Source organism: Emydura macquarii, unplaced genomic scaffold, assembly GCF_026122565.2.
Source record: "Emydura macquarii macquarii isolate MOO-44397 ecotype Brisbane River unplaced genomic scaffold, CSIRO-AGI_Emac_v2 contig_295, whole genome shotgun sequence".
In the NCBI taxonomy this organism is placed as follows: domain Eukaryota; kingdom Metazoa; phylum Chordata; order Testudines; family Chelidae; genus Emydura; species Emydura macquarii.
Window position 1 is genome coordinate 10109699 of NW_027130432.1, and position 106510 is coordinate 10216208.

The following is a 106510-nucleotide window of genomic DNA, read 5'->3' on the forward strand; positions in this document are numbered from 1 at the left end:
TTCTTGGCAGCCCATGTGGCATAACATCATTTTTAATAGCATTCCCAGATGCCCCCTTTCAGAGAGGTGACATAAGAGGGTTTTCCAGTGGTATTACATAATGGTGCTGCCCCATGTATGCACAGTGGGTTAGGATCACTGGGAATGGCTGTATTTTCTAGCATCTTTTCATCCATCATGCCTTCTAGAATCAGCTGCCGTGCTCTAGATCCGGTGAATTCTGGTCTCCAACCAACACTTTGCTTAACCTCCTCTCCTGCAGCCGCTCTAACTATATGACTTTTAGTACCATCCGGCACTTTGAGCCAAATTCAGACCTAGTGTCAGTGGGTGTGACTCTCATAGCAGTCTCTGGGCCAAATTAAGCAATGTAATGATGTAAATGGCACAGAGTAATCTGCACTGATCTGTCATTCAGTAGGGTGTTCGGATCTCACCTCTGTTTTATACCAGTGTGACTTCTCTGAAGTCTGTGGAATTACTCCTGATTTACACTGACGTGCAAAAAGAGTGTAACTTACACAATGAAGGGGAAGAAGAGGAGGTTGCAGTCTGCAGAAGGAAAAGAAATTAACAGAAATGTGGCGAATGCACAAGTGGGGCTGCTTTACCTCGCTCTAGAGTATGAGTGGAACTGGAGGAAGAGGGTCAGATTTCAGGAGGGACCTAGCTTGGTGAGGCTCCAGCGATGCAGCAGCAATATAAGCTGGGGCCAGGCTGCTACTACACAGACACTAGATCCTGAGCACGTAAGGCTGGCTTGTCAGCAAGGATAGTATGTTCTCTTTCCTGCAACTGCCTGTCTGCCATGTCACTTACTGCTAATGAGAGACGTATGCCTGCAAGTGGTTTTTCCTGCGGAATTTCCTTCCTCTCCTTTGGTGTGTTAGATGCATGCATTTTTTGCATACACTTAAATTGGTAAAAGAGCATCTCACGTGCACCTCTTACACCAGTCATCTAATGCCCACTTGTGTGGTATACACCATGGTTTGCACCACTGCTGAATTTTCCCCGTGCCTTGTCACTGGTCTTATACCTTAATGGGAATCTGTGAAGATGTACATTTGGTTTTCTTCAAGGTCAAACATGCTATTATTTTGAACACCACAGAATATTAAACACAAATAAAGGCACTAAATCAGCTACATAAAAAACAAAATAAATGGATAAAACGTTAAGCAAACAGCAGAGATGAAGCCAAAATAAATTCTCAGGGAAGACGCCTATAGGGCTTTTTTTGTGAAACAGATTGTTTCAAATTTGAAACATTACTAACACAACAAAAACAGTCTCTTTTTAGTCTGGCAAGGGAAGAAGAGATTGATCCAAACAGGGCTTTAAATGACTTGTTTTGGCATAGCTGAACTAAAGAGTTTACATGGCGGTTAAAGAGGAGGATGAAGTTTAAAATGGCCACCATGGCCACTTTGGCACAAAAACTTAACTAGATTTATATGCAGCGTAGTTATAGCTGGGTCTGTTGCAGGATATTAGACAGACAAGGAAGGTGAGGTAATATCTTTTATTGATATTATCTCACCCCCATGTCTTATGACATAAATAAACCTGACTTTGTTTAAAGTTGTAATGAAAGAGAATATTAGACAGACAGACAAGGTGGGTGAGGTCATATCTTTTATTGGACCAGTTGCTGCTAGATAAAGAGACATGCTTTCAAGCTTACACAGATCTGAAGAAGAGCTCTGTGTAAGCTCAAAAGATTGTCACTCTAATATCCTGGGACCAACTACACTACACTGGTGCAGCTACAACAACACTGCAAATATCAAATTGATCGTGAGAGGTGTGATTTTCAGAAATCAGTGGGAGTTGGACACTCAGCCCCTTAGGCACTTTTGAAAAATCACATCCTAAATTAATTATTCCAATTGAAGGAGAACAGACACTATGGTGGGTGCTTTAGAAACCATGCTAGATGCCAGAAAGATACTCCATTCCAGCCTCAGTTCTAACCCATGCCACATACTCATGATGCACCAATATATTATCCAAGAGCTCTGAACAATTCCAAGGAGAATGAAAGGTTTTCAATATTGCCAGTCCCAAGCATTCAGAAATCATGAGTCAGGATGCAAAAAATCATGATATTGTTTTAAAAACCATGAGATTTTAAAAATAATAATACATTTGGAGCTCTTTTTATTGGACATCAGACGTGTGCATTTTTAAAGTTTCACATTTTCAATCTTATCTCTGCAGTCATGAGGGCTAGAAACTTAAGGTTTGAGGTTTTGTTTTTAAATGAATGCAGAAATTCTGGTGTATTCACATGATTCTGGGGTTTTAAGAAACAACGTCAAATATGAGACTTGTAATAAAACAGGGAGAGTTGGCAACATTTACGATCAGGGAGTCATAGAACCATGTAAAAATAATGTGGAAGTCAGAGGAAAACATGGCTAAGAACAAGACGTACCTTGCATCATTACAGAAAGGTAGATTTAGAGTTGAGGGCTTACTCAGAAAATTAGGATGCTCAGATTTTGAACTACCCAGAGCTGAGGCACTGTTGGAAAGAGCTTTATCTCTTAGACATTACCTGTGCCACTCACCTCTGAGCAGCCTCCTCCATCAGCATTTAGGTGACAGAATTGAAAGTGTCACCTTGAGATGCTGTGGGCTTCCTTTCTAGTAGGGACCAGTCTCTCTTCAGTTTCAAAAGGGAGCCCAGAATCATCTGAGCCTCAAACCATCCCTCCATCCCCCTCACACATTCCACTTAAAATTTGAAACCAAAAAATAGATACCAGGCACACGGCAATTAAAACGTGAATTCACTCAAACCGCTTGTTTACTCCGATTGGAAACTCTCTCATAAAAATGTATCTTTAAAGGGATTGTAATAGTTTGTGCCTCAACCCACTGAGGTATTAGAAAGACACTGGAAAGGGAAAGAACAGGGTTTCTTCACCGTGAACCAGGCCCATGGCGGTTATGAATTGGACTTCAATGGAGCTACTGCTTTACTGCAGCGAAGGATCTGGCCTGTGTCTTTATTTAAATAAATGGGCTCAAATTTGGGGCAAGTTCTGGTCTGGATCCAAACCTTGTTGGTGTCCCTCTCTCTACTAAGAGCCAAACCATGGCTGAGGTTTCCAAGCCAACTAGGGGACTGGGCCACGCAACACTTAGTCGTTTCAATAAGACTTGTGTGGCTCAATCCCCTAGTCAGGTTTGAAAATCTCATGCTGAAACTCCAGCTCTGAATTCCCTGGAAGGTCAGCTCCAGATCTAGATTAACAGTTTGCGGCTCCAGTCCACCTTTGGTTTTGCTGAGGGATTTCAGTGTTGCCACACATGCGCCCAACTTACAGCATTTAACCCTCAATAGTATTTGTCTTTTATATCCAATATGTAATAAATATGTTCTATTTTTTCTGACTTCTTCTATAAAGAAACATGCATTTTTGGTGAATGTTGATTGCATGTATCAGAAAATATTTTTACAATGATTTTTAAAAAGAGAAATAAATTAGTTTCACTTTCTCTGCTTCAGCTTTCATTTCTTACTCAATAAAACTTACTTAAAAAAGGAACTTAATCAAGCATGAGATGTTCCAAAGGTAAAAAGAAATGAGTGCACCAGGAGAAGCTCTGAGTGTATTGCTGTCTTCATCAGCTCTGACAACTTATCCACCGGAAAGATCCTAGAGACACTTAGATTGTGAACTCTTTGGGGCAGGGACTGTCTTTTTGTTCTGTGTTTGTACAGTAACTAGCACAATGGGGTCCTGGTCTGTGATAGGATTCCTATGCTCTCTGGTAATACAAATAACAATATTAAGGAGAATGCTGCTGTCCAGAAACAAGAGCAGGCAAAGCCCATGTGGTTTGATTCTAGTGACAACTGGGCAAACATGAGTGATTTTGGTTTGCCGGGTTGCTTCTACACCCCTCTCCCCCACAGCAGTTAAATGCTTTGGTTTCACATCAAAACCAGGATTCGCCACCAAGTTCCATAGAGGTTCCACTTATACCTATGATGAGCCTGTCAGCAAACGACCAAAAATTGAGGTTTGATACAAAACTTGAAGCCAGGCAAAGTTCCCCTAGTTTCTGTGCCCCGTTAAGTCATGAGCTATCTGTCCACTTACACGGCCTTCATTGGCCACAGAATCTGACCACTTTACAAACGTTAGCGAACTAATCCTCATCCCTGAGAGGTAGGGAATGATCATCTTAGTTTTACAGATGAGAAACTGAGGCACAGGGGAATTTAGTGGCTTCCCCAAGGTCACGCAGGAAGTTTTGGGCGGAACCGGGAATTGAAGCCAAGGGTGAAATCCTGGCCGCACTCAAATCAATTGTAGTTTTACCGTTTACTTAAATGGAATCAGGATTTTACCTTAGTTCTCCTGTCTCAGTCCAATACCTTAGCCACAAGAACACCTGTGACCTGTCCAAGCCTAGGGTAACCCCCCTGAAAATGCCAAGATCAGGGCAGGCTGCAAAAAGGAGAGCAGATTCTCCCAAACTGGTGGCTAACACTGCAGTTATATTCACCAACCAGTCATAAAAAGTGCTTCTGATTTCCCACAATGGTTATCAAGAAGCTAAATCAAGAAGTTACACAGCCCCTTTATTGCATTTCAATAATGGCTCCCAATCAGCAACTAGGTCCAGTAAAGAAAGAAATTATTTAAACTCTATTTCCTTTACCCAAAATGTTCTCCTGATCCCCAAAAGATCAGCCACATTACCAGATCAATATTGGTTTAGATCTTACTGACAATACCACCCTGCCAGCTAATCTTTAGTAACTATAACTAAAGATTTAGTATAAAAGGTGTGGCAAACAGCCGGCTTCACCCTAGAGATCTCATGCTTTTGCCTCTTGTAGTGGACCAGAGCGCTGCCAGTTACCCTGTCTCCCCAGGGAGGGGGGTAGGACCCGGGCCCGCCCGCTCCTTCGGGTCCCAGCCCAGGGGCCCTATGAGCATCAACTTTGCGCTGCTGGCACTGTATTTGCAGCTGCAGTCTTTCCCCTAGGCTACTTTCCCCTCCCCACCCCCCGTCCTTCTGGCTCCTCGGGCCCTGCCCCCTTGCTGCCTGGGGCTGGGCTTCCTTACCCAGGCCCCTGTGCCTGGGGGGATATCACAGTCCTGCTTGGACAAGCTTCCTCCTCCTGGGCCCAGTACCTTTCTCAGTACACTTCTCTGCTCCTCCACACAATTCTGAACTCCTCCACCACCTTCATACAACTCTGAATTCCTTTCTGCTCTTTCATACAGCACATGCACACCTCCAGCTCACACGCTGTCTGTCTGGAGCAGAGGGTTTTTATCAGGCACCTGGCTGGGTCTTAATTGGCCGCAGCTGGTCCTAATTGCCCTCTAATGACTATGGCTAATTTGCTGTGAACAGAGCCATGAGCATTCCGGGGCTTACATACCTCCCTTCTACCACTCTCCTACTGCCCTCTGCCCTTGCTATATCACAAAGGAAAGAAACAAGATGAGAGATGTTAAATGCTCAAAGCAATCAGATACATACAAATGATTTCAGAAGTCCATATAGATCAGATTCTTAGCAGTATTGGAGTTTACAGGCTTGTACAGTTCCTCTGGAATACATCCAGAACCTGGATGGGTCTCAGTCCTTTGTTTCACAGCTTCAGCTGTAGACTAATTGAATCCGAGGTAGGAAGGAAGCAGGAATGAAGACAAGATGGAGATGGTGAAGCTGGATTTTATAGTTTCTGCCATGTGGCTTGTACGTTCTTTTGTCCCAAACACAGGCACGCAGCACATGGCATGGGAAAGCCTCAGAGTCCCCTGTCCATAGGCATGCTCTTACATATCCTAATGACTAGTCATATGGTGCAGCCCCTGAGTTCTTTCACTGGATCCATTGTATAGTTGATGGCCCTCAATGCTGAAACTAATCTGCCTGGGGCTGTAACCCAGTAGCACAGAACAAGTATTTGGATACAGATATATCACACATCACCATAATTTACAATACAAAAGATGACACACACACAAAGAATACTTAGCAAATTATAACCTTACCAATGGTATCTCACATGGCATATCTTGCAAGAATCATTGCAATTTTGTCACATTGGTATTTAATAACATTATAAATGGTGACTCATATTCCAGACAGTGTCACCCATCCTTCTTTCGCTTACCACACTCTTCTAATTCTAACCCCATGGATCAATGTACCAGGGCTAGGGTTTCAGAGTGCAAGGCTCTCTGCCCTATTAATGGATGTGATCACATTTGACATATCAGCCAACTCTGCCCGTGAGTCATTCCGGTTCCTTCTTGGCAGGGTGGGACTTTGCTCATTTAAAAGCTTCTGAGACCAAACTGAACCTTCGACCCCATCTTGGTCAGAGACCCTTGCAGGACAAGCTGGCATACAGTGGGTTGGAAAACCAGTACAGCACAACACAAGTGATGGGAACCAGTAAATCCGCTCACAGCTAATAAAACCAAATTCTCCTTAGTCATCCCAATGAGGTCTGGAAACAAGCAAAGCTCTACGCCAATGTTGGCATGCTCCCTATGCGCTGAGTAACGGAGCGCTGCGAAATTCCTTTTTATATCAAAAGCTCTGGGTTGATCTAATGACCCTCTGGGCCAACGGGTGGGGCTGCTCTGGGTTTTCCATTCTGCAGAATACTTCGGAAACGCCATTTGCTAGTTATCATTTGTAGTGCAGTAGCACCTTGATCCCCCAGCGAAGACTGAAGCCCCATGGTGCTAGAAGCTATAGACTCACATTACAAAAAAATGACATTCTCAGCCCCAAAGCACGTGACAAGAGACCACCGGAGAAAACAGACAAATGGGGGAGAGGAACAACGTACAAGTGAAAGAATGGATAAGTAGCAGTGTCAGACGAGACGGGGCCATCCATGACCACTGTACCTCTCCTTACCTTCCAGTCCCCACTGCCTGGGTCTGGAAACAGCAGCAGCAGCTACCCACAGAGGAGAGGTAATACTTAGGAGGCTCTCAGTTTGTCTTCAGCCTGTGGAAGGAAGCAAAGAGGCAGGAAGGCCCCAAAACTCATAGGAGGGGAGGAACAGTGAGTCTATGGCATGCTTCTGTACTCACTCTGGGGAGCCAGGGCCCAGAGGGGGCGTTCTAACGGGAGGGGCGGAGCTGGGGGGCTGCTGCTCTGTGCGGTAGTGCCCCTCCTTCTGGCTGGAAATGCAGTACAGTATCCAGCCAGGTATCAGACTCCAGTCCAGACTCCCCACATCGCCAGAGATATCCCTTGGGCGGCAATGAAAACTAGGCACAGCCCTTTCTGTGACTCCCAGCTCAGTCCTGCTCCCATTGAGATCAGTGGGAATTTTGCCATCGATTTCCACAGGGAAAGAATAAGGCCCATAGTGCTGAAGGCTGGGTTCTTTTTGCACTGCTCGCATTACTTAATAAGCTCTTATGTTTCAAGTGATTAAATAGTAGCGGAAGTTGCTCAGTTGTACTTGTGCATATTAGTAAGCTTTACATTATATAGCTTTTGCATCTGTGTGTTCAATGGAGTCGGTCAAAATGCTTTGGTTGAAATGATTATTATTATGATTTTTTAACCAAATAATTGCTTTTTTGGGATGACCTGAACATTTTTGGAAAAAAAAAAAACCAACTACCATTCAAAATTTTGTTTTGTCAAAAATGAAAAAGTAATACTGCTAATAAATATTTACAATAATCCCTAGCTCTTCTATAGGACTTGTCAGCAGCAGCAGCAGATCTCAAAGCGCGCCACAAAGAAGTCAGTATCATTTATCTGAGGAAACTGAGGCACAAGAAGGCAACATAACTTGCCCACATTCATCCAGTGGGCCAGTGGCTTCATGAATTTAGATGCAATTCTAAATTAATTTTTTGTTTTAATTCCATTTGATTCAAATCAAAAGGGAAAAATTGATTTTCTTTCTTTCTTTCTTTCTTTCATTTTTTTTGGTCCCTCACCCTATTTAGCTCCCCCAGCCCTTTATTTTTCTGCTGGAGAAACCAAAACCAAACCTCAATTTTTTTTCTTTTTCATTTGAATAAAATGGAATCAAAATGAAAATTTCTTTTATAAGTTCTACACACAAAATATTTTGACAAATGAAAGTCTGAAACATTTTGAACAATGTGAAAATGGCTTTCTTGCCTCTGAAAATTTTCATGGAAAATAATGCTGGGTTTTTAAATTTTTTTTTAAACCAGACCCAGTGTTTAGTAAAGTGCCACCTTGCTTTACTTTACATGAGCACAGTGGGAAGAATTACCTGCTAATAAGAAGTCCCCACTTTGGAACCGTGTTTTAATCCCCAGCAATTTACATTTTCTGTCCCTTTTATATGAGGTATTAACTTTATTGTTCTAAGAAACGTACGTGGAATGTCTTCCAGATCTGACAGGCCATGGGATCTATCATTGTATGTACAGACAATGAGCCAACCCTTATTCAGAGCTAGTGAACATCTGCACTTAGAGCGCTCTGTAACTTCCCAAAGCCTGTGTGCTGAGACATCTGCCTAAATCACATGACAAGCATTTGGAGAAACTGAGCTACGTTCCCTACTGCAGTTGCCCCTTTCACCAATACAATAGGAAAGTGTTCGGAAAGAAGAAATGTAGAGTGTTGTCACAAGCCAGATTAACACACACATGCATGGAGGAACTTTCATGGCTTCCATAATGAAAGTACCCCCAAATGCAGGAGACTCAGCATTGCTTTGCTCTGCAAGGATTTCCTCGGTTTCAGTTAGAGGCTAAGGAATGTTTCCACTAACTGCCTCCAGATGTGCCTACTTGGCAACCCACTGATGAAACGTTACCGAGGGGACACAGGATCTACACACTATCAAATTGGATGTAAGTATCTAGTATTTATGTTTGATCAGGGGACATGTTATGCTAAAGGCAATGTGAACTGGAGGCTCTCTTACAGTTAAGCTTTTATTTTACTCCATCCGACAGCTTTTTTTGTTCCTGCGGTGGTTTATAAAAGAAAGCCCTGCAGCTCATTTTCCCCTGATTTAACATGCAGCAGAGCCAGTTAAAATGAACTGTCTCTGACCAGCTTTGCATAGCTTTACTTCGCAATAGCATTGTCTTTGCATGTTTTTAGGGTTTTTTTTAATGCAAACATCAAGGCTTCTTTCTGGGGTGTCAGAGTTGAGAGGGGGATGTTATGTTCCAAATGTAATCATGGGCATGTTATGTTTACAAGACCTTTTTTGGGTTGCACTCACAACTTTTATGAAATTCTCTTTACCAGTGTTTCAGTGTTGTAATCTTTGGATTTCAATCCACGTGTACATAACTTTGCAAACTATGTATCATTGTAAATATATATCTATTTCATTAGAATTTAACAGAATGTCACCTATGACCATTTTAACAGCTTTTTGTCAGACTGTGATACTCTTACTCACATTGTCTCTTACTCCATGAGTATCCGATTCAAATTGATGGGGCTACTCAAAGCGTAAAGTACTATTAAATATGTATTTATGGACACTGCAATATTTGCATCACAATCTGCAATAGTATTGTGTATCGTTATGAAAGACGGTAATGCGAGAACTTTAAAGTACTTTTAATTGCTGTTCTTTAATGGCACATCAGCAAAAGAAGCTGATTTCACGGGGGGAAAGGGAAATAAAGCAAGTGACGCAGATTGTTGGGAGAGAAACAGAGGTTTAACAGATGTAGTCGCTTACTTCGAGTACCAAGAAAATCCACGCACTTATGTTCACTGCTATAAAGGCTATATTTTTATTCTGGAGCTTAGGGGACATGGAGATCAAAGTTTTCAAAAATACGAGGCCAAAGGTGGGCTCCTAATTCCATATTAAGCTGCTATACAAGCAACCTGATTTTCAGAAGTGCTGAGAACTGCTGGGCTTCAGTGGGAGCTGCTGGGTGCTGAGCAGGTCTGACAATCAGGCCTGCTACAAGGGAGCTTAAGTATGGATTTACAGACCTACCTCCAATGTTGATATTTTGAAAATCTTTGCCAGATGCTGCAAACCACCCAAACTTCTCTTACGTGTCAGGTCAGCAAAAAAACAAACAACCCCGAAAGACTTCTGATGAAAGGAACAGTCCCTCTGAATAATAGCCGGATTTGGAGTTTATTCTAATATTACACACCAAGGGCCAAATTAGAAAGGCTCCTTATGGGGTGGATTCACAGCACAAGGGACTTTCCCTTTCTCTCTCCCTCCTTATTCTTCGGCAGCCTGCATTAGGCACAAGGGCAGCCTGTCATAATTTCATAACTGCAGTCTTGGTGCTTGGAAGTGCACAGGAACAGCCTTATTAGCACACCTCCCGCCCCTGGGCACAGGCTGCCCCAAAAGTGGTGGTGGGGGGACAAGGCCATGTCTCCCAGTCTGCACTGATCCATGCATTGGACCATGACTGGCTGCCCTTAGCCTGCTCCTTTGATTTGCCATTAGGGGCACCGGGTGACCCAAAGGTTGCAGAGGCAAGTGAGGAGGAGGGTCAGTTCTTTCCCCCACCCTCTACTTCACCTGGCATTTAATGCACAGAGTGGGCCAGACTGTGCCCACAGGACCAGATCCTGTAAGCCCCACTCATACCAGGCCTATTTGTGTGTGCCCAATCCCTTGCCTTACTGAGCACCCTTGAATCTCAGTGACTTCAGTGGGAGTCATGGGCACTCAGCATGTGCAGGTCCAGGATTGGGTTCAACAGCTGCAATTTGGGTTCTCTCCTCCCCCCATTTAATTTTTGGTTTATTTTACAACATTTTGCCATCAGAAAACTGCCCTGGAGACAGCAATTGCTTCTGAGCTTTTTGCATTTGGTAAGCTGATTGAATACAGCATTTGGAAACTAAAAACAGATAGCCAGATATCTCTGCCTCCGAAACCCTTTTAGAGCTTTTCTCAAAGTCTGATTTGTGCATCAGTGGCATTAAAAAGAAAAGGCTAATGATAGAACCACTAGGTGAAACGAGGGGGCTCTGTGATGAAAGAATGGCCCACCAGAAAAAGGAAGAAACCGGCTCAAAAACTAATGCACTTTATAGGATTATTGCGAATGGACAAATTAGTCAGAATTGTATCATCCTGTCCTGCAATAATCTTGATTTAGTCCATTAAACTGTGTTAGCACAAGAGGCAGCTCACAAAGGGGATTTTGTAAGGTCTTTGGGGCCAGGTCCCATCTCTTTGTCCTGTGTTTATACAGTGCCTAGCCCCAGGGGACTCTGGGCCCTAGGTGCTACTGCAATACCAATAATAAATATTAATAACAGTTGTGCATTTTAAAGGGCCAGAGCTCTGCAGAAGGGTCACCCAGGACTAATCGCATCGTCTTTCCTGGCTGAAGGCTTAAAAACTTCTGGCCTGCTCCTGACTGGGGTTTAATAGCATCAGCACAATACCATCTGCTAGAGGGACACCCACTATTAGCCCCCTAGCAGTAATAATTATTTATATTGTGGTAGCACCTAGGAGCTTTAGTCATCGTGCTAGGTGCTGTACAACCCTTGAATGAAGAGACAATCCCTGCCCCAGAGAGCTTACAATCTGTTTCATCATGGAGCTGATCACTGAAGTTCCACTGAGTTCAAGGGGGTTTGGATCAGGCCCCACGCTTATTCGAAAAGCTGTTTTCAAATGTTCAGCTAAACAAATCTTATGGCACATTTTCAAAGTTTATGAATCTATAAACTTCTAGGCAACTTAATCAGGCTGTTTTTTTTTTTTTTTTTTTTTAAATAATTTTTTTTTACTGGTTGCTTTTGTTGCTTCCGTTCCCAGGGCTTTATACTACATTTGCATGGCTTCCCAACAGGCTGTATCACAAAGCATCTTGTTCCTAGTTTGGCGAAGATCAAACCACAAAGCTTTGCTGTGTAACCTTAGAACTTCAAATTAGACCTCCTCCTGAGGTGCCCTCTCATGCACATAGAGAAGTTTTCGTGGAATCACATCCTTTTGTATCAAACTTTTTATGACTTTGCCTGAAGAAACCCAGTCAAAACTGAAACAGCATTGCAAGACAAGCCCAGAAAAGTGTACTAGCATTTTGCCAAGCACTCAGAGGTTTTACAGTGATTTTAATTAGGGAGCAGCAATTTAGTGTGCAGAAAAGACCATTTTGCCATTTAAAAAATACATGTAGTTAAAATTTGCTCCTGCAAAAGAAGTATTTCAGCTACTCATGTCGGAATTAACACCGTACTGAGAACTGATGGGACACCTCCGATCTGCTCCGAAGGGGCCAAACGTGGATGTCATCTGAAATAGAGGGAAGGCCTTGTCCCGATGACAGGTCACGGGCTCAGCGCGGTCTAGATCGCTTAGTAAACTGGGTGCAAGCAAACATTATGTATCTTAATATGGCTAAATGTAAACATACATCTGGAAACAGGATTGGGGGGGGTGGGGGGGGAGCTCTATCCTGGGAAGCAGTGACTCAGAAACACACTGCTGAAATAGGATGTCCAGTTCTGGTCCCCACAACTCAAGAAGGATGCTGATACTATTAGAAAGGGTTCAGAGGAAACCCATGAGAACGATGACAAGATTAGAAAACATGCTTTACAGTGATAGACTCAAGGAGCTCAATCTATTTAGCTTAACAGAGAAGTGGTTAAGGGGTGATTTTGATTAGTCCATAAATACCTACACGGGGAACAAATATTTAATAATGGGCTCTTCACACCAGCAGATAAAGGTCTGACATGTTCCCCATGGCTGGAAGTTGAAGCTAGGCAAATTCAGACTGGAAATATGGGTGTACATTTTTAACCGTGAGAGTAATTAACCATTGGAGCAATTTACCAAGGGTCCTGGTGCATTCTGCATCACTAACAATTTTTAAATCAAGATTGGAGGTTTTCCTAACAGATCTGCTCTGGGAATTATCTTGGGGAAGTTCTATGGCCTGTGTAATACAGGAAGTCAGACTAGATTGTCATGATGGTCTCTTCTGGCCTCAGAATGAATGGTCCCAGAGCTAGGCTCTCTCCAGCCCGTTCTGGTAAATGCTGCATAGTTCCATGGCTTGGTCTTATTTCTGGCCAGGCTCTTTTTTGAGTGGAGGGAGAGGAGAGAAGGGAGGACGTGGCATTGGTGGAAGGAGAATCTAATAACCTGGTGTTTTAAAATCAATTAGAATGGTTCCTGCAAGGAACTTTCCCCAACACACAACGCGCAAAATCTCATGTACTCTGCAAATAAAGCATGGCTTGAAACCTATCCAAGAGTCACATCAGGAGAGCTTGCTCCAAGCCTGAGTAAACAGGCTCTGCACTCAGAAAGGTATGGGCCTGAGGGCCTGGTGTCAGAGCCAAGCAGAGGCCAGTGTTACAGGGTACACGGGACAGATCAGTCACTGCTTTGACCAGTGCTTGTGCCAACACACTAACAAAACCACTCTCTCCTCTCCCCCTTTCAGCATGGAGAATAACTGAGGAGCTGCTCTCTGTGGGATGCAGGGGAGCATGAAATTCCCTGCTCAATGGGACTTCTCACGTGTGTGTAGTTGGGTGATGGGGCTGGGTGACATCTAAATAGCCCCCTTCTATAGAAGATGTGGAAACTCCACCCTGTGGAAAGACTGTTTCCACTGGAGACTCATAGGGCCGTTGTGGTTGCAGGCTCTGAAGTGTCAGGAGGGAGAAGGGATGACTGAAGAGTGTGAGGCCCCTCCAGTGTGAGTGCTGTACAACACTACTTTGGGAGAGGATTCGGGCCTGTGGCACAGCTTAACACAGCAGCTTCTCTCTAACACTTGCTACCTCTAATGCCTTGGTCCTCTACTTCAGGGGTGTCAAACTCATTTGCTATGGCGGGCCAGACTTGAATTAAATGTACTTCAAGTGGGCCATACATACCATAAATCGAAATATTGGGCACAACCATTTTTATGTAGTGTTATGTTTTATTTGCTAGATATCAGCGATATAAAAACTGCAATAAATTCACTTCTACAACTACTACTATTTTACGATTAAAAGAATCGATCAATGATTAAGAATGATAGTACTGTGCGATGCTCCAAGACCACTGTCCCTCTCCCGCCTTTTGGAGCGCTGTGTCTCGTGCACACAGTGCTCCACGCGCTGCCGCCAGAGTACACAGATCTCATGGCAGGGCGTGACGCCGCAACATCTCGCGGTGTTGTACTCTCTGGCGGCGGCACGCACTGCCGTGAGATCTCGCGGCGTTGTACTCTCTGGAGGTGGTGTGCGACGCCATGAGATCTCGCAACAGCATGCAACGCCACCAGGGGCCGGACCAAAAAGGTTGGTGGGCCGTATCTGGCCCTCGGGCCAGATATTTGACACCCCTGCTCTACTTTGCTTGGCCACATCTTAGGGGTGTGTGTCAAGGGGCAGCAATCCCACTACTCTCAATGGGGGTGCATTCTGAGGTCACGGGTGGGTGAGGGAATCATTCCCACAGATGGATTTAATCTGCGAGGACTTGGTTCCAGAAAGCTTCTAGCTCTTTTCAAGTGGGTGGAGAAACATGGGAGAAACGGTGGCTGGACGATGCATCCGAGAGAGGCACATGAAGCTAGTCTCTGATTGTGCCCCATTTCCTGCTGGAGCGGGCCAAAGCAAGATGCTGGGCCTGCTCTCAGTCTGCTCACACGCAGGTTAGCAGGGCATAGAACCATGAGCTCTGACCCTTTGCAGGCTAAAGAGACAGTATCTTCCTTGAAAGAAAAAAACCTGATTATTTGTTTTTTTAAAAAAAAGAAAAGTATCTGGCTTTCCAGTTCACAAGAAAATCTACGTCTGTCTCCATTATTGCTTATGGGTAGGAAGATGTTGTTTGTTTTAAAATAGACTTGGGCCCACCATATGTAGTGGTTTCTGCACAGAAAACTTACCCTGGAGCCTATTCCTCGTCTACACTTAGCGTGGAGGCCTGGTTGGTTCCAATGGAGAATGGGCCAGGATCCTGCTCTGCAGTTGCTTTGTGAAATGAGGTATTTGGTCCCTGGAGAAAGAATAGGCTTCCTGCTTTTTCCTCCTAGTCTACCTTTGAAAGAAGCATAGGAGGTCTTGGTGAACAGAACCAGAATTGCTAGAGAGTTACAGAACAGCATTTTAGAAGACGTTCCAAGAGAGCTCGCAGATTGCTGCAGGGAGGAGAGACAAATGTGCAATATATTTAGCAGCCTGGAAGGTCCCTTTTCAAGCAAACACAAAACAGTGAGCAAAACCACAATAATCTGCACTTCAATTCTCAATGTGCTTTGCCAGGAAGATAATGATCATTATCCCTCTTTTACAGAAGGAGGAAAGTGAAACACAGAGAGGGGGCGTGCCTTGCTCAAGGTCACAAAGCGGATCAGTGGTAGAGTCAGGACTAGAACCAGGTTGCTTGAGTCCTGGTGCAGTGAAATGAATCGACGTTTCAGGTGAACGATTACACACAATACATTTAAAAGTGTACCTTTGCGGTGCAGCCTGGCTGGCGATTGCCTGGAGTTATTTTAATTTTTTTGCACGGGAATCTGGCTGCATGCTGCGATAACCTCCCACTGAAATCCTTCTGTCCCCAGAATCAAGAGATGCTCAGATTCTGCACAGCTGGGTGCAATGGACTGTCAGTTCAGGCCACACATCTGCCACACGAAGTCATGGCAGAGTTCAACTCAGCTACATGTCTGGATCTGGACAGAGCTGTTTATTAACTTGTTTGATGTATTCTTCCTATTGGTATTTCTGTTCTTTAAGGAGGAGGGCTGCTTTCTTCCATCTGTGTCCTGGAGGGACAGACTCTGATGTTCGCTGCTATTTGCTTTACTGCTTAAGGGGAATGAAACTAACCAGTGGATGCATTTTTGGAAGTTTTTAATGTAATGCCACAACAAACAATGCAGTCTGATTCTCTCACAGTTTAAGGTGCTGTAAAACAATGCATGCTTTGTTTAGAAATTTTAGAAAGAGAATAAGACTCACCAGGGCCTGGGAGTCACCAAAACAGCAGAGTTCCCTTCTGCAGTGGTCCCTCGGACTCAGCTTGGCCTCCTTCTGAGCCTGTCTCACTGCATCAGGCAACAAACAACAGTCAATTAGCAGTCTGGGCAGGGCAGGCTTTCACCTAACCCTCTGGCTAAGGCAGCCAGCAAACACAGTTTGGGGCCACACAGCCTTCTGGCTGGGGCAAGTCAAAACACTGCACAGGCCTTCTAGCCAAGGGAAAAGCCATCTATTTCAAGATTTCACATCCACTGGGGGCGGGGGGGAAGGCGCAAGCAATCTGATTGGGCAGACCTTGGCAATTGACCCTCAGGCCTCTGTGACCCATCCCGTGCCCAGGGTAGCCCCCTGAAAATGCCAAGGTCAGGGCAGGCTGCAAACAGAGAGCACATTCTCCCAGCACTGGTGGGTGACACTGAAGTCAGGCTTCCCAACTAGCCACAAATTGCGCTTCTGAATCCCTACAGAAGCCAGTACACAAATGCACACAGCCCCCTTTACTGCATTTCAGCTTCTGGCTCCCAAATCAGCACTAGGTCCAGTAAAAGGACCAGTTATTTAAACTCTATGCTCTTTACTAAAAAGGTTCCCTCTGACCCCAAATACTCAAGAAATAGAAGGACTCATCAATATCTTGTTGGCCAAGCTCAGTAACAGGACTCACAGCTTTTCCCACACTGACAAATTCAAACAGAACCGACTCCTAGCTGACAGCCAAGGCCATGATGATTACTGTAAAAATATCCACCATTGACATAAAGGTCCATGTAATTTGACATAGGATCAGGGTTAGCAATTCCTATTCAACTCAAAGTTTATATTCAGCATTAAACCGTTTTATTTCAGCATTACATTGCTGTACTTCAGAATCCTTTCCTTCAGTACATGAAAACACAGAAAAGGGACTGGGCCAGCGGCCCGTGCATGTAACAATCCAGGATTTTTTTTGGCTCCTCCACAAGAATCCTACTGCCAGACTCCACAGTGTTGGCAGGATAAATCTGTAAGTCATGGAAATTGCGAGCTTCATGACACACACTCATTTTATTCCAAGTCCTAGACAATAAAATTAAATGCAGTAAAGAGACCAGTTTTTATCCCACTCCTTAATAAACATCTGGAATCTGAGAGCTGATTTAAGATCAGACATTTACACAAAAGAAAAAAAACATCTTTCAAATGGGGAAGGAGACATGATTTTATGAAAAACACTGAAAGCTTTTAACTTGATCAGAGATATGATCACTTGCCGATATATCTTGGATTTTCTCATATAGGGACCAATCCTGGAAGGCACTGAACAGCCTTCACGTTTTCTAAAGTCAATAGCTTTGGAGCTTAAATCCCATTGACAGTCAATGGGGTTTAGGCACTTAGGAGCCTAAATCCCTTTTTAAAATGGGTAGCAATGCCCAAGTACCTTCAAAAATCAGGGCCTTTGAGCCTTAGAAGTCAGCACCAGCACTTTAAACTGTCTCTGGAAACCCAGAGGCAGCCAGTACAGATCCCAGAGCATTAGAATATGTTCTTAGTGAGATCAGTGTGTGTGATAAATGGGCTGCAGCTTTCTGCACCATCTGCAGCTTTCAATTGGATTTAAGGTTTAGCCCCACACACAGCAAATTGCAGAAGTTTAGTTGCAAGGTGATAAAGGCCTGGATGATAGCAGTGAGGTCTACACACAACAGAAAAGGGCATAACTTAAAGCCAGACACGGATGCAAAGAAACCATCCTAATCACTGCAAATACCCCCTGTCCAACACAAAGTAGCTGGAGAGCTTGCCCAACCCCAGACTGTGTATTCATTAACCAAATGTGGGTGCACACCTTGTCAAGGGCAAATATAATCTATCCCACTCCTCTTACCTCCCAATGCCAGCTCAGATGTATCAGGTCTGAGCCTCAGCCATCTGCACATGCATGCTGTGATCTCCAGACAGAGTGCTTGACCTCTCCCACTGGGTCAGGGGAGATGTAGACATAGACCTGGGTAGTCTTTCAACATACTGCAGGCTCCACAGTCCATGTCTTCTCACTGAAGGTTAATGGCCCCTCATTGAATGAGAGGGGTGATATGATGGAACTGGTGGCACCCTACATGAGAGCACCTTGGCGAAGAAATATAATTTCCTTCAAATCCCCCTGAGATCTCACTGACAGGAAAGGAACAGAACCACTTAAGAACAGTCCTATGCACTCCTATTAGGGCCTGTGGATAAACTGGGGCTTGATGTAAGAATTACTGGATGAAATTCAATCTGAGTGACGTGCTGGAAGTCTCATGTTGCCAGTACTATAACATCCTTAGAATGTTTAAAAATGATAGATGACTATTGCCTTAGAGGTCTATGTTAGACCTCATCAAGAAAGATAAAGAGAAACTGATTACAGACTAGGTGCATGAGATCATGACTTGATTACATTTCTTATGTACAAACATAATAAAGTCCCAGCCAGTTTTACACAAACACACACTTAAGGCTCCAAAGGGTCCTGCTTCACAAAGCTGAAAACATTTAAGAATCAAATTAGCTGGAAGAAAAAAATTAAACAAAAAAATATGAACAATAGTTTGGAATTGTATATGAACATTTTACTAAATTTCCAAAAAGTCACAACCAAGAAAGAAGGCTATATTCTCAACCAACCAAACTAAAAAAGAGCTTGACTAGGAGGGAAAGGGAAGTCAGCAATTAAAAGAAAATGTGACATTAAAAAAAAAGGAGGACAAATATAAATGGAAGCTAGGCACTATAAAGAACTGATAAGGGAAGCAAAAGGACATATGGCGAAATCTATGCTCAGCAGAGATATGGAGTTTTTTAAGTATATCAGGAATAAGTGGAACCATAACAATGGTATTTGTCCATGACTAGATGGAAATGTTAGAATAACCAACAACCATACAGAAAAGGAAGACATTTTCAATAAACATTTCCGGTCTGTATTTAGGAAAAAGCCAGAGGATAGAACCACAAGAGGAGGAGGAGGATGCAATAATCTCTATTCCAACAGTTACGAAGGAGGATGTTAAGCAACAGCTACTACAGTGACTTTTAAAATGAGTAGTTCTGGAAAACTTGACATTCCAGAGGACTGGAAGAAAACTAATTTTGTGCCATTATTTAAAAAAAGTAGATGGGATGACAGTAATTATAGGCTTGTCATCCTGACATCGATCCCAGCAAAACAATGGAATGGCTGATCCAGGATTTGATTAGTAAAGAATTAAAAAAGGGCAATATAATTAATGCCAATCAATGTGGGTGGTATGGGAAATAAATCTTGTCAAACTAAATTGATACTATCTTTGATGAGATTACAAGTCTGGTTGATAAAGGTAATAATGTCAGTGTAATATACTTAGACTTCTGTAAGGTATTTGACTTGGTACTGCACAACATTCTGATTATGGAACTAGAGTGAGATAAAATTAACATGGCACACAATAAATGGACTAAGAATTGGCTAACCGAGGTCTCAAAATGGAATGTTAAATGGGAAGAATCATCGAGCGGGTGTGCTTCTGGAGGGATCCCATAGGCATCAATTCTTTGTTAAGCAGGTCAGACTAGATGACCAGAATGGTACCTTCTGGCCTTAAAATCTATGAATGTAAATGATGGCAACTATAGGATTTTTGTAATCAGATATAATTGTAATATTGTGGGTGTGTGTATCAATCATAATGATCTTTTACCACTGGAGCTGATAGTTCTCAGATTCTCATCACCACCTCCCCGTTTGCATAAGGTTTAAATAAATACACACACACTTCTCTGGGGAAAAAAGGAACCAATTGCTTCTAAGGACAGTTGGAACAACTCTCATGGTCAGTTTAAATCTGTTACACTTAGTTATTTAGCTACTGTGGGAAACAACGTGGCTACGTGTACTGTGGTGAAAAGGATCTGTGTCTGTTCCAGCTATACACACATGACCAAGTCTTTTCCTGGACTATATTTAGATTCTGCATCCTTCTAATTCTTATTTTTCTTTTGCAGTTTAGCTACTAATCTAATGGAATAGAAGATCTCTGGGAGAAGCATAAGTGGGCAAGCAAATCTCATTTTAGGAGAAAAGCTGATCTCATCTGTCAAATAAAGCATTCTTCCCTAGCCCCCATCTTCATGCAGCATTCCATGATTAGCTATGGGTATAATATGGACTCTTTTCTTTACCTTTGATGCCGCAGATATTGGTCATTTGTCATAGGCAATGTGGGCCATTGGTCCGACCCATTGTGGCAGATCTGCCATCTCTAAAATGATGTTGTGTCCATCTAAAGTTACTATATTGCCAGAAATAACTATTTTAAAAGCAGACATTTTTAACAGTTTAAAAATACCAGGGGAAACAAAGGGCCAAATGTGCATGTTGAAAGTTGCCCCATTTATTTGTGCAATTACCACTGTGTGTGTGTAGATGTCAGGGTCTGCACACAAATGTGTATATGCATGCACACAGCCCCCCTCCCTGCAGTGGGATATGTCTGCATTTGTTGGGCATGCTCAGAAATGCCTGCTTACTTTTGTGTGTGGCCATTTGAAAAGTTTGGCCTTCAGCTGCCTGATGTGTGTGTCTGCTTTTGAACAACATGGAGGGGACAAAAGAAGCCACTTAATATTGTCAAGGTTTTTTTTTTTTTAATATGAGACAAGGAGGATGGTTTTGATCATAGTTTTACACTATGTTGTTGTAGGACACAATGGTGGGATCTTTTGTGTTTTTGGAGAGTGGGTGGATCAAGCACTGTATCAGTGGAGAAGTTTTAAGAACACAACATGGTCTAAAGATCTGAGCGGATGACTGGAAGCCAGGTCCTCTTGAGCTCAACCCCTCGCTCAGCCACTGCTTTGTTGTCTAGCATTTGATAAAGCACTTAGTGGGCCTCAGCATTGCCATTATTAAAATGAAAATATTAATACCTCCCTCCTGGGTGTCTCATGGGTGTTAAATTAATATTTACAGAATGCTCTGAAGATATTAAGTGCTCTGCACTAATGTACAATGTATTTATTTGCAGATGGACATGAATTTTGAGCAGGTCACCAAACACAGCTTTTAACATTCCCTACAAGCAGCGTGGAGACAATGAGAGTTCGGCTCAAAGGGGATGTGATCTGCACCCTATTCTTGGTGGTACTGCTTTGCTCTTTACTCTATTCCCAGTTGGAGCATACATCCCCAACAGGAAACAGGGAGCAAACGCACAAAAAACCTTCACCAACGCAGAGGATCTTCCCAGGTCTTGAAGGCCCCAAGAGACATTCTCCAGTGGATGTGACATTTGCCCAACCCAGAATCATTACTATCGCTAAAGGTGCAGAGGTGGCAAGTAACTACCACTTCGTCCAAACTACCACTTCGCCTCCGCTGACTCATTCTGCCTTTGACTTCAAGCACTACCTTCTAAACAAGGACAACCGGAACTTTGATCTTCTCATTAACCAGCCCAAGAAATGCACGAGAACACCTGGAGGCCCCTTCCTGCTTATAGCCATCAAATCGGTAATTGAGGACTTTGACAGACGTGAGATCGTCCGTAAGACCTGGGGCAGGGAGGGTGTGGTGAATGGAGTGCAGGTTCAAAGAGTTTTCCTCCTGGGAATACCAAAGAATAAGACAGCACTGGCAACATGGGAGATTCTTGTCCATCAGGAGAGTCTGATGTACCGGGACATTTTACTCTGGGACTTCCTGGATACCTTTTTTAACCTGACCCTGAAAGAGATCCACTTCCTGAACTGGGCTGACGAGTTTTGTTCCAGTGTGAAGTTCATCTTTAAAGGGGATGCTGATGTTTTTGTCAATGTGGAGAACATTGTTGACTTTCTTGAGAGATGTGACCCCGAAGAAGACCTCTTTGTCGGGGACATCATATACAATGCTCACCCAATTCGAGTGCAGAAGAGTAAATATTACATCCCAGAAACTATGTATGGGCTAGGCACGTACCCAGTCTATGCAGGGGGAGGGGGCTTCTTATTGTCCAGCAGCACCATGCGAAAGCTCTTCCAGGCTTGCAAAGAGGTGGAGCTCTTCCCCATTGATGACGTCTTTTTGGGCATGTGTTTGCAGAGAATCAACCTCAAACCTGTTTCACATGAAGGATTCAAGACGTTTGGTATCGTGAAACCCTCAGCTGCCCCACACCTGCAGACATTTGACCCTTGCTTTTACAAAGATCTCATGGTAGTTCACAGTCTAAAAGTAGCCGAAATCTGGCTAATGTGGAATCTGCTTCATAGCCCACGGCTTTCCTGCACGCAGAAGAAGCAGGTGAAGAAGCCTTTCCAATGGAAGAGGAAAAATACCGAAGCGATGACAGACAGCAGTCGTCTCATAATGCAGGCTAAGCATGGCAGAAGCAGGTGATAAACCAGCTCAGAAGAATCTTGCAGGATTGCAACCAAGCATGCTGATTTAGTGCATCTCATTTGAAGTATTGGGAGACAAGGACATACTCTTGCAGACGTTGGTCAGACTTCCACGCTTGCGCATATTATATACAGTAGGATTTTTTCCTTAACCTGATTCCAAGGAATTCACAAAACTAGATTTAATTTATTATTATTTATTAGTAGCACAGTAGTGCTTAAAGACCCTAGCAAGGACTATTCTGCATACAAACACATAGTAAAATACAGTCCCAAAAGCTCTTATAATCTAATATGCGACTTAATATGAAAAGTGAGTGTGACATAAAAGGAGAGGGGTAGGGTGGGAGATGAAGATAAGGGTCATGAAGATAAAAATCATTGCTACATAGATCTCGGCTTACTGAGAGCCATCTAGAACCACCCAAAATTGTGCAATAGCTAAAATCAGGAAAATCAGCTCTCCCCAGCTGACGCATAAACCAAGCCACCACTGGCAGGGCTGACTGCTTGGAGGTGTCACAGCATAGGTGGGCCTTGAAGGAGAAGAGGGAAGTGGTGTCATGGATTAATCCAGGGAGGGGGATCCATGCAGATTGGGCAGCATGGGAGAAAGAGAGGAGACAAACTGGAAGTTGGCAGAACAGATGATGGGTGAGGAGACAAGACGAACAGAGACCCACAGATAAATAGGAAGGGTCAGAGATGTGAAGGGCTTTGAAGGTGAGAGTAAGATGTTTCATTGTTGCCCCCTCCCTATGTATTGAGCAACATGTCGATTAAACTCCTGCTAAATTGATACTGAGTCAGGATGCAAATTGGGCGGGTTCACGGCAGCTTGCTGAGCTGGGCTTTTATTTTTTTTAATTTTGTAAATTGATTTACAGTCAATGAAAGCTGAAAATCATCTGATGACAACAGCTGATCATCTCACCACGAGTGTCCAGATATTCAGCTGGGGTCAATCAGCCTAGCTCCATTTCAGACCTCTGCTCATGAGCAGAACCATGGCAAAGGCATACAGAACTGCCCTCTGTGCGTCTCTCTTTCTCTTCTTTGATCTGGAAGAAATTACTAACATACAGGACTAGTTTATAGAGATTCAGGCATTTTTGTAGTGAGGGAAATCAAATATGAGAACCAGCTGGGCCTTTTCAGACAGGAGAAGGAAAACATCCTTCAGACACAACGGCTTCGAAATAAAAGCTCCTCAGAACATATTGCAGACAAAAACAAGCAAACAAAACAAACAACTTTCTGCCACTTGGTGGCGTTCAATGTATCATTTAAAGTTTTTGTATAAGCATTTAGCTTTTGGAGAAGATCACTGGACTGCTTGATTCAACACAGCTTGGACAGCATTTCAGCATTTACAGCATTTTATTTTCTGATAACAGGTAACCTTAAAATAAATACTCATTGGACTTCACAAGTAGGAAGTGAATCTCTTAAAGAGGGTGAGGAAAGGCCTTTTGATCCAGAAGGTTATCGGTCTCGATGTACAGCTGAAACTGTGATTGCTAATTTAGGCACCTAATTCTCTTTGAAACCAATGGGAGTTAGGCCCCTAAATACCTTTCAATATCTGAGCCTTAAGCCTTAATGAGAACTTAAGAATGTGCTTAAGTCCCATTGACTTTAAGCCATGTGTAAAGCCTGTCCTGCAGAGGGCTGATTTTCCTGGTTTGGGGCCTATAGCACAGGTCTCTTTCACAGCTTTTCCCATGTGCTATACCATGGTCTCAATTCTAACTTTCACCATGCAGCACAGCTGGCAGGGAGGGAGTCTATTAATGTCTATAGTGATTACTGGTGAAGCGCAGGGATGTGTTCTCTCCTGGTTAGAATGTGATCTTACGATAATGCACTTTCAGGAGAACATGTACGGTAGGTCTGCAGGGAGTAGAAATCAGTCCCAGTGTTGTTGGTTGGAAAGCCATCACAAGAGGTTGGTAAATGTGCCATGTATATGTATTTATGAACTGTACAGAAAAGCCTTGTGGTGATTAGTTTGCTAGTTGGGAAATTATTTCTATTGCAGTTAAGTGACAGTATATGAACATGCATATCCAGTTATCAAGATGAATATGGTGTGTGTGACTTAGTAAAACTAACATACGCTTTTATTTCTGAGCAGAGAAAGCACCTGACGAAATGTTAGTTGTCTTGGATACCACAGCAAATTTTTCATGCTTAAAAAAGAAAAATAAAAAAAATTGTGCTTACCTCACGATTTCTTATCACATAATTAGTCAAGGTCCACCAGTCCTTTCTTTCAAGCTGGGGAGGGGGGGAGGCAAAGCAGACTGCCTCCTCCCTCTTATACGTGGTTTCCATAGCTGCAGCCCACTCAGAATATAGTTCCACAGTATCCACTGGATTCAATGCAAATATCCCCCCAACCCTCCCAACAGGATGGAGGCAGAATTATAAGGAGGGTTTTGCAGTGGAAGAGGAAGGAGCTAGGACACAGCCTTGACAGAACTGGTCTTGTTTTGACTTTCATTGAAAAGGAGGGGGAAACTCAGCCAGAAGACTGGCAGAGCTGCCTGGGACAGAGAAAGGCTAGTATTCAGCAGCTGCTGAAGGCTGACAGTAGAACTGGCACATTCTTGCCTCCCGTTTTCCCAGTCTTTGGAATGTCTCATTTCTTCACTTTAAAAAAAAAAAAAAAAAAAAAAACTAGAGGACTGTTATCTATAGAAGGGCCACAAAGTCCTTTTTATTTGTCAAAACTTTCTGGGTTGCCCATTCAGTTTGATTTTAAAGCAGTCCATCTCCTTGTAAAATGTCAGCATCAAGATACAAATGTATACCAAAATAAAAATCCGTGTAATTATCACACATGCCTCTATGAAAAAATAGATCCAGTCACCCAGTATAAAACACATCTATTATCACCGAGGGGCTGTAGCTCTCCTACTTTTAGCAGGCTGGTGAGCCTTTCATAACAGACTGAGATCCTTTGTGTCTGAACATCCCACTCCCCCAGGATTTGGATTTACAAAAGAACCTAAATGAGTTAGGTGCCCAAATCCCATTGAATTCCAGTAGGAGTTGGGAGCTAACATGCATCAGCTCCCTTTGAAAATGCCAGCTGGAATCTTTGTCTTTTGAACCAGGCTCTGATAAGGATGATTCACCATCTCACTGCAATGTGAGCTGCAGGAAAGATTTCTGGAGTTCTGAAATGGGAGAAATCATTACTGCATTTATCAGTTAGAACACACTGCCTGACTATTCCACTTCAGCATGAAACCTTTTAGAATTAGAGGTGAAATGGTTGCTGGCAACAGAAAGTTGGGTTTTCCTGATGGTTAAGCACATTGCTGGGAAGAGAGGGTAAAACCAGTGCAATCAGTGAGCACAGATCTACTAATCCTGCTCGTCTTACTCATGGGAGTAGTCGAGTGAAGTCAATGAAGAGTAGGATTTGGCCTCATAGCTGAAGAGGAGGGCAGGAGGGTCAACTTTATTAAGAGAGGTGGATTTGGCAAAAGGTCAACACTGTGGGAGTTGCTACACACAAGTCAGGCAAAAGGGCTCCTCACAAAACACGGCAGCAACACATGCTGGAGAGGGCTGCACATGGGAAATGGTTGATTAGAGAAATAAGATTGTATTTCACATGGTTTTGCTAGAGAGAAAATATATAACGCTAAATAAAGTAAGAGGCTAATTTATACTTCTTACGCAGCAGTGTGCTGCGAGGACCAGAAAGTGCAATGCCTGTGTAAAAGCATAAATGTCTCCAGAGGCACCAGGGGGAGCAGAGCATGAGATGGACTTTGATACACCCGTAAGATGTAGCTGTTCTTTCTGCAGCACAGCCATCTTGCACACAAGGACCACAACCAAATCCCCTTCTAAGAAATTCAAAACTGCCAGTAGCTCCAACCCACACAAGTCTTGCACAGCGGGAGAAGATATTATGACAATCTCCCCTAATGCATCTACATAAGGGACAAGCATCTTTTGGCCCAATACAAACAGCCAACAAAGAAACATATTAAAGAGAAAAGGGTTACAAGAAAAAAAAAAGCTGCTTCATTTTTAGCCTCCCCCCTACTATTTTTAAGGCCTCTCTCCCCATCCAGCCAAACATCCTCAGCTCAGCTGATCAACAGCAGGCACCTGATAAAACCAAGAAAGAAAAGTTGCTGTCCTCATCCCCTCTGTTTAACTATTAGGTGTGAGCAGGGCTCCTAAGATTAAGCAGTTTAGAACTGAGTTTCTTGTTATTCTTAAAGCCCATCAGTAGCTTCTCTATAGAAGATCCCTCAGACTGCAGATCAAGTATTAAAAGAGCTCCTGATGAAGCCATACTGGCCTCTTACTATCCTTTCATCTTTCCTTTGCTTCAGGGTAGTTTGCAACTGTGCCTTTAATAGTCTCCTTGAGAAACTGCCAGCTCTCCTGAACTCCTATCTCCCTTACATTTTCTTCCTGTGGAACCTTCCCTACCAGTTCTCTGAGTCTGTTAAAGTCTGCCTTTTGGAAGTCCACTATCCTTATTCTGCAGCTCACTCCTTCCTTTCTTTAGAATCATGAAATCTATCCTTTCATGACCACTTTCACCTGACTTGCCTTTCACCTTCATATTAACTACCAATTGCTCCTTGTTGGTCAGAACCAAGTCTAAAAGGGCTGTCCCCTTGGTTACTTCCTCCACTTTCAGACACAAAAAGTTGTCCTCAGTACATTCAGAGAACTTACAGGAAATCTTGTTTTGCCTTATTACTTTTCCGACATCTGGTATTAAAGTCCCCCATTACTACTAGGTTGTGTGTTTTAGGTATTTCTGTAATTTGTTGTAGTCCTGTCTAATTAACTTTCTCTTCCTGGATTTGGTGGCATATAATAGAGCCCTAACATGATCACCTTAATTTTTTTTTAGCCCTTTTATCTTTATCAGAGACTCCCAACTGGTCTACCTCCCACCTCCTTCTGGACCTCAGAACAAGTGTATATATTCTTAATGTATAATGGAACACCTTCTCCCAGTGCTTCCTAAACAAGCTATACCCCACTATACCGATATTCCAGTCATGACCTTTACCCCATCAAGGCTGTGTGACACCAGTGAAGTAAAAAATTAACTATGCACTGATATTTCTATTTCTTCCTGTTTATTCCTCATACTCCTAGCATTTGTGTATAGGCATCTAACATGTGGAGCAGATTCTCCCATTGATTTCTCTCTTTGCTTATGACTCAACTGTACTTGTTACTTAGGACTCTACGCTACTTATCTAAACAAATACTTTGCCTCCATTTTTAATGAGGCTAATGATGAGTTTGGGGATAGTGGTAGGGTGGCTAATGGAAATGAGGATATGGAGGTAGAAATTACCACATCCGATGTAGAAGCCAAATTCGAACATCTTGATGGGATTAAATGGGGGGGCCGGATAATCTCCATCCAAGAATATTAAAGGAACTAGCACATGAAATTGAAAGCCTATTAGCAACGATTTTTAATGAATCTTCTAAACTCAGGGGCTGTACCATATGACTGGAGAATTGCTAACATAGTTCCTATTTTTAAGAAAGGGAAAAAAAGTGATCTGGGTTACTACAGGCCTGTTAATTTGACCTCAATAGTAAGTAAACTCTTGGGAAAAAAAATTGAAGGAGAAAGTAATTAAGGACATTAAGGTTAATGGTAATTGGGATAAAATACAACATGGCTTTACAAAAGGTAGATCGTGCCAGACCAACTGATCTCCTTTTTAGAGAAGATAACAGATTTTTTAGACAAAGGGAATGCAGTGGATCTAATTTGCCTAGATTTCAGTAAGGCATTTCATACGGTTCCGCATGGGGAATTATTAGTTAAATTGGAAAAAATGGGGATTAATATGAAAATTTAAAGGTGGATAAGGAACTGGTTAAAGAGGAGTCAGACTGAAAGGTGAACTGTCAGGCTGGAGGGAGGTTAGTAGTGGAGTTCCTCAGGGATCGGTTTTGGGACCAATCTTATTTAATCTTTTTATTACTGACCTTGGCACAAAAAGTGGAAATGTGCTAATAAAATTTGCAGTTGACACAAAGTTGGCAGGTATTGCCAATACAGAGAAGGATCAGGATATCATACCGGAAGATCTGGTTGACCTTGTAAACTGCAGTAATAGAAATAGGATGAAATTTAATAGTGGAAAGTGCAAGGTCATGCATTTAGGGACTAATAACAGGAATTTCTGCTATAAGCTGGGGACGCATCAGTTGGAAGTGACAGAGGAAGAGACGGACCTGGTCATATTGGTTGATCACAGGAAGACTATGAGCAACCAGTGTGGTGTGGCTGTGAAAAAAGCTAATGTGGTCCTTGGATGCATCAGATGAGGTATTTCCAGTAGAGATAGGGAGGTGTTAGTACCATTATACAAGGCGTTGGTCAGACCTCATCTGGAATAGTGTGTGCAGTTCTGGTTCCCCATGTTTAAGAAAGATGAATTCAAACTGGAACAGGTGCAGAGAAGGGCTACTAGAATGATCCGCAGAATGGAAAACCTGCCTTATGAGAGGAGACTCAAAGAGATCGGCTTGTTTAGCCTAACCAAAAGAAGGTTGAGGGGAGATATGATTGCTCTCTCTAAGTACATCAGAAGGATAAATACCAGGGAGGGAGAAAAGTTATTTAAGTTCAGCGCCAATGACACAACAACTAATGGATATAAACTGGCCATCAGGAAGTTTAGATTTGAAATTAGTCACAGGTTTCTAACCATCAGAGGAGTGAAGCTCTGAATAGCCTTCCAAAGGGTGCAGTGGGGCAAAAAACCTATCTGGCTTCAAAACTGAGCTTGATACATTTAGAGTGGTATGATGGGACAGCCTAGTTTGGCAATTGACTGATCTTTGACTACTGGTGGTAGATATGCCAATGGCCTGTGAAGGGATGTTAGATGGGGTGGGTTCTGAGTTATTACAGAGAATTCTTTCTTTGGTGTCTGGCTGGTGAGTCTTGCCCACATGCTCAGGGATTAACTGATCGCCATATTTGGGGTTGGGAAGGAATTCTCCCCCCCCGGGCAGATTGGCAAAGGCTCTGGGGGTTTTTCGCCTTCCTCTGTAGCATGGGACACAGCTCACTTACTCGTGGATTCTCTGTACCTTAAAGTATTTAAATCATTATTTGAGGACTTTAATAACTCAGTCTGAGATTAGTGGTTTGTTACAGGAGTGGGTGGGTGAGGTTCAGTGGCCTGCATTGTGCAGGAGGTCAGACTAAATGATCATATTGGTTCCTTCTGACCTTAGAGTCTATGAGTCTAGTTTTCTGTATCATGATCCCCCACTTCCTGAATCCAGCCTTCGGTTAAGGTTCCTTTTTTATGCTTACCTGTGGGCTTGTCATCTACCTCCTTTGAATCTACTTTAAAGCCCTCCTCACTAACTGGCAAGTTGGTGCATGAAGATGCTCTTCTCCTCTTCGGTCAGGTGGGTCCCATCTCTTCCCAGCAGACCTTCTTGGAACAGTATCCCATGGTCAAGGAAGCTGATACCCTCCCATTGACACCATCTGAGCAGCCATGCATTCATATCCAGGATGCACAAGTCCCCGCCTGGGCCTTACCCTCAACTAGAAGGATGGATGAGAACACAACCTGCATCCCCACACTCCTTGTTCTCAGAATACTGTAGTCACTGTTGATCTGCTTGGGAGTCAAACCTGGCAGCATCTGCTCACGTGGATGAGCAGCATGGGGTAGTGGTTAGAGCAACGGTTGCGTCTCGACAAATTTTCTGTAAGGTCTGGGATGTGGGCTCCAAGCATGCAGCACGCCTCCCCAAGACATATCAGGTTGGAAGAAGGATGCTTCCCCATCTCTTTCAAAAGGATGAGCCATGGAAGAACAAAAGTCTGTATTTCTCTAAGATGGTGAGAGTTTTGCTCTCTCCCCCCCCCCCCCCCCACACACACACACACACACACACACACACACACACACACACACCAGGAAAGAGCTCCTAATCTGGAGTCTCATACAGGTCAATTTTCAAAAGAGATTTAAGAAAATTAACTGTAATAATTAGCAATCCTGTTTTGGCTTTATATTTAGGAACAAACATGAATTACACAGCACTTTTTATTCAAATAACTTGAAGCGCTCTATAAACACTTACGTTCAAAACTCAGTTATTGAAGTTCTGAAATAAACCCATTTTCATAAGGGTAAACTAAAGCACAGATTGTTTCATTGACTTGTCCAAGTTTACACAAGCCAGTGCTGGAGATGGGAGCAGAACCCATGAGGTCTTATTTCCAACTCCCTGCTCTAACTAGTATACCACTCCACTTAAAATATTTTCTTTTAGAAATGTAAGAGTGCAAAGTCAATTTGACTTAAGCACATATTTATACTTAAACACATTCTAGATTATTTCGTTTATCAGGGCCTCAGAGCATGAGCAATTTATATGAAAGGTCACACACAGTACTATAAATGTCTCTCTTTCAAATGTTAATTTGAGCATTGCACAGAAAGCTCTGAAACGTGAAAGTTTTAGGCAGTAGCCAAAAGTTTAAATGCACATAATTTTTTAACAAGTCAGAAAATGACAATGTTATTTATTGTAGAACTTTGCAAGACTCCTTTTCCTTAGCTCAGAACATCCTGCTCTAAGATCAACAAATGGAAGCGTTTAAAAAATGCTTAAAAGTACATGCTAGGAAGCAGACTGCAAGTTATTTTATATATAATTACACTGCTTCCTAAGAGGATGCACTGTACTGAATGTCAGAATATAAGCTCTATTAAGATACTGTCAATAAATATGACTTGGTAGTGCTGGTAAAATTATCCTGCATATTATAAGTAAATGATATGAAATAAAGAAAAAGTATTCACCACTTTATTACAAAAACACCCAGCAACTGTATGTAACACACAACAGTAACTGAGAGTTGCTTTTATTTGTCTTTCAGTGTACATGCTCAGTATGTATTCCATTTAATTTACAGGAGGGGTGTGTAAACCAAAATGAAAACGAGAGAGGAAACAAAGAAACAGACTGAGGTGTAGAATTTTCTCAGCATGCAATGATCACAGGACACAGCACAGATTGAACAGGAATTCAAACAAGAGTAACACCTAAGAATAATTAAGATAAACAGTAACTTTTTTTTCCTTAGATAGATTCTCAATGGGGTGCTTTTTTTTTCTTTTTAAAATAAAACAGTCTAGAATGTCACAGTATACAGGAAGACTAAATAGCAAAGAATATCATACACACCTACTCTCTCTCTCTCACACACACACACACACACACACACACACACACACACCCCCCCCGCATTTATACCTGCTACTGGTCCAGGATCCAAAACACTAGTTAACATTCTATTTCCTATATCCCATTCATTGACAAACTATACAGGATTACACTGTACATGGCGTTAAAATTACAAAAATGTCATATTTACAAAATCTGTACACACATTGTAAAACTCACAAAATTGTTGTCTAGGTATCACAAGTTGCTACACCAAAATATTAAAAATGGGACAAACTTATACATTTCTTTTCCATTTTTAAAAAGGGTTAATATTTCAAAGAACACACACTATTTTCCCCAATAAGACTGTAAGAGAACTACAAACCCAAAGCATCCACTTGAGATTAAATGCAGTGAGCAGCATCTCCTAACTAGAGAAAAGCCTATAATCCTGTTTCCTGGGGGTGGGGTGTGCAGTTAGATTATACATATACAGAAATGGTGAAACTAGATTGAGGATGTCTTTGGCTAAAACTTTGGCATTAAATAAAAGTTATACTTCAGAAGCCAAGGGAAGAGATTTCTTGGTGCTGGAGGAGTTTGGGCAATTTTCTTTCAATAATCTATATACTCACTACAAGTTCTCTTTCCTTTTCTAAAGGAAACAGGGAGGAGGTAGGGGTTAGGAACAAAAATCATATTCCAACACATTTGGAAGGCAACTGCATTTCCTTTTATGGGATGGATTTTTTAAGTATGAAGAAAAATGGTATCAAAGAAAAACAGAATTCAGTCATAGGAATAATCTCTTCCAGAACGTTGGGGTTTTTTTGTTTTTGAAACCGCATATGAAAAAAGGTTAGTAAACCAACTATGGCAGAAAATCAATTGCTTCAGCATGTCAAGTAAATATTAGTGCAGGAAGGTGGACTGTTCAATCCACCATATAAATAAGCTTTATGTGTAGCGTATATTAAATAACCATCACACCCCATACACAGATGCTCCTCAGTGAAGATAATGTTTATCAAGTAATTAAAGTGTATGTAGTGCAAATGTTACACAACCAAGTATTATGCACATGCTACTTGCTTGTTCTGAAGTTACACAAAGATGTGGTGCCTGAAATCATGGATATATATACACCCTTGTCACACTTGGTACAACGTCCTAAGCCACAGAATTATCAATGTATTTGTGTGTGTATATATATGTATGTATATATACTTGGTTTCTTAAAATATGATCACCACATCAATACAGTAACACAAACGCTGACTAATATCAATACCTGCTTCCAGATGCTCCAAGGCTCAGAAAGTTTGTGCTTCTAATTCTTGCAGTCATTAATGTCCCTTCTGCCAGCTCAGGAAGGATAGGCAGTCTCTTCGGGTCTGCGCTGTGCAGAAGGTCAACCGAAAGGAGTAAAATGACAACACAGGCACCTAACTGCTTTCCTCCATCACTAGTTCCATGCCTTATGATGAAGGGTTGAGAGAATTTCCCCTCCGCACCACGCATGGACGGGAGGAATTTTATTTTGAAAAAAATCATACCATGCTTTCCATATAAGTGGCAGCAAATCAAGGCACGCTGTACTAGTTTTGTAGCATTTAGATTAGCTGATTTTGAAGGTGATGCTTCACTGAGGAAGGTCCGATGTTCTCAACTGGCTGCTGGGCCTGGCTGGGCCATACAAAGTAACAGATGCTATGTGATTATTCTGCATCACCTGCAATAGGAGGGCAGGGAAAAAAATATATATATATAAATCCTGTAGGCCAAAGGGAACTGAGAAAGTTGCCAGTGACACAATTACAGTATTTATGTGCCTAAATGTAAAGATATAAAAAAAAATTAAGCAACTGATAGGTGGAATTAACACACAAAGATCTTTGCCAGTTCTGAAAAATTACTACTAAATTTCCCAGCTTCATCTGGAGTCACATTTGTTGTTTAACACAGGCACTCACCCCCACCCGCAAGTATTTAGTGATACTCCCAACAGCATGAGTCATGGGTGACAAGATAGATGCACCAGCCTTAAACACAAGAGATGGATTAAACCTGGGGAGTGGGATGGTAAATGTCCCACTTGTGCCATGTTCCCTGATATTACAGCCACTCTCGAATGCTGGCTCTCGTAGGTATAAAAAAAGACAAAAAACTGCATTAAAATCCAGAAGCAAACTCCACAGCATCTTCTCCCACCCAAATGAATTTGAAACTTTTCCCCCTAACCTCAAAGATCATTCGCTGCAGTCCAAAACAAAACGTTGATCCAAATGGGTTAGTATTGTTTGGAGACGACGACCTTAAAAAAGAAAAAAAAAAAAATAAGTGCATAAGAGGCTAGAATTTCTTAATGTGCAATAATAGCCACCCATAATTATGTGGCAAGTATGACACATTTCTATCCTGCCAAGATTATCTAGATTGGGAGGGATGACATTTATTTGTATTATGATGCTATACTGCTTTTGGATTTCAAATGGGTCACTCCTCAGAGTGGTGCTCAAATATGGGGATACCTATGAGGATCTAGTGGGGCAACATAAGCAGTTATTGGTGATTGCAGATGATAGCTCTTGTTCACCCAAGGCTGTAAAGGAAAAAACTGAATACAAAAAACAGGTAACAAAGGAGAAGGAGCTCTGGAAAGACAACGCTTTTTAACTAGGCCCTTTTTTTTGCACGCACACACGTTTGCGTGTATCTTCCCAACTCCTTCAAGTAAAAATTACTAGGAAGTCTATTTTTAAAGGTATCTTCTGTACTGTGTATATTAATCTAGTCATTTTAATATTCTGAATCTCTAGCAAAGTAGTTATTTATGTCTGAAGTGACATCCCTAATTAAATTTAGGGTTACCTTTAAAAAATTAATACATTTCTTGATTTTCATATAAAAATCAGAGAAGCGTCGTAACATTTAAGTTCTACAAACACTTTTTTTTTTTTTTTTTTAAATAAAGAATTGCAGCAGTGAGTCATTATGGGCCCAATCCAAAGCTCCCCTGAGGTCAAAGGAAAGACTCCCAATGACTGCAATGGACTTTGGATCAGACTCTTAAAACACCTGGAAAATATAAATTTTAAAGACTTGTTTATACTGTAGTTTTAGCCTATTTTAGGACTGATTTCTGGGTATAGTTTTCTTCCAGATATATTCTATTAGTAAGCTGTGGCTTTTTCTACAATTGGTGAATTTCTTTAACTGAATGCGACATAGCAGATGTTCCTTGTAAAGCAAGTTTTGGTTGAACTACTCTGAACAACCCACATTAAAAATGAAAGAGCTGGACTCAAGAGAGCATCGCTATAAGTTTTATCTCAATGTAGCTCTAGTGATTTTACAGGACTAAACTGGAATAATGCAATGAGGAATCATGCCCACAGTATTTAAAAAATAAACTCAATAGTAACTCGCTTAAGCCTGGTTAAAACAGGGCCAAGCTTTAGTATTTCTGAAATCTATGAAAGATTTTCACCAGTCTGTGACGGTTAGCCTCATACTGCTCTCACTCGTCTACTTGACAAACTTACTCACATTTTGTAACTGATTTCAGTGCTGATGAAAGATGCTGGAAATAACAGCCATGAAGACTCCTGGGCCTTATTTTAGCCACAGAACTGGCACAACACAAGCAGAAATAGTGCAAATTTCACATACTACTCCATCCATGTTCTTCTACCCTGCATGGAGGAGCTACCACTAAAAAGGGTGAGGAAGGAAGTTTTGACTCCATGCCCATTCAATCCCTTGAGACCAAGTGCTAACAAGGGTGCTAATTATGTGGTTACTTTGCATTGCAGATACCTGCCCACTGGAATTAGACTGAAATCACTCATGTCTCACATAGGCTATCACACCCTCATCAAATGGTAATGCATTTTACATTAATTTGAACCAGTCACCTACAATGAAAGGGTCCATGTGTCATTACTAATTCTCTGAGCCTTCCAATCTCCCACTTCTCATTTTACATTGGAAAGACAGGATTGTATCCCAATTAATTAAATGTAATAGGGGAAAGTGCACACAAAGAGAATAGATTCCTTAATTTAAAGACAACCCCAAATTTTTCAAGAAATAAGTGTATATTAGTGAATATGCTGGATTACAAAAATATATTGTCAAATGAACACTTCTATGCACTTTCACAAACTCAAAATTGTGTAAAATAACTCAGTCTGGAACTGGATGAGAACTACTTAAACTGACACTGTTGAATATATGCATGCATGCTAGATTGCCAGCTCTTGGCAGCAGAAACTGGGTCATGTTATATGTTTATACACCGCCCTGCAGAATAGGCTGCTGCTCTTGATTGGAGATATTTGGGCACACCCACAATATAAATAATCCATGTTATTTGTATACACACACACCCCTATTATGTTCTATATACTGTACACTGTCCTCTGTGCAATGGAGGGTGGATTCTGGCAGTTAAAAGAATTACTGGAATTCCATTGTTACATACTACAGATTCTTGATTTCCCCAAACAGTAGAGAGTTTTCCTAACTAGAGGCAGCAGAACTGATGTTTCAGCAGCAAAGGGATGGCATAAACCCTGATGGTAATTACTACCAGACCTATTGTTGTGGCAATCACCTGTTATCAGCTCACTTCCTGCCAACCCTACAGAATAAAATGAGAGACAGCCTGTTTACCTGTGAAGTACCACTGGCTTCTCCACAGGGTGTCCCAGAAGATCTTGAATACTGTCCCACTGTAATCACATTAAAAGGGTATTGGAATAAGAGAGTCACATGAAAGCTTTTCTTTATACACGAGGTTCGTGTGCATTTTGGTTGTAGTGTTGGTGCAAACTAAAAGGCAGCAGAGTGCCATAAACTTTGAAGGGTGTGTTTAGAGAGTGTTTTGTGACTGGAGCCAGCTCTACTCAGCAGAACCTACAGCTCTGAGTTAAATTCCACTTTGTCTAGAATGGAAAGTAGTTTTAAGTTGGAAAAATAATGAAATACCAATGTAAGCTCTATGGTTTGATGGCAGAAACACAAAGCACCGCATCCATTGTTTTAGTGAGATATTTCAAAGATAAAAGGTATCTGAAATTTCACACAGGAAGGCACTCTTGAAACTTTGCTGAGATCAAGTTAGCATCATTGCCTTCTTTCACTCACAAAAACCTTTGGTTGGTTCAGCATGCAAGTCTTGGATATAAACAGGACTGGCACAGTGTTATTTGACTGAGAATTCCCAGTACTATCCACTTCTGTGGCATGACTGCTTATGAAGCTACAGCTTTATATTGAAGGGATGTTACAGTGCAGTGAAGCACTGAAGTATATCAAATCATTCAATCAGAAAGCACAGAAGGATACAAGACTGCTGTCTTCAGTAAAGCAGTCCACACACTCACTGCATAGTCATTTAGATACTCTAATTACTATAACACCTGGGTTTATCTCACAGGTCCAGTCTCATTCTCTGGGCTAACAGGAACTGAAAGTGCTGCAGGGTAGGAGTGTGTGGTGTTGCTGAACAGCTCTCACTCCAGAAGCCAATTGAGTGGCATTCATGCCTAGCTGGATGTCAAAGGCATCTTTGTATGTATAGTGGAAGCTTTTCTACTTAATGTTTCTTTTGCCTTGCTTGATAAAACACATGATTTATTTAACCAAAAAGGTCTATTTATTGTTTTCTCGTGGCTTTTTGTTTTACACTACTTTCAGAAAGGTTTGAATAATGGGCCACTCTTTATGCAATGGAAACCACTGTCAAAAAGTTCATTACAAAGTGCAGACAACTCCCAAAGCAATCGCCTAAAAACAATTCTGGAAAAAGTACCTGGTTAAATGAAATTCCTAAGTGTGCAGAATTATCTTGTCACTACTCTATAGATATGTAATTATTCTATAACAGTTACTGTCAAATGCATTCATGTAAAATTATTTCTAGCTAACCTCCTCATTACCACCATTAATATTACATTTCAAAAGCATCTCTAATCTTTCTAACTCTTAGCTGCCTTAAAATGTGAAACACAACACTATTTCCTGGAAGACAAAGCCCAAGGTTTGACTGTATTATATTTCTGACTGTGGTAAAATTATAAAGTTTGAACTACAACAATTTCATTGAAAGAATCCAAATCCATAAAAAAAATTAAAATTAAATTTTGATAGAAGGGTAACTTGAACTCCCTTCTTTTAAAACCCATCTTTCTATATTGCTATTATTTCTGTGACACATAGTAAGAGTTCTGAACACTCAGCAAGCATCCAGGCAATTTATACTGGCAACTGTTCTACTTGGTTTTATGAAGACTCACCTTGCTGTACGTTGTGCATGTTTCAGTCTGTGAATCCACACTATCTGTGGAAGGTAAGAAAAAAAAGGCCCTTCTGGAAATTACATCTGAACTGCTTCTTTCATATTGAATATATTTCAAAGAAAGTTAGAAAAATGATTTCAGGGAACATACAAGCATCATACGGGAGCAGTCAAATTTACTAGTAACCAAAGAAGTCAAAACAACACTAAACAACACTAAAAAAACAAAGAAGTCAAAACAACATTTAAACATAAATCAACTAGATTAAACAATAACACTGGAGACACAGATTTGCCCATTCACTGTTTAAAAAAGTAAGCTCTAAAGCATAAATGGCATCTAAGAGCAAAAAGGAAATGTAGGAGTGAAAGAAACAAGACATTATTTACTTCTTTGTGCACTGAATTGACTTGTCAAAACTGTACCGTGTCAGATAATATGCATAGCAATCGTAACAAATCAGCTCTTATGGATGAGCTGTTTTGCAAAGACTAAGTACTGTATGGCATTTGAAAAGAAGATTGCCAAGGCTGACAAATGCTCAGATTTGAACCAGTCACTCCAAACTCAACATGTTACAAGTGCTCCCTACAAATATTAAAGGCAAAAACCCCAAATCACACCTTGGTGGAACACTTCTCCCCACTTCACCCTGAAAACAGTATGGGTACAAGTTGTGCCAACCTCTTTTTTCCAGGCTGGCTCCATTAACATGAGCTGGTAGAACTGAAGCTGACAAGAACTCCGCTCTGAAGTCTAGAGAAAACAAGTATCATGGGAATTTTAATTCCTGTTTTCTCACCAGAATGAAATCAGAGAGAATGAAGGAACAGCATCACATATGGTTTGCAGTCCCAACAAACCAGGCACTCCAAATTGATTGCTGGTGATTTTCCCAGTGTATGAATGCATTTTCTTCCATTATTGGATTTTTTAAAATGGAAAATGTCTTCTCTGGGGCCAATGGGAAGGAAGTTGAGTCGGGGGCACCAACCATAAAGTGTTCTTTAATCTGACCGAAGGCTCATTTACATTGTCACCACCAAGCAAGTGGTTCCTAGTGCAGCTGGGTTCAGTGTTTAAGTAATATGGCCACTGTATACCAATGAATTGTAAGTGATAGAATTGCACTGCATGTTGCCAGCCCATGGAAGAATACAGACTCTTCCATGGACTTCACACTATCAATGTTTTTAAGTTTCAGTGTGGTGGGAAGCAAAGGGTGAATAAAAAGAAATCAAATATATTCATAAAAGTCACAACACTACTTGGACTGAATACAAATAATCAGAAATGGGAGCGTGGAATACTGCACAAGAACCTTAGGAAATGTATTTAAATAAGAAGTGAAGGGAAGTGAAGTGCTGGTACTCTCAGACAGACCATAAATTTGATTTTCACTTAAACACATACTAGTGCACACCCCACCCCCTTCCTTTTCCTTGTTTTATTCCAACTCAGATTCTTGCTGGTGTGATTTCCATAAAAGCACTGTGCATCATGCAGGCGAGTGCTTTCAAGGAAGACAATAAATCAATGTTGTTAATTGGTACAATGACAAAGGGATCTCTGGCAGCAGTCATCAAGCATCCTATACCTTTTCTAGGATATTAAAGCCCCAGTTCAACAAGGTATTTACATACATGCCTAAATATGTTATGCAGGAGGTTTGACTAGACAATCATAAAGGACCCTTTGGCCTTAAAATCTATGTATCTTTAAGCATGTGAATAGCCCCATACTTTAAAAAGGTTAATCACATGCTTAAAAGTTACATAGAGATATTCTACATACTGCAAAATCATAGTTATTGTTATGAATAACTCAAATAACATTAAATATAATAAACAGACCTTACAGGGGAGTGAAGGGAAAAGTTTTAAAGCGACTATCATGATAACAATTTAAAAATTCAACAACAAAAGTAGAATGAAAAGATCAGATCAGATTCATATTGCCCTGGGCCTTAATGAACAACATAATTTATGTTAAAGCTTGAGAACAACTCCAGGAAACTAGCCATGCTGTGTTATAGCCACATACCTGTAGGCCTGCTCAGGGTAAAGAAAGTTAGCCTAAGAACAAAGCTGACGTGGCTAGAGAATTAAAATCTTTAAATATTTTCTTTCCTACACACGCTATAAAATTGTTCAAAGGTCTCACTCTCCCCTACTATCAGCAACACGTCTAATATCTTCTGTTGTTTGAGAAATGAAAATTGGCCCACTCTTTTCCCTTTTGTGTTTTCTTATACAAACCTATGGAGCAGGAGGATGGACTACTGACCTCGCTTAATGGCTAGTGGAATCTTGAATTCACAACGATGGTATCTAGAACATTGAAATTGTAAAGCTGTTACAAAACAGAGGAATCAACAGAAAATAGGTAGCACAAACTGACCTAGAAATGCTTTCGTGAGCAGTTTACTGCAACTAAAGGCATGTCCAACTGCACCACAGTTCAGACAAGGGTATGCAAATAGCAGCACACACCAAAATGCTGCACTGTAACACACCCATGTAGATGCTGTAGGCAGGAACATAAAGGTCCCAAGTTCGCACTACTGTAATCAAGATAGCTACAGAGATTAGCAGTGTAGAAAAAACCCTACTCCACTAATTGAAATAGCTATACCAGCAAAAGCTCTGTACACAGTTATAATTGCAAAAAATAAATAAATAAATGAATAAATAAAAATCTTTTGCCACTACAGCTTATTTCATTCAGGCTGGTATAAGCTATATTGGCAAAATAACTCTTTGTTGATATATGCTGCGTCTCCCACAGGAGGGCTTTGCTGGTATAACTATACCAAAAACTCTTCCTTGGGTAAACAAAGCCTATGGAATCATACGTGAGGGGTGGGGGAATATGATATCAGAGGCTTATGATATCAGGTGGGAAATAAGTGTCTTTTGCATTGGTCATTTGTCATAAAGAGGGAGGGAATGAAAAATTCTAGAAACAAAATGTACTAGTTTCTAAATAAAGTTTGCCAGTAGGCATCACCCAGCTCTTCAAAGAAGGAAAAAAAGAATACTGGTAATACTTACAGGAGAATACCATGTTATTGGTTAGATTATGTGACCTCACTGTTCTCTGTTCTCAACTTGAAACCAGTAGAGTAGAGCATAACACACATTAAACTGACCTGCTGTAAACAGCCACTGAAATACATGCTCTCTTCACTTTTATACTGTATATCCTGTTGCAACATCCACCACAGTACAGTATGTTCACTTCTATAGTTTTAACAGCTAAATCTTCCCAAATGCTGTTTTGTTTCTACTTATTAAAAAGACAAAGTCCACCTTGTACAAATATTGCCTGTAATGTAATAACTAAGCTAGCTAGAATTCAATTAAAAATGTGTTAATTTTTAGAGACTGTCCTCTCTAAAAATGCATGTACTTTATACCTAATCTGTGATGTTTAAACATTATGTGGAATGTGACTTTGAAGTAGTGCTTGCTGTCCACTCATAAGTCTCTGTCTCATGTATACTTATTAATGCACAAGAGAGTTAAAAACCAGAGCTAAAAAGTGTCCTAACAATGGTGGCCTGAAATCCCCCCAAGTTCCCACTACATGGATCAAAGCTGCTCAACAGAAACTATAGAAGGTTGACACAGGATTTACTATTGGCAGATTCTGCATTTTCACAGACTACTTCGCTATACTCACATGTTAAAGTTGTAATGACCAGGATAATTTGTATGCAGGACAAATTTCTTCACTTTGTGAGTGTTTGCATCAAAAAGAACATCCTAACGAAGACAAAGGAGATAGACATGAACAAAACACTTTGGTGAAGGAATATAGTTTTTCATCAATATGTAGTAAGGAGGGTCTAGCTATATATTAAAAGTAAAAAACAAAAAAAACAAAAACAAAAAACAAACCAACCCAAAAAAGCCTTTACAATACAAGGGTGACATTTTATGTATCAATTCACATTCATATTTCCTCCAGCAAGTGCAAGCTCAACTGTAACTAAATGGCTAGTGTGATGCTGTAATTGCTAATGTCATCAATTTCTCTCAGCAAGTCTAATTTATCTTCCTATTATAGTTCACTTTACACTGATGCAAGATGGAAAGCCAACATGCCGATGACACAAGTTACTTGGTGCTAAACTGGGGGTGAACATAGGATGAAAAAATTGTTATAAACTCCACAGAAATACAAAAAATAAAGGTTAGGCCTGGGAATGACAAAATAGTATCTAATGGGATAAGGATAGCATGTGAGAAGAGTGTTGGGAGGATGCCAAAGCAAACACTCAAGAACCCCTCCACTGATTTTGGAAAATGGTAAAAAATCATTGTTCAAGTCTGACTTAATTTAAGCATTTGCAAACTCATTTTTCATATTCAAAGATTCTTGAGGCAGCCACTCAGAGTTTTGCATGTTAGTACTTGTATCTAGCACCAACTTGAAATACTTGGTCATTATGAAAAGTACATTGGATGGCTGATTCAAACTGAAAATGGCTTGTTTATAGAAGTCTCCAACTTACCACTCCAAGGGTGAAATAATTAAAAAAGTAGTCATTGCACTTTGATGGAACCTGCTTATGGGGGGAGGGCGAATGAATTTTCATCTGCAAAGAAACCCACATATAGATTTATCAGTGCTTACCATAGCTAAATAATTATCAATACATTTACTTTAAAAGCAATTTTCCATGGTCTGGTTTCACTCTAGTGCAGTGGTCCCGAAACTCTTGGGTGCGCCTCACTGGGGGGCATGGAGGAACATTCAGGGTGGCATGAATGTCCAGGGGGCTTTGAGCAGGGGGTTGGACTAGATGACCTCCTAAGGTCCCTTCCAACTCTAATCTTCTATGATTCTATGACAGGTCCTGGGCCAGCCCCCATGGCGGGGGTGGGGAGGGAGCGTCACCCAGCCTGCTCTGCTCCCAGCTGCAGCTCTGACCCCGGCTCCGGGGGGAGGTGCAACCCAGGTGAGGGCGGGGTGGAGGGGGCGGGGGGAGAGACAACAACTAAAAAAGTTTGAGGACTACTGCTCTAGTGTCCACACATTTTCCCCTCAGATTCAAATCCTAAATTATCTTTGTGCAAAAGTATCTTATATTTTAGTACTGTGTGGAGTCTATACAATCTGGGCTATGTACAACCCAAACTACCAAAGGGTTCCATTTCACTTAGGAGACAAGGGAATTTTATCAGAATATTTATGTAGCAGTCAGCTCCTAACATCTTCAACAGGAGGAGCTGGGATTTCCTAGCACAGAAATAAGATTATACTACAGTCATTATGCCAATAATAAATAAAAAGATTACTCAAAATTAAAGGAATCCACCTTTAAATACTCTGTTCTCATCATGTTAACACAATATATGCCTGCACCCAGAAATGAGAGATGGGCAAAAAATCACTAAAAATGCCTCCTCTCCCAGCAGTAAAGTGAGAAGAGTGGATGTCAAAGTCATCCAGGTATTTGTGAAAAACTCACTCTATTGCCTAATACAGAAAAAGATTCACACGCCTCTACCTACACCTTTCAGTGAAATAAAGGATGAGGCAGGAGGAATTCACAAAGAGTTTAATAGTGAAAAGTGCTGAGGAGGTAGCTTGAAATAAATATGAATGATCATTAGTTTAAAAATATAAAGTCCCGTGCTTTTAACATAGGACCACCAGCTACTGGCAATAGTTTGATCTGACATGAGGCATGTGTGTGCCTGTGCGTGTGTGTGTGTATCATATACATAAATAGTGAGTGTGTTTTTTTCATATTATACACATATAAAGAACACACACAAATTATATAATGAATGAATGAATGAATGAACTGATCAACCTAAATGTTATCTTTAGTTTTCATTAAAAAGAAAAAATAAACCACAAACCAGCATACAGCTGTTAGGACTTGTCTATATTCAAAGTTGCACCAGTTTAAATTGGTTTTGAAACAGATTAAATTAATCCAGTTCAAGACAGTGTAAGCACCCTTAGTTTGATTTAAATTAGGTTTACACATCAATTTAAATTGATTCTTTACTAAATTAAACTAAATCAAACTGATATAACCCAGGTTTAAATCAGATTAACAACATCTCCACACAGTATTTTTCACCTTTTTAAAATCAGTTCAGAAAACCCACAGCACCTTTAAATTGCAGCAATTTTGAACATAGACATGGCTCTAGAATTAGGAATGCCTTTTCCTACCTTGTCTTCTGACTTGTAAAAGACTTTGTGTGGAGACCCCAAAGTGCTCAGAACATCTTGGCATGAATCACCGAAGTACACACAGCGCTCATATACCCGCATTTTGGCATCAGCTAATACACCAGGGCCACAGCCTGAAGAATGGGGAACAGCCTAAAGTTCATAACTCCTAAAATCACAACACTACATAATGAATAATCACAAATCCCAGCAACTAGTGAGTTAAGAGGATGGAATGAAAAGAAGTGCCTTTAAGACAATTTTGTTGTACTGAATTCAGTTCTTAACTCTGATGGCAGTTTACACATAAAAAGGTCTCATTTAGGTGATATGGTTGTTAACTGTGATAGACCCATATGTTAATGGCTAAATTCAGCAGTGCTATTCCCGGAGAAGTAGCTTAAGATGAACTCTTCCCCTATCTCTTTTCATTTTACAAAATGCAGTTTACTTATTTGCACTATCAGTCTAAAATTTGATTAATTGGTATCAAGTATAAGTGCCAGTAGTGAGCTCTGTCCTTAAGAGGTTTAGGTTTAACTGCAGTACTGGAAGTATGGTTTTAAAGGCTATAAAATAGTGTGTAATCTGGCCAGCCAAGAAAGTAAAGGCCCATGCAATAGAATTCTTCATCAGTACTTTTTTAGGTCTAAGAAATATATACTACATTCTCAACTCTCCATGGGATCCTAACTTTTATTAGATATAGAGTAAGTACATTCACATATACACAAATGCTTATTTAAATAAGTGCAATGAATCACAGCTACAAAGTTTCATGGTTGAAACATCGTTTGAAATTATTAAACGAGTCACTGTATAACATTCCATTGCTCTACGTTGGTGCATACAACTCAAGGTATATTTTTCAACCAAAGTAGCTTTAATCCAAAAACAAACAAACAAACACACACCCCCCCCCCCCCGAAACAAAAATCAGATTAACAATCAGGAAATTAATTCCTTTATATATTAGATGACACTGAAGTGCAATATACCAGAATTAAAGTCTTAGCTCAGCTAGTTACTGGACAGGTATAGATAGGCAATTCACAAGGCAAGATTAATTGTACTACACTGCCAATGGCTCCAAAATGAATCACATGACCAGAAGTTCTCTACAATTGTAGCCTTTCATTCCCCCCCCCCCCAAAAAATCACTTAAATAAGGCAATCATGGTGTGAAAGGATGCTGAACCACAACATATAGGCAAATACTGCTTTTATGGCCTATCTGACTATGTCTTCACAGGCTTCATGGAGAGTCTAAGCTACAACATGGCCAGCTAATATGGTGTGTGCACACACTCATCCATCCTCCCACCCACTTTTTGCCCATTTTCATGTACCCTCTAGGTCTAGCTAGTGGTTAGGCAGTGATATAAGTCAAGAATAAACATGCCTTGTCTCTAAAGAATTACATTTAATGCTAAGAGGGTGATTAGTATTTTGATTTCCCAAAGTGGTTTTTCAATTGATGGAGAAGTCAGTTTCTCTAACCAAAGAGCTCTCTCTCAGCATAACTGAAAAAGTTCTCTGACAGCCAAAAGGTCAGCTGGTGCTGCCTCCTGGGCTATGATATCTCATAGATATTATAAAAAGAAGGAAACCCAATCAAGCCAGCTTTGATTTCTTCAGCAAGAGTTACTGTAAGTTAACACATACAGAAACTCTACTTCTAGAAGAGGTGGAGAATGAATTAACTGAAGGAGCTATGTCCATTTAGGAAAGAATGGCACATGGCAAGTTTGTCCTTTTGCAAGTTCTAGAAGTCTGACCGCTAATATAACATTTTAATAGAGATTTTATTTGTTGCTAACATCATTTCCTTTAATCTCAGGTATGTTTGTTATCTAGACATGACACTCTACCTTAAAAGTATCCAATTTTTCAAAATCATTTATATTATCTGGATAATATAGCTAAATCCTTCCCTACTACCAGGATATATGATCCCTGTCCTAGGCAGTTCTCCATTATCTTCCTCTGTAAAGACAGAAGCAAAGTAACTTTAACAAATTTGCTACATTTTTATTGATTGTTTCTTACACTTCAGTTTTTAAAGCTCTCCCTCCTCCCACTTTTTACCTTGTGTGTATTAGGAATATATGAGAGCCTCCTCAATATGACCATGCCTGAAAAAGTCATAAAACTGAGAAAACAAACCCTGCTACTCAAAAGAAAGAATTTTAAATAAACTGAACATGTTTTTTGACAATATTTTAAGGCCCTTTCAAGGAGCAGTCATGTACTGGCATCTCTTAGGAGGTAATAAATCTTTCTTTTTATTCTGTAAGTCCAGCCATCAAGAGAACATAGGGTAAATACCTGATTAACTCATGTCACTTGTAATACCTCCTACAAACACAGAGTAAATTAGCGATTAACTGAATTTAGAATGGCAGAGGCATTGTGTAATGCTGGTGTTACAATGTCCAGGACACACACCTACCTGAGGTTTCTTGGTTTCAGACAGGTTTTCCTATGACAGATCGCATCTGTTTATTTTTCTGGGCATATACACAGAATAAAACAAATTTCACTGCCAGCAAGAAACTCCATGAACTTGGAATTTTAAGAAGTTTCCACAGCCATCTGTGATTTCTCCATGGGTGTGGAAATGCAGTAGCAGTGGGATACTATTTCATAGAGGGTTTGCAGAGTTTAAAATAAGGTGCGTAAAACATTTTGAAACCCACCTATGAAAATACAATAAATTCCCTAACGCATGTTCCATTCAAGTTTGTGCTTTGTTTCCCAACTAAAAATGAGGCCATCACAACATCCATTCTCAGTAATACCTGCAGTGAGTAAGCGGAGCCGTAAACCTGAGGGTCCAGTTCCATCTCTCAGAACATCAACGTTCTCTGCATACACGTTACCAAGGAAACAGCTGAGGGGCATGAGGGGAGCCCTGGAACAGTTAGATCAGATGTAACAAAAACAAACACAGGAAAGGCTTAGAATTTTCCACTGACTGTCCAATGACTGAAGCTAGTACAGTACACTAAAAGTAAAGCAAATTAGTGTTGACATGGAAAAACCTAGAATGAGGAGCTAAAAGTAATTTTTGAGATGGTCAACTTAAAAAAAGCTCACATTGTCTACAGTCTTGGTAAGCAGCATGATGAATAAAAATGCAACATCAAAGATTGAATCCTTTACTAATTACAAACCAATTCAAAAGACTCTAGAAATTACAGCAACTGCATCCAGCTCTTGGATTTTATAATTATATATCTCAACATGTTACTTCAGACACTTTTTGGTTTCAAATTAATTTCGTGTGAAAATAAGGACCATAATGTGCTTACATATGCTTAACTCACAGCTACCGCTAGAACTACACATAACACCTGTGTGCAATGTGGAGGCTTCTCCCCACACCTTCTGATCTATGCGCACCCCATCCATGGCCCCACAAAGTCATGGGACCTCCTCATCAACCTCCTCCTCGCCTTGGCCAAGGTGGCCATCTATAACACCAAGGAGAGGATGTTGGCCGAGTAGGTGCTCTGTGACTGTGGGGCCTATTTCCGTTCCTCCGTCTGATCACGCATCTGGACAGAGTTCCTCTGGGCCATGTCCGCTGACTCCTTAGCTACTTTTGAGGAGCAGTGGACGCTATCCGGGGTTCTATGCTCGGTGTTTCCTTCAGGTTTCCTCTGTTTAGCCCTTTCCCGTTTTTTTTATTTGTTGACCCTCATAAACAGCTGAGTCCCAGGCTCAGTAGTTCCTCCCCTTAGGCTGGGGGAGTGACTTTTAGACAAGCCTGCCCCCATCCTGGAACCCAAATAGTAGCACCTCTCACTCTCTAGCTCAAGTATTTCTGCTATTTCCATCTTGGACCATTCCTGAATACAGATGGCTGAGCGCACTGAGTTCTGCAGTGGATTGTTGATGTGAGTTGGCATCTAAAGTCTATTTTAAGATCACAAAATATGCGTCTTCTAATCCCTGGATTTTAATTGATTCACATTGCTACTTGTCACGACTTCTAAATAGCAAAGTATCTAAATTATTTTAAAGGGGCATCATCAGCCTGAACGCTAGAGAATTAAAAATTCTGAAGAAGTTTACGCCATGCCATCTGTTCCTCAGTTCACTTGTCAATTTTCCTTTTTAAATCTCCTTCAGTTGTAATCAACTCAGATATTAATAGCAACTGTAGCAGGTAAGGAATTTACAAAAGGGCAATTTACTTTTAAAAGAGTATGGGTACTTTCCTTAATTTTTTCCACTAAGGTGAACTTTTTCTGTGTCTGAGTGAATACATCAATTGCCTGTGAGCTGAGGGTTTTGAGCCCTTTGTGAAAATCAGTGCATGATATTAAATCCCATCATGCCACAGATAGATGTAGGAAACCTTTTCTAAAGCACTTGATTCTAATTAGACTAAATGTCCATATAAATAAGGTCCATTATAATTTATCCCCTCCTTTTGCTCATGCACTGGTGTGTTTAGTCTTTAATGAATTATTAACATTAATAACAATACTTACTTTAGCAAAACAAATGCCGCTATCAGTACTGGTATGTATATGTATGAGACTAAAGGAATGATTTACAGAAATCTCTTAGGCCGTCTACACTTACCTGTGAGATTCGGCAGCAGTCGACGGGAGTTACGCAAAGTACACAAAAAACTTGCGTAACTCCCGTCGACTGCTGAGCTTCTCTTCTGCACTCTGTCTGCACTGCACTGCGCTACTTGTTTAGCTGGTCTTAGTACGTTGATTTCTGGATCGAAATCTATCTGATGGCAGCGAATTTGCCGCCGTCAGTGTAGCAGTAGCCTTAGTCTCCCATCTTGTCTAAGAAATCCCCAGATAAAATATTTTCAGAAATACTGAACCTTCAAGTAACTGTAAGAGTACATTATTGCTTAACATGTCAAATTTGAATGCAACAGTTCATTCAGATCAGAAAAATCCCACAATAATTCATTCTCCTATTGATAAGGGATTTATACAAGCAACTCCCATTCACATTCATGGGAGTTAGACATACAAATCTCCTGAGCAGCAATGGGATGGAAATAAGTCATATAGGACATATTATTCATATGCTAATTAAGCACAGAGATCACTATTTTATTATTTGTATTGCAATAGAGCTTAAGGGCCCTAATCAGAAATTGAGGCCCCATTGTGATAGACACTATATAAACACACAGCAAAAATATTGGTCCATACCCTAGACTGCTTGATTTAGGTAAATAGAGGACATTAATGTACATGCAATCTGTAAAACATACAGTGGCTTTTCCAAAGATAGCTTGTATCCTCACTCTTGGAGAAGAGTTTCCTTCAGTCTCCCTTGCTTCTTCCATACTACCCTACCTACCCTCTGAGCTTAATTTTGATCCCAGTTGATTTAGAGGCTGTCTACACTGCACTGCTGTGAGGACTACAGGGGTGTGAACTGCAGAGCACACTGAAGTGCTGCACTCTAACTACCTCACGTGGATGCTGCTGGCATAAAATAAAAAGGTATCCAGTTCACATTAGTGTAGTCCTGTTTGAAAGGGGATTACATTAATGTGAACTAGGTACTTTTTAGTTCACATCAGCAGTGTCCACATGGGGCAGTAAGTCCTACACTTAAGTACACTCTGCAGTTCACAATCCTGTAGTCTGCACTGTGGCATAGTGTACACATAGCCTTAGACTAGTGCAACTACTCCAAATGGATTTACACTGGATTCATACCAGTTTAAATAAGATCAGAATTTAACCTTGTGTCACCCTGGAGTATGCTCTGTGTGCAACATCTATACATATTTGAAGAAGCATTACCACAAAATGGATTTATTGGTGCCATTCAAAGAAAGGAACAAATGTATATGAAATTCAATATCTAGTTCCATTTGGCTTTCATAGAAGTCTAAACAAAGAAATACACGTTCAGGAAAAATAAAAAAAACATTTTAGATATTGGTTTAACTACCCTTGACAATTCAGTTATACATACTTGGTATCCTGCAGGCTGTTTCCATTGTAGATGTACATACGTTTCACAGTTGCACCATGGGGAATTTGCAGAGAAGCTAGGCCATGAGCAAAGTTAGGCTGTGGATATACAAAAACATTCTTACCAACTATTTTACATTGCATGACAAACAGAGAGATTGCTCTAAAAACACACATTTCAATTCAAATCTTGCAGTATTTGTAAACACAGGCTATAAATCTCTAGCTATAGTTAACCGTAATGTACACTACAACTGCAGGGAAAAAAGCCACTGGGTCGTGCTGAAAAAGGAAAATAGGAGAGTCAGTTTATAGGTATGCATATTGAACACACACCTCACCTATAGAAGATGGTCTCCACAGGACCATTCAAACACTAGCTTTGGAAAGGAAAATAATTTGTCATGCTATGTTGTACTCTGGCATAACATACAGGCCCAGAAATAACACAGATACTGAAATAAATACACATGCAAAAGAGTCTCCTTCTTTAACTGTTTTACTTCAAAAGGACCTCAACTAAACAAAGCATGTCAACATTTTAATTTTTATATGAAAAAATATTTTGTAAGAAAAAAAAACAGGAAGAGTAATGGGAATAACTGACCTTTCAATATACCTCTATCATGTTATTTTAAAAAGGAGACAAATAATGTTTGACAAATCCTAACCATCTGAAAGGATAAGATAAGGGACAATCAAACTAATAGTATTTAAGGAAAATGACTGTCAAAGTCATTTTAATGTTAAGTATTATTCTCTGGTCATTTTTAAATACAGACTAACTAACTTCTTGTTTGCCTTTTGAATACACTGAGCCCAAGTTTTCCCACATGGATGCTTACAGTTTTTTACCCAATGTGCATCAAAAGTTCAAAGTGTTCTTTACAATATTCAGTACTTTGCAACAGACATGACACTGCATTGAAAGATTTTTCTCGATTTCTACACAATCCTGCCTACTCCTCAAACAAACAAACTGTCAACTGCAAATTTCACTACTTCATTGTTCAACCTCACTTCCAGTATGTTTCATTAGGGGAACTCCATTACTAATTTCCTTCCACGCTGACCATTTAGTCCTAATTTTTGTTTTCTACCTGTACAACAATTTATGACCTATGGAAGAACTTTACCTCTTATGTGAAGCTTAGTAACCTTAATAGCCTCTTGTGAGTAACTTTGTGAAAGGCTTTGAAAGTGAAAAATCAATTCTATCTTCTATTTTGGAGACTTGTTAAAGAACTCTAATAGTGTTGAGAGGCACAATTTGCCCGTTAAAACATGCTCTTATTAGGTGTTTGGTAACTACCCTTAATTATTTTTTCCAGTCAGTCAGACAGTCAAAGTTGGTATTGAAATAAGATTCATAGGTCTGCAATGGTTAAGTTCATTCCCAGCAGCTCTCTTTTTAAGAAATAGGCACAACATTGGCTATTCTCCAGCTGCCTGATATGGTACCTGATTTAAAAAGAAATGTTTTTAAATCTTTCATTAAGCTGCTCAGACAGCTCATTCTCGCATTCCTTCAGAATTCTTGGGTGAATACCATCTGATCCTGGTGGTATGTTGCAATTTAGTTTATTAATTTATTTCAGTGCTTTTTTGACACCTCATTCTCTGACACTAACGTAATTATCTGCAAAGAATACCTTTTGCTTAGGCATCTCCCTATTCTCCTACTTGTTGAAGACTCTCATAAAAGTCATTAAGCTTCTCTGCAATGCCCTTAATCTATAAATGCTATATCTACACATAGATAGCCAATTCCTAGATCATTAGGATAATATAATGAAAAAATATGCCACTATATTGACTAACCCAGCGGTTCCCAAACTGTGGTACATGTACCACCGATGGTACGCAGGCCACCTCCCAATGGTACACGTCCACTGATTAATTAAGTCCTGGTCTACACTTACGGGGAAATTCAGTGGCAGCTGACGGGAGATACGCAAGCTACACAGAGTATTAAGCTACTCTATGTAGCTTGCATATTTCCTGTTGACTTCTTAATTCTAATGAACGTGGCATCCCCACTACACTGAGCTGATGGAAAATGCCCTCCCTTCGATGAAGTGTTATTCTTTTTCTGGGGGTAGATTTATTAAGTCGATTTCTGGATTGATTGAGCAGAAGTGGAGACCTGCTCAATCGATCCCAAAGAATCGATCTGACAGTGGCGAATTTGCCGCCGTCAGTGAAGACATACCCTAAGACTGCAGAATTCTTTTTTTAAATTGTTTCACTCTGCCATCTCAGATGGGGTATGTTTATAATGCATTTATTAATATTTTGCAAGATTACAGCTTTTTATATACCTAGCTATTGATACAATGTGTTTTAACAACACTTAGGTTTTAAGATGATTTTCACATATAGCCCGTTTATAAAAAATTGGTGGTGGTACTACAGGTGGTGGTGTTTTATGTTGATGGTGCACAATGTGGTAGAGTTTGGGAACTGCTGGACTAACCTATTCCCCCTTCCCCTTCCAGTTTTTGCTCTGGTCTGTTCCTTTTTGTCATGGAATCCAACCGTGAATAATATGCATTTCCTTTAGGTGATAAGAATGAATCACACAACAGAGGGTATTTTCATTAACACAAAAGTGAGTTACACATATGCCTCCATTACCATTACCACAGTAGGTCTTATCTTGCTTCCAGTAAAATCAGTGTGATATTTGCCATAGGCTTGAATGGATATAGAATTAGGCCCACTTAAGTATTTAGTAACCTACCAAAATATTTATTGAATAATGAAAAATACATTGCATAGCACACTTATTTTGATTTCCAGACTTTCACATCTAGCAAGTGTATTTTATGCATTCTATCTTAATTTAGTTGCACAATCACTTTGGAGGAATTCAAACAGAATCTGTAGATCATTTGAGATTAACTAAAGCAAGATCAAGACTTACTTTAACTGAAACATTTTAGATATCAATTGGGTGTTCACATTTGAGAGGCAAACTTCAGAGATTCTGCTCAATAATGGAAATGTTACTCCATGTTAGTTTTGGAAGCAAATTCTCCATCCACACCCTTTTGTTAAAAGCCAAACATAATTTTTGGCTTTGAAACAATTATGCTCAAGGTAAGAAAATGGGTAAGAGCACAATTTAAGATTCAAATTTCACCCAAATGAAGGTTTGCTTTGCTTTCGGGCAAGGCAGGCTATAGGTGATATTTTGCAACGGTTACAAAGACAAACAAACAGAGTATCTATTAACTAAGAATGATTCCTGACCTCGTACTTTGGAGTTTCAGCCCACGAGTCCAATTGAAAAGAAAAAGACAGTCCTCTGAAATTGAGGTGAAAGAGTTGTTCAGCTGAGTTGTACACTGGAAAAAGAAAAAATGGAATTACAGAAATACACAGTAATTTCTCTAGTTCAGATCTAGTAGCACTTTGTATCACTTCAGTCTGCTGTTTCTGCATACTACTGACTCAGTAAAATATCCAAGAGGAATATACACCAAGAGATGATGTGGAATTTTAAGGTGTCACATCACATCAACGTTCCCCACAAACTGCGTGTGCCCACAACAATCTTGAATATACCGTGTGTCACAAATCTTGCTGCTCAGCCCCAGGGCAGGTGACAGGCACCCAAGCAACAAACATGATGGCAGTAGGGTCAGCTCCAGATCACATGACCGTCAGGCCACAGCAAAAGAAGAGTCTCCATGTGAGATTTTACTCCCTGTCATGAGAGGAAGAAGGTTCCTGTGGTTACGGGGCATATGCCAGTGAGAGGCAGTGTGCCACTTGCTCCTTTCCCTGCCTTGCAGGTAGGCAAGATTCTCTCCCCACCCCCAGCACAGAACCACTCACGTCCATCTGGGCCAGCTGCCCTCAGGAGCTCCACAGACCTTGGGAATAGGGGTTACATCCCCTCTTATCTTTCCCAGGAACCCTGCCCACCAGAACCTACCCCATCATATACATTTCAGGGAAAATCAACACCCCAGGAAGTGTCCTTATGGACCCTCCATCACATTCCCTCTGGGTGGCCCCTCACACACACCCCCGCTCCCAGAGAATCCTCCCCAAATTACCCAAAGTGACTCTCCTTAGGTACCCTCCAAATGCTCCCACCTTTCCTTCATATACGCTCCAGAGAGTAAAGGGTGCAATCTTTCCAGCCTTGGTAGGGGAGTTGATTTGCCTCCAGGATCCCTCTAATTCCTTGGGACTGAGCAAGGAAGATGTGCCCTTCCCACCCTTACCCCAACAGGCTCTGCTCTTCCCTGTGCTCCTCTCTATTGGTGCTCAGGCTCCCATGCTCTACCCGCAGTCTATGCCATACAATGCCAGAAGGTCCGGATTTCTAAGGCGGGTGAGGGCTGAACTGTCCTCATTTTGCTGGGGCTGCTCATGGCGATGGTGAACTGGGACACTATCAGCCAGGGGAATGGAGCCCTGGAGCGGGGAGGAGAGAGAGGAGAACACAGGAGCCAGCCAGGGGAGCAGGGACTGAGGGATGGTGAGGGTGGTGGTGGCTGGGTATGGTATCCCCCATGCTTTTTCTTTTTATTATTATTATTGTTATTGAAGTCTTCATACCCTGAGAACCAACATGCTGCTGTGTTGCTACAACTGTATACATGCCACAGTTCCAGTTGCCTGTTCCTCTGGCTGACACCGTACCAGCCACCTCACCCAACCTTAGGGCCTGCTCCCTAAACGTGTACATTTGCCCAAAGGACAAAAATGTTGTGCAGTGGAGTTTGCAGCCCATCAGGTCAAAAACAATTTAGAAAGAACTCTGCATCACAGTAAACAAATAGTAAGTGAAATGTCTCAGAACGGGGAGCAGGGAATAAGAAGGTCCTGCTTTCATGGGGAAGTCAAGATATCTTAAGAGGTAATGTATGAAGAGAAATAACTAAAGAAATGGTTATCCAAGACTCTGGACATACTAACACATCGTTAACAATACAATTAAATCTCAATAGCATTAAAATAATTAATTCAACAGGAATTCAGCCAGTCAGTCACCAAAAAAAAAAACCCAAATCCCCTCCTTTCCATCCCTTCATTATGGGAAGTATGACTTAGGCTTTATTTTTTTGAGGGCTATCAAACAGACATTTTTCACCATGCACAGATGGTCATTAACTTCACTATATCAAACCGGGGATGTGTCTGTGCGTGTACACAAATTCCAGACACTCAGGGCCCTGTTAGCTGCTTCTTCTCAAAGGAGTTCCAGCTCAGGCACCCCTTTCTTATCTGCAAAATGGGGATACCACCTTTGTAAAGTGCTTTGAAAAGCTAGCTATTATTATAGATGATAGCTGTGGTGGTATGGGAGAGAGGTGATCCATCAACCATGATTGTCCCAGGCCATTTAGGACTTCATAGAACATAACCATTTTCATTAAAAGCAGCATCAACCAGAAACAAAGACTACTGGTCAGTTTGCATAGGATGTTACTAAATTTGGGACACAGAAGATTCGGGCAGTCATCACGTGCCCTAACTTAGAAAATTTCTAAGTAATTACTATATTATTGCAAAGAATTACTTAACATTTGCTTTAAATGGTGAAGACAACAACAGTGGCAAAAGCAAAGAGGGAAAGCGCAAAGAAAAGAAGCTTTTGTCTTTCTTCACCTTCCTGTTTATTGAATAGTATGGCTTCATTTTCTTTTAAGTTTATGCTTAAGAACATATAGCAGTTTAGTCTTCTCTTCTAAACTTGGAGATAAGTATTATTTTGTTCCGTATTATGAAGTGTCCACCAGGTATTCAAAGCTATGGAAATGTGTCATAAAAAAATCTAGGCAATGCTAGATTGCCCAAGAGGAAAAGAAAGTTGTGTTCCATGATATTGGGAAATATACTAAACAGATATCAGGGTGAGCATGTCCACCCCTGCTACTTATGAGCTTCTAGCACCTTCACTTCAGAGAGGTGTGTCTGTCCTATATTTCACTGGTTAACGTCACAAGCCAGGAGATAAGAAAATTCTGATACAGCTGGGAAATCAGGGTTGTTCCAGCTGGTGTTGTAGAAACTGGTGAGAGTCAGGTACTTCTTTGATGCAGTTTTGTTTATTTATAAAGAATGTATAAAGTCCTGTGTCTCTGCACACAGGAGGAACCAAGAACAAAAGAAGCAGTTTCTTAGCTTACAGCCCCAAATCTTTTTAGCCAACAGACCCTCTCGCTCTAGCTTTTTCCAGAATCACACTGTGCTCACAGGCTACAGCTAGGTCTTCTTGCTTTTTGCCTCTGCCTCGCCTTTGTTCTTGTCTGTTCCCAGTTCATGTGTGTTCTCTCCTTCCCCCTCCCCAAACAACTACTTAGCTAAAAGCTCCTCGGTGGGTTCACACATCCCTTTTGTCTCAGGTGGGGGATTATGCATACAGTTGTATGCATACAGTATGTTACAGTATGCATACAGTTGTTAACTGAAGATCAATGGGGTTTTAACTCAACGCATAACAAGGTTTCACCCAGATCATAGCATTAGTCTTGGTCTTCATGAAAATCCAAACGTCAGTAAAAATCTTTTCCCTCAGCCTTAGGAAACATACGCCACAGCCAAAAGATGTAGGATAAAAAAATACTGCCACTTTGCTTTGGATTAGTTTAATTTAAACATGAACAAGAGCTATGCTTAGTGGTATAAAAAGAGTTGTTTTTTTCACCAATGAGTACATTCAAATGTGACCTTTCATTTACTCATCAAGGGTCCGATTCCACAGCTCTTACATCCATTGAGCAGCACTTACACAAGTAGTCCCGTTTATTGAGTTTAAGATAGGAAGTAATGTCAATAGGATCATTTGCATGATTAAGTGCTATACAACAGGAGTTATGGCTGTAGAATCAGGCCCTAACAAATGCAAAATAAAAAGATGGGGTGAAATCCTGGCCTAGTAAATGACAAAATTCCTATTTACTTCAAGAGGGTCTAATTTTACCCTTTATGTTTATCCTAATCATCAAGATGCTTTTCTGTGTAAAATAAACATGAAAGGCTCGGAATAAGAGCATACTATTAACAAAAACAGGCCATTTTGCTCGTTTTATATTAAGAAGAGTAGAAAAATATAATGAACCTATACTACATGGTAAAGGTGAGTCATAATTAATGTCCTTCAGAAGATTTGACATAAAACGTTTGTTTGTGCTAAACAGGTAATGAAATATAGGGTATTACCTGGAAGGAGTTTAAATGCAGTGAATACACAAAAGGTAACTATTAGCAAAAATGCCTGTGCTTTGTACTAGATAAGAGCTTTAATAGGAGCAAGAATATATTTACTGTCACTGGATGATGAAGTTATGAAAATTAGCATCAGACAAAGCCAGTGCACAATTTTTCTCAACTAGCATATGACACGCATAAAAATATGTCAGACAGCTCGAGATGTGGTGTTACACTACATTTTTAAAGTTCCTGAATGCAGATTTACATGGTCATACAGCAAGTTACAGTTTATTTGATAAACAAGGTTTACAGCTGTGTAAATATTTTTATAGTGCCTGGTATCAATTCATAGGTTTGTGAGATCTCACTTCTCCCTTAAACATTTCTCAGTAACTACATTCATATAGTATTACAGCTTGATTTATATACAGAAAATCAAGGACATTCACAGTGTCAAGGCTACAACTCTTCCAACTTCCCCAATTTGGTGTCCAATTACTACAGGATCTCTATCCAATTATATCTCTGGCACCATTACATAGTTAAAGGAATATAACTGAATACAGTTCCTGCAAGGCTCTCCATATCCCTTATTCCCTGCAATAGGTTGTCCGAGAGGCTGCCTGCCAAAAAGTAACATTGCAAGAGATGGGGGTGTACATCCCTACACACCACAGAGTGTCTTGGTACTAGCCCATGGAAGACCAGCATGGAGCCTGGCAACTGAATTGAACTCAGTAAGGCCAAAAGAGAGACATGAGAAAAGATGGCTTAAATGGTATTTTGCCTATTCTGAAATAAGACCCAGTCCCCAATTATGGGCAGGAATTATTTCAGTTATGGCTACAGTTAGTTTTGGTTGTCAAAGGCTTTCCCCCAACAGATAATTCAACTCTAGTTACCCCTTGCCCTAGGAATTGCAATAATCACTGTTTCTTTTCTTCACCTATCAAAACCACTGGTAATGCACTTCTGTTCTGATGGATTTTCCTTTTCTTCAGTGATTCTATATAGCTGAAGGCTGGGTAAACTATCAGAGAAAGGAGCAAATGCCTATGGAGAACAAGCTATCAAGACTACAAAGGGGCACTTATGAGATAGAACTCAGTCTAGCAGAAGCTTTGAAGGGGTGTTGAGCCCATTTGGGGAATTTAATTGGGTGTTTACAGTCTGTACTTTATTTCTCTCATTTCTTCTGTATACTGATTGTGTCTGTGTTAATAAACTAGCATTAGAATTTCATACCTTGAGACTCGCTTCATGCTGGAAGCGCTGGGGATCCTGCTGACTACATCACAAGGCCATGTGGTCTGTTTATACAGATACAGTAGTACCTGTGCAGGGTGCCGTGAAGGTCTGGCTGCTGTTCCAATCTCCAGACTGGAGAGTGGCCATAAGGAGCTACTGAAGCAGTCGATGCACTTACCCTGTGTCTGGGGTACATCTCACTCCCAACCCACTTTTCTGCATTTATCCAAACATAGTCCAGTTATCCAGGCACAGTGATTTAGGGCATCTCCACCCAAACACTTACTGAGTGGCAAACTCGGGTGTAAATTTACAGCGCTCCAGCATGCAGTATACTAACTGTCTGTGTAGACCTGCTGATGCACGATAAAAGTTCCCCAGTGCACACTGATGTACCGCTGTTTGAAGCTTTTAGTGCGAATCAGCAGGATCCACTCAGACAGTTAGTGCATGGCATGTTCGAACTTTACACCCCAATTTGCTGCACAATAAGCATGTGTTTAGACATGGCCTGAGAAAATTCTCTCTCTATCTCAACTAGACAAGGATAAAGAAAAGACCTCAGAATTTCCTTGTTATTGTGGGTTCAAGTGAGTTCATTAACACTACATGAACACAGGCCCACCAACAGCAATTCCAGGCCCCAGGGCAGAACAGTCAATAGCCCCTATAGAAAGGGATGGCTGAGGTCTGCCAGAAGTTTTTACTTATTTATTATACGCCATGCAGGTTCCGGGCAGCTGAGGAGGCAGCATCTGCTACTCAGCTTCCCGGTTCCCTTGGACTCCCAAGGGAGATTACTGATGAAGCTGGGAGGCTGAGTAGCAGATACCACATCATCAGCTGCCCGGGAACCTGCATGGCGCATAATAAATAAGCTGGGCTCAAGAAAGGGGCAGAGAGCACGAACGGCGGGGGCCATGGGGAAAGGGTGTGTGGGGTGGAGAGAAGGATACATATATATCCTCCCATCCACTCATGCCCTTTTAAATCGCCGGGCCTCTGCCCCCCTTGCCCCTCCATCAGCAGGCCTGCCTGAACATACTATTATCAGGCCACAACATTATTTTAATTAACTAAGTAGGCCACCATTCAAATTTCAATATAATGGAAATATCTTGTAAAGTATAAGAATGTGACAAAACTCAAAAACAACATAACTCATTTCAATTGAGATCAGAAGGCTTTATCCACTTCTAATATGAGAACATAGGGAATATTCTTTAGAACAATTTGTCATTCTGAATGTTAACCAAAAGATAAATTCATTTGGATGAAGCCAGTAAGTGAAATCTACTTGTGATTATCTCAGAAATACCATAACCTACCTCCTGGATGTGTTGCTCCAAATGACTGATCAATCTGTTCTATGGTTGGAGCAATTGCCTGAGAGTTAAAATGGACACCACTGGAAAAAAAAAAAAAAAAAAGAGAGCCACTGAATCATCATTAGGGAGCAGACTATTATTTGAAGTTCATTAGTTAAAATCACTTAGACACAAAAATAAGAATGCTCAGAAAATGCATTTTTCAAGGGAAAGTAATATTAAATTTATCTCACATAAAAGTCCAATACTAGAGAAAACATCTCATATTTTAATGACATAAGGAGAATTAAATATACTATGGGGTCACTCACTTTGCTGCTTCTGTCAGCCAAGCTCACTGCACACACCAGGGGCTCCTTACATCCTTACTCCAGCCACCCTCCCATTTCCTTCTATTTTTGGAGGCTCCCTGCAACTCCCTCTCTGCCCCCCGACGCCAGTGTCTGCCATTTCTATTCTTTTTTCTCTTTTTCAGGGTGTCAACATTTGTGAACTCCATGGGAGGATGGTCAGATCTAAGATGAGGGGTTCTGTTAAAGATTCGCTGTAATTTTAAAACTGATTGGATGCCATGTTCAAAAGTTAGTGTTACAGCTATATAGAGAAATGCCATCAAGCTGAGTTTTTGGCCTCACAAGTTAAGCCAAAAGACTATGTAACTTTTTTGTGAGGGAAGGGAAATAATTTTTAAAGCCAAATTCTGCTCTTAGTTACTCCTGCAAAACTCTACTGGTGTCAGTGGAGTTACTTTGAATCAATATCAGGAGTCAGAAAGCAGGGTTTGGCCCTTAGATTTCTCTAAAAAATTATAAGGGATTTATAAAGTCAGATTCTATCTTCATACACAATATGAAAACTTCCCAAATCCAAGAGTTGCAGCTTTTTTGAGTTTTGCTTTGGAGGGAAGAATTTGACCTCTTGACTTCATCATTTGATATAATTGCTTGGGAATTAGGCTAGATGACCTTTGCGGTCCCGTCTAACCCTATGATTTTATGATTGCTATAAGACATTTGGAAAGAAGAAGGGCATTACAGCTATTTTACATAAAAAGGTTTGAAGGAACAGCCATGTGGGAGAGTAAACATTGATCTCTTTTCCAAAAAAAGATATTTCACTGAAGTTGGACTATTGCAAACATCTACGGGTATTTCTGCAATCATTCCTTGTATGCAGGCTCCCAACCTTTAACTCCCATTACCAAAACAAAACAAAAAAAGTCTTGATAAGTTTTGATTCAGCCCTGGAGCTCAAGAGAATACTCAGAGGAAAAATACAGACAATTATATTTCTGTACTCACAATGTGGGCTTTTGAGAATGAGAAAAAGATGTACTTTTGAATTTATCAAAGAAATTCTGCCTTCTATTTGCATAAACCATTACAATAGTATGCTCACTAAACTATTCCACAAGGGTCATTTTTCATTATGATAATGAACCATGGATAATTATGGGTTACAGGCTTTCTAAAAAATACCTAGATTTAATACCCCATGCTTTGCTGAATGTGACAGTGGGATGCTGTTCAATTTATTTTACCTAATTAACACTCCCTGCCATCATATTTACACTTGCAAAACAGTCAATGAATGGAACATACAAGATGAAAAACTGATGGCAACAAGAAAAAAGCTAGATTCCCAAAAAAACAGGGGTCTCTGTCAGTCATGAACACAAAGCACTGCATAACACCCCGACTTCCACACCCACCTAGTACATCTCTAAGTAACATTAACCAATATAGTGTGTGTCTGTGAAACATGAAATCTCAATTGTATTGTGTAAACCTTCCTCTCTCTCCCCTGCCTGGTATCATATTTACCCTTATATTTTAAGGGTTCTTGAGGGAGAGAATAATGCTTTATTCTATTTGTAAAGGTCTATGCCCACCTTTGGCGCTATGTACAAATGTTTAATAATACCGTAAGTTTAAAGCAGAAAATCTCAAAACCTTAGAAGCAACAGGGGATTGGTCCACAGGGAATATACTCAGGAAGGTTATCTGAATTTTGTTTTCACTTTTAGAGTAGCATATGAATAAGTGAAAGCTCTTCCCAAACTAAACAGAATTATTATAATAAGCATAAGCAACAAAATATAGTATAACTGACACAAATCAATCTTATTGGCACTATAAAAATACTGATCCAACATGCATCATGCCTACCAACCTTAAACACAGACTCCTGTTCAAAACATACCTACAACTCATTTCTGTTGAGATCAATGTTCTTTAATTTGATATAACATGAGAATATCACTTATATTTTTTACTTCTGAATCAAAAATAAAAATTCAGTGCAGTCCAGTAATTATGACTGGAGTGAAAAAGAGGTGGTAACTAATAAATCATGTGTTACCCAAAGGTACAAGGTCATCTTAAATCACTTACCAATATTTTAACTTCACTTTAGTCAAGTCATAGACTTCAATCACCTGAAAGCCAGAAAATAAATAGGAAAAATTATTGCAGTTTCACAAGAGTTTGAAATAGGATATTTAGAGCAGACTACTGACCAAAGTTATTGCTGCAAGTTCACCTTTTCTAATGGATGTCTGTTTGGGTTTAACTGCATCAAGACAGATTAGAGAGACATGGTGGGTGAGGTAAAACCTTTTTTGGACCAACTTCTTTTGGTGAAAGAGACAAGGTTTCGAACTACACAGAGTTCTTCTTCAGTTCCTGAAGCTGGTCCAATAAAAGATATTACCTCATCCATCTTGTCTCTCTTATATCCTGGGACTAAGAAGGCAATAACAACACTGCAAACAAATCAAGAGACACATTAGTGAGCCTCAATTTTCAGAATTTATCACAGTTCTAAAACCAAGCATTTAAAAAAAAAAACAAAAAAAACTAAGGCCCCAATGCTGTAACTGACTCTACAAGGGTGGACCCTTGCATTTACATGGAACCCGCTGACTTCAGTGGGTGTCTGTCTGAATGGATCGTTTTGCCAGATTGGGGGCTAAAACAGAAACTACAGAGCAACTTCTCTTAAGCAGCATCTAAAGAGAGTGACAATAAATGGTAATAAACAAATGGAGGTGCGTGTTCTAATGGAAGTGCAACAGATGTGCCTTCAGTATATTTGAAGAGTCTTCGGGTTGGACTCTTCAGACTGCCTAAAAATGATGGTCCTTTGTAGAGTTTTCACTGTATTCATTTTCTCACCACTTTTCTGAGTGAAAAAGTGAATTTGTGGCAGATGAAGTTTTAATTTTCAATGTAAACACACAAGATGCCTATCCAAAGGCTCTAGGTGATGTAACAGACACATAAAGAGGCAATCCACAAAAAAAGGTAAGAGTAGATCAGAGACATATCCCTTTTAATATTTTTGTATTATGTAAATATATTGTTTTTGTTTAATTTACAGAAGATCTGCTCAGAATCTCCACTATCAGGGCCTGATCCTGCACACATTAGTGCAGACTCTTGCATCTGGGTGGATTCCTGTTGATCTTGATGAGTCTCCTCGAGGAGGAGGAGTCTGCACTAGTGGCTCCTGATGCTAGACTGGGCCTAAAGCAGATTTTCAGTGAATAAAAGGGATTAAACTTGGTTCCCTCCTTCCCTGCAAGTTTTTTCCCAAATTTGGATACCTTTCTTCCTGTGCTAACAGTGCAGGGAGAAAGAGAGAGGATGGTGCTTAACAGCTCTAGAGAAAACAGCAAGCCTTGTGCTACCCTGGATAATCTTTAAGGTAGCTTTAAAAGAAGCACTCTCTCTGTGGCTGGAGGAAATGCTGCTGTGGACACAGGGTAATGCAGGATAAAGGGGAATCCCCAGGGAATCTCCCATCATAAGGAGTACTGAGAATTTTGGAGACACTTTTAAAAACTAATATGCTGCATATTAACTGCACACAGAGTTTTAAATTCATCTGAATACCACCAACCAAGAAGGAAGTCTTTTTTAGTAATCTGTTTGGTGAACATCCGTATATAAAATATTATAATGTACATTTAAAACCACACACAACCCACTGTTTTTATATTTAATGGTATACTGTTGATTGATAAGAAAATGAAAGTTTCTCCAAGCAAAATGACAAGTATATAGGAAAAAGCCCATATGCTTTAGACAAGTAAGAAGCGGAGTAAGAAACCAATTATTATTTTGGCAACGTCAATTTAAAAATAAACCCCTCCATGAACAAATGTTTCTTTCCTATCCATTAAAGCAAGTTTCTTTATAAATATAGATTCTAGTTCTGCTTCTTAAATTCCTGGCTATTTTGTATAATTAGAATTTAGTGCAACTCTTCTAGATTTCCTCCTACCGTCTAATATATGCCTCACTAAGAACGAAGATCATTTAAATGGGGGGGTCCTATATTTGTTTTTCAAATTCTATTTTCTCAAATCCCCAACACACTCTTATTTTGCACATGGACATCTCTGGAAGTGAGGAAAAAACACATCTAACCTACCCCCAAGAATGGAGAAAAGTTAGAAGTGTCTTATGAGTGCTGGAATCAAAGGCTGCTGCTGCTGCCTGGCTAAAACAATTCAAGATCCAGGAATATAATAAAGGATGAATCAAAGAACACAGATAGAGAACAGTCAGCCAAATGAGCAGTGTATTGCGTAAATGTGCTCCAGGTCAGCAAGAGGCAATGACAACAGAGAAAAAGAGTGCCAGTTCATCATAAGTAAGCTTGGCAGAATTAAAATTTTTATTTTTTTATGATTTCAAGGGATTATACTGATGTTTATTTTTAATAACTTTTTTGATTTTTATAAATTTAAATGTTCAAAGTTGGTCAAAATTATGGGTTTTACGCTTATTTTTAACTGGTTTGAGTTTTCACAAATTATGGAAGGAGCAGACAATTATTTAATGACAGACACTGAGAATCACAAGTTTAAAGCATAACCCTTAAAACACAAATTGTCACCATCACATGTCAAAATATACTAAATAAAGTATTCTTAAAATCAAATTCCAATAAGTTCTCAACAGTATTTTTCTGACTTTGCCTATCTGTAAATTTCAGCTATCACTGATGGAAATATTTTTAGTGTGTATAGTGAAATCGACATTTACTGATACAAATCTGATTCTTCCAAGCCTAATCAAACCATTATCCCATTTTTCAAACTCAAAATTTATTCATGTCTAGCACACACTTATTAACTGCAGGTAAGAGGAATGAACAGGTTCTATTTTGAAACATTTATACATAATCATGCAGTTTGGCAATTCCCAGTGAATTTGCATAAACTCTCAGTCATTGCAGACAAATCCACTGAAGAAACACCGCAACAAGCCGTAAGGCCAAGGTAGGACTTCTAAAAAAAACTAGTTTAGCTACTAATGACAAATGAATTGGGGCATTTATTCCACTGTCCATAGAAGCAAATGTGTAATCAGCAGCATTCAAACCCAATTATTGCTCAATCTCTGCATAATCAAAAAGGTTTTGGCTTAAACAATTTACCATAATCTAATATTAAAATAATTTTAGAGCATTTACAGATTGTAAATTTAATATTTTACAGGGCTTGTAGAATTTGCCAGGCACCAGGAAACGAAAAGCATAGGGGAAGCCTAGCTTCTTCCCTAGCTGATTGGGAGAGGAGGATGATAGAGGGGGAAGGTGCTTGGACTCATTCAAGAAAAATATCCCTAAAACTTGGTCCACTTCATTTCAGCCTCTGGCTAATACATGTAATAGATTTAAAGACTCCCTGCATCCTTCTGGTTGCTCGAAGGTACAGAGAGGTCTCTTCTCACCCACAAAAAGCCCTTCATGGGCACTGCCACTATTCCGTCAGCCTTCTGACTCTGCCATTCTACCTTCCACAAGCCCTTACTTATTGTAATCTTTTCCATTACCAGCTCTAATAGCTATATACTATTCAACTAACAGCAGAGTGAAGTGACATGATTTTTGTCAGTTTCACTGCTGAACTTTGGGTTCTGAATCCCAGAGAAACTAAAATGAATCATACCATCTTTGCAGCAGGCTTTAATAATCTCCACCTAAAACAAATTCTTCTTATGACAAGTCTGATTATTCCACTAAGAAGAGACCTGAAATATATGTGTGCACACAGAATGTGTCTCAAAACAGCTCTATAAATATCAGTTAAATTTCACAAAATGCTTATATCCCTTTTTACAATTGTACAATTTGTATAATTTAGAACAGAACTGTTGACCATCTAAGATTAGAGACAGCAACCAAAATGCATTTTTGCTGGACCACTAAAGCAGATCAGTTTGTTTAACCCTGCTTTTTTTTAAAAAAAAAAAAAGGGCTATAGGAGTATAATTTAAACACATAAGAGTGAGGAAGAAGGGAAGCTCCTGGATATTTCTCAGTGCTATTGGTATCCAAATGACATTGATCCCACCCTCTCAAAATTGCACTGAGAGATTTGGAGGGTGGGGTGAGGGGAACTGTTTTATTCACTAAAAAAATAATGAGATTCAGAGGTTCAGATAAATGGCAGGAAACAAGACTAATACTTAAAATGATTATTTCAGTTTTACCAAGCTCAGTTTCTTAAAGAAATTATGCTGAAAAGAGTTTCTACAGCAAGCAACAGCCCAAATTGGGAAAAATGCAGCTCCTCTGACAGAAAAACAGCTTTAAAATATCGTGTTAAAAATCCCAACTTCACTTCCACTGTTTGAATATCAATTAGACCTCTTTTCTTTCTTTTTTTTTTTTTTTAAAAAAGACAGCAAGAGCCCATTAATACAGGAAGGATTTCATAAACAGAAGCCTCCACAATTCAATTATAAACTGTAATCTGGCCCCTTCTGGTAGAGGAAAAATATGTGACCACATCTCATTTCAGTTTCATTGAATCTTAATGGAAAATTAGTCTGCAAAATGCATGTATTAACTTATTTTTTTAATATTTTAGGTATACATCTAACGATTATAAAATATATGAATTCATAATGATATTGAACTACAAATAAATCTTAACTTTAGTTAAAAATTACAATCCAAATTAATTGCAATTCACAAGTATTGAGTCCATGAGAACATCTTACATTTCAGTTGATTAATGCCCTCCCCTTATCCCTCTGTAGTGGCTTTAAAGTGTTTTTTGTGCTCAAGAGTCGTTTAAATTGAAAGCTTGGAGAGTGCAGTCATCTATAGACAGAACAGGTACATGCCATGAGTAGCAAAAGTAAGGTTCCACATATCACCCTTAGTCATGGTTTGGAGGGGTGAGATGAAGCACTCTCTCCTGGAAGAACCACTGTCAGGGTGAGAGCGTAGTTCACTAATCACGTTCACACAGTACTTCTCTTTTGTACTGATGATGCCAAGTAGCATGTCAATTTGTGCCAAATGGGTACAGGTTTTCTGTTATATCAAACCTTGTCCAGTAGAAACAGGACATGGTGGGTGTCACAAAGTTTTTTCATACAAACCACTGAATGGCGAACACTGACCATTGGTCAGAATTTGGGCCAGAATTTGAACTGACGACTCAGCAGTGACAGACTCAATACCCCAATAGCAATACACAAGTAATCCAGTTACTAGAAACAACTAAGGTGTTTTAACTGAAAAAGCCTTTTTATTTTGTCCTAACCTAATCAAATCTTTACAGAGTGCCACACCTGTACTTGTCCATTTGCTTGGCTGAACCATGTCATCTCAATAGCAGCATTTTCTCTATTTCACCTAAATTCTGTGAAAAGGCTAGTTGTAACCAGTCTGTGTTCTAGTAAATGTGATGAAAATGCAAAGCATTTCCGGGACATGCAGTTCACTGAGCACAGTGTCTCTTACAGGGTACTGCAGGGAGCACTGTTGGGCTGATGATCTCAGTCTTTGGTACAAATTCCAATCCAGTGTAAGATTAACTCCATGGAGGAGTACCTGTTTATTTGAATTGACCTTCTCAGAGGCCACATGAGTACAGGTGCACTAACGGCTACATGAATATACCATTAATTGAGTTCAGCTGAAAGAAGAACTGGGGCGGAGGAGGGAGGGAAGGAGGAGAAGGATTTATATGGATAAAATGGAAACAAAGAATAAAAGGGCAAATGGAAAAACATCCAGTGCCACCCCACATCCACGCAGAATGCAATAACCCATGACCTGATCTCAACCATTTTTAACATATGACCCAATTTGAGACAAGGTGGAAAAGAGTGGTTACACTTGGATCATTGTATTCCATGGCACCCTCAAAAATTCCCAATAATATATTTCAAAATATTAAGATATTCGGGATTTACAAACAGTTTGACCACTGAAATACAGCAACAGTCTTTTACTGCAAGAGTGTGTTAAACCTGGCATATAACCACTATGTAAAAATAGGAGTATTTGTTAACTTAACTGTAAGAAAAGGTTAAAACCTATCCTAGTTATTATTATTTTTTTTTTTTTACCTTAAGTCTCTGATTGAAAGCATCAAACAGCAGTTTGATTCCGTCCTGAGTCAGGTTAAGGATGAGGTCATGGCTAAGTGGAGACTGTAAAACAAAAACAGAAATTGGCTTAATGAAGAATCCTTTAGATGAAAAGCTGAGTGTTGTCACCTATATAAAAAGCAAAGAAAAATATTCTTCCCAAATGGTTGGTTAAATTGGCACAGTAAGCAATTTATTTGTTCTATGGTATACGATAAAACCAAAGCACATTTGGCCAACCCCCTTCAGTTCCTATTTAATGAAACAGAAGTATCCTTGATAAGATTCACACCTTGCATGAATTCACAACCACATAGGAATATAGCTTGCTTGCTGCTTTTACTGATGGGAAAAGGTCAATTGAAACTGACATTTCTGTTTTAGAGTGAAAAACTGGAACACATCATGTAGGTGTTTGTTGCACTCAGCACCCATTTTATGAAGAGAAAACCGAAGATTCTGTTTTCAGCAATGATTATATATTATACTTAAGAAGGTGGTACGCACTTCAAATATCAAAGAATATCATAATCAGTCTGGATAAGGTACTAAATGGAATATTTCAGACCCTTATGCTGCAAATTTAGGTTTCCTTAGTTACTGTGAGTCATAATAACTAAGGGTCTAAACAAAGTCCACTGATATGAACAAACATTTGACTAGGTTCAATGAGTTTTGGATCAGGCAATAAGGTCATCTCTATTTTCAGTGGCATATTGTGGTAGCAGCTGTCTACTGCCAATGTAGTCCTTGCATACTCAAGAAATTGTCTAGTACAGCCAGCTTGACCACGTACTGCTCCACACCCCCCCCACACACACACACACACACCATGAAACCCACCTTTTCAACTTCTCCCTGCAGGGGGAGAAGGTTGGTAGGTAGGCACAGGCAGGCAACAACAGTACAATTCACAACCTAGGTAGTGCCCAGCACCACAAGTCTTGCTGTGAATCCTGCCTATCTGGAGAAGCTCAGATGGGGGGACAGTACTATGAGAAGTTGACCTGAAATGAACAGACTATCCTGGCAGCAGAAGGTAGAGATATATCCCCAGCATATCTATAATTTTTATTCAAGTAAGCCAACTGTACAGGCCTCTAGGTGAAAGAAATTAGTACTATCTTTGTAAAATATTACAAAGGTTTTCTACACATCAAAATTTCATAGTTTTAAAGCCAGATTTCTCATGAACAATCAAAGAAAAACCACTGAACAACCACTGAAAAACTGAGATGCATAGGTTTTCAGGAATACAATACTTTCATTGCTGTCCCTGATTGATATCTTTTAACTAACCTTAAAACTGTCATTGGTCCACAACTGAACAAAGCTAATCTTGGACCTTAGAACAGTGTGATTTTAAATCCCTTCTCCTATCTAATCCAGGCTCTAACATTTGGGGGTCAGGGGTGGGAAGAAAAGAAAATAGTTCTGTGGAAAATCCATTTTTGAAATAAAAAGTCAAGGATGCAAAATAAATGCAGTTTATTTCAGGTTTATTTTGTAGTTAGACTGAATGTGGTTTGAAATATTATATGTACTGTATATTTTCCCTATGATCTGTTTTAACTGCTACTATAACAATATACAAAAGTACTCTCTCAGGAAATGCTACATAGGATTTGTTTTCTTTTATGGAGGGTACATTTTGGGGACTTTGCTCAATTTCAGTGACCCTTTAATTATGAGACGGGGAAACAGAAAATACTTTATCCTGAGAGGGAGAGAGACAGACTCAGAAATGCCAACAGAAACTCCTCTCTAGCAAGTATTCTTATTGTCCATATCATCTCATCCACCCATATAGAAAAACAGTTAAATTCTACCCAAGCAATAAGGTAGCTGGCAGAAAGTAAACAAGCAAATCTGCAATGCTGTCTAGAATTAGGAGGTAATTTAGCATGTCAGACATCCCAGGGAAAGGTTCTAATACTGGCACCGATGGTCCTTTCTGAGGCCTTAGAAAATTAATTCAAAGAGATTACACACAGTTAAGAACATCCATTGTGTTATGATGAAGACATACTAAATAACTTTTCTGAATATATGTGATGGGCTCTGCCTTTCACTGATTTTCCAGGAAAAAATCCATATCCAGGAGATTATGCAAATTGAGTTAGAACATTCTAGCAGGATGTTTATAAACTTAATTCAGGACTAGTATGAAAATTGAAAGCATTACTAAGGAGGAAAAACAAAGATCTGAGGCTATGTCTACACTACAATTTATGTCCGTGTAACTTATGTTGCTCAGGGGTATGAATAAACTACTCTCCGAGCAATACAAGTTACACCAAAGCTTTTGATACAGTCTCACAGTATTCTTATCAGCAAGTTAAAGAAGTATGGATTGGATGAATGGATTATAAAATGGATAAAAAACTGGCTGGAGCATAGGGTTCAACAAGTAGTGATCAATGGCTCCATGTCTAGCTGGCAGCCGGTCACAAGTGGAGTGCCCCAGGGGTCGGTCCTGGGGCCGGTTTTGTTCAACATCTTCATTAATGATCTGGAGGAAGGGGTAGATTGCACCCTCAGCAAGTTTGCAGATGACACTAAGCTAGGGGGAGTGGAAGATACCCTAGAAGGTAGGCATAGGATACAGAAGGACCTAAACAAACTGGAGGATTGGGTCAAAAGAAATCTGATGAGGTTCAACATGGACAAGTGTAGAGTCCTGCACTTAGGACGGAAGAATCCCATGCACAGTTACAGTCTGGGGACTGACAAGCTAAGCAACAGTTCTGTAGAAAAGGACCTGGGGGTAACAGTGGATAAGAAGCTGGATATGAGTCAGCAGTGTGCCCTGGTTGCCAAGAAGGCTAATAGCATATTGGGCTGCATTAATAGGAGCATTGCCAGCAGATCACGGGAAGTGATTATTCCCTTCTATTCGGCATTGGTGAGGCCGCATTTGGAGTATTGTGTCCAGTTTTGGGCCCCCCACTACAAAAAGGATGTGGACAAGTTGGAGAGAGTACAGTGGAGGGCAACAAAAATGATTAGGGGGCTGGAGCACAAGACTTATGAGGAGAGGCTGAGGGAACTAGACTTGTTTAGTCTGCAGAAGGGAAGAATGACGGGGGATTTGATAGCAGCCTTCAACTACCTGAAAGGGGGTTCCAGGGAGGATGGAGCTAGGCTGTTCTCAACGGTGGCAGATGACAGAATAAGGAGCAACGGTCTCAAGTTGCAGTGGGGGAGGTCTCCATTGGACATTGGGAAAAAGTTTTTCACTAGGAGGATGGTTAAGCACTGAAATGGGTTACCTAGGGAGGTGGTGGAATCTCTATCTTTGGAGGTTTTTAAACTGCGGCTTGACAAAGCCCTAGCTGGGATTATTTAGCTGAGGTTAGTCCTGCTTTGAGCAGGGGGTTGGACTAGATGACCTCCTGAGTTCCCTTCCAAGTCTATGATTCTAAGTGCTGGTGTGGACAGCACTATATTTCTCCTGCCAACACAGCTACTGCCTCTTGCAGAGGTGGTTTTATTACGCCAACAGGAGAGCTCTCCCCCGTCAGCATAGAGCGTCTTCACCAGATGCGCTGTACCGGCGCCGCTGCATGTGTAGACAAGCCCTGAGAGAAGGCCTGATAATTACTACAGCCCATCTTCCCTTCTGGCAAATTTTATGGCCAGGAGAAAGAAACTTGGGAGACAAGTTAAGTTTATGTGACTTGGTACTCAAAGTGAAACTTCAAGTATGACAGAAAATCCCAGGGGGTGGTTGGGATTAACCGTTCCTAAAACGGAGGGGATTACTACACAATACCATTCCACATAAATCTATGGTAAATGGAAGGTATTACTATATTCTGATGGTATAAGATGGAGACAGAGACTTTTAAAGGCACAAATGGGAGTTAGATTCCCAACGCCCATTGACAGTTTAGAATAAATATCTATAGATCAAAATTCACCAGCAATAAAGTCCCAGAATTAAGCTTTGTCCTCAATTTGCAGTTACAGAGATAATTTCATAAAACTTTCCTGCTGCATTTCAGGCTTCCCATGTGTGTTAAGAACAGACCTTTAACAGACCTTGAACAGAGTTGGCTGAATTTGAGAAATCTTTTTATGCAAGTTTTTAAAGAAATAAACACAGACCCTCGGTGTTTCAGGATAACAGTGTAGATATTCAAATATTTTAAGCTATTATGTTTTATTGTTTAAATATATGTTTTAAAAAACATCTTGGGGAAGATGTATTAATTGAAATATTTCAATTTAAGTATCTGAACAGAACTCTTTTTGACCAGACAATGTAAGAGACATTTCATTAAGGACCTGACCCGCCAAGTGACTGCACCAGCAGATCCCTGCACCCATGAAGCCCCACTGAAATCAATGAGGATCCACTCTGGGACAAAGTTGAGCCCACATGCAGTCAGTTGTAGGGTTGGTGCTTAATTTATATCAGTGCTTAACAAACATGTTTAGCACCAGTTCCAACGCTCAAAATATCTTTATCTTTGGTACAGTACCTATCAAACATTTTCCCTCAGGAAACATGATACTATAAAGACATTTCTATATTTCTGATCATTTGAGGAGTGAAGATGAACAAAGGTTTTTGAGGAAAGATGCCTAGTCAGTCTCAACATAATCTTTCTAAAAGCATAAAGCTTTTAAACCAACAATATGTTATGTTTTCCAGCACTGAAAATAATAATCCATCTATTACTCCACATCAGAGAAACAAGGATTACATTATTCTTTTAAATGAACCCAGAAGATATTCAACAGTACACTGTACTGACAGGATGAGAAAATGTGGGACACAAACTAATGGTTACTAACCATTGTCATACAGATGGCCTTGTGTATTATTTGTAATGGGCTACATTTCCAATAAGCAAAGTAAATATGTAGTCATTATGAAGTCATAAATCTATATAACCTGGAAAGAAACTCATTTAATTAATGGGATATGTATCTGGCAGTTAACCAAAGAGTCAGGATTCTCCCTTGATTACTTTTGTATTTGCATGTTAGAGGATCTCTTGCTTAGTATTTAGATTGTTGATACAAATTCAAACTGTAACAGATTTAGTTAAGGACAATGTGAAAAAGTCTTCTAACCTACTGCTTCCTAAAAACAACAGGACAAATCACAAGCTTATTGTAGCTAAGAACAGCCAATTCATATATATTTTCAGGGTATTCATTATCCTCTTCCTCCCCCCAAAAATAGAGACGCTCAAAAATGTATTTTATTGAACCTAGTTATTAGATTTTTGCCTCTAGCACACTAGAGGGCAATGCAAGAGGGATACCAAAAGCATAGGAACTAATGTAACACTGGATAATGTTTAAATCATGCAAAAGCATGATTAAAACATCTAGGTGGTTTAAATTACTGCATCTGCTTTTGCAAGCAGAACTGCATATACACAGAAGAGCAGGAGCATTATTTCCAATGGGCTCATCATCATTGCATCAGACATGTATGGAGAAAGTGAGAAGCATCTCACCATTACAAAATATTACAACTGACTGTGACAATGCAAAAAGACTGAAAGAAGATCACTGCCCAGCTATTTAAAGAGCAGAGCTGCAGAAGTCCTTTCCTAAATTATAAAAACCAAACCCAGTTTCAAAACAGAAGTTACTTGTTTAAATCCTTTTATATCAAGAGTCAGACCTATTCAGTATAGTAACCTTAGCAATGAACTCCCCTTTCTCAACACCACATTATTTTCCAAAGCTCCCAATCCTACTAAAACATGTCAACATAAAAAAGTAGTATTACTCAAAGAAAGAATGATTGGCACCTGAAAATTCCAAGTTATAGCAATATTATGCCATAATAATGAATCCTAGGAGCTGACAAAATGTTTTGATTACCCTCCTCAAAGAGTTATTAAAAAAACCACACATTTAACCAGCCACTTTTAAAAGCCACACACTTCAGAATGAGGAACATTAGACAACAGCCACAACAAGTGGCTGAACTATACACAGTGTGTTGCATTACACAACATCAACAAAACTAAGCAATAAGGTATGAAGGTATCAGAAAATTATAAGATTAACAACCTGACCTCATCATTCTCTACTCACCTGCTCACTGTAGAGAACCTGGACGTTTTTGATAATACGACAGTGTTTCTGAAGAATTGCTACAGCTTGAGCCAATGGCATTCCTGTAAATAAACACAGATCATATTTCTCTAATTTGTCCACAGAGACAATAAAAGATTTTTTGGCCAACGGGTTAAAGGTGTGGTAAAATTGGCTCATCACCTAAAGGAAGAAAACAACATAGGGATTTGCAAACAATAACAAAAGCCTATTTCACTTGTGACCTCAACACTAGCCTGTGTTTTTGGAACCGAAAGGTCTGTGCTTATCCACCAAGAAATAAAGCTCTTTAACCAAAAAAAGATACACAGACCCATTATCTCCAACAGAAGCAAAATAAAAAGCCAAAGTTTATGCAGAAAGAGTCCATGTTTTTCTTTCATGTATACAGCCGTTTTCTATTTGAATAACCTTTATTGGTGAATTTAATTCCCCAACAACATGACTAAGGGCCTGATCCAAAGCCTACTGAGGTCAATGGGCGTTTTTCCATTGATGTAATAGTCTGTTCAGACCCTTAAAACGTACATTTAACCAAATTCGGTAACATATTCAGTAACTGTGAAATGTAAAACAAAGCACTGAGTTAACCAAAATAAATAATTTTTAAAAATCACCTGTTCCAGGAGGGATTAATAAGAGCTCTGCTTAAAGTTTATGAGCCAAATTCATCCCTGGTGTAAACCCAGAGATGTCAACAGAGATGAATTTATTAAAAATCATATGCCTTCTTCACTATGCACACACCATTATTTCTGAAATAAAGGGGTTTTTTTTGGTTTGTTTTTTTGGGCAGAGTCAAGTCAATGTAAGTATGTGGTTTAGTGCTAAGAGCCTGCTGCAATTCAGTTTCTAACAAAGCTAATTATAGCCTTTAAACTACTAGATAATCTCGTTTGATGTTACATAGCTGATTCTACATAGAAAATAGTGTAATGTCAGCTCCCCTTCCACAATGTGATCAAAACCTTTGTTGTATCTTTTAATGAAATGTGATCACATGTAAACATGTTGTACATATATTCCTGGTTCCAACATCTCAATTCGGCAGCTAAAAAAGCTTATAAACCCATAGAGAAATATAACTGATTGCTACAAGTCAATTTAGCTTTTATAGTTCTGATTAGTTATTTATTTTAGCTCCTTACCTCTTTCTAAATTATTTTTTTCTTTCTAATTTTTAAATTTTAAATAAAGCAAAATGTCCCTATTCAGGAAAACATACCATGATATGTGTTATTTTAGTTACATTATACCTTATACTCTAAACATAAACTTTGAATTGACAGATATAAACTATACCTAAGATTTAAGTAACGCACTATTCTCTGTGCAGAATCAACTATGTAACATCAATCCCTAAAACAAGAGATTAGACCTTGTCTACATTAAATAAAAGTTGTATTTAATTTGTTGCCAATACAATTCCACAACAACAATAGTGAAAGCTGTAGCATAAATGTGATGCAAGCATTTTTACCACCATATTGTCAAACCCTATGTTTCAGACCTCTCCCAGCACTGCTTCTTTCACTGGTGGAGAGTTATGGGTGCAAGATTTTCCAGAACAGGCAAATTTCTAGATGATTGATCTAACATAAATACCTAATACACATTTTGCAGCTAAGTTTTCCCTGGAATACATACCTGTGAGAAGAACAAATTTCTTCATAAACGACAGATTATACTCTCAGGAGAAGGAGAAAGAAATAGTTGCTCTCTCAAATTATTTTGAATAAAAGTAGACTAGCTGACCCACAGTGGCAGTGATTTCAGCTGCTGTGTGGGATATCTAGATTCAACTCCAAATCTCTTGCTCCTTCCCATGATCATTAAAGGCTGGTTATGCTAAAGTGGTTATATAATCAGTCCTTGAAAGTAAAAAAAAAAAAAAAAAGCTTTTCCGAGACTTAATGCACAAAAAAATATTATTAAGTTATATATAATGGAAAGAAAAGAAAGAGTGGAAAGTGGAAAGAAGGTTTAAATCCTCCTTAAGAGCAAACAGGAGCAAGAGACATAAAGAATAGCAGGGTGAGGAAGTGATATATTGTTTTGTACATTTCAAAGTTAATACCATATCAAAATGAAGATGCATCCTGTTATTTTAGGTAATAGCCACAGTCTTCTCTTATAAATAGGCTTGAGAGAATGATTTTTATTTTTTTCCCCAATTTCGATAGATAACATAGATGCTTATTTCTACTTTTTTTATTTTTAATCGATTTAAATTTTATCATAGATTTAAACTTTCACAGTTGCAGGTGTGGGGAGAGGGGGTCAAACTATAATTATTAAATGACAGAAGATGTCGAGATTTAAGAAATTAACACTTTAACCATTAGGGCACAAATTGTCAACATCAGGACAACATATACAAAGTAAATTACAAACTAAAGTTCTCTAGCAGTATTTTTCTTACTTTGCCCATCTGTAAATTTCAATTATCAAAATATTTTTGTCAGTTTGTGTACACTGAAATCTATGTTTACCAACATTTACTGATGGAAGAATTAGATTTCTAAGCCTACTGATAAACACTTGGGGTTTTGAGATTATTTTGAGACAGCAGCTATTACCTATTATATAGTATCTTCAACATATAAATTTAAATGATGTATGACCATGAGAATCCCAGATCAAAGATGCTATACAAGTATCATGTGCTTTCCAAGCATTAAGTAAACCTCACAACACAAATATTAAATTAAGTTACTTTGCGATAACTATGTACTTTAAAAAAAAAAAAAAATGTCACCCTAGAGCCAAATACCTCAACACTGAGGATCTGTAGAGGCAAGTAAGTGAGGTAGAAACATTATTTCCATTTTAAAAAGAGTAAACTGAGGCCTGTGTACTCACAGCCTTGAAGAGTCCACTTGCCCATGAAAAGTGCCCCAGCTTCTATAGAAGCTAAGCTTTCAGTTAAGAAGCTGAACTTCTAGCCCTGGTGTTTGCAAAGAAAACCTTCCAAATGTGGCATGAATGCAAATGGATGCCGTTCTGCATACAAACAAATAACTTATGTGCCTCTGCTACACAAAGTTTTCCCAAGCTATAAGAGAAGTGAAAACTTATATAGAAATGGACTAATTCTTTCCATAAGCACTAGGTCAATTTTACTCTAGTGGAGCATGGCAAAGCTACAAGCAGCAGCAGGTACACCTGGAATAGTTTGCAGGAGGACCTAACCACTGGTGGAAACAGACAGAGCCCTCCCTTCTTTTGCAGCAGACAGAAAGCCAAAGGAGGGGCAGAGTAACTAAGTACCCCCACCATCAAAACTCCTGCAACAGCCAGTAGACTCTGTGGTGAAAGAGAAGGAGAGTAAACAGAGAATGTTCTTTCTCCAGTCTGTTATATGCCAGGGTTTGGGAGGTAGAGGTGGTTTCCAATTTATTAGACAGTACCAGTCATATACCAGTATGAAAGATGGAGCAAGCAAGCCAAGGCCAGTGTCCTGGCCATCCTGTGTATCCTAGAATCCTCTTCTATTCCCGCACCTGGGACAGCAAAGCTCACTTCTCATGATGCATGGATAATAGCCAGAGGGGGCCCACTTAGTGTCTGGCAAAATTTCTAAGCTCCACTTCTGGTGGGGGGGGAGGGTGGAGGGGGGGAAGCAAAGATGACAACAAGAGGAAACAGACACGGAGGTGAATGCAGGAAAAGATGCACCATAACTGATAGAAAATACATGAGTGAAACGAGGAAGGGAAAGGAAGTATAACATAAGCAAGAGAAATGTAAGTGAACTTTTTTAAGTATATCAAATAGAAAATTGATGACAACATAGCACCATTATATGCAGTACACAAAAAGTTCTCAGTTGTTTTCCTCCTCTAAATTTGCAGAGGATGTGGCATTGGAGATGCAGTGGCATGGGTAATTTTAAATGACTAGCAGATTCAGTTCTCTGGTAAATTTTTCATGCCCTAGTCACACAGCATTCAACAAGAGCCAGGAACAGAGAATCCAAAGTCTTGTGTACACCAGGGGAATTTTGTAGACATCTCACACTAATCATCTACACTAGTGGTTTAACACTCGGAGCCCAAGTCATCAGCATTTCAAGAACCGCATGATCTAATTTTGCTCAGAACAGATGTAGTCAAGATGGTGCTCAAAATATCAGGAGCACCAGCAAATCATTTACACTAGGGATCCTATCATTGCTACAACTGGTGGAACTGCAACCATTTTTTAGCAACGGTGGGAAATTTTGACAAGATATCCCTAAAGTAGATAAAGCTTAAGTGTCTTGACTCCACATTAGTCCCCTACCCTAATCTACCTGGCCATACTTATCATATATTTCACACTCATGATGCAGAGCTGTGTTTACATTAGGAACTATAGCTATGAATTTCTTGTTGCCTGTGTGTGTACATGTAATCTCAACTTTAGGATGGCATTGGCAGGTTTGTTTGCATTTTTAGTGGAGGAGGTTGAAAGGCATTTTATTTCCTTGTGCTTGTTTGTTTTTATAAAGGAAAGAAAAACAATGAGTGCCCTCACACAGCGAAATAAACCTGTGCAGTGTGTATATCTACTCTGAAGTAGCTTTTATTGAATTTCAAAAAGATCAGTTAAGGTATACAGGGCTGAACCAGCAGTGAGCTAGACATACCAACATGTTGTTAGTATAGTGAGAGCATTGATATCTCAAAAGATGAGCTCCAACAGTAGGAGTCTTAATCAGAGTACTTAGCACATAATTAAGCTGAAGAGAACAGCCATGCATTTACTTTGGGCAAGATTCAAATCAGTGCACACTGAAATAAATGCATGACAAGTTTATTTCTGTGTTCTCAGGTATACAATACATGTGACCAACCTGTACTACGTGTCTAAACACAAATACTCCTCCATTTATTTCAGTGATTATTTGGAGATACAAATATTGGGTTAATCAAATTAGTTGTACAATTAAAATAGTAAACAGTGAAACACTGCACAAGATGCTAGTATTCATTTATATCCTATTTCCCAACCAACATCTTCAGATGAAGGAATTCGTGTCTTGTAAACTGAAAGCTAAGTATATGACAAGTGTTTTAGATTGTCAAGGCTCACATCCTGCAAAGAATTACACACTTTCTTAACTTTATGCAATGTAGGTCTATTCACAACTCATAAAATTAAACATATGCATAAATCTTTGCAGGATCAGGGCCAAAATCAATTAGCTTTTTATTTAGCAGAGCAAAAACCAACTATATTTGACCATTTTTTCTTCTCCTCAACCCGTGCACTCCTGACTTCAAATGGTCAAGCACATTTTTATGAAACTTTATAAAAAAAGAACTTCATTTTTTGGACTGAGAATAAGCATGAAAAATGTCAGCTTTCAAGAGTAATTCAGAAAGGTAGCGTACTGAGAGGCAAGTGGGGCTTTGAATGGAAGCACCACTTCATCCTTAACTGCATTGCTGCTACCATAATCATAATACTGTATATCCATTTAAGAGCTGCTTACCAAAAAGACAATTACCTAATATAGACACAAAACCAAAACCTTTTCCACTATCAGTTAATGTTTGAAACAATAGCTTCTACATTATACATTGTTTAAACCTGCTCTAAGCAGGTTTAGAATGGTGCTGAAAATGCTGGCTCCCACCTGCAGCCCTGTTTATACCCACCCTTAATACCTCCCAGTGTTGCAGAACCAGCATAGCAAGGTTGGGAAATTACAGGCAAAGCGGCATGCACACGCGCGTGCATGCACACACAGTAGAGTAACTTCATTACTGCTTTATTATTAGGACAATCTGTAGTAATGTTGAATGCTGATAGTTTATTACTAAAATACAGGTTTGAAGAGTCAATCATTTGTAGGACCCATGACATAAAACCTATTGCTACAGTTAAGTAGCTAGAATTAGTTCTAAACACCAACTGAATTTGGATAGGTTGTAAGAGTTCTCCTTCATACACTGTGGGGGGATGGGGAGAGCATCTGCCAAAGAAATGTAGTTTAAGGAAGACTGTATAGAACCAGTGGAAGAAGAATGGCTTAGTATGTCATGTGACCTTGGACAAGTCATTTAAACTCTGTTTTCTCATTGGTAAAATGTATATGCCACAATTTAATTACCCCACTGAGGATGCTGTGAAGCTTAAACAGAATTTGTAAAGTGCTTAGAGATCCTTTTACAAAAAACACTCTATAAATGCAAAGTATTAGTAAGTTTTTGAGCAGGCTGATGTCACTTGATTGAGGTTACTCAAACTATGATCAGTACATCCAGGTCATCTCCCGTGGGTGTTACTCAAAATGACTGGTCTAAAATATCAACAAGAGGCTTTGAAGGAAGTGTGAATACAAGGAAATGCAGAAACACAGATAAATAAAACATGAGTCAGTCTAAGAGCATCCTTAAAAACAAACATGAAGTATTCTGACATATATACATGAATACTCTCAGCATTATATAAAAGTTAGCATTAATTTGCCTTTTTTAAATGACTGCCAAAAACAAAAAAAGGTTTTGAGAAATCCCATCTTTAATCATTCAGAATAATCATAGAATTGCAGGACTGAAAGAGACCTCACAAGTTCATTTAGTCCAGTCCTCTATATTTATGGCAGGACCAAGCAATTATGCTACAGAAGCATTAGGGAAACCTCCGACCATCATTACTCCTGATTAACACAGCATGGAAAAATGTGATGTCAAGGCAAGCGCTAAGCACAGGACTTACCCAAGGTGAATTCCCATTGTTCATTCCCAAGAGATCGCTCGGGAACCACTTCCAGATCTAGCATTGGATCAGCCAGAGTATCAGCGCAATACTCACACAGCGGATCACAACGTTAATGCCGCTCGACCTGTGCTGGAGCATGACAAAAACACCTAATTTACAATCCTCATCTGCCTCTCAGGGAACAACCCAAAACAATATGCAGCTATCCTCCTCCCTCCACCAAACTCTGATGGTGAAATCACTCCTCATGGCTGGCTGTGTGTCTTATTTGTGATCTTATTCCATTCCCTCCCTTATCTGTTGTCACCAGACCCCATGAAAGTCTGGCTAAGCCAAGGCCTGGTCTACACCTAAAACTTAGGTTGACTTAGCTACATTGCTTAGGCTGCAAAAAATATTTTGTGCCCTAAGAGAACCTAGTTAGGTCAACCTAACCTCTCATATAAATGCAGGCAGGCTGAGGGAATTATTCTGTCTACCTAACTATTGCCTCTCAGGACAAGTCTACACTACAAATTAAGTCAACCTAAGTTATGCTGACGTACAGCCACCACAGTAATTGAATCGCTTTTGCGCATCGATACTATGCTCATGTTAGAGGTGCGCGTGCTCACCAGGAGCACTTGCACCAATTTAACTGTTAGCGTGGGACAGTTTATGAAAGGCAACAGTCGATGTAAGCAATGCAGCATCTACATTTATACTGCAGCAACCTAACTATATCAACTTAAGTGCTACGCCTCTCGCAGAGGTGGAGTTATTAAGTCAGTGTAGTGGAAGAGTTACAATGGTGGGAGCTACATTTCGGTGTAGATGCTTACAGAGTTAGGTGCTTACCTAGCTCTGTAGTGTACACCAGGCCTCAGAAGGGTGGATTACCTATATCAGCTGAAAAACCCCTTCCATTGACAGGAAGCATCTACTCCACAGCTACTCAGAGACACTGCGGCAGTGCTGTAGCTATACCGCTGTAGAATAGACATACCCTTAGACTGAAACCTTTGGGGGAAGAGGGTTGTTTGGACAATATTTTTATTTCACTAGAGTGCCTTACATACCTACAGCACTATATTTAATGAACAGATGTTACAATGATGCTCATAAGAAATGTACAGATAAGAGCTACTGAGAGAGAAAGGGGGGAAAGCGGGGCTGGGCTGTCTCATTCTCTCTGTTTTTGCTGTAAGGACGAGAGGAAATCCAAGCTGGGTGCTGAATCGTAGCCGAAACACAAGGCCCGCCCCCCACCCCAGAATGCCAGACCCCAGTTTTAGGCTATGCTGCTGATCCTTCTGCATGTCCCTTCCCTGGAGTCTTTCCTGGTATCCCACTCTCCCAATGGGCCCTTGCCAATGGAGAACACCCCCCATTCTTCCTGGGCACCCCCGAAAGGAGGGCCAGGAACCAGCCCCTTCTGCACAGCGGAGCTAAGACTGTCCTTCGCTACACGCCGGTACAGTGCCCAGCCGGTCTTCGCAGCTACCAACACAGACGTGTCAGACAGACAGACAGGCAGGCAGCCTTTCCACAGCCCCCCACGGCCCCCAGCGCCCGCTGCAGACACCCCCGAGGGACCCTCACACCGAGGCCAAGGCACCTCAGGACCTGTGCCCCCCACCCCAGAGCGGGCCCAAGGTCCCCCCCCCTCGCCCGCAACCCCGGCTCGCCCCGGCGGGGAGCAGCTCCCGACCGCCGCGCTAGCTCGCTCGCTCACCCCGCTCCAGGAAAGGGGGACCGGCCCCCCCCTCCCAGTTGTGCACGGGGGGGGGCGCCCCCGCCGGGGCATTAACCTGCCTCCCCCCGCTACGAAGGGCCGCGACTCACCTCACTTGCGGCTGCTGAAAAAGTCCTTCGCAACGGCCGTCGTCAGGCGAGACCGCCCCGGAGGGAGGCGGGGCCAGGGCGAGGGGGGACTTGAGGACTGCTGCGAGCGGGGCGGGGCCGTATGTGTGCGCGTGCGGGAGACTCAGAAGCTGTGGGTTCGAGTACCGATTCTGCCACAGACTCCCTGTGCAGCCTTGGCCAACTCACTTAGCCTAGGCACCCACTGGTCCACAGCCAGGGGAACCCATAGGGAAGGGGCAGGCAAGGCCGGGCTAAGAGGAGGGAAGTGGGGCAGAAGAGGCAGGAATAAGGGGAAACAAGGTGATGTTGGTGTGGGGGTAATTGAGAAAGGGGCCTGACCCCTCCAATGCCAGTAGGTGGGAGGAGGAATCATGTCCCCTCCTAGGGGATGGTTGGATGGAGGAAGGGGCAATGGGAGCATGGTAAGGGAGTGGGAAAGCACCTCATTTTAGCATTGTCAGCCCAGGGCTCTGCCCCCCCAAATTCCTGAAATTTGTTTAAAAAAATCAGGAGATTTATCAATGTATTTGTTTCCCTTCTGGTTTCTGGGCCTTCGGGGTGCCCTTGGATCACATTTTCAAGCTTTCCTGTGCAGCCAGTGGGGCTAGAAACATACGTTGTTTTTAAATGAAAGCTGAGAGGCTCCGACTTGCAGCTGCTGGACCTTTAAGAAAAACAAAAAATATCATGAGACTTAGGATTTTGGCACCACTGTCATTTTTCCAAACTGAGCAGATTGCTGAATCTGCCCTTTATTTTAACAACAGAGGGGGACGGAGGCAGTGGGCCCCAGCAAGCAATGATTCAGCTTCAGGGAAGCAGAAGACTTAATAATTAGAGTTGCTTGTGGGATCATATTTAGCCATGCCTGTTCTAATGTTACTGCCCCTTAAGGTATACTGCATCTAGGAGCAAGTCTCCTAGCCTGGGGCCACAGACTTGCAGATTGATCTGACCGTCACAAGCTCCTTGTCAAACAGCAAAATCTAGAAGGACCAAATAAACAAGGTTTCATTCTGTTTTTTCAGAGTCAGTGGATGGTGAAAACAAAATTCTACAGCCTGGTCCACTTCTTTCTCTGCACTATAGAATGGGTTTATAAAATTCAAATGGACTTCATACACACATAGATTTAAATAGAGAATAGAAACATGTAGTGAAGGGACTAATTCTGCAGTAACAGGGAGATGGATTAATTAACCTAATACTATAGGTCTTTTCTATCTCTTAATTTGCATGATTTTGTGACATAATAAACTGTTCCGCAAAGTAACATACATCTCACCATTCCAAATCATTTTTATACAGCTTCTCAGGAGAAAATACCCTGGATGTTGTGCTTGCTGATCTCACATTGACCAGAATTTCAGATGCCCTGAGGCTGGACCTTTAAAATGTTCTTTGACGTGCATATAGAGTAGCAGTAAACACATGCTTTTGGAGAAAGGTTTTTATTTTAATCCTTCCCGCAGTATTTGAAGTGAGAGAGTTGAGCTCTAGATTTTTTCTTACCAGATGCTAAGTAGCATCAGTTTTGAATTTAAAAAACTAACTAGTTCACTTGAAAATAACTGTAGCTATTGTATGAATTAAATCTCTGGGCTGCTCTGAGAATTTTAGTCTAGAATCAAAACTTGCTAAAAAGTGTTAAAAGCAGCTGACATTTTAACTGTGATCCTCCAACTACCAGTGATCCATGGAACTTTTGCTGGTTGTCTACATTGCTGGAAGGTCATGTGATACTGGCTTTTCCTTGTTTCTAGCAATTCTATACACATCAGGTTCATCACTGCAAGAGAAAAGCAGTTGGAAGTGGGTGGATCCAAAGGCTATTAATGGGGGTTAGGGGGGCCGGAACGGAGGGGGCAGGAGACTCTGCCACTAGAGTAATTAGCAGGGGAGGAGCCAGAATTGTCATGGGAGAAGAATTGTCCAGGGGGAGAAGGAACCCAGACCACATGTCCAGGGTTAGCAGGAAAGAGGGAATCAGTCAGCATTCATAGGGGCAGAGGAACAAAACAGAGGCTAAATAGGCTATTCAGAGGATAGTACTCAAAATAAGAAGGAAATGTGTAGGGGAAGATGTCCTGGCACATGCTTTATTTATGTGCATTTCTTTGAGAATCTACTCCTAGTAGACAGTGCCATTACTCAGTGCAGAAATGCAGGGCTGACTGCACAGGGAGGGGTGCTGTCCTTCAGATGAGACAGGAAAACAAACTCCCTTCTGGGCTAAGTGAAAGAGCTCACCACATTTTTGAAACAGAGTAAAGTGATAACTCCAGTGTCTGACCCAAGAGTTTCTTAATAAAATGTACTAATGCCCAAGACTGGAAGTTATTAATATTGAGCCCATAAAAGCTGTTTCATTTGCTTCCACAATGCCTACACTAGCACCAAAACCTCATAACTTTGTAAAGCAGTTTGACAACCTTTCATATTAAGGGCTTGTAGAAAACAGACATTCTATTTTTATAGTCCTCTAAGGAACAGTAGGGAGATGAAATTCATCTTCTTCCTACCATTGTATTATATCAAAGTTACTCCAATAACAGATTCTTGCTGATGAAATCATTGTACACAACAAATCATTAGATAAAATTTAATAGTTTATGATGCTCTTTCACCAATGGCCACACATAAAGATCAAAGCAGTTGAAAGTGATTCACTGAACAACCAGATAAGGAGCACACATTCCCTAGAAAATAATAATGGTGTAATGCATGTGCAAAGATCTGGTGAAAAAGACTAGATGGTGACCAATTATGGAATGGAAAATTCAACGTCTTTTCAGAATAACTTTCCCCAAATGCTATACAAAAAGACACCCAGCAGTGTATGTAGACTTGGTTATAGCAAACAAACATCATTCATATTTCATAACTTACATGAATTACAAGGACGTTTTTGGTCTCTTCTGCATGCTAGCATCTGCACTGCATCTTCTTCTTTTGTTCTAGCTAACCCACTTAGCTCTTTGGATACACACAAAACACAGTTCTCAGGACTTTTTATCTTTAGATAGGAATCTCTGCAAGACACATTGTGCATGACTGTACATCCATATACACATATACCTCTTGCTCTTTCCAATTCTTGATGTAGGCAAGATTCACATCTCACGGGATGGATCATGAGAAGTGCCAAAACAAACCACAATTAGACTTTTGTTTTTTAAATGCACACTTTACTGGAGCTACACTAGGAAAGAATCTTGCTAGTGATTTCAGTGGAAGCAAGAATAGGCTCATAATTGACAAATATATAGATTAAAGCCTCAGGCACAACTTTTATGCTGGCAGTTTCTGCATCTCCTGCCATTGTTCATGACAGGTCAGGTGTGACGGAGACAATTTCCTGCATCCCTGCAGGGCCTTCTTGCTGTGGAGTTCCAAAGGAATATAGGATGATACTCTTCCCTGGCAGTGCAGGTAGAGTAAGCATAATCCTCTATATCTCCATACAGAACCACAAGGAGAACTCCCTCCTCCCCCTGTGCCTTCACATCCAACCTCCTTTCTGGCATGACAGAGTGGGCTTGGTTGCTATCTCTGGTAAGACCATTTTTCATTGGGCATTTCAAGATATATTTATTAGCTCTGGGCAAAAGTTTTCTCACTGAACACTTCTCTTTCAGAAAATACTGATTCACTGAAATCAAAGTGCTATGTGGCTGCCTCCCTGGATCACTTCCTACCCGCCTCCCAACCCAAGAGGGAAAAACAAGGATATGTCAACAAAACAAAACAAGGAATAGGTCTCTCACCTTGCAAAAGTCCAGAGTCCTTTTCCCTCAGCAGGTCAGATTGGCAATCAATAGTCAGGAGCTCTAGCAGCTGGGCCTCCCATAGTGCACCTCTTACAGCACTTCAGAGCTCTACTTCCCTGGTTGCCTACAAGCAAGCTACCATCCGCTCTCTTTTAAGCTCCTATCTTCCAGGCTGTAAATGCCTTGGAGGTGTAGCAGGGCAGAGCTGCCTGGTCTCAGAGCAGCTCCTTAACCCCTCCCCCTCCAATGTGGGGGTTTATACCCCATCACAAGGTGTTGAATAAAAAGCGTGTGCCTTAAATCAATTTTGTCAGGAAGCAAATAGAGTAAACTGAGAGAGAGCTACGGACAATTCGTGGAAAAACAAAGTGCAAACAGAGGGCTGTGGAACAAAGTCTGAGAGGAAAGAATTAAGCAAAAATGAACAAGTAGAGGCAAAGTTATCAAAAAAAGATGACGAACGACTCATAAAGAGGGGAGTATTAAACCAGAAGCAGCACCAATGATGTCTCTCTTTTCTTTCAAAGCAAACTACTGTGCATAGTAAACCACTCAAGGCTATTACTGCCAGGCAAACCACAGTGTTGAACTACAGATAGCTTTAGTTAATTTAAAGTTGAATTTGTTGCCTGCATTGGTCTATTATTGAGAGATTTTTGGAATGATTTCGTAGAATTTCTCATTGGTGCCAGCCTGCAAGGCCATACATACTTATTGGTGTCTACGGGTTATAGAGCATGAATGGCATTAGCCAAATATGCTGCCTGAAACAGGCAGCTTAGAAAATGTGGCTGTGAATTAGTGACAGCGTTAGCTGGGGTAATGGGCCCTTTTCGTGTTTTCATGTGTAGTGACTAAGGAGTTAAATTGTGCTTTCTAAAGCTCTGCACCCAGCCTGTAGCTTCCCAAAAGCATCATTTACATGCAGGTATCAGTCCCATGCAGCAACAAATTGATGTATTTGGTCTTTTCACCATTTTAGATGCTTGATGCTAAACCAATAACATATTGCCTCACACTCTGTCAGACAGGACGAGATTTCAGGGGATATTAGTGACCTGGAACTATTTATTAAAAAAACCAAACCCTTCAATAGAGGTGCTTCTTCTTAATCCAGCAAGGAATTTGGCTTTGCAGGTCTGAGGGAATATATAACATGCGGATTTAGCCTCCACCTCTGTTTCTCCCATTTATTTTAAAAATATAATCCCTAGAGAACATGCACACTCAGACACAGATATTTTGCTCTTCCTAAGCATGTTCTTTTTCTTCGTTATAATGGTCAGAGCATCTGCAACATTCTGGCCTCATTCGGCTCTGATTTACAACACCCTGTACAATTCCCCTGTAGTCATGAAGAGAGTAAGGCAGGAGGGCAGGAAGCTGCTTCTCCTTCTCTGGGAACAGACAGTGCTAGCAACATTATCCAAACTGAGTTTAACTGCCGTGTGTTGAGACAGAGCCACTTTAGAATGCAGCAACTGTAATTTCTTACAGTCTCCTGAATTACATGTTAAGTGACATGGAGTAGGGACCAGAGACTGAGGACTGAGAACTCAATACAGGGAAGCAGGGTGAATTGATTTAAATCATGATTTAAACCATGAAGAGAAAATCATTGATTTAAATCAAGTTTCCCACTGATATTTCTTCACATATTTCTTAAACAATGGTGCAAATCTGATCACTAAAACATGTTAATTTACAACTCAATATAGTATTTTACATCATCTAGGAGGGTATACTTTGTGTAATTTTTTAGATAACTTGATTTTATTAATTTAGGAAATAGTACATAATATTCATTACCTGTGTCAAGCTGCAGATGCGGCAGCAGTACATTAGGAATGGTAAGAACTAAATCACACACACAAACACAATAGCACTTATATTTTATTAAACTAAATCTGAAATGTTACATAAATGTTCACATTTGCAATTGCAGCAGTCGCCTGAGTTGCCGGCTGATGGCTGTTCTTAAACTCTTTTTTTTTAATTTTCAGATTTTATTAACTCTAACAGACAAGTCATTACAACACTAAACATACGCTGTCCTTAAAACTTCTACAACTAGCTCTCATCTTCCTCACTCCCACTGTCATTTTTATTCATAGACAAACAGAAATACAAGTTTTCCTGCTTTTTCAACTCCCAGTTGATTTCTTAGCTTTGAGTGAATAATACCAAACGATGAAAATATTCTTTCTGTGCCTGCAGAGGAAGCTACTGCTGTGAAAAGTTGGCTTAGCAACTGAAGGAACTCTGTTTCAAGGTGCCTGGTTAATGATTTCCACCAATTCAGGGGAGAGAGTTTGTTCAAAACATCATCAGTAAACAAGTACTGATTAAATGGTTCCACTCCAGCCCTGAAATTTGATGACGACTGGCATAACTGAGGAGTGATTTGGAGATGCCCATGCCATGGCAGCATCATCATCTTCAGAAGTTAGGCATCTACCTTTATATCTGGGGTCGAGAATGTTCGCAGGAAAATGAGGTGGTATTAATGCTTGATCCATTCGCTTCTTTATTGCCTGCAGTTTAGCTTTCTGGTGAGGTATTTTTTTCTTCAATGTCTCTTGAAGTGCCTTCCAAATTTCAATAGCATCAGCAATGCAGCACAATTTCTCTGAAGTTTGTTTAAGGTTATGGATATAGGTTTCAGTATACTGAGCGTATCTTCTACATTCCTCTTTAATCCAATGTTAGATACTTTAAATGAGATACTTCCATCTATTTTATCATGGTTTTTTTCACAAAGTTTTATGAGAATAGGCCAGTTCTTAATAAATTGTTCAAAACCATCAACCACAGAATTCCATCAAACATCTTGAGGGAGAATTAGTTTGGATCTGCCTGCTCTCTTCAGTGAAGGTGAAGCAAAATGGTTGTTATGGAAGTATTTTGTGAATTCAACAACATTTTATTTTATTCCTGGAGAAGACGTACTTAAGTCTTTGGCTAAAAGATGCATTAAATGGATACTGCAGTCAGATGTTATTAAGGGGCATCCTTCAGTTTCTTCTTCTAAGTATCTTCTCATCTTTGCCACGTTTGCAGCATTGTCTGTGACAAAACGGCACACGTGACAGTTGAATTTTTGTTCACAGTTTATTACAGCTTTCACTGCCACTTCTTTTAAATATTCTGTTGTGTGGATATTTCCCGATGTATCTATTGTTTCTGAAAGATATGCAACTCCATCTTCTGTTGTCACACAGGCACATATTACTGGATCATTGTGTACATTGCTCCACCCATCAAGGCAAATTTCCCCTCAGTATATCTTGCACACTGTTCAAGTTCCTTCTTATACACTGTATCTAGCAACCTTCCACCAATGTCTGCTCTACTAGGTGGAGTGTAGCCTGGTGGTAAGGACTCAACCATGTCAATTAAGTGTTTATTGTTAACACTGCAAAAATGAGAATTTCTGGCATGAATGAACTAAGCAATCTTTTAATCTTTGGTGTCTTGTTGGTATTTGCTGGTCCTTACTACAAACCCATCCATGGTGATGGTATTACTGGATGATTGAAATCTTTTGCTTGCTACTGATCTTTGTTGTCTGAAATAAGTTTAGTTGCAGCACTGCTGCTAAAAGTACCAACAGATGACTCTGAAGTTGTTGCAGATAGACAGTCACAGTCAAAGTCTCTCATGCTTAAAAGGGACCCTGAAACAAAATTCAAAAATTATTTTGAATAGTCGTTCTTCTCACGCTATTATTCAGTTAATCATTTACATTTTTTTCAGTAAGGATGCATATCCGATTCCAAATGATCAAAAAACACTTAGCGTGCACTTAATTTTGGAGTAAGCCCCATAGAACTCACTGGCATTTCTGTTTTTTGAGAAAACAAGTGTAGGATGGGGTTCCCTTGGGAAAGCTGAGTTATGCCGAAGTAAAATATTAGGGCATCACCATTATGGTCTGTGGCCATTATGTTCCAAAATAAGGGGCATGAATTATGTAATATAAAATAAGAAAATGACTCCCAGTGGCAACTGGCAACTCTAGATTTCTCTTACTGCAGCTTTCTGTACCTTATACTTGGATGATAGATTCTAAACTTAGTTAACTAATTAAACAAGTCATAAGGATTAGCTAAACTAAATCTTTTTTCCTAGCAACATCCAACATAGCAAACAGCTTGGGAATTTACTTGTTAAATCACACTTATGCTAAAAGGCATAGAGAGAGTCTTGAAGAATGATGCATTGCAAAATGAATTATTTAAGTTACTAACCAATTGATCCACATTGTTCTTCAGACATATCCACAGCTTCACCCACATCGTTTTCTCCTAATAAGCAGTTTTCATTATGATGTTTCATTCTTGCAACTAGGCCCTGCATCTCCTTCTTGCACTGCTTACACTTGACACATTTTCCTTTTTTTACCCAGGGAAAGAATTCTTCAAAATATTCCCAGGTAGGGTCTCTCTCTTAAGCCCAGAAGTCATGACAGTTTTTCTGTGGCAAAGGTGTGTGGGAATATAGGAAGCTTAGTGTGTACTGAATAATGTCTTCCCTTTTTCTTTCTAGTCCTCTCCACTCTTCCTTTCTACTCTGCCTCCAGCCTTTGTCTCTCTGGCTTTAAGACAGTGTCTTAACTAACTCCTCTGCCTTGCTTGGCCCAGCTCCACCACCACATCAGCATAGAACAACAACAATCCTATCCAGCCTGTGTCTTTCTTTGCACCTGTGACCTTAGTCTGCTGAGAAACTGAAACAGAAACTGAAAGCCCAGAACTTTCAAGAAGCAAGAGCTGGTAGTTAGGTTGGACAGACTAGAGCCATTAATTCATTTTTATGAGACTATAAGTGAAGGTTTAGCATGTTTGTGATGAGCTTTAACTGTTATGTTTAAACGAGAGAGAAATTTAGTATTTTATTGATGATTTTTAAATAAAATTGAAATAATCTGATTTAAATTTTTTTTTAAAAATCGATTTTTTTTATTTAAAAAAAAAAAATAATTGATTTTTATCCACCCTGCAGAGAAGTCTGTAAGAACATCTGCTTGGTAATGAGAAGACATGGAGAAGGGAGAGCAAGGCCATTTTAGCTTCATGTCCAATGGTCACCATACTGAGTGAGACCACAAGCTCATGGATTTGCTGGTTGTGACAACTCATTTTTTCCTTGTCGTAAACATCAGTCTTTCTCCCTCAGAGAAACTATCTGAAAAAGAGCCCTTGCTGACTGCGGATTTCCCCTCATCGCTGAAACAGCAGATTCACTGCACCAATTTACATGACACTACTAGTGAATCGGAGCTTTGTTCTATTTTGGTGTTGAGTTTGTTTTTGCTGTCTCTTTATTGATCGCCCTCTGATGTGCCAGGACCACACATGGGTGGGTGAAGGAGGGAGCTACATTGCAGTAGAGCGCCAAAAGGACTCCGCCCAGTATTTTTAAAAAAGGACTGATGGGAACATTTTCCTCTGGGAAAGCGCCTTAAACATTTCACAGTCTGTCTGTAAGGCTTTGGCACAGCTTTTCCCTGGCTTGGCAGCTTGTTCTCCTTTTGCTCTCTTATGCAAGTAAAATTTTCCATGTTTATTTTAGGGTCTAATCCTGCATCCCTTATTCAGGCAGAAGTCTCATTGGAATAAGGCAGGCAATAACATCAGGCCTTGATTGCTCTCATGTCCTCAGATAATTTTATTCTGGGGCATCAGTCTGCTGAATACAAACGAAAGTGTATCTGGCCACACAGGGTGGGGTTTTCAAAAGCATTCTCTCTGTTGGTCTAACTCTGCTGCCATTGAAGTCAATGGGAGTTTTACTGTAGATTTCAATGGCAGCAGCATTAGACCAATGCTGAGTGCTTTTGAAAAAAAACATCCCTACTTTTGCTGTGGGTTAATAATGGAAGAGTTGACCATGGAGCTCTTACTGCTTGTTTGCAAAACACAAATTCCTGATGCTTCTCCTACATTTTTCAGCCTGCTTTATCCCCACAAAGGACCTATTAATCATGTCTGACAACGAGCTTGCTGTTGTATTATGAGCAGACAGATAATCTCCCCAAAATCAATATAGTCTGTCTCAATGGACCAACTGGTGGTTTATAATCCAGCTGTGTATCCCGTAATCTGGTTCTGTCTTCAATCTGATTTGATGCCCACCGTATTCAATGATGATTAGAAAGATAACATCCCCCCTTAAATCTGTTTATAGTCCCTGGTCATATACTTGTTTACAGTATTTTAGTAGTATTGTTCTTTTATTCAGGATGTTGGAGCAATGTCCTACACTGTTCCCACTTAGTCAACTGTATGTGATGGTTACAAACTCCAGAATGGCAAAACGTGACATTACAATGCCAGCACAATATGTAAATATCAGTATGCTCCATCTAAATCAATATACACAGAATATGCATGCACTATTGAATAGAATGGTTGTAGCTAAAAGCATCTTTTCCTTGCTTTGCGTTTGAATGGTCATCTGCCTGTAGTTTTCTTGTGGAAGAAGAAGTCCCAGGTGCCATGGAGCTGTTTGTATTTAGCAATATATAAACATGATGGAGGAAACCAGATCCAGTATCTTTCTCAGAGAACCCCTCCATGCTGTCTGCCCCCTTGTCTCTTTCTAGTCTACCTCCTGTTAAATATTTGTAGGTTTCACAAGATGATTCAATGAAGTAGGTTTGTATATACACCCACACAAAATTTCTTTATGAATTCTGGGCCAGGTATCTTCCTGGGCATGGGTATAAGCCACTTTATTTTCTGAAAGTGTTTTGATACCCAATTTTACTGTTTGAGACTTGGCCTGCTGGGCCCATGCACTTACCTGGGCCTTTAGCCCAGTTTTACACGTCTTGTGTGTGGATTTATCACTATGGTCTGGGAAGTATCCCAGGTGCAGAGAACTATACTTCCACATGTGTGTGCACGTGCCTGCATGTGCTGGTGGAGGGCGGCGGAGGGCAGGGTGAAAGTCTGACCATCCTTAGGTTTTGCATGGTTCTCTCTATTTTTCATTTCCTCCTAGGAGAACATTTCTTTAATCAGAGTTTTAGAGGCCACCTTAATGGAATCCAGTATTAAATCCCTCCTCAGAGACTCTAATAGCAGGTGGGTTCATCTAGGCCACCGCTAGTTAGGTCCCCAATGAAATGATCTTCCAGCCATAAGCATCAATTTTCTCCTCTAATTGTGACACGATCAAATTAGCAGTTAGCGCTGTGAACACCTTTCCCAGTGAAGGGAGTGATGCCTGGATATTAACTGTGGATAAGGAAGGAGAATGAGATTTTGTGAGGACACCATTACCAATAGCCTCATTCCTCACTGCACCCCACTTTGAGTCTAGTAGGAGCAATGGTGCAGACATGGTTTTTCGAGTCGTATCTGCTGCCTCCCAGCAGTGCAGTGAGATAAATAACAGTAATTCTGACCTGGACAAAGCAAACAGCAGAGAAGCATGGGTCACAGTTCACAAGGGAAATTCAGCTCCCCACCCAGCAGCACAGCCAGCAAGTTTCACTCAGTGAGGCTGCAACAAGGATAGACAGTTTTGTTGTCTTTGGCTCCTCCTCCGGGAGAATCTCTGGCAATATCTGAGTTCTGCCATCTATTCCAAGAGGTTGCAATGGTAGGCCTGTTTCAGAAAATTCTGTGGCCCTTTTTTGGTTACAAACCAAATAATCAACCTTGCCAAATCCCCTCGATTTTAGCTTAACACACAGAAGAGGTTAACTGAAACACTGGCTCGAATTTTGCTCTGTCACAATAGCATAGCTCCCCTGCACTGCAGCGGTTAATGGAATTGCAGCAGTGTAACAGAGAGGAGAAATCACTCCCTTATCTTAAAATTGCTGTGAACTGATAAGTAGCAAGAGACAAAAAAATGTCCAACAAGGTAAAAAATCTCATCCCTGAGTGAGCAACTCACGATCCTTTAAAATCTGAGTCTGGGAGCGAACAACTTCCAATCATTACAATGAGTGTAGACCTTGAGATTGGAGCTGTAGGGCTGGTTTAAATGGATGCAACTCCATTGACTTAAAGGGATATGTGCCCATTTACAGAAGCTGAGAATCTGGCCTAATCTTTGGTAAGTGACTCCACATGTGGTACCATGAGTTGACGTTTATTCTCTTGGTGACTGCAGATCACAGGTATCCAGTGTGGGAGAGGAATTCTTCCCTCCCTAACAGCCTGCCCTGCAAACTCAACCTGACAGTCAAGCTAGGTTCTTCCCACCCTGTTTATCACTAATACCAGAGACTGATTATAACCATGCAGATGATGACACGTGAGCTTACACAGAGCTATATTGTTATTCCAGAGCAGCAATAGCCTTGCAGGGCTCAGGAAAGCCAAGGGGTGTGAGATCTTAGCTTAGTCAATAACATTAGCAGATCTGACTCAAGATGGGGATTTTTCAAAGTCATTAGGCACCCAGCTTCCAAAGCTGAACTCTCTTTGAAAATGCCAGCCTGCATACTCAGAGGTAGTGGTGCTTGTACACTCTCCCTTTTCTAACCACGGCTGCCCCTTAAGTACATTTTCAAACAAGGCAGATTCCTTATAAAGATTCCCAAAAGAGGGTTTAGTTTGTTTCCCAGTTTGTCAGTGATGTGACAGCCACCTGGGTGAGAAGGAGTGAGGCAGGTAGCAAAAGAAGAGGCACAACAAACAGTAAAATACCAGAGCTGGCCATCATAGGCTGAGAAAATTGCTTTGTTCTAATAATGGTATTTTAAAATGCCTGTCCTTGTGTTGCACAGCTGTCCAAGCAGAGTAGTTTTTAATATACTCAGTAGGGAGTGAGCCCCTGGGAAATTAGCCTTTCCTTGAAGTCTGCTGAACATTATTATCCACATCTCACTTTCTTACTGAAAGCTAGACTGATAGACAACTTAATATGATAGCAGGGACAAAGGTGCTACTTTTTCTTCTGTCAACCCTGAAGAAGGTGTTTATTGGATCAAAAGAAATATTGGCAAGTCCCTCCTTAATAGCAAGATTTGATTGCATGTGACGATTCATTTTGAGCTGTGGTGTGGTACTCAGGCGAACCAGAACACAGAGACTGGCAATACCTGTTGAATTAACTCACACAAGTAATTACACAGTTATATGCCAGATGTCTAAGATAGATAGGTTTGTGTCACCATCCCAGCCAAGATTTCCAGACGTGACTAGTGATTTTAGGTGTCTCATTTTTCAAGGACCAAAGTGGCGATTACTTTAAGACTTTGCCTAGAGTAGGGTTTGTGGTCTTGTTTGCCAGTTAATTAACAGGAATGTAAAGGCTAGTCAAGACACACCACAGGTGTTTGTTCCAGGACAGAAATATTTGTGGTTTACCCCAACCTGTGTGTTTTTTCTTTTAATTTATTCCTTTTCTCAACAGACTCTGTGAGATTCCAATAGGATAGGCTCAGTGAGCTGATGCTAATTTCTTCCAAACAAGAAACAGCAAGAGCTTGAGGCATCTAACCTTCCACTGGAAGTGGAATCACACCCAGTCATGACTTCTTGAGTAAACTGTGTAGCTTTTCATTTGTCCCCCCTCCCCTTCAGGTTTCTGTGTTCATATCTGTATTCACTCCTTATATTCCTTATAATTGTTTTCTGCATTCTGAATTTGATACCCATGTGGTACTTTCTGTGCTGTATATAGCATTTTAAAAACTGCATTATAAGACCATTATTAAGGGTGCAAAGTCAAGCACTCAAAAGTTAGGAGATGCCAGTATTCGGGCTGCCTGTGCAACCTTAATGTGTGTGGATGCATTATGATGTGGTCCTTAATTATATGGTCACATGCTATTTTTTTCCACAAGACCCCCTGCCTCATTCAGCACACAGGATGGATGGTGTTCACTTACTGAGTGGCTATTCAGTATTTCATTCGGTCATTGTTCAAGGGGTGGCCCCAGGCCTTATTTACAGCATACTACTGAAATCCTGCTTTGATGACAGAATTATTCATTTTCTCATGGACTTTTCAATAGTGCTCATCACTATAGTATCTGAATTCTTCGTAGACATTACTGAATGTATTTCCACAACGGCCCTGTGAGATGAGGGAGCTTCATTTTACACCTGGGGAACTGAGGGACAGTGATTAAGGTCAAAATAGGAGCCTGGTGGCAGAGAGAGGAATAGAATGCAGTTCTCCAGGGCCCCAGTTGATTACTTTCAGCATGAGACCATCCTTTCTTTTCTTGCTATCCTCCACCTCACTCACTACACACCTTCCAACTTCTGCGACAAATAAGGCAGGGCTCCTACAGACCATTGTCTCCTTCACTACACAACCAAGATTCATCCTCCGAGCCAGTCCATCCTGTGCACTGAATCAAGCAGAGGTCCAGTTGATAAAAACAGCCTGTGATTATATAATTATAGACGATTGTAAATGTGAAAGAGGATCAATGTATGAATGTGGCAAGGAGCCAGCTAATTTTTAAAACTGAAATTAAACAAACTAAGTTTGCCAATACATAATAGAATCCAGTAGAATAACCCCTTTTTATGGAATCCAGGAGTGTTGCTTACCAGTTTAACGCTGGGTTCTTTTCAGGTCAATTTTTAACTTGCCAGGATTTCTCAAATCAGGACACTGGTTTATTTTTAACCAGCTAACAATTTATTAATTCACCCAGAACCACATTAATACATAATCAACTGTTCACCACTCAAATGTAGACCAAACCAGTTGTGTGTACAACACAGACTATATCGTCTTGCAAGCAATTATCACAGACTCAAGCTGAAGCCCGGTACTTATATCACAGGACAATGCAAATTACCAACATTTCTTATTACATTTAATTATGATCAACAATTCTCTATTCTTTAGAACCTAACAGATGTATCACACTTCCCAAGGGTGCACTTATCTTTAAGGCTTTTTGTAGAGTGTGGTTACTTCTCTTTGACTAGACTGGTCCAAAAGGAAATACTCTCCTTTAGCCATTTTAGTTTCTGCTCCTGGGGAGGGGAATGCCCAATCTTGGCTGATTTATGGGTTCTTAGACACTGTATCTCACATGATGTGAGCCATTTTCTTATTGTCTTTATAGGTGAATCCTATTCTAGGATAAAAAGAGGTGGCTAACTTTTCTGATTTCTTTTTCTTTTCTTTTCTTTTTTTTTTTTTTGAGGGAGAGAAGGAATCATTAATTATTAATCATTCAAGGCATAGATGTTCCACATATCTCTTACACGGTGTCTTAGGCACAAGTCTCTCTACTTTTGCATATTGCTAATTAAATACCATGTTAATGAGTTTTAGAAATCACAGCCCTAACATCCACTCCTATATGACACCTCCAAACAATATTAGTCATGATCTAATTTAAAAAAATTAGAAAGTTAAAAATAATGATTTTCTTGTGAATCTTACAAACGTTGGTGTTTTTCTTAAAGCACCAGCTCCCAGAATCATGTAGATATATCAGAATCTCAGCTTACATTTTAAAAAAAGGGTCCACACCTTATGGTTGCAGAGAAATCACAGTTCCAACATCCAGTCCTACATGCCCCCCCCAAACTGGAGTTGCCAAAGCAATAGTAATTACTATTCTGTGATTTTTTTCCTCATGACCAAAGCTTAGTACAGTGGGGTTTTAATATTAGTCATGACTGAATAAAATAAACAATGAGAAGTTAAAAATAATGATTTTCTTGTGACTCTTACAAAGTTTGGTGTTTTTCTTAAAGCACCAGCTCCTGGAGTCATGTGGATATATCAGAATCTCAGCTTACATTTAAAAAAGGTCTAGACCTTGTCATTGCAGAGAAAAGCTTGAAAAGATGACCCAAGTGCACCATAAAGACACTGAAGTAAGCCCCCAAATTGATTTAGTTTTTTTTTTTTTTAAACAATCATACGATCTTTAAGCCATGATTTTACTGGGCCCGATTCCTGATTTTTGAACATGTGGGTAGGCAGTACTGAATGCCACATGCCGAAAATAGATTCCAGATTGGTACCAAGGCAGCAGAATGCAACACTAAGAAGGGGCAGTGCCGTTGGAGTGCAGAGACTGCTCATTATGCTGTAGCGATTCCCATCCAGCCTCCTGTTGACTCCACTTCACAACGTATTAGGAACTCTGGCTTGACAAGTAGCAGTGTCGGGGCTCAGTGTGTCTCTGCAAAGCTGGAGGCCTGCCTGGTTACATACAGGCAGATAAATGAGGAACTCCATGCCCCAGAGAGTCCACAGCACATAGCTAGGAAAGCAGCCTTTCCTGTGAGATGGAATCAAGTGAAGTAAACGTGCTGTGTTGCAGTGCGATGCGTGCAGATTCCACTCTCTGACCAACTGCCCCTTTGTGACTAAAGCCAAATCTCTGAGTGTCAGCAACATTTGGGACTCTGCTCCCAGGAGTCAGCCTGACTTTAGGGAAAGTTACTCACAAGAGTCTGTTGTGAGCTGGGCTGGAGGCCCGTTTCTTGCAGAGGAAGAAGGAGGTAAGGTGGATCTGATCAGCCAGTCCCACAGGTTTCAGAGAAGAGCAATAGCTCGAGGGGAGGGGTAAATGGCGAGCCCTCAGTTTGCATTGTGGAGATGGGGGAGTGCCAGCGGTCCAGTGCCTAAAAGGCAGCCGCAACTGGGGCTGACCCACCAGAGCCCTCAGAAAGCAGCGTATGCGTGCAGGTGCTGGGGCATTGCAGTGTGCTGACATCGGGCAGGCTGCTACGGGAAAAAATGAGATTTGAATGTTTTTCTAGAAATCAGAGAGTTCTCTCCTGCCACAGAGTACAAACCCAGGCGGGCAGGTCTGCCAGGCTGCACTGGGGCTGGAACAGAGGTTGGATGTCACGCTGTGTCCACCATATTCCTTCCTCCTCATGTCCTCTATCCTTTTCTTGTTAACTCATCCCCTCCACACCACTCCCTTCACCCCCACAGCTACCCCCTAAATCCCAAACCAACACTGATTTTTTCAAACAAACAGGTTTTCATGACAGTCACAGGCTCATGCATGGAGCCCATATCACCCAACCTTCTTCTTTGGCTTTGTGTTCTTATGTGATGTCAGCTCTTCATGTAGTGCGCAAGATCTTTGTGTCTGTTAAGTGCTGAACGCACCCTGGGCTTGGTGGGGCTAGGTTTGTGGGGGCTCAGCACCCACCACCAAGACTGGATTTCCAAAAGAGCTCCGCTCCCATTCAGGCACCAAATCAAGTGGTCACATTTTCAGGAATGCTCAGCATCTAGCAGCTCCCATTGTGACATCCGTGGCCAGACATCAGCACCCAACGCACATATCTGGCCTTATTCTGGTGCCCAAAGAGGAGCCGAGCCCCTCGGAAGAAAAAAAAAGTGTCTGTGAAGCGAAGTCAAGTTGGTTGGGAAAAAATTTTGAAGAAGATATTTCCATATTCTTTTAAGTTTTCAGGATTTTCATTTAAAACAAAAAAACCAAACAAAAACAAAAAAAAAAACCTTGAGAACTTTTGGGTTTTGGTTAGTGGCATTTTTTTTAAAACCGAAGAATGTTGGCAAAAATGGATTTTTGAGGGGAAAAATTCAATTTAGTCAAAAACCCATTTTCCAGTTAAAAAATATATTGACAAAGTTTTCAGCCATTTGTAGCACTGATTTTGATAATCTGGCCCTAAATAATAGGTGCCGTCTACTATGGCATCTACACTGGTTTGTCTTTTCAAAGGGCTTTTTATTTGATTTCTCAGGCTTCTACGCTTCTCTCCCATGCAGGTGCGTCAGCACATACCAACAAGGTGCACACAGCATTGAGCAGCCAGAGAGGAGCACTGTATGTTATGCAGCCAATTCATTTACTAACAGTAAAGGAGAAAGACGCGTGTCTGTGAAGTTTCCTTGGTTCTTTTGGCATCTGTAAAGGTGAATTTTCACCAAGCAGGGTTCTTTTCTCATGCCAGTTGTTCTAAACAAGTTAAATATGAAAGGGGACAAAGTCTCTTTCTGCTGGTCTGTGCTCTACCAGCAGTGTAGTTTACACCATCAATAGTTTACCATTCACAGTTCCCAAGTAACCTATGCCATTGTCTCTCCTATTAAAGAAAGCGATATCAAAACTGGTGACTCGCTCCTACATCAATAGAAGGCTACCTCTCCTGGCATCTGGCTGCTGGAAGGTGGTATAACTTGGCCTTGCACCATGTGTTTCCCTGTTTGCATGCCGTGGCGCTCACTTTCTTCTCCTTGTCCACGTTGAGGTGATTCCTATTCCATGTTCCTGGGATCAAGGCACATCCCTGCTCTCCTGAGACAAAGGTTTCATTGTGACTCCCAGATGATTTGGACTCAGCTGCCCAGGACGTTCTGACTTTGAGAGTTGTTGAATCACAACAGAGAAGGGAAAATATTTTCCCTTTCTCTGCCAACCAAGTGGAACAACCCCACTCAGCTGCTGCCAGATGGCCAGACGATTAGTGGGGAGTGCTCTAACGGATTTTGAAGTGTACCCCAATGCGCTGATGATTATGAGATTAGGAGTGTGTCAACTTGATGTCCACCCATGCGTGAAGGTTAACAGAGTCTAGCCACTCTCAAAGAGCAGGTCTCTTTCAGAGAAGATCCCTTGATGGCCAGGTTGTTAGCACGTGTGTTTTTAAAATAATGGTGATTCGGATTCATGTGTAAGATAAGGACAAAACCGAATACAAGGAGCACAACAATCTCCCTCCAAACCAGGTATAAGTATTGGGAGACTATTCACCAAGATGGCATGCACCCCTTAAGCAAGGAATGTAGAAAGGAATCTGTCTTCCTGCCCTTTGTATTTGAACAATACAGCGGAAATCAACAGCTGAGGCCTCTGGAATTAGAGCACTGTTGTTTCTGTATCAGAACAATGAGGGAGAGATAGACAGGCAGGCACAGCTAGGAGATTCAACCCATATTAGAGTCAGCATAACACCCATGTTTCACTCAAGTTCCTTTATTTATGCATGCTCTACTCTAAGCAGCTATGGCTTCCCTTGCTCTCTCTTGACGAGGTTTAATGGATGTTAAGCAGTAAATCAAGGCTGGCTTTGAGAGTGTTTACACAGACAAAGGAGAAGGTGACTTGAGAGAAATGTGGAAAGAGAATCCTCCCGTGCTGTCTGCTGCTGCACGTGCACCTCTAGGAAGAAAGGCCCTTGTGTCGGAGTGTCATCGTGTGAATGGAGACTGCTGCTTGGCTGTTGTCATATGCTTCTCTGCTCTGCAAGAGACTCGGTGAATTCTGCTACTGCTCTGCACGTCACATTGCTGAGAGTGATATTCCTCCCACTGAATAGTCACTACCTGCCTCTCAGGAATCACAACAACAAATAAGCCACCTGCCCATCCTGTGTTTCCCGAGCTGATGCAGAGTGAACCATGGGTTGGCTACATGGCTGGTGACTTTCAGTGGCTCTGCTCCTGTAGACATGGCACACTGCCATTGGAGAGGCTTATGAAGTGATGAGAGATGTCCAAGACCTGCTGCTTGACTGTTAAAAAGGGTCATCGCGTAGATCTGTCAAGTGGTAAAAGCAGCCAATGGTGACAGTCTTACTGACAGCAACTTCATCATTGCTGCTATAGTGCAGCCTCCATCAAAAGACATTCACCGCTATGTCTGAGTCTCTCTCTCTCTCTCTGCAATGCCACTGAGTCCTCCTTCAGTTTCACCCACAGAACAGAGTTGTGGGTTGTTCCACAATTTATTCCGGATGGTTCCTAGATTTTTATAAACCTAAGACCTGAGTGGCCTTAGGTAACCTGCACATGCAGAAGAAAGGTCACACTCTGCCAGCCAGCTGCTAAATGTCAGCCCAATCTTAAACACCAGCTCCCTCCAATGTCAGACTAGCGTCTTGCCAGCTGGCTGTTTATTTGTCCAGACTGGAGCATGCAGAAAATCCATTCTCACGCTGACATCTGGCAGGGAAGGGGAGTCACTCCCACATGCTAACTCTGTGTACAATTAAAAATGGTTTATTTTTTAAAAAAACGTAGCTCTTTCCATTTCCTGTCTCCATGCCCCCCAGACCTCCTAGTGCAAGCCAGGCCAAGCCAGAGGTAGAAGGCCCCCCATGCCAGAACCCACTGCTAGCCAAACAACAGGGCATTGGTTCACTGCACTTTCAGCCACCAGCCTGAGATTAAATACAAAAGCAGCGTTTTATATGCCACCTCCTCCCTACATAACCTGTAGTAAAGTCAGAATTATAGAACTCCAGTCGTGCTTTAAAATAGTGCTTTAAAAATACCAGCCTGCTTCTTGGGTCCGGCCCAGCTTCTCCATTCAGTGTAGGACCAGAGTGCAGAAGGGGGTGACCAGGAAGGCAGCTGTACCTCACCTTGGCACCCCACCTCCATGAAGCAATTGGGACCATTTTGGTCCCTCTGATAAGTTGAAGCAAAACCAAGGGCTGAGGACTCCTGGAGTGCAGAATGCTCTGGTCATGCCCCAGTCACCAAGAGGAAGAAGGGAAGAGGGAATTCCCTGTGCAGCTGGGAATTCCCACACACTTCAATTGCCTATTTAAGGCAGTCTTGTGGCCTCTTTGTGCCACCAGAATAACTCAGAGGGCCGTAGCATGGGCCAGGATGTGACCCACAAGGCTTGGCTATTATTTCAACAATAATTAAAGGGACACGTAATGAAAGGATGCTGCTGCTGCTTCTAGCAGGAAAGTTACTGTAGCACAAGCGTGCCTGCTCGGTGACTCAGCTGTCCAGCCAGTGCTGCATGTCTGGCACAATGCAGCAGAACAAAGGTTCCCGCCATGGTTTTGGCTGCAGCAGCCGCCATTCAGTTTTCTGTCCCCACGTTAGAAAACTTCAGTGCCAAAGAAGCTGCTCATCTGTCTGTGCTGTGTGAGGAGAGATGGACGCAGCTAAGCCACCAGGCACGTCTGTCTCTGAGCCAGTAGTACAAAATCCAGTCATAGTTTCAGAGCTGATGGATTCTGGATGAAAAACGGCAGGCGAATGGATATGTTTCATACTTTGTCTTGGGGCGGGTGGGGTGGTAGTAGCATTTTCTGAGGGTGAGGAGGAAGGGAGGAGGTAGATCTTGGGATTACACGTTAGCGACACTAGCAACAGAAATGCACTTTGGAAGTTCGAGTCTAGACAGGTTTAAATAAAGTGCCGTGGGCCAAAGAAGGGGCATCTGCAGAATACAGAGTTTAGACGAATCAGCTGATACAGTTCAGCTCATGACTGAGCGCTAGCCCCAGCCAAGATGCTATATGTTAACATAAAGCACCTGTCCCGAACAACGCCAGGCATCAGGGCCAATATTTACTATATACACACACACTTGAGACAGTGAGTTGCCTGCAGGAACCCATCTCCCCAAATAACCACCTCTCACACAGCACCACTCTGCACCCCTGGACTTTCCCCTTCCATACAAGCCAAAAGCAGAGGAAGCCAGCACCATGTTATCCAACGAGGCTCCCCGAGCTTGTACTGCCCACCTTCCATTCCAACAAAGGCCTGTAACAAAAGAGAGAAGAGTTGGTAGAAGGAAAAATCTAACCAACCTCGTTATTACTAATGATGTAACAAGTTGCAAGTTACTTTACAGTAGCAGCAGTTTCTCTCTGAAGTATTCATGAGGAACTTTTTATTTCTGCCTATAGCTCAGAGAGATTGGTTATTTGTCTTCATTAGTATTATCATAGCACCTATCAGCCCCGATCATGGACCAGGACCCCGTTGTGCTCGGCGCTGTACAAACAGTGCCTCTGAAAGTGTTTGTGGCTACTCACATGGGGCCAGGTTTTCAAAAGATCTTGGCACCCACTGGACCAAGTTTTCAAGAACTCAGCATCCAACATACTCTTTTGGGCACTCTGCAGGTGCGTCAAAGGCATCGGTTTGGGGCCCGTGATAGCATCCAGACTCATCCGATTAAATCTTGCTGTAAAGTCTAAGATTGGTCAGACTGTCTGTTCATGAGATATACGACTTCCAGTTGTGACTCACCTTGCACAGCTGGCCAGGCGTCCCAGTTCTTTGTTTTCGTCTGGGATCTCCGGACATGGTGCATTCACTAGGTCTCAAGGGGAATCGGCTTATTGAAGAGTAACAAACCGTGGTGGGTTGCAGGGGCGTAGGCAGGTGAATTTAGTGCGTCTTCAACTAGTCCAGATGCTGCTGCCAGATCTCAGCTGATTTTTGCTTGAGCCACTTAGAAGTCTGTTGCTACATGTGCTACTGCTAAGTGCAGACAAGGAGGTGATGGGGAGGCCCATTGTCTCACTGCAGAGCTCTTCTTATAGTGGTAGTCAGAGGAACGGATAGAAATCCCCCAGAGTGGTCAACAGGCTCCAGTTCCAGCCCCCCAGCTGCCCTACATCCTCTCCTGCAGCTGGAACTGCACCTGACTTTGGTGCACAAGAAGCTCCCGTGATGGGAGTCTCAACATAGCAGAAAACTCCTCAGCTCCCTGGCATGAGGAGGACCCATCAAGAGGGCACAGAGCCAGAGAGGAGATGGGCAGTGGCCAGCACAGAGAGGGAGAGCAAGCCCCTCCCAAATAATTTGCACCAGCTAAGGTTCAGCTGGGGTGATTGGAAAATTAGGCACTGCAGAAAAAACTAGACCCAGAGGGACCTCTGCTGATAATGCATTCAGAAAACGCAGAGGTGAGTTGTGCCAGACATGCCGGTTTCTCCCTCACACCAGCCCGACCATTAGACGGGGAAAGCCCTGGCTCAGCTTTGGTTTTGCTCCAGCCCTCAACGTCAAGCCTGCTGTGCTTGCGTTTGGCTTCCTCTGGCTGTCACCGACAAGGCTGCATATTAACAAAGCAATCTCTTTTCCAGCTGATGATTTAAGCAAGCACACAGCTGTTCCACTGGCTGCCCACATTCTTCCAGGAGAATTGCTTGCTGGAAGAGCCAAGTGCTGAGCACCGTGGCTGTGTGGGCCTCCAGTGGCCATTTGGATTCACCACAGCTATCAGTCAGAGATGTGACTGCATTACTTCTCTTCCTGATGTCTTCTACGGGCTTCCTCGGGTCCTGCTTTCCCCAGATGCCTATCGATGTGGAAGTGGTGATGGGGGCAGCCAGGAGAGGGGTGATGAAAATGCTGTCTGAGGAACAAGTATTGTAAGCAGTGGAGATTTCCCAGGTCACACTTAGATGGGGAGTCTATCAGAGACAAGGTATCTTACTGACCCATTGCAAATACAAATCCCTTGTCCTGGGTAGGATGGACAGGTAGATTTTTTTCATATCTAATCTATGTGTGTATATACGTGGGCGAGGAATGGTTTGAATATGTGACTGGGAGCCAGAAACTCTGGATTTCGAGCCCTAGCTCACTTTATGGCACATAACCTAACCCATCAGCTTCCGTTTTGCCCACCTGCTATTACTCTTACTTACCTGCAGTATCTCCCTGGGCTGTTAAGGATGGGTTGGTTAGCCCTGCAATGTGCTTTCGAGACAGTGCTGAATATGTGCTTGTGCTCAGTTGCATTGTATGAAAAGTATCCCTCCATCCACTTTTTCCACATCAAGGGAGTTGCTGACTCAGATCCTCCCACAGTTTCAGCTGCGGTGCTGTAAAATATTTTTTCATTCTTCTCAGTGAAACTGGTTTCTCTTCTGGTACTCAAACATGAGTCCATCGGAGTGAGATTAGAAACTCAGACCACTATCCTGTATGGAGGCAAACGCAGTAGATTCCATTTAAGATTTTTTATATTAGAAAATGGAGAATTTTCTTTCCATGTTCCTCAAACAGCTTGATAATACTGGGAAAGGAGACACTGGAACGGGGTGACTGAACCCATTTGGATTACGGTAATGTCTGGCTTTAGTCCATTGCTCTCACTCTTTAAATAAGTGAGGTTCAAAAGCACTCTTGGGGCCAGATTCTTCCCTGCTCCCCATCTTATACCATCCTTTATTCCTATGCAAAACGGCTGGAAAATGGAAG

At 40.8% G+C, this 106510-nt stretch overlaps 2 protein-coding genes across 6 annotated transcripts; one reads left to right on the top strand and one right to left on the bottom strand.

The window, feature by feature from the left end:
* The first annotated feature begins 21058 nt into the window (after positions 1-21058).
* B3GNT9 (UDP-GlcNAc:betaGal beta-1,3-N-acetylglucosaminyltransferase 9) lies at positions 21059-22342 on the top strand. Its single transcript, XM_067549939.1, has one exon. It carries the CDS (start codon positions 21059-21061, stop codon positions 22340-22342), a length of 1284 nt encoding a protein of 427 aa, XP_067406040.1.
* Positions 22343-31490: 9148 nt separating this feature from the next.
* PHAF1 (phagosome assembly factor 1) lies at positions 31491-82863 on the bottom strand. Of its 5 annotated transcripts, XM_067551938.1 has the most exons (18): positions 82705-82729; positions 81828-81958; positions 80988-81119; positions 74259-74341; positions 68172-68255; positions 62184-62227; positions 59791-59870; positions 53297-53391; positions 50043-50140; positions 46871-46983; positions 44070-44203; positions 42391-42474; positions 41556-41638; positions 40158-40201; positions 37869-37912; positions 36244-36302; positions 33808-33880; positions 31491-33298 (listed from the first exon to the last, which is right to left on the bottom strand). In XM_067551938.1, the coding sequence occupies exons 3-18, from the start codon at positions 81049-81051 to the stop codon at positions 33209-33211; spliced, it is 1272 nt and encodes a 423-aa protein (XP_067408039.1). In that variant the 5' UTR covers positions 81052-81119; positions 81828-81958; positions 82705-82729; the 3' UTR covers positions 31491-33208. The 5 variants fall into 5 exon arrangements, 4 of the variants coding, with proteins under 4 accessions (XP_067408039.1, XP_067408042.1, XP_067408054.1 ...); XM_067551941.1 differs by lacking the exons at positions 81828-81958; positions 82705-82729 and adding an exon at positions 82815-82863; XM_067551953.1 differs by lacking the exon at positions 81828-81958 and having other exon boundaries at positions 37869-37908; positions 82705-82791.
* Between the last annotated feature and the right edge of the window lie 23647 nt (positions 82864-106510).

Excerpts from the sequence above, each read along its gene's own strand:
- B3GNT9 (XM_067549939.1), top strand. The coding sequence starts at position 21,059 with ATGAGAGTTCGGCTCAAAGGGGATGTGATCTGCACCCTATTCTTGGTG.
- PHAF1 (XM_067551941.1), bottom strand. The coding sequence starts at position 81,051 with ATGCTAGATCTGGAAGTGGTTCCCGAGCGATCTCTTGGGAATGAACAA. Across the intron at positions 59,871-62,183 it reads AAAGTGAAGTTAAAATATTG|TGGTGTCCATTTTAACTCTC; the intron begins GTAAGTGATTTA and ends TTTTTTTTCCAG. Across the intron at positions 41,639-42,390 it reads ATTATTTCACCCTTGGAGTG|GATGTTCTTTTTGATGCAAA; the intron begins GTAAGTTGGAGA and ends TGTCTTCGTTAG.